Below are 128,494 nucleotides of genomic sequence, written 5' to 3' on the forward strand. Positions count from 1 at the left end.
CTCCTTCTTCTGTTTCCCCTTTTAGAAAGTTATATATATATATATATATATATATATATATATATATATATATATTTTTTTTTTTTTTTTTTTTATTTTGCTTTGTCGCTGTCTCCCGCGTTTGCGAGGTAGCGAAAGGAAACAGACGAAAGAAATGGCCCAACCCACCCCCATACACATGTATATACATACACGTCCACACACGCAAATATACATACCTATACATCTCAATGTACACACATATATACACACACAGACATATACATATATACACATGTATATAATTCATACTGTCTGCCTTTATTTATTCCCATATATATATATATATATATATATATATATATATATATATATATATATATATATATATATATATATATATTAACGAAATTGTATCATTCTGTGTATCTAATTTTATTCATTTACAGGTAGACTGAGAACTAGGAGGGTGTGCAGTCAGGCTCGATAGTTGGAAGGGGCCAATCACATCTCGACTGTGACTTCAGCATCTCATTTACATGTTTTTCCTCAGCCAATCAGAGGTGGACCCATACAGTTTCAAACCCTCTGAAAGGTGCTGTGAGAGTTGATTTCTTCAGATGGTGGCACCAAGATAGGTAGCGTAATTTTCTCTTGCCCATAATTTGTATATTTGCAGCCACTGTAATGCATTGTATTCATTTGTTACTATCATTATGTGTGTAAAGGAAGAGATTCTTGTTTTGAAAACCTTACCTGGATTGTAATACCGTAACTCTGTGCACTATAAAGCGATCAATTTCTTTTTGTATTTGTTTCTCTTAATGCAAAGTTTTCAATCTCTGTGCTTAGTTTCATCCTTTTAGCTTTAGAGTAGCATAATCCTTGAGGCAGGGGAGAGAGGATTCTATCTTCGTATTCATCTGCGTGTCAAAGAAGGCGACTAAACGGGGGGGAGGTAACAGGAGCCAAGGAGGAGTAGTGTGAGGATGCAACCAAGATGAGAAGAAGATACGTAGTATGTTTGAGGGGAAAAAAAAAATGGATGTTCTGGCTCTGAGTGAAACGAAGCTCAAGGGTAAAGGGCAAGAATGGTTTGAAAATGTGTTGGGACGGGTTGGTAAGAGGACACGAGCAAAGGAAGGAGTAGCACTAGGCCTGAAGCAGGAGTTGTGAGAGTTTGTGACAGACTGTAAGGAAGTAAATTCTAGATTGATGTAGGTAAAACTGAGAGTGGATAGCGAGAGAGGGGTTATTACTGGTGCTTGCAGTTTTAGTCACGCTACCAGGTATTAGTGACGGGTGATTTAAATGCAAAGGTAGGTAACATGGCAGTTGAGGGTATAATTGATGCGAATGGGGTATTCGATGTTATGAATGGAAATGGTGGGGAGCTTATGGCTAAAAAAAAAAAAAAAAAAAAAAAAAAGACTGGTGACTGGGAATACCAGGTTTAAAAAGGGCATTATTAAATTACATATTGATAGTCGTGTAAAATAGAGAATTTTGGATGTAAATATCCTGAAAGGATCAGCTGGTAATATGTCTAATCAAAGTCTTGAGGAAGCGAAGGTGAAGATCTCTTGGAAAGGAGACTTGTGTGAAGAAATACCAGGAGAGATTGAGTGTAGAATGGCAAAAGGTGAGAGCAAATGAAGTGATGGGAGTGGGTGAGGAATGGAAGGTATTTTGGGAAGCAGGATGGCATGTGCAAGAAACACATGTGGCATGTGAAAGGTGGGAGGAGGGTAGATTAAAAAAGGGTATAGTGGTGAGATGAAGTAAGGTTGCTAGTGAAACAGAAAAGAAAGGTGTTTGGGTGGTACTTACAAAGAAGGAGTGCAAATGATTGGGGTATGTATAAATCGGCAGGAGGTGAAGAGGAAAGGGCAGAGGTCAAAAAAAAAAAGTGGGCAAATGCGAGTTGGAGTAAGAATCATTAAACTTAAGGGAGAATAAAAATATTTTGGGAGGAGGTAAATAACGTGAAAGACAAGAGAACAAATGGGAACATCCTTGAAGGGGACAAAAGGGGAAGTAATAAACAAGTAGTGTAGAATGGGGAGGAGATGGAGTGAGCATTTTGAATGATTGTTCAATACGTTCGATGATAGAATGGCAGATGTCGAGTGTTTTGGTGGGGGTGGTATGCAAAAGATGAAATGCGCGGTAAGGCGGTGGGAGTGGATGGTATTGCGGTTGAACTTGAGAAAGGGGGTGACCATGTTGATTGGTTGGTAAGAATATTCATTGTGTATATGGATCATGGTGAAGAGCCTGAGGATAAGCAGAATGCCATTGTATAATGACAAAGGGGATAAAGGTGTGTTCAAACTAGAGGCATGTTTGTTGTGTATATCTGGTAAATTATACGAGGGTGGAGGCACATACAGAGCATCAGAGTGGGGAGGAGCAGTGTGTTTTCAGAAATAGTAAAGGAAGTGTGGATCAGGTGTTTGCTTTGAGGAATGAGAAATACTTAAAAAAAAAAAAAAAAAAAAAAAGGATTTCTATGTGGCACTTGAGAAGGAATATCTTCGGGTTGATAGAAATGCTTTTTGGAAGATCTCATAAAATACATGGTGTGGAATGTTTCCCTGTGAAGGTTAGTTTGCGGCAGGGGTGTGTGACGTCATCATGGCCGTTTAATTTGTTTACAGATGAGGTATCGTGGGACGTAAATGCAAGAGCCTTGGAGAGAAGGGTGAGTTTGCAGTATGTTGTGAATAAGAGGTCCTGAGATGGGAGTCGGTTGTTGTTTGCTCATGATATATCATTGGTGGTTGATTCAAATGAGAAACTGCAGAAGTTGGTGACTGAGTCTGGAAGAGTGTGGGAAAAGAAAAAGTTGAGAATGTGAATAAAAACAAGGTTATTAGGTTCAGTAGGGTTGAGGGTCAAGTTGGGAGGCAAGTTTGAAGAAAAATCAGAATTGAAACGTTTTAGAAATCTGGGAGTGGACTTTGCGGCAACTGGAACCATGGAAGCAGAAATTAGTCATAGGGTGGGGAAGGAGGTGAAGGTTTTGAGAGCAATGAAGAATGTGTAGAAAGAGAGAACTTTATCTCCGAGAATAAAAATGGGTATGTTTGAAGTAGTAGTAGTTCCAACAATATACAGTTGCAAAGTATAGATTGGGTTGTGCAGAGAATGGTGGATGTGTTGGAAATCGAATGTTAGAGGACAATATGTGTTATGAGGTGGTTCGATCCACTAATGAAAGAATAAGAGATGTGTGGTAATAAAAAAGTGCAGTTGAAAGAGTAGGATACGGTGTGTTGAAATAGTTTGGACATAGAAGAGAATGCGTGAGGAAATGTTGACGAAGGGGATATATGTGTCAGTAGTGGAGGGAAAAAGGAGAACCGGGAGACCAAATTGGAGAAGGAAGGATGGAGTGAAAAAGATTTTGAGTAATCGAGGCCTGACCATATTGGAGGGTGAAAGGTGTTCATGAAAGACAGTGAATTGGAACGATATGACCTTTCTTTGTGTTCCCTGGTGCTAACTCGCTGACGGGGAATGGCGATGCTGTATCCCGTGAGGTGGGGTGGTGCCAGAAATCGATGAAAGTGAGCAAGTATGAACATGTACATCAATATATATATATATATATATATATATATATATATATATATATATATATATATATATATATATAGGGGATAGGGGATTAAGAATGCTTCCCACGTATTCCCTGCGTGTCGTAGAAGGCGACTAAAAGGGGAGGGAGCGGGGGGCTGGAAATCCTCCCCTCTCGTTTTTTTTTTTAATTTTCCAAAAGGAGGAACAGAAGGGGGCCAGGTGAGGATAGCCCACAAAGGCCCAGTCCTCTGTTCTTAACGCTACCTCGCTAACGCGGGAAATGGCGAATAGTTTAAAAGAAAAAGAAATACATATATATATATATATATATATATATATATATATATATATATATATATATATATATATATATATATATATTATCTATTTTTTCTATTTTGCTTTGTCGCTGTCTCCCGCGTTTCCGAGGTAGCGCAAGGAAACAGACGAAAGAAATGGCCCAACACACCCCCACACACATACACGTCCCCACACGCAAACATACACACCCATACATCCCAACGTACACATACATGTACACACACAGACACACACACATATATACACATGCACACAATTCACACTGTCTGCCCCTACTCACCCCCATCGCCACCCCGCCACACACGGAATAACATCCCCTTCCCCCCTCATGTGTGCGAGGTAGCGTTAGGAAAAGACAACAAAGGCCACATTCGTTCACACTCAGTCTCCAGCCGTCATGCAATAATGCACCGAAAACACAGCCCCCCCTCCATATCCAGGCACCACACAACTTTCCATGGCCCACCCAGACGCTTCACATGCCCTGATTCAATCCACTGACAGCACGTCGACCCCGGTATACCACATCGATCCAATTCACTCTATTCCTTGCCCGCCTTTCACCCTCCTGCATGTTCAGGCCCCGAGCACTCAAAATCTTTTTCACTCCATCTTTCCACCTCCAATTTGGTCTCCCACTTCTCCTCGTTCCCTCCACCTCCGACACATATATCCTCTTGGTCAATCTTTCCTCACTCATTCTCTCCATGTGGCCAAACTATTTCAAAACACCCTCTTCTGCTCTCTCAACCACGCTCTTCTTATTTCCACACATCTCTCTTACCCTTACATTACTTACTCGATCAAACCACCTCACACCACATATTGTCCTCAAACATCTCCTTTCCAGCACATCCACCCTCCTCCGCACAACTCTATCCACAGCCCACCCCTCGCAACCATACAACATTGTTGGAACCACTATTCCTTCAAACATACTCATTTTTGCTTTCCGAGATAATGTTCTCGACTTCCACACATTCTTCAACGCTCCCAGGATTTTCGCCCCCTCCCCCAACCTATGATTCACGTCCGCTTCCATGGTTCCATCCGCTGCCAAATCCACTCCCAGACATCTAAAACACTTTACTTCCTCCAGTTTTTCTCCATTCAAACTTACCTCCCAATTGACTTGACCCTCAACCCTACTGTACCTAATAACCTTGCTCTTATTCACATTTACTCTTAACTTTCTTCTTTCACACACTTTACCAAACTCAGTCACCAGCATCTGCAGTTTCTCACATAAATCAGCCATCAGCGATGTATCATCAGTGAATAACAACTGACTCACTTCCCAAGCTCTCTCATCCCCAACAGACTTCATACTTGACCCTCTTTGCAAAACTCTTGCATTCACCTCCCTAACAACCCCATCCATAAACAAATTAAACAACCATGGAGGTATCACACATCCCTGCCGCAAACCTACATTCACTGAGAACCAATCACTTTCCTCTCTTCCTACACGTACACATGCCTTACATCCTCGATAAAAACTTTTCACTGCTTCTAACAACTTGCCTCCCACACCATATATTCTTAGTACCTTCCACAGAGCATCTCTATCAACTCTATCATATGCCTTCTCCAGATCCATAAATGCTACATACAAATCCATTTGCTTTTCTAAGTATTTCTCACATACATTCTTCAAAGCAAACACCTGATCCACACATCCTCTACCACTTCTGAAACCACACTGCTCTTCCCCAATCTGATGCTCTGTACATGCCTTCACCCTCTCAATCAATACCTACCCAGGAATACTCAACAAACTTATACCTCTGTAATTTGAGCACTCACTCTTATCCCCTTTGCCTTTATACAATGGCACTATGCACGCATTCCGCCAATCCTCAGGCACCTCACCATGAGTCATACATACATTAAATAACCTTACCAACCAGTCAACAATACAGTCACCCCCTTTTTTAAGAAATTTCACTGCAATACCATCCAAACCCGCTGCCTTGCCGGTTTTCATCTTCCACAAAGCTTTTACTACCTCTTCTCTGTTTACCAAATCATTTTCCCTAACCCTTTCACTTTGCACACCACCTCGACCAAAACACCCTATATCTGCCACTCTATCATCAAACACATTCAACAAACCTTCAAAATACTCACTCCATCTCCTCCTCACATCACCACTACTTGTTATCACCTCCCTAATAGCCCCCTTCACTGAAGTTTCCATTTGCTCCCTTGTCTTACGCACTTTATTTACTTCCTTCCAAAACATCTTTTTATTCTTCCTAAAATTTAATGATACTCTCTCACCCCAACTCTCATTTGCCCTCCTTTTCACCTCTTGTACCTTTCTCTTGACCTCCTGTCTCTTTCTTTTATACATCTCCCACTCATTTGCATTATTTCCCTGCAAAAATCGTCCAAATGCCACTCTCTTCTCTTTCACTAATAATCCTCCTTCTTCATCCCACCACTCTACCCTTTCTAATCAACCCACCTCCCACTCTTCTCATGCCACAAGCATCTTTTGCGCAAGCCATCACTGCTTCCCTAAATACATCCCATTCCTACCCCACTCCCCGTACCTCCTTTGTTCTCACCTTTTTCCATTCTGTATTCAGTCTCTCCTGGTACTTCCTCACACAAGTCTCCTTCCCAAGCTCACTTACTCTCACCACTCTCTTCACCCCAACATTCTCTCTTCTTTTCTGAAAACCCATACAAATCTTCACCCTCGCCTCCACAAGATAATGATCAGACATCCCTCCAGTTGCACCTCTCAGCACATCAACATTCAAAAGTCTCTCTTTCGCTCGCCTGTCAATTAACACATAATCCAATAACGCTCTCTGGCCATCTCTCCTACTTACATACGTATACTTATGAATATATCTCGCTTTTTAAACCAGGTATTCCCAATCACCAGTCCTTTTTCAGCACATAAATCTACAAGCTCTTCACCATTTCCATTTACAACACTGAGCACCCCATGTATACACCCCATGTATACCAATTATTCCCTCAACTGCCACATTACTCACCTTTGCATTTGAATCACCCATCACTATAACCTGGTCTTGTGCATCAAAACCACTAACACACTCATTCACCTGCTCCCAAAACACTTGCCCTCATGATCTTTCTTCTCATGCCCAGGTGCATATGCACCAATAATCACCTATCTCTCTCCATCAACTTTCAGTTTTACTCATATTAATCGAGAATTTACTTTCTTACATTCTATCGCATACTCCCACAGCTCCTGTTTAAGTAGTGCTACTCCTTCCCTTGCTCTTGTCCTCTCACTAACCCCTGAATTTACTCCAAGACATTCCCAAACCACTATTCCCCTTTACCCTTGAGCTTCGTTTCACTCAGAGCCAAAACATCCAGGTTCCTTTCCTCAAACATACTACCTATCTTTCCTTTTTTCTCATCTTGGTTACATCCACACACATTTAGACACCCCAGTCTGAGCCTACGAGGAGGATGAGAACTCCCCGCGTGACTCCTTCTTCTGTTTCCCATTTTAGAAAGTTAAAATACAAGGAGGGGAGGATTTCTGGCCCCCCGCTCCCGTCCCCTCTTGTCACCTTCTACGACGCGAGAAATGCGTGGGAAGTATTCTTTCTCCCCAGGGACAGGAAGAGAGGAAAGTGATTGGTTCTCAGTGAATGTAGGTTTGCGGCAGGGATGTGTGATGTCTCCATGGTTGTTTAATTTGTTTATGGATGGGGTTGTTAGGGAGGTGAATGCAAGAGTTTTGGAAAGAGGGGCAAGTATGAAGTCTGTTGTGAATGAGAGAGCTTGGGAAGTGAGTCAGTTGTTGTTCGCTGATGATACAGCGCTGGTGGCTGATTCATGTGAGAAACTGCAGAAGCTGGTGACTGAGTTTGGTAAAGTGTGTGAAAGAACAAAGTTAAAAGTAAATGTGAATAAAAGCAAGGTTATTAGGTACAGTAGGGTTGAAGGTCAAGCCAATTGTGAGGTAAGTTTGAATGGAGAAAAACTGGAGGAATTAAAGTGTTTTAGATATCTGGGAGTGGATCTGGCAGCGGATGGAACCATGGAAGCGGAAGTGAATCATAGGGTGGGGGAGGGGGCGAAAATTCTGGGAGCCTTGAAGAATGTGTGGAAGTCGACAACATTATCTTGGAAAGCAAAAATGAGTATGTTTGAAGGAATAGTGGTTCCAACAATGTTGTATGGTTGCGAGGCGTGGGCTATGGATAGAGTTGTGCGCAGGAGGGTGGATGTGCTGGAAATGAGATGTTTGAAGACAATGTGTGGTGTGAGGTGGTTTGATCGAGTAAGTAACGTAAGGGTAAGAGAGATGTGTGGAAATAAAAAGAGCTTGGTTGAGAGAGCAGAAGAGGGTGTTTTGAAATGGTTTGGGCACATGGAGAGAATGAGTGAGGAAAGATTGACCAAGAGGATATATGTGTCGGAGGTGGAGGGAACGAGGAGAAGTGGGAGACCAAATTGGAGGTGGAAAGATGGAGTGAAAAAGATTTTGAGTGATCGGGGCCTGAACATGCAGGAGGGTGAAAGGCAGGCAAGGAATAGAGTGAATTGGATCGATGTGGTATATCGAGGTTGACGTGCTGTCAGTGGATTGAATCAGGGCATGTGAAGCGTCTGGGGTAAACCATGGAAAGTTGTGTGGGGCCTGGATGTGGAAAGGGACCTGTGGTTTCGGGCATTATTGTATGACAGCTAGAGACTGAGTGTGAACGAATGGGGCCTTTGTTGTCTTTTCCTAGCGCTACCTCGCACCCATGAGGGGGGAGGGGGATGGTATTCCATGTGTGGCGAGGTGGCGATGGGAATGAATAAAGGCAGACAGTGTGAATTGTGTGCATGGGTATATATGTATGTGTCTGTGTGTGTATATATGTGTACATTGAGATGTATAGGTATGTATATTTGCGTGTGTGGACGTGTATGTATATACATGTGTATGGGGGTGGGGTGGGCCATTTCTTCAGTCTGTTTCCTTGCGCTACCTCGCAAACGCGGGAGACAGCGACAAAGCAAAATAAATAAAATAAATAAATATATATGAAAAATGTAAGAAATAATTTAGAAAACTGAAACTCCTAGCTGGAAAATGAAATGAAAAATGAATGTCACATAATGGTTCAACCTCTGGCTATGGATAAGGGAAATGTATTATTTATTTACACAAACGTCAATAGCAGTTTTCATCAATTTAACCACTGTATCATACTGCCTGGTCCACTTCTCTTGTCATGAGACTGGAATATTGGCTTATGATGTTTCTCAACTGTCTTCACTACACAAAGTACAACCATATCTTGGATACATGAGGGTAGGTAGTTGGTCATCCGCCATAATAAAGTCTTGACAGGCCAAAAGTTTATCTGGACCTCAAGTTTTCCAGTACATTCATGAAAAACACCTTTTTGCTTTCCACCTCTATCACTTTGAAAAAATGCTCCATTTGTTCACATTTCAATGAAAGAATAAGATTCAATGTCTAAGCTACATTCTTTTCCAATTTCACTATTTTCTCGTCAGAGAACCATGTATGAAAACTATCACTCCAGTAACACAACTATAAACATTTACTTCCCCTTTAAAAGTTCTGGGGAAGTCTACCACCTGGCGAGGTTTGTGCTGCAATGGTTCTTAATCATCGGCGTCGTCCTCTGGTCGGCCCTGGTCGTCTTCCAGGCTGCCATGCGAAATTGGAAACTACAAAAAGATGAAGACCCGAGTAGACAGTCTTGGTACTAATTTCCTCGAAGCCTGACACACACAAAGGACTCACACAACGTCCGCTGCTGTACCTCTCTGCTACTAATGCAGCATCATCCATGAAGGAGGAAGGTCGAGACGAAGGGCTTCTCCACTTCAACGAAGAAGAGCATGGTGTCGTTGTTGAGGCTGTCCATGATGGGCTGGATGGTCTCCAAGGTGAGGGTTTCCACCACGTTGGCGCGGATGTCCAGGTTGTGGATGCTGGGGGCCGACATGAACACCTCGGGACCCATATATATATATATATATATATATATATATATATATATATATATATATATATATATATATATATATTTCTTTTTTTTTTTTTTTGCTTTGTCGCTGTCTCCCGCGTTTGCGAGGTAGCGCAAGGAAACAGACGAAAGAAATGGCCCAACCCACCCCCATACACATGTATATACATACGTCCACACACGCAAATATACATACCTACACAGCTTTCCATGGTTTACCCCAGACGCATATAATTTGCCAGGAATACTCAACAAACTTATACCTCTGTAATTTGAGCACTCACTCTTATCCCCTTTGCCTTTGTACAATGGCACTATGCACGCATTCCGCCAATCCCCAGGCACCTCACCATGAGTCATACATACATTAAATAACCTTACCAACCAGTCAACAATACAGTCGCCCCCATTTTTAATAAATTCCACTGCAATACCATCCAAATATATAAATAAATATATATATTTATTTATATTTATTTTGCTTTGTCGCTGTCTCCCGCGTTTGCGAGGTAGCGCAAGGAAACAGACGAAAGAAATGGCCCAACCCACCCCATACACAATGTATATACATACACGTCCACACACGCAAATATACATACCTATACATCTCAATGTACACATATATATACACACACAGACACACATATATACACATGCACACAATTCACATGTAATGTCTGCCTTTATTCATTCCCATCGCCACCTCGCCACACATGGAATAACATCCCCCTCCCCCCTCATGTGTGTGAGGTAGCACTAGGAAAAGACAACAAAGGCCCCATTTGTTCACACTCAGTCTCTAGCTGTCATGCAATAATGCCCAAAACCACAGGTCCCTTTCCACATACAGGTCCCACACAACTTTCCATGGTTTACCCCAGACGCTTCACATGCCCTGATTCAATCCACTGACAGCACGTCAACCCCGGTATACCACATCGATCCAATTCACTCTATTCCTTGCCCGCCTTTCACCCTCCTGCACGTTCAGGCCCCAATCACACAAAATCTTTTTCACTCCATCTTTCCACCTCCAATTTGGTCTCCCACTTCTCCTCGTTCCCTCCACCTCCGACACATATATCCTCTTGGTCAATCTTTCCTCACTCATTCTCTCCATGTGCCCAAACCATTTCAAAACACCCTCTTCTGCTCTCTCAACCACGCTCTTTTTATTTCCACACATCTCTCTTACCCTTACGTTACTTACTCGATCAAACCACTTCACACCACACATTGTCCTCAAACATCTCATTTCCAGCACATCCACCCTCCTGCGTAGAACTCTATCCATAGCCCACACCTCGCAAACATACAACATTGTTGGAACCACTATTCCTTCAAACATACCCATTTTTGCTTTCCCAGATAATGTTCTCGACTTCCACAAATTCTTCAACGCTCCCAAGATTTTCGCCCCCTCCCCCACCCTATGATCCACTTCCGCTTCCATGGTTCCATCCGCTGCCAGATCCACTCCCAGATATCTAAAACACTTTACTTCCTCCAGTTTTTCTCCATTCAAACTTACCTCCCAATTGACTTGGCCCTCAACCCTACTGTACCTAATAACCTTGCTCTTATTCACATTTACTCTCAACTTTCTTCTTTCACACACTTTACCAAACTCAGTCACCAGCTTCTGCAGTTTCTCACATGAATCAGCCACCAGCGCTGTATCATCAGCGAACAACAACTGACTCACTTCCCAAGCTCTCTCATCCACAACAGACTTCATACTTGCCCCTCTTTCCAAAACTCTTGCACTCACCTCCCTAACAACCCCATCCATAAACAAATTAAACAACCATGGAGATATCACACACCCCTGCCGCAAACCTACATTCACTGAGAACCAATCACTTTCCTTTCTTCCTACACGTACACATGCCTTTCATCCTCGATAAAAGCTTTTCACTGCTTCTAACAACTTGCCTCCCACACCATATATTCTTAATACCTTCCACAGAGCATCTCTATCAACTCTATCATATGCCTTCTCCAAATCCATAAATGCTACATACAAATCCATTTGCTTTTCTAAGTATTTCTCACATACATTCTTCAAAGCAAACACCTGCTCCACACATCCTCTACCACATCTGAAACCACACTGCTCTTCCCCAATCTGATGCTCTGTACATGCCTTCATCCTCTCAAGCAATACCCTCCCACATAATTTACCAGGAATACTCAACAAACTTATACCTCTGTAATTTGAGCACTCACTCTTATATATATATATATATATATATATATATATTTTTCTTTCTTTTAAACTATTCGCCATTTCCTGCATTATATATATATATATATATATATATATATATATATATATATATATATATATATATATATATATATATATATATTGTTTATGGATGGGGTTGTTAGGGAGGTGAATGCAAGAGTTTTGGAAAGTGGGGCAAGTATGAAGTCTGTTGGGGATGAGAGAGCTTGGGAAGTGAGTTAGTTGTTGTTCGCTGATGATACAGCGCTGGTGGCTGATTCATGTGAGAAACTGCAGAAGCTGGTGACTGAGTTTGGTAAAGTGTGTGAAAGAAAAAAGTTGAGAGTAAATGTGAATAAGAGCAAGGTTATTAGGTACAGTAGGGTTGAAGGTCAAGTCAATTGGGAGGTAAGTTTGAATGGAGAAAAACTGGAGGAAGTAAAGTGTTTTAGATATCTGGGAGTGGATCTGGCAGTGGATGGAACCATGGAAGCGGAAGTGGATCATAGGGTGGGGGAGGGGGCGATAATTCTGGGAGGCTTGAAGAATGTGTGGAAGTTGAGAACATTATTTCGGAAAGCAAAAATGGGTATGTTTGAAGGAATAGTGGTTCCAACAATGTTGTATGGTTGACAGGCGTGGGCTATGGATAGAGTTGTGTGCAGGAGGATGGATGTGCTGGAAATGAGATGTCTGAGGACAATGTGTGGTGAGAGGTGGTTTGATCGAGTAAGTAACGTAAGGGTAAGAGAGATGTGTGGAAATAAAAAGAGCGTGGTTGAGAGAGCAGAAGAGGGTTTTTGAAATGGTTTGGGCACATGGAGAGAATGAGTGAGGAAAGATTGACCAAGAGGATATATGTGTCGGATGTGGAGGGAACGAGGAGAAGTGGGAGACCAAATTGGAGGTGGAAAGATGGAGTGAAAAAGATTTTGTGTGATCGGGGCCTGGACATGCAGGAGGGTGAAAGGAGGGCAAGGAATAGAGTGAATTGGATCGATGTGGTATACCAGGGTTGACGTGCTGTCAGTGGATTGAATCAGGGCATGTGAAGCGTCTGGGGTAAACCACGGAAAGCTGTGTAGGTATGTATATCTGCGTGTGTGGACGTATGTATATACATGTGTATGGGGGTGGGTTGGGCCATTTCTTTCGTCTGTTTCCTTGCGCTACCTTGCAAACGCGGGAGACAGCGAGAAAAAAAAAAATATACATATATCGCTGGGGATAGGGGAGAAAGAATACGTCCCACGTATTCCCTGCGTGTCGTAGAAGGCGACTAAAAGGGGAGGGAGCGGGTGGCTGGAAATCCTCCCCTCTCGTTTTTTTTTTTTTTTTTTTTTAATTTTCCAAAAGAAGGAACAGAGAAGAGGGCCAGGTGAGGATTTTCCCTCTAAGGCCCAGTCCTCTGTTCTTAACGCTACCTCGAAAACGCGGGAAATGGCGAATAGTATAAAAATATATATATTTTTTTTTTTTTTTTTTTTATACTTTGTCGCTGTCTCCCGCGTTTGCGAGGTAGCGCAAGGAAACAGACGAAAGAAATGGCCCAACCCCCCCCCCATACACATGTACATACACACGTCCACACACGCAAATATACATACCTACACAGCTTTCCATGGTTTACCCCAGATGCTTCACATGCCTTGATTCAATCCACTGACAGCACGTCAACCCCTGTATACCACATCGCTCCAATTCACTCTATTCCTTGCCCTCCTTTCACCCTCCTGCATGTTCAGGCCCCGATCACACAAAATCTTTTTCACTCCATCTTTCCACCTCCAACTTGGTCTCCCTCTTCTCCTCGTTCCCTCCACCTCCGACACATATATCCTCTTGGTCAATCTTTCCTCACTCATTCTCTCCATGTGCCCAAACCATTTCAAAACACCCTCTTCTGCTCTCTCAACCACGCTCTTTTTATTTCCACACATCTCTCTTACCCTTACGTTACTTACTCAATCAAACCACCTCACACCACACATTTTCCTCACACATCTCATTTCCAGCACATCCATCCTCCTGCGCACATCTCTATCCATAGCCCACGCCTCGCAACCATACAACGTTGTTGGAACCACTATTCCTTCAAACATACCCATTTTTGCTTTCCGAGATAATGTTCTCGACTTCCACACATTTTTCAAGGCTCCCAAAATTTTCGCCCCCTCCCCCACCCTATGATCCACTTCCGCTTCCATGGTTCCATCCGCTGACAGATCCACTCCCAGATATCTAAGACACTTCACTTCCTCCAGTTTTTCTCCATTCAAACTCACCTCCCAATTGACTTGACCCTCACCCCTACTGTACCTAATAACCTTGCTCTTATTCACATTTACTCTTAACTTTCTTCTTCCACACACTTTACCAAACTCAGTCACCAGCTTCTGCAGTTTCTCACATGAATCAGCCACCAGCGCTGTATCATCAGCGAACAACAACTGACTCACTTCCCAAGCTCTCTCATCCCCAACAGACTTCATACTTGCCCCTCTTTCCAGGACTCTTGCATTTACCTCCCTAACAACCCCATCCATAAACAAATTAAACAACCATGGAGACATCACACACCCCTGCCGCAAACCTACATTCACTGAGAACCAATCACTTTCCTCTCTTCCTACACGTACACATGCCTTACATCCTCGATAAAAACTTTTCACTGCTTCTAACAACTTGCCTCCCACACCATATATTCTTAATACCTTCCACAGAGCATCTCTATCAACTCTATCATATGCCTTCTCCAGATCCATAAATGCTACATACAAATCCATTTGCTTTTCTAAGTATTTCTCACATACATTCTTCAAAGCAAACACCTGATCCACACATATATATATATATATATATATATAAATATATATATATATATATATATATATATATATATATATAAATGGAGAAAAACTGGAGGAAGTGAAGTGTTTTAGATATCTGGGAGTGGATCTGGCAGCGGATGGAACCATGGAAGCGGAAGTGGATCATAGGGTGGGGGAGGGGGCGAAAATTCTGGGAGCCTTGAAGAATGTGTGGAAGTCCAGAACATTATCTCGGAAAGCAAAAATGGGTATGTTTGAAGGAATAGTGATTCCAACAATGTTGTATGGTTGCGAGGCGTGGGCTATGGATAGAGTTGTGCGCAGGAGGATGGATGTGCTGGAAATGAGATGTTTGAGGACAATGTGTGGTGTGAGGTGGTTTGATCGAGTAAGTAACGTAAGGGTAAGAGAGATGTGTGGAAATAAAAAGAGCGTGGTTGAGAGAGCAGAAGAGGGTGTTTTGAAATGGTTTGGGCACATGGAGAGAATGAGTGAGGAAAGATTGACCAAGAGGATATATGTGTCGGAGGTGGAGGGAACGAGGAGAAGAGGGAGACCAAATTGGAGGTGGAAAGATGGAGTGAAAAAGATTTTGTGTGATTGGGGCCTGAACATGCAGGAGGGTGAAAGGAGGGCAAGGAATAGAGTGAATTGGAGTGATGTGGTATACCGGGGTTGACGTGCTGTCAGTGGATTGAATCAAGACGTGTGAAGCGTCTGGGGTAAACCATGGAAAGCTGTGTAGGTATGTATATTTGCGTGTGTGGACGTATGTATATACATGTGTATGAGGGTGGGTTGGGCCATTTCCTTCTTCTGTTTCCTTGCGCTACCTCACAAACGCGGGAGACAGCGACAAAGCAAAAAAAAAAAAAAAAAAATATATATATACAAAAGGTGAGAACAAAGGGGGTAAGGGGAGTGGGGGAGGAATGGGATGTATTTAGGGAAGCACTACTGAAACAGGAGTTGTGGGAGTATGTGATAGAATGTAAGAAAGTAAATTCTAGATTAATATGGGTAAAACTGAAAGTTGATGCTTGTGGCATGAGAAGCGTGGGAGGTGGGTTGATTAGAAAGGGTAGTGAGTGGTGGGATGAAGAAGTAAGATTATTATTGAAAGAGAAGAGAGAGGTATTTGGACAATTTTCTGTAGGGAAATAATGCAAATGAGTGGGAGATGTATAAAAGAAAGAGGCAGGAGGTCAAGAGAAAGGTGCAAGAGGTGAAAAAGAGGGCAAATGAGAGTTTGGGTGAGAGAGTATCATTAAATTTTAGGGAGAATGAAAAGATATTTTGGAAGGAGGTAAATAAAGTGCGAAAGACAAGGGAAAAAATGGGAACATCAGTGAAGGGGGCTAAAGGGGAGGTGATAACAAGTAGTGGTGATGTCAGAAGGAGATGGAGTGAGTATTTTGAAGGTTTGTTGAATGTGTTTGATGATAGAGTTGCAGATATAGGGTGTTTTGGTCGAGGTGGTGTGTGAAGTGAGAGGGTTACAAAAAATTATTTGATAAACAGAGGTAGTAAAAGCTTTGCAGAAGATGAAAGCCGGCAAGGCAGCAGGTTTGGATGGTATTGCAGTGGAATTTCTTAAAAAAGGGGTGACTATTGTTGATTGGTTGGTAAGGTTATATAATGTATGTATGATTCATGGTGAGGTGCCTGAGGATTGGCAGAATGCTTGCATAGTGCCATTGTACAAAGGAAAAGGGGACAAAGGTGAGTGCTCAAATTACTGAGGTATAAGTTTGTTGAGTATTCTTGGGAAATTATATGGGAGGGTATTGACTGAGAGGGTGAAGGTATGTACAGAGCATCAGATTGGGGAAGAGCAGTGTGGTTTCAGAAGTGGTAGAGGATGTGTGGATCAGGTGTTTGCTTTGAAGAATGTATGTGAGAAATACTTAGAAAAGCAAATGGATTTGTATGTAGCATTTATGGATCCGGAGAAGGCATATGATAGAGTTAATAGAGATGCTCTGTGGAAGGTATTAACAATATATGGTGTGGGAGGCAAGTTGTCAGAAGCAGTGAAAAGTTTTTATCGAGGATGTAAGGCATGTGTATGTGTAGGAAGAGAGGAAAGTGATTGGTTCTCAGTGAATGTAGGTTTGCAGCAGGGGTGTGTGATGTCTCCATGGTTGTTTACTTTGTCTATGGATGGGGTTGTTAGGGAGGTGAATGCAAGAGTCCTGGAAAGAGGGGCAAGTATGCGGTCTGTTGTGGATGAGAGCTTGGGAAGTGAGTCAGTTGTTGTTCACTGATGATACAGCACTGGTGGCTGATTCATGTGAGAAACTGCAGAAGCTGGTGACTGAGTTTGGTAAAGTGTGTGAAAGAAGAAAGTTGAGAGTAAATGTGAATAAGAGCAAGGTTATTAGGTACAGTAGGGTTGAGGGTCAAGTCAATTGGAAGGTAAGTTTGAATGGAGAAAAACTGGAGGAAGTGAAGTGTTTTAGATATCTGGGAGTGGATTTGGTAGGGGATGGAACCATGGAAGTGGAAGTGAATCATAGGGTGGGGGAGGGGGCGAAAATTCTGGGAGCCTTGAAGAATGTGTGGAAGTCGAGAACATTATCTCGGAAAGCAAAAATGGGTATGTTTGAAGGAATAGTGGTTCCAACAATGTTGTATGGTTGCAAGGCGTGGGCTATGGATAGAGTTGTGCGGAGGAGGGTGGATGTGCTGGAAATGAGATGTTTGGGGACAATATGTGGTGTAAGGTGGTTTGATTGAGTAAGTAATAACAGGGTAAGAGAGATGTGTGGAAATAAAAAGAGTGTGGTTGAGAGAGCAGAAGAGGGTGTTTTGAAATGGTTTGGTCACATGGAGAGAATGAGTGAGGAAAGATTGACAAAGAGGATATATGTGTCGGAGGTGGAGGGAATGAGGAGAAGTGGGAGATCAAATTGGAGGTGGAACGAGTGAATAAGATTTTGAGTGATCGGGGCCTGAACATGCAGGAGGGTGAAAGGCGTGCAAGAAATAGAGTGAATTGGAACGATGTGGTATACCGGGGTCGACGTACTGTCAATGGATTGAACCAGGGCATGTGAAGCGTCTGGGGTAAACCATGGAAAGTTCTGTGGGGCCTGGATGTGGAAAGGGAGCTGTGGTTTTGGTGCATTATTACATGACACCTAGAGACTGAGTGTGAACAAATGGGGCTTTTGTTGTCTTTTCCTAGTGCTACCTCGCACACATGAGGAGGGAGGGGGTTGTTATTCCATGTGGCAAGGTGGTGATGGGAATGAATAAAGGCAGACAGTATGAATTATGTACATGTGTATATATGTATATGTCTGTTTGTGTATATATATGTATATAATGAGATGTATAGGTATGTATATTTGCGTGTGTGGACGTGTATGTATATACATGTGTATGTGGGTGGGTTGGGCCATTCTTTCGTCTGTTTCCTTGCACTACCTCACTAACGCAGGAGACAGCGACAAAGCAAAATAATATAAAAATAAAAAATAGTTCTCACCAATAAAAATATCACTAATTTCATATTTAGACATTTTTCACTATCTATCTACATCTCTGATGCATGTTGTCTTCAGGAATTCCCTCAAAGGGGTAACCACTGCAATAAAGTCTCCATAACTAGTGAACTCTAGTGCCACTTCTTAGCCTTTAATGCCTCACCATAAGAGGCCACTGACAGAAGGCCAGTTTTAGTGTTTGCAGAGGCTACTACCTAATGTTCCTACATACTACTACTACCAACTATTTCTACCCAATAGTCCTACCTAAAACTTCTATCTACTGCTCCCATCATTTTGCCAAAAGGCAGGGCTAGCACGTAGTACTCACTATAGGAAATCTAGTTACGAAGAATGAGTTGTGAGTTAAGTGTTAAGTGCTGCGTGTGACAGGGAGAGAGATTTCGTATGTATGTGGACAGAATGCCAGGAGTTCATGTGTAGGTGAGACAGAAAGAAATGACAGCTACCTGGGTCAGAGGAGTGCAACTTGACAACCAATGAAGTGCTGGCTGACTATGCAGCTATCACTAAGCCTCTTGTTACTCAGGATGGTAGTGCTGGTAATAAACCTCCCTGGTCATTCGCTGCCTACCATTTTTCACATTTACATAAAACTGGTTCAGTATCTAAAACCAAGACAGTTAAACTATGACTAGTAAGGTTACCAAATATTTTTTTTTTGAAAATAACTTCATTTCCAAACATACAAACAGTTTACTAAAAACTACATAAAATTTACTTAATTCTAAACTTTAAATTTCAGAAATTATAACCCAATACTGACATACAACAAGGGACCATAAAAGCTCTAAACCAATTTTAGAAAACTACCACATGACAACTGATCGTAATCACGTCAACAAATAAGTAACAACTAATGAATAAGCCATCATCTCCTGAATGTAAACCGTATATACTCATCTATAAGTCTACCTCATGTATAGGTCTGCCCTTGATTTTGGCAAAGAAATCAATTTATGATATGCCTTTTGTACAGGTTGACCCAAGTTTATGAGGGTAACAAAGCAACATTTTATGGCATACAAAACTCATTTCAGAAAATCTCTAAAAAACACACAACATCCTATAAACTGAGGGTCTCTGAGCCTGAAACACCGAGTGTCAAAGGCAAATTATTCAACATTCATTATTACAGCACTTTACATTGAAATGAGGGTATATTCACCAAAATATCTTGTTTCCATTCAAGTGAATAAGGAGAGGATATTATTGTAATACAACATTTCTAAAAGAAAATTATCTAAGAGATTACAGTAAATTTTTTGAACAATGAAAGTTCGAATGTCATTTTATCCCACTTTCCACTGTAATATATACATCATTTCTGTGAATGTATTATATCAAGTACTATATAAAAAGAGCATAACTAATATAACAGTATTTCACCTGAACTGTTATAAAAATGACATACATCTCTTGAATATTGTTTTCATGTATTTCATCCAATTTAACACTGAAATACATCATATTTCAGCAAAACTACTGTATTTCTGAGAATATATTCAATCAAACACACTTAAGGTAAAATAAACTTGTAACAATTTTTTAACTGAAAACGATTCTAAAAACACGTAACATCTATCTGATATGGCGGAGGCTTTGCCCTTGCATTGGCTCTTTCTAAACAGCCTTTATTACTACTATTCGTTAAAACTGTGTTTATACTCTCATTGTCTTGTTTCTCATTGTCCAGAAATATGACAAGTTTGTACATGCATTCATTTTCAAAAATACATAAGACACCAAACAAATACTAGTGTGGGTATTTGTGCAATTTTCCCGCCAAAAAAGACCAAACGTGCTTGACCCATATTCTATTCAGCATGGATTCAAGAAGAAACAAGTTCACAGAAAAGCTAAAACTCAGAGTGATTGAACATGCAGAACAGACTAACAACCGAGCAGCGGCAAGTGAATTTAAGGTATCAAAAAAAAAAAAAATCCTAGAGACTGCAGAAAGCTCTCTACACAACTTAAGCATGTGCCATAAAACAAATGTGCTAACAGAGAAAAGTGTAACAAGTAGTCACGGTTGGAAGTTGAAGTGGCAAACTATGTCAGTAAACGCCAAAAGAATGAAAATGGTGTTCCCAAAGGATCACTTTGAATCTTTGACTTGAAATTGGCATGGAAATATGGCATCACAGATTTTAAGACAAGCCATGATTGGTGCACAAGACTTATGAGAAGAAATGATTTTGTACCAAGACAGAGAACGAAAATATCACAGCGTCTTCCATGAGAACTTGATGACAAAGTTATTGAATTTCATAGGTTCATAATCAAACACCAGAAGAACATATATAGACTTTCGTATTGGAAACATGGATGAAGCACCCATGAATTTTGATACGCCCATCAGTCAAACAGTGAATGAACTTGGTGAAAAATCAGTTTAGTTAAAACTACTAGACATGAAAAACCAAGATTCACAGTTGTACTATCATGTATGGCTGACAACACAAAGCTGACACCTATGATATATAAAAAATAAAATTCCAAAGCAAAAGTTTCCAAAAGGAATAATTGTCCATGTGCACAAGAAAGGATGGATGGATGAAGGCGGCATACAAATATGGCAGAAAATAGTTCCAGACTTTTTTGACCTAGGGGTCTGTGCTAACTTTTTTCTTTGCACAGACCCCCTGGTCAAATGTTCCAGACTTTTTTTTGACCAGGGATCTGTGCAAAGAGAAAAGTCTGGATCTTTTGACCAGGGGGTCTGTGCAAAGAAAAAAGTCTTCTTGTGTGGGATATGTTTCAGTCACATCTTGTTGACAGTGCTACTGCAGGGATTAGGAGGGAAAACACTGCTATAGACGTGATTCATGGTGGATGAACAAGTCTTGTCCAAGCACTGGATGTTTCCATACACAAACTATTCTAAGATGTGATGAGAATGAAGTGGAACAACTTGATGATGGAAGGAGATAAGACATACAAAAAGGGAGGCAACATCCAAGCTCCATCACTAGCAACATTATGTGAATGGACTGTAAAGGCCTGGGATACAATCAGACCACAAATTGTGGTGAAATGTTTTAAGAATATGGGATTTCGAATGGTCTCGATGTTACAGAAGATGACTTGTTGTGGGATTATAAGGCTAATGACAGCATGATTGAGGATGAAGATATTGATGATCTCATGGCTGACGATGGTGTTGATCCATATGACAATGCTAGTCAAGAAGACTGAGAGGAGCTATTTAGTGCTGATGGCAAAGACAAGGAAATGATTTTGATGGATTTTAATGAAAATATTCAGAAATATGGTAATGTAGTTTTCTTTTGTTTCAAATTCAATTAACATAAATTGTTTCAAATTCATAGAAAAATTGGTGTATATATGAATAAACTATTAAATATAAATACTTCATGTTTTAAATCATCCTGTGCTACTGTCCTATAACTTACCATGCATTTGGCTACTTTGGGATTACTATGATGATGCAGGAGATCTGCCCAAGCAATTGTGCAAACACTCAACAGCTGGTGGTGTGTCATACATTGTTGTAAACAATATGAGATTGAGATGGATCATTATATTTTGTAAAGTACTGAAAAAGTTTTTATTACCAGTAATTTTTGTATATCTATGGGTACTATGATACCATATATTTATTTATTTATTTATATATTTATTTATTTATCACCTCCCCATTAGCCCCCTTCACTGAAGTTCCCATTGAGTCCCTTGTCTTACGCACTTTATTTACCTCCTTTCAAAACATCTTTTTATTCTCCCTAAAATTTAATGATCCTCTCTCACCCCAACTCTCATTTGCCCTCTTTTTCACCTCTTGCACCTTTCTCTTGACCTCCTGCCTCTTTCTTTTATACATCTCCCAGTCATTTGCATTATTTCCCTGCAAAAATCATCCAAATGCCTCCCTCTTCTCTTTCACTAACAATCTTACTTCTTCATCCCACCACTCACTACCCTTTCTAATCTGCCCACCTCCCATGCTTCTCATGCCACAAGCATCTCTTGCACAAGCCATCACTGCTTCTCTAAATACATCCCATTCCTCCCTAACAAAGCAAAATAAAATAAATAAAATAAATAAATATAATCTATTTATTTATCTTGCTTTGTCGCTGTCTCTTGTGTTAGCGAGGTAGTGCAAGGAAACAGATGAAAGAATGGCCCAACCCACCCACATACACATATATATACATACTCGTCCACACACGCAAATATACATACCTATACATCTCAACGTATACATATATATACACACAGACATATACATATATAAACATGTACATAATTCATACTGTCTGCCCTTATTCATCCTCATCACCACCCCACCACACATGAAATAACAACCCCCTCCCTCGCATGTGAGCGAGGTAGCGCTAGGAAAAGACAACAAAGGCCACATTCGTTCACACTATTCTCTAGCTGTCATGTATAATGCACTGAAACCACAGCTCCCTTTCCACATCCAGGCCCCACAGAACTTTCCATGGTTTACCCCAGACGCTTCACATGCCCTGGTTCAATCCACTGTCAGCACATTGATAGGGGGGATAGGGGAGAAATAATACTTCCCACGCATTCCTCACGTGTTGTAGAAGGCGACTAAAGGGGACAGGAGCGGGGGCTGGAAACCCTCCCCTCCTTGTATTTTAACTTTCTAAAGGGAGAAACAAATACCACATATATATATTATATTCATTATTTATTTATTCATTTATATATTTTGCTTTGTCGCTGTCTCCCGCATTTGCGAGGTAGCGCAAGGAAACAGACGAAAGAAATGGCCCAACCCACCCCCATACACGTGTACATACATACACGTCCACACACGCAAATATACATACCCATACATCTCAATGTACACATATATATACACACACAGACACATACATATATACACATGCACACAATTCACACTGTCTGCCTTTATTCATTCCCATCGTCACCTCGCCATACATGGAATACCATCCCTCTCTCCCCTCATGTGTGCGAGGTAGCGCTAGGAAAAGACAGCAAAGGCCCCATTCGTTCACACTCAGTCTCTAGCTGTCATGCAATAATGCACGAAACCACAGCTCCCTTTCCACATCCAGGCCCCACAGAACTTTCCATGGCTTACCCCAGACGCTTCACATGCCCTGATTCAATCCACTGACAGCATGTCAACCCCGGAATACCACATCGATCCAATTCACTCTATTCCTTGCCCGCCTTTCACCCTCCTGCATGTTCAGGCCCCGATCACTCACTTATATTTATCATTTTATTTTATTTTAATTTATTTATGGATAAACCAATACATCTCCCAGTCATTCACACGACTTCCCTGCAAAAATCGTTTAAACATCTCTCTCTTCTCTTTCACTAATAATCTTACTTCTTCACCCACCACTCAACCCTTTCTATCATTCCCACCTCTTACTTTTCTCATGCCACAAGCATCTTTTGCACAAGCCATCATTGCTTCCTTAAATACATCCCATTCATTCCCCACTCCCCTTACATCATTTGCTCTCACCTTTTTCCATTCTGCACTCAAACTATCCTGGTACTTCCTCACATGTCTCCTTTCCAAGCTCACTTACTCTTACCACTCTCTTTCATGCACCTATCCATTAACACATATTCCAATAATGCTCTCTGACCATCTCTCCTACTTACTTATGTATATCTCTCTTTTTAAACCAGGTATTCCCAATCACCAGTCCTTTTTCAGCACATAAATCTATAAGCTCTTTACTATTTACAACACTAAACACCCCATGTACACTAATTATACCCTCAATTGCCACATTACTCACCTTTGCATTTAAATCATCCATCACTATAACCTGGTCTTGTGCATCAAAGCTGCTAACACACTCACTCAGCTGCTCCCAAAACACTTGCCTCTGATCCTGCTTCTCATGACCAGGTGCATAGGCACCAATAATCACCAATCTCTCTCAATCCACTTTCAGTTTTACCCATATCCATTTAGGAGTTTAATTTTTTACAATCCATCACATACTTCTGCAGTTCCTGTTTCAGTAGTGCTACTCCTTCCTTTGCTCTTGTCCTCTCACCAACCCCTGACTTTCCTCCCGAGACATTCCCAAACCACTCTTCCCCTTTACCCTTGAGCTTCGTTTCATGCAGAGCCAAGACATCCAGGTTCCTTTTCTCAAATACACTACCTATCTCTCCTTTTTCTCATCTTCGTTACATCCACACACATTTAGATACCCCATCTGAGCCTTCAAGGAGGATGAGCACTCCCCGCATGACTCCTTCTTCTGTTTCCCCTTTTAGAAAGTTAAAAAATACAAGGAGGGGAGGGTTTCTAGCCCCCCGCTCCCATCCCCTTTAGTCACCTTCTACAACATGCGTATATATGATAAGATGGCCTGAGCTAAGAACTTCAACAGACTACTGAAAGCATGTTGTAAGGTAAGGTGGCAAGCTTCATCTTGTGAAGGCACTACACAGTTTTTCATAACTAATTGGTAAATATTCTAAATTTACATTGTGGTAAATATTTTTCATGTCTGAAACTAAGTTGCTCCTAGCCCTTTCCGTCAAGCATGTTATATTTTCATTTTTTTTTATTTTGCTTTGTTGCTGTCTCCCGCGTTACCCAGGTAGTGCAAGGAAACAGACGAAAGAATGGCCCAACCCACCAACATACACATGTATATACATGCACCTCCACACACGCAAGTATACATACCTATACATCTCAATGTATACATATATATACACACACAGACAAATACATATATACACATGTACATAATTCATACTGTCTGCCTTTATTCATTCCCATCGCCGCCACCTAGCCACACAAGAAATAACATCCCCCTCCCCCCCTCATGTGCGCGAGGTAGCGCTAAGAAAAGACAACAAAGGCCACACTTGTTCACACTCAGTCTCTAGCTGTCATGTAATAATGCACCGAAACTACAGCTCCCTTTCCACATCCAGGCCCCACAGAACTTTCCATGGTTTACCCCCGACACTTCACATGGCCTGGTTCAACCCACTGACAGCACATCGACCCCAGTATACCACATCGTTCCAATTCACTCTATTCCTTGCACGCCTTTCACCCTCCTGCATGTTCAGGCCCTGATCACTCAAAATCTTTTTTACTCCTTCTTTCCACCTCCAATTTGGTCTCCAACTTCTCCTCTTTCCCTCCACCTCTGACACATATATCCTCTTTGTCAATCTTTCCTTACTCATTCTCTCCGTGACCAAACCATTTCAAAACACCCTCCTCTGCCTTCTCAACCACACTCTTTTTTTTTACCACACATCTCTCTTGCCCTTACACTACTTACTCGATCAAACCACCTCACATCACATATTGTCCTCAAGCATCTCATTTCCAGCACATCCACCCTCCTCCGCACAACTCTATCCATAGCCCACACCTCACAACCATATAACATTGTTGGAACCACAATACCTTCAAACATACCCATTTTTGCTTTCCGAGATAATGTTCTAGACTTTCACACATTCTTCAATGCTCCTTGAACTTTCGCCCCTCCCCCACCCTATGATTCACTTCCACTTCCATGGTTCCATCCGCTGCCAAATCCACTCCCAGATATCTAAAACACTTCACTTCCTCCAGTTTTTCTCCATTCAAACTTACCTCCCAACTGACTTGACCCTCAACCCTACTGTACCTAATAACCTTGCTCTTATTCACATTTACTCTCAACTTTCTTCTTTCACACACTTTACCAAACTCAGTCACCAGTTTCTGCAGTTTCTCACATGAATCAGCCACCAGCGCTGTATCATCAGCGAACAACAACTGACTCACTTCCCAAGCTCTCTCATCCAAAACTCTTGCATTCACCTCCCTAACAACCCCATCCATAAACAAATCAAACAACCATGGAGACATCACACATCCCTGCCGCAAACCTACATTCACTGAGAACCAATCACTTTCCTCTCTTCCTACACATACACAAGCCTTACATCCTCGATAAAAACTTTTCACTGCTTCTAACAACTTGCCTCCCACACCATATATTCTTAATACCTTCCACAGAGCATCTCTATCAACTCTATCATATACCTTCTCCAGATCCATAAATGCTACATACAAATCCATTTGCTTTTCTAAGTATTTCTCACATACATTCTTCAAAGCAAACACCTGATCCACACATCCTCTACCACTTCTGAAACCACACTGTTCTTCCCCAATCTGATGCTTTGTACATGCCTTCACCCTCTCAATCAATACCCTCCCATATAATTTCCCAGGAATACTCAACAAACTTATACCTCTGTAATTTGAGCACTCACTTTTATCATGCATGTATTTCAACCTAAAGAAACTATTACCCATGTATTAGTCAACTCCCAATTTTTTGCCTTCAAATTTGGTCTTAAAAACTTACACTATATATGAGTATACACGGTACATACCATCATTTTAAACTAAGAGGTACAACCTATTTATGTAATCTTTTTTAAACCCAATACCACAACAATCCATAAATTTGGTTGCCTTATCTCTGCTTATTCAGACCAAGAGATGCTACAATTTCAGTGTTCTATTTCCTAATTATTCTCTGGGGATCTGTCGTCTGTTCTCGATGCTACCTCATAATACCAAATATTGTGAGCACATATCAAAAAAGGATTTATCATTCAATAACTAAAATGTCAAGATCTGAAGAGCCAAGATTTAATCAAGTGGTTTCTGAAGGCCTGTACATTCAAAAATTATATCTTAAAAATTTGTATCCAAAATTTTTGGGCATTTCCCATACTCAGTAATACATCTTACTGAATGATTAAAAACTAACTGTTCTCACGTGATAATATTTTCAAATTCAATCACCATCACTATCACCATAATCATCCACAATTAGGTCGCTTTCCTCTTCACTTCCATTGACCAATACTTCTTCCTCCTCTTCAAGTTTTCTTTTAACTGATGCAATATGTTTATCCACTTCCATATCTGAATCTTCATCTGTATGCCCATTAACCTCCCCAATGTCAGACAGTTCTTCCCAATTGTCCTCAGATTCTGAGACACCCATGGTACCTTCCAGCAAGTCATCTTCATCAGATGATTCTGAAATTAAAGATCAAACTATATAAACCATCTGTAAAGCTAATATTATCCAGGTTCTTTGCCAAACAAAAATCATTGTTGGTATCACAAGCAGACGAAGTTGAAAAGGAGGCACATGCACTGGCTAATGTCCTGCTATGAGTAAAAAAAATCTCAAATTTGCAAAAATTTGGAGGTTATGATAGATAAGTTAGGGTTTCCCATCACTGAGCACTCAAAAGTTATAGCACTGCAAAAAAGATTAGTTTTCGTTATCAACATGCAAATCCATACAATGTGTCCCCAACCTAATCAGTCTGTCACCTCCACAGACGGCATCTATGGAGGGTAGTACCTATAATGTAATTTTCTTCAATTACTGTAACAACAAGGACAGAAATAGTAAGAGAAAGACTTGTAGGGGTGATGATATATCCTGCAATACTCTGTGAGTAGTGACAAGGCATAAGAAAAATGTGATCAGAACTGAATATGAAGCTGGAGATGATACAGACAAAAACAGGCAGCAGAAGTAACAACTTAAAAGTGGATAAGTAAGGTTTCAATCTGAAACTTCTAAACTTTGACATGGTAGCTATGGATTAAATATTCTAACACAGTACAGGTTTTATTTTGGGCAAAAGATTATGTACAAGTCCACATTACTGCAAGCAAATGAATATTGGTATTTATTTATCTATCTATTTATTTATCTTATTTATTTATTTTGCTTTGTCGCTGTCTCCCACATTAGCGAGGTAGCACAAGTAAACAGACGAAAGAATGGCCCAACCCACCCACTTATTTTTCAGTTTCAAAGAGTTTCCTTGGAGGAACTGATAATGGTGGCTTGGGTTAGAGGCACTTTACGTATAGAGGATGGAGGAGTGTAATATGTGTGGATTTTCTTTACTGTTTACCCAAGCTGGTGGTTGTTGGTTTTGTAGTTCATAGTGTAATGGAAGGAGTCCCAGTTTGCTATTTGCTTTCAAGTGACTAGGTTAGTGATGATATTTAAGTTTAACTACTGACAGTGAGCGGTTATGCCTGATTATGTCTCTCTGCTTTATGAAGGAGGGAGAAGTGCCTGCTGGCTTGGATGTTGGTGTTGGAGTGTGAGATGGCATGACCTGGGGACGAGAAATTACCTATAATGAAATTCTGGAGCTTAGATTTTATGTGATGTATGACTGTAAGACATTCTTCTTTTCTGTATTTTGGGTAAATTTTTTGGTGGCTCTGAGTGCAATGCCTATGTACAAAGGTTGGCAGTAGGAGGTGAGGGGAAGGGAATCTGGTTGGCTGTTGTGTAGGTTAAGGAAGTTGAAAGAATGGAGTTGGTATATGAATAGTTCACTTCTGGGATCTTGGGAGTGACTGTGCTGAGAAATGATGGATGGTGAGTGCTGAAATCTCCATACATGACATCCGGGGTGGGAGGTGATACTGAGAAATAATTTTCATTTATTTATTTCATCATACTTATTTGCTGTCTTCTGTGTTTGCGAGGTAGTGCAAGGAAACAGTCGAAAGAATGACCCAACCCACCCACACACACATGAATATACAGAGATGCCTACACACACACATATACATACCTATACATTTCAACGTATACATACAAATACATACACAGACATGTACATATATACACATGTACACACCCAAACTTGCTGGTCCCATTCCCGTCACCACCTTACCACCCCCTCTCTCCATGCGTGCGCAAGGTAGCATCAGAAAAAGACAACAAAGGCTACAGTCTCCAGCTGTCATGTGTAATGTACTGAAACCTTAGCTCCCCAAACATTCCATGGTTTACCCCAGATGCTTCACATGTCCTGGTTCAATCCATTGATTACACGCCGACCCAAGTATACCACATCGTTCCAATTCACTCTATTCCTTGCACGAATTTCACCCTCCTGCATGTTCAGGCCCCGACTGCTAAAAATCTTTTTCACTCCATCCTTCCACCTCTAATCTGGTCTCCCACTTCTCCTCGTTCCCTCCAACTCTGACACATACAACCTCTTTGTCAATCTTTCCTCACTCATTCTCTCCATGTGGCCAAACCATTTCAATACACCCTCTTCTGCTCTCTCAACCACACTCTTTTTATTACTACACACATCTCTTACCTTTTCATTACTTACTCGATCAAACCACCTCAAACCACATATTGTCCTCAAACATTTCATTTCCAACACATCACCCTCCTCCACACAACCCTATCTATAGCCCATACCTTGCACCCATATAACATTGATGGATCCATTATTCCTTCAAACATATCCATTTTTGCTCACCAAGATAACGTTCTCAACTCCCACACATTCTTCAGCACTCCCAGTACCTTCGCCCCCTCCCCCAATTGTGACTCACTTTCGCTTCCATGGTTCCATCCACTGCTAAATCCACTCCCAGATATCTAAAACACTTCACTTCCTCCAGTTTTTCTCCATTCACTTCCTCCAGTTTTTCTCCATTTAAACTTACCTCCCAATTAACTTGTTCCTCAACCCTACTGAACCTATTAACCTTGCTCTTATTCAAATTTACTCTCAGCTTTCTTCTTTACACACTTTACCAAATAAGTCACCAGCTTCTGCAGTTTCTCACCTGAATCAGCCACCAGCATTGTATCAAACAAACACCTGATCCACACATCCTCTACCACTTCTGAAACCCCACTACTCTTCCCCAATCTGATGCTCTGTACATGCCTTTACTCTCTCAATCAATAACCTCTCATATAATTTCCCAGGAATACTCAACAAACTTATAACTCTGGAATTTGAACACTGATCTTTATCCCATTTGCCTTTGTACAATGGCACTATGCATGCATTCCGCCAATCCTCAGGCACTTCACCATGAGCCATACATACAATGAACATCCTTACCAACCAGTCAACAACACAGTCAACCCCATTTTTCAACAAATTCCACTGCAATACCATCCAAACCCACCGCCTTGCTGGCTTTCATTTTCAGCAAAGCTTTCACTACCTCTTCTCTGTTTACCAAACCATTCTCCCTTACCCTCTCACTTTCCACACCACCTCGACCAAAACACCCTATATCTGCCACTCTATCATCAAACACATTCAACAAACCTTCAAAATACTCAATCCATCTCCTTCTCACTTCACCACTAGTTGTCATTACCTCCCCATTAGTCCCCCTCCACTGATGTTCCCATTTATTCTCATGTCTTACGCACTTTATTTACCTTCTTCCAAAACATCCTTCTATTTTCCCTAAAATTTAATGATACTCTCTCTCATCCAAACTCTCATTTGCCCTCTTTTTCACCTTTGGAACTTTCTCTTGACCTCCTGCCTCTTTCTTTTATACATCTTCCAATCATTCGCACTATTTCTTTGCAAAAATCGTCCAAACGCCTCTTGTCTTTCACTAACAATCTCACTTCTTCATCCCACCACTCATTACCCTTTCTAATCTGCCCACCTCCCACCTTTCTCATGCAAAAGCCATCAATGCTTCCCTAAATACCTCCCATTCCTCCCCCACTCCTTTTACATCATTTGCTCTCACCTTTTTCCATTCTGCACTCACATTCTGCACTCAATCTCTCCAGTTACTTCCTCAAACAAGTCTCCTTTCCAAGCTCACTTCCTCTCACCACTCTCTTCACCCCAACATTCTCTCTTCTTTTCTGAAAACCTCTACAAATCTTCACCTTCGCCTCCACAAAATAATGATCAGACACCCCTCCAGTTGCCCCTCTCAGCACATTAGCATCCAAAAGTCTCTCTTTCACGCGCCTATCAATTTACACATAATCCAATAACGCTCTCTGGTTATTTCTCCTACTTACATAATTATGTGTTGGAATTATCTTTTAGCTATGAAGGAAGTGGTCATAAGAAATGAAGTTGCAATCTGATGACAACGGACACTTACCTTCTCTATAAACAAGAAGAGCTTCTGGCTCTACAGCATCCTGTTTGGCTTCTTCATGTCTGGTGGCGACATGCGTTAGCATGAGATCAAGTCGAGCATGCAACTGAGTCACCTGATACAGTGAAGACATTCTAGCAGCACTGGCAGAATAGAATGGTTGCATCAGCTCCTCTCGATCAGGATGTGATGACAGATGGCTCATGTGGTAGTATAAAACTGACCGGACCCACTTCACATACGCAATGTTTCTGAAACACAGCTGGTGAAAACTTTCAACAATCTCAATCATCAAGGGATGATTGCCTTGACAAACCAATGCTGATTCTATAAATGGTTCACTGATAAGAGAAAACTTCATGTGTGACATGGAAACATAGGCTGAAGACTGATTACCCCAATGAAATATACAAAAAAATAATGTCATCCATTTAAAACTATCCAAAAGGATGTTTATGTCAAATAAGTAGAGCCAGTAACCAATCATCCAAGCAAGATATCTATAACTCATGTGGGATCAAGCCACATACTCAAAGAATTTGATGTTCAGAGATCAACATAATTAAGAGTTATGTGGGGGCAAGCAGAACATCATCTGTCAGTATACATCCTGCCATATGGCACAAAAAGACTTCTCTTTCAGTTGCATTTCCTCAGCTTTGAATCCCAAGAGCTAACACAATACTTGCCTCCTGAGTGTGAGAGTCTCAAACTAAAAAGGTGATGGAAAGTCTACTCACATCTGAAAGTACTGGGAAAAATGTTCTCAGCAAAGGTTAATTTTTGTATTATCTTTAGCTTACTTAATGAATCATATTACTATTACCATTATCATCATTATTCACGCCAAATTGTACCCTTTACAGCATAATCAATTTTCATGGAGTGACCTAAAAAGTTTCAAGAAGTCAACATAAAATAAAATTAACAATTTGAAATTTTCTATTTCTTTACCAATGTCAAAATTTTTTCCAGATAAGGCACCAAAATTCCTTGAAATTCATTATTCTTAGAGAAAAATTACTCAAACATAAAAATTGCAAAATTTTGCAAAAAATAGTTCTCACATAACTGGTTCATAAATTCACTCAAGTAAGCCAGTTAACAGCTAAAATAATCATTATCAAGAAATAAATTGAATACCACTGAGTATATATTTTTTTTTTTTTTTTTTGCTTTGTCGCTGTCTCCCGCGTTTGCGAGGTAGCGCAAGGAAACAGACAAAAGAAATGGCCCAACCCACCCCCATCCACATGTATATACATACGTCCACACACGCAAATATACATACCTACACAGCTTTCCATGGTTTACCCCAGACGCTTCACATGCCCTGATTCAATCCACTGACAGCACGTCAACCCCGGTATACCACATCGCTCCAACTCACTCTATTCCTTGCCCTCCTTTCACCCTCCTGCATGTTCAGGCCCCGATCACACAAAATCTTTTTCACTCCCTCTTTCCACCTCCAATTTGGTCTCCCTCTTCTCCTCGTTCCCTCCACCTCCGACACATATATCCTCTTGGTCAATCTTTCCTCACTCATTCTCTCCATGTGACCAAACCATTTCAAAACACCCTCCTCTGCTCTCTCAACCACGCTCTTTTTATTTCCACACATCTCTCTTACCCTTACGTTACTTACTCGATCAAACCACCTCACACCACACATTGTCCTCAAACATCTCATTTCCAGCACATCCATCCTCCTGCGCACAACTCTATCCATAGTCCACGCCTCGCAACCATACAACATTGTTGGAACCACAATTCCTTCAAACATACCCATTTTTGCTCTCCGAGATAATGTTCTCGACTTCCACACATTCTTCAAGGCTCCCAGAATTTTCGCCCCCTCCCCCACCCTATGATCCACTTCCGCTTCCATGATACCATCCGCTGCCAGATCCACTCCCAGATATCTAAAACACTTCACTTCCTCCAGTTTTTCTCCATTCAAACTCACCTCCCAGTTGACTTGACCCTCAACCCTACTGTACCTAATAACCTTGCTCTTATTCACATTTACTCTTAACTTGCTTCTTTCACACACTTTACCAAACTCAGTCACCAGCTTCTGTAGTTTCTCACATGAATCAGCCACCAGCGCTGTATCATCAGCGAACAACAACTCACTCACTTCCCAAGCTCTCTCATCCCCAACAGACTTCATACTTGCCCCTCTTTCCAAAACTCTTGCATTCACCTCCCTAACAACCCCATCCATAAACAATTTAAACAACCATGGAGACATCACGCACCCCTGCCGCAAACCTACATTCACTGAGAACCAATCACTTTCCTCTCTTCCTACACGTACACATGCCTTACATCCTCGATAAAAGCTTTTCACTGCTTCTAACAACTTGCCTCCCACACCATATATTCTTAATACCTTCCACAGAGCATCTCTATCAACTCTATCATATGCCTTCTCCAGATCCATAAATGCTACATACAAATCCATTTGCTTTTCTAAGTATTTCTCACATACATTCTTCAAAGCAAACACCTGATCCACACATCCTCTACCACTTCTGAAACCACACTGCTCTTCCCCAATCTGATGCTCTGTACATGCCTTCACCCTCTCAATCAATACCCTCCCATATAATTTGCCAGGAATACTCAACAAACTTATACCTCTGTAATTTGAGCACTCACTCTTATCCCCTTTGCCTTTGTACAATGGCACTATGCACGCATTCCGCCAATCCTCAGGCACCTCACCATGAGTCATACATACATTAAATAACCTTACCAACCAGTCAACAATACAGTCACCCCCTTTTTTAATAAATTCCACTGCAATACCATCCAAACCTGCTGCCTTGCCGGCTTTCATCTTCCGCAAAGCTTTTACTACCTCTTCTCTGTTTACCAAATCATTTTCCCTAACCCTCGCACTTTGCACACCACCTCGACCAAAACACCCTATATCTGCCACTCTATCATCAAACACATTCAACAAACCTTCAAAATACTCACTCCATCTTCTCACATCACCACTACTTGTTATCACCTCCCCATTTGCGCCCATTTGAGTATATATTTATCTAATCATTATACTTTGTCGCTGTCTCCCGCATTAGCGAGGTAGCGCAAGGAAACAAACGAAAGAATGGCCCAACCCACCCACATACACATGTATATACATACATGTCCACACACACACCTAAACATACCTATACATCTCAACATATACATATATATACACACACACAGAAATATACATACATACACATGTACATAATTCATACTGTTTGCATTTTATTCATTCCCGTAGCCACCCTGCCACACATATAATGAAAACCCCACCCCCGCACGTATGCGAGGTAGCGCTAGGAAAAGACAACAAAGGCCACATTCGTTCACACTCAGTCTCTAGCTGTCATGTATAAAGCACCGAAACTACAGCTCCTTTCCACATCCAGGCACCACAAAATTTTCCATGGTTTACCCAAAACGCTTCACATACCCTGGTTCAATCCAATGATAGCATGTCTTCCCTGGTATACCGCATCATTCCAATTCACTCTATTCCTTGCCCGCCTTTCACCCTCCTGCATGTTCAGGCCCTGATCACTCAAAAGCTTTTTCACTCCATCTTTCCACCTCCAATTTGGTCTCCCACTTCTCCTCGTTCCCTCCATCTCTGACACATATATCCTCTTGGTCAATCTTTCCACACTCATTCTCTCCATGTGACCAAGCCATTTCAAAACACCCTCTTCTGCTCTCTCAACCACACTCTTTCTACTACCACACATCTCTCTTACCCTTTCATTTCTTACTCGATCAAACCACCTCACACCACATATTGTCCTCAAACATCTCATTTCCAGCACATCCACCCTCTTCCGCACAACTCCATCCATAGCCCACGCCTAGCAACCATATAACATTGTTGGAACCACTATTCCTTCAAACATACCCATTTTGCTTTCCAAGATAATGCTCTCAACTTCCACACATTTTTCAACGCTCCCAGAACTTTCGCCCCCTTCCCCCAACCCTATGATTCACTTCTGCTTCCATGGTTCCATCTGCTGCCAAATCCACTCCCAGATATCTAAAACACTTTACTTCCTCCAGTTTTTCTCCATTCAAACTTACCTCCCAATTGACTTGTCCCTCAACCCTACTGTACCTAATATCCTTGCTCTTATTCACATTTACTCTCAGCATTCTTCTTTCACACATTCTACCAAACTCATTCACCAGCTTCTGCAGTTTCTCACATGAATCAGCCACCAGCACTGTATCATCAGCGAACAACAACTGACTCACTTCCCAAGCTCTCTCATCCACAACAGACTGCATACTTGTCCCTCTTTCCAAAACTCTTGCATTCACCTCCCTAACAACCACATCCATAAACAAATTAAACAACCATGGAGACATCACGCACCCCTGCCGCAAACCAACATTCACTGAGAACCAATCGCTTTCCTCTCTTCCTACTCATAAACATGCCTTATATCCTCAATAAAAACTTTTCACTGCTTCTAACAACTTGCTTCCCACACCATATATTCTTAATACCTTCCACAGAACATCTCTATCAACTCTATTATATGCCTTCTCCAGATCCATAAATGCTACATACAAATCCATTTGCTTTTCTATGTATTTCTCACATACATTCTTCAAAGCAAACACCTGATCCACACATCCTCTACCACTTCTGAAACCACACTGCTCTTCCCCAATCTGATAGTCTGTACATGCCTTCACCCTTTCAATCAATAACTTCCCATATAATTTCCCAGGAACACTCAACAAACTTATACCTCTGTAATTTGAGCACTCACTTTTATCCCCTTTGCCTTTGTACAATGGCACTATGCAAGCATTCCTGCCAATCCTCAGGCACCTCACCATGAGTCATACATACATTAAATAACCTTACCAACCAGTCAACAATACAGTCATCCCCTTTTCTAATAAATTCCACTGCAATACCATCCAAACCCACTGCCTTGCCGGCTTTCATCTTAAGCAAAGCTTTTACTAATTCTTCCCTGTTTACCAAATTATTCTCCATAACCCTCTCACTTTGCACACCACCTTGACCTAAACACCATATATCTGCCACTCTATCATCAAACATTCAACAAACCTTCAAAATGCTCACTCCATCTCCTTCTCACATCACCACTACTTGTTATCACCTCCCCATTAGCCCCCTTCACTAATGTTCCCATTTGTCCACTTGTCTTACGCACTTTATTTACCTCCTTCCAAAACATCTTTTTATTCTCCCTAGAATTTAATGATACTCTCTCATCCCAACTCTCATTTGCCCTCTTTTTCACCTCTTGCACCTTTCTCTTGACCTTATGCCTCTTTCTTTTATACATCTCTCAGTCATTTGCATGATTTCCCTGCAAAAATCGTCCAAATGCCTCTCTCTTCTCTTTCACTAATAATCTTACTTCTTCATCCCACCACTCTACCCTTTCTAACCTGCCCACAAGCATCTTTTGCACAAGCCATCACTGCTTCCCTAAATACATCCCATTCCTCCCCCACTCCCCTTATGCCCTTTGTTCTCACCTTTTTCCATTCTGTACTCAGGCTCTCACTCCCCTTACATCCTTTGTTCTCACCTTTTTCCATTCTGTACTCAGTCTGTCCTGGTACTTCCTCACACAAGTCTCCTTCCCAAGCTCACTTACTCTCACGACTCTCTTCACCCTAAAATTCTCTCTTCTTTTCTGAAAACCTCTACATATCTTCACCTTCACCTCCACAAGATAATAATCAGACATCCCTCCAGTTGCACCTCTCAGTACATTAACATCCAAAGGTCTTTTTTGCATGCCTATCAATTAACACATAACTCAATAACGCTCTCTTATCCATATAAGTAATAAAGGATCTTGCAAACGTAACAAATATCTAGTGAAAAGGAATTCTCTTATTTTTGCCCTATATACAGTTATCTCCTATATCATCCTATCCATAAATAGATTAAATAGCTGAGGTGAAAACACACACCACTGACAGATCCACCTTCATCCAGAACCCCTTACCCTTCTCTTTTCTTACTTGACACTTGCCTTACTTTCTTGATATAAACTCCTCACTGCTTCTAATAACTTCCCTCATCCACCTTATATTTGTAATGCCTTTTAAAAAGCAACTTTATCAACCATTTCATAGAAATAAATGCTACTCACAAATTCTCCCTTCCTCTAAGTATTTTTCATGCAGAATTTTCAAAGCAACAACCTGATCCACAAATCTTCTACCAATCTTGAAGCCACACTGTTCCTCAAAATCTGATGCTCTGTGCATGCCAACATCCTCTCAATCACCACTCTACCCTATATAACTTACCAGAGATACTCAATAAACTAATACCTATGTAATCAAAAACACTCACTTTTACCCTACTTTCCTTTATGCAATGGCACTATACAGGCGTTCTGCCAACCCTCACATACCTTAAGCCATATGGACATTGATATGAACTACATAACCAACAATATCATCACCTTTCTTAAGAAATTCAACTGCAGCCCCATATACTCCAGCCACTTTGCCATGATTCATCTTATGCAAGACTTTATTCACCTCTCTCTTCCCACCAAATCATTTTCCATGACTTTTGATTCCCATACCTCTGCTTCCCAAACACCCCACATCTGCCACTTTACCATTGAATACATGTAACAACACTTCTAAACACTCAGTTTCCTCTTCATCTCTTCTTTCAATGTTACCACTTCCCAATGTGATGTCATTTGTTCTCTTCACACTCTTACCCTCCTTCCAAAATACTTTCCTATTCTTCTTGAACATTGCTGATATTCTCTCACTTTCAACCAAACTTTCATTCGCCCTCAGTTGCAGCCCCTGCATCATTACTTCCTCTTGTACATCTAGCAATCACTCACTCCTCTGCAGGTAATGCCTAAACATCTCTCTTTTCTGTTTTGTTAAAAACTTAACTCCACTGCTCAACCACTCCCCTAGCTAAATGTACCAACTTTTTGCCATTCTTCATACAATATCTCTTAGTATCTCCTCACACAGGCCTCTTTTATAAGCTCACCAACTTTAACCATCCCTTGCATCAAAATTTCTGACACACTCACTAAGCTCCTCCCAAAAGACTTTACTCTCTTCCTCACTCCTCTTGCTACCAGTGTATAAGCACAAATAATCACCCATCTCTTGTAACTCTCTTTTATTTTCACCTACATCAATCTGAAGCTCACTTCCTTACACTGCTTCACACATTCCCAAAACTTCTCCAGATGGAGTGCGACCCTTTCCTTTGCTCTTTCCCTAACACCAACATCAGAGGAATACATGCAGCAAAAAACAACGGTAATGTAAACATGAAATATTAAGTGCACATGAAGAGGCAAATCAGGGTGAACTCAAAATGTTTACTATCTACTGAAAACAAAAGTTTCCTTGAATTATCCTGTAAATGGTAGTAGCCACCACAAAAATATTGAAGACAAAAAAAAAGGCTCAGATACTGACTTGTATCCCCTACCCATAATGACTGTCTGCAAATGCTTTAAAAGTGGTAAAACAGCAGACACAGGCAGTCTCCGAACTGTATTGTTTATGGTCACCTCATCTCCACGATCAATGACATTCTGAAGGATGCGCAGGTCTTTGCTGTGCAAACCCTGGAATTGAAAGATTTAGAGTCATATCAACAAGTAATATCCAAAATAATAAAAAACCTAGGGAGAACAAATATCCATGTCTATCACAATCATATAACTAGGGGACCACTCTATAAGGACTCATGTAGCTTGAAGCCTATGCTACTAAGAGTAGCAGGGAGGTTACTGTCATTGTTTACGATCTTCTATTTTCTGTTTTATCTAAACTAGATATTTTTTCTTTTGCACTAGTGTAAAATCACATGAATACATACCTTCTAGAATTGTACATTGTTGTCTGATGAATACACAGTACTTTAAGAATGAAAAGCTGGTACTGTCAAAACAGTCTGGATATATGGATACGATGACAGAGGAGAGGATGACTAAGAGTGTAAACATGTTGGACATGGGGGGATCAGTGAAATGGAAGAAACCATGGAGGATGGTTAGAGATAAAAAGGCTTCGAGTATTTTGGGCTGAACATGCAGTAAGGTGGGAGAAGTGCAATGGACAGAGCGAACTGGAGTGACATCAATGGGATGAACCAAGGGATATAAAGCAGTAAGGGAAAACAATGAAGAGATTTGTAGGGCTTAGTTGTGAATATGGGACTCCGTTTTTTGTTGCATTATACAAGACATGTAGAGAATGGATGTGAGTGAATGAGGCCATTCCTATGTCTATTCCTAGAGCCACCTCATTACGTGGGAAATGGTGAACAAGTATAAAAGAAAGGAAGAACATGTGCTATATCCTAAATTAGGTAGAAGTAGTAGGAAGGAACATTAGGTAGGAGCCTCTGCAAACACTGTGCTAGAGTTGCCCTCTGCCAGTGGCCGGTTAAAGGTGAGGAACTGAAGGCGAAGAAGAGGCACTGGAGTTCACTGGTTATGGAGACTACTGCCATGGCCAACCCCTTGAGGGCGTTCCAGCAGGTAACAAGCATCAGAGGTATAGACTGAGATGAATATGTATGTATAGACATAATCAAGTTGGTAACCACAAGGATATGGAGGGATGAAATGAAAAAGATTTGGAGTGATTGGGGCTTGAACACACAGAAGAGTGAGAGGCTAGCATAAGACAGTGATGTGGTATACAGGGGGTAACATGTGGATGGACTGAAAGAGGGTATGTGAAGCAGCTGGGGTAAACCATGGAAAGGTCTGCGGAATGTGGTTGTGGAATTGGGGCTCTGATTTTGGTGCACTGCACGTGACAGCTAGAGAATGGCTATGAGTGAATGTGACCTTTCTTTGTTCCTAGCATTACTTTGCTAGTGAGGGAAACGGTGTACAAGTATGAAAAAAAAATTATGTACACATTTCCATAACTTTTAACTCCTATCTATATCTCTGACACCCATTCCCTCCGGGAACTCCCACTAAGGGGTGGCTGAAGCAAAAGTCCCCACTTATCCCAGTCCTTACATGCCTCCTTCGCATACACCATTCCATGCATTCTTCCTGCATTTCTCCCTCCAAAATTCCTCCACTCTCTTTGCACATGTTACAGGTGGTCTTCCACTCACACCAACAACCTTTAATTGTACTATCACATACACATCCTGTAAACTCCTAGTGTTGCATTCTTTCCACATGCCCAAAACAAATCAAACTATTATGTTTCACATTCTACCACTCCACAATTCATTCCCTTTGCATTTCTTGCTGTACTACATCTCTCATACACCCTTTCATTTCTTTCTTCATTCCATCTAGTCATACTACATGCTTTTATCAAATAGCTCATTTCCACAGCCTGGGTTCTTGACCTCAGTGCCATATTCCATGTCCATGTTTCAGCTGCATATACAAGGGTTGGGAGGAGTATGCTGTCCCGTTAATCCTCTCTTCACTTCTATAATGACACCTCTATTCTATTAAGGGATCCAGTGACTCTTATACCCTGTACTGCTCTCTTCCTTATCTCTCCTTCCATATCACCAAGCTTACCCAAGACAGCTCCCAGATACTTAAATTCCCTCACTTCTTTCAATCTTTCACCCCCCCATATCCAGAGCACAATTTAGTACACTTTCTTCTTTCATTCTATATGGTTTTACAAAATCTATACTTTCACTCTATATGATTTTACAAAATCTATACTTTCACTCTAAATTCCCTCACTTCTTTCAATCTTTCACCCCTCCATATCCAGAGCACAATTTAGTACACTTTCTTCTTTCACTCTATATGGTTTTACAAAATCTATACTTTCACTCAATATGGTTTTACAAAATCTACACTTTCACTCTATTTCCTTTTAAACACCATCAATTTACTTTTACTTACATTTACCTTCAAATTCCTTGGTCTACACACATCATAAAACGAACACTTTTAAAGGTAAAATCAAATATGCACATACAAAAACCTCTTGTGGGAATTAATTATGCATAGCTGTGGTCCCTAATCATGTAGGCTGGCAAAATGAAGATATGCCTGATTCCCTTGGAGTACATTGGTTACCTTTTTATGCTAAATGGTTTGTAATATACACAAAATGCATACATATTACCTGAAGCAGCAGATGTACAAGATTATTAGCCATGGGAGGATGTGTACCAGATTGAACTGTGGTTTTATCTAATGCTAATGCATTGAGTCTTTCCTCCATTGGCAACAATGCTACTCCATCTTCGTCACCTCGTTTTCTTTTGGTTTCACTTCCCTGAAAGAAGATGTACATCATCAAAATATGGGAATACTATATATACATACTATGATTCATTACGATGCAAAATTCATGTAACATTTGATACAAAATTCTTGGCTGACAAAAACTAAGAATATGGTGTGAAACATGAAATTAGTAAAGATTATGAGTCAAAAGTAATATAATTCCAGTTCATATGTTTTTGAAGAACTTCAAGGAGGTGTGTATAAAATGTTAATAAATTAATTGAGTGCAGTCAACTCAATAATATTGCCCCATTTTAAGTAAACCTGGCCTCCACTTAGCAACAGGTTTATTTTCATGGAAAACCATAACTTCTAATGGTCCATACAACACCCCTGGGACTAGCATATTACCAAACATCTTTGCCCACACTGACAGTGACCTCTCTTTTCATACATTCCTCAGTGCACCCTGGATGCCTGCCCCTTAGCCACCCTATGGCTCATTTCTACTCCCATGGCTCCATTTACTGTCATTTTCTCTCAAAGGTATCTAAAACACTGCACTTCTTCCAAGTTCTCTCTGCTTAAACTCACAATCCAAATAACTTGTCTCTACTGCTTGCTTTAATTCACATTTACACTCACCTTTCTCCTTTCATACACACTCCTAAGCTCAGAAACCAGCTTCTGCAGCTTCTCACCCAAATCTGTCACCAGCACTGGTCATACTCAAAAAGCACCTAATTTACCTTCCACCCTCAGCACTGAAAACCTGCCTCTCTCCCTAAAACCCGTGCACTCACCTCCCTCTTCACAAACTGATTAATAACACACAATATACCATGTATATATAAATTTTCATACAGTATTCATGAGTACATTCCTGTGCTTCCTTCGCAGCAGAAAAATAATGTACTATCCTCCTTGGTATTTTGATAGTCACGGGCCAGTTATGTTGAAAAAATATAGGTGAAAGGATGTGAAACAATATCTGGGTTGCCACTAACTACTTCCTAACACCCCTACTTTTAAAAGCACTAGACTGCATACAGTACAAACACAGACAGTCAACTACCGGAGGAGTACAGTACTGTATACAACAAATTAACAGTCTTTGGGTTACATATCATGTAAATCAACTAAATAAAGTGCATGGTAAGTTGTTCTTACACTAAGTCGTTGCATGTTTACCCTACATTAGGATCTAGGCATGAAAAATTTTGCCCAGAAATGTTACCTTCTGGTAAAGTTGACTTCAGTTTCTTTTTTAACATTTTGGAGAGCAAGGGTCCACAATATGAAGCTTTTTGAATATATACTATTTGTGAAAAAATTAATTAAATAATGAATATCTGAAAAAAATTAATTCAACTTTCAAAAAGCACATGAGGTTAGTGTTCCTGACATTCATGCACCGCCCAGGATTGAGTGCATAGGTTCAAACCCTGGTTGCAGCAGTAGGTCCACAGTCAACCCAGCTGCACAGCCACCCCTAGGGGTTGTTCGATAAGATAAGTACCTGGCTCAGGCTAGGATATATACATATATATATATATATATCCCTGGGGATAGGGGAGAAAGAATACTTCCCACGTATTCCCTGCGTGTCGTAGAAGGCGACTAAAAGGGAAGGGAGCGGGGGGCTGGAAATCCTCCCCTCTCGTTTTTTTTTTTTTTTTTCAAAAAAGAAGGAACAGAGAAGAGGGCCAGGTGAGGATATTCCCTCAGAGGCCCAGTCCTCTGTTCTTGATGCTACCTCGCTATCGCAGGAAATGGCGAATAGTATAAAAAAAAAAAAAAAAAAAAAAAAAATATATATATATATAGCATTAATGGGACGGCCTTGGTTAGGGCCTCAGCTGCCTGTGGTGACTCAGCTATAAACAAGAAAAAACAACCTCAATGATCATTAAGAAAAGCTATAACAGACGAAAGCAATGCTATCTCCCTTACTGTTTACTAAATAGACATACAAGAACAGTCCTGGATGTTCTGGTAAGAATTCATAATACAGCACTGGTGGCTGATTCGGGTGAGAAACTGCAGAAGCTGGTGACTGAATTTGGTAAAGTGTGTGAAAGAAGAATGCTGAGAGTAAATGTGAATAAGAGCAAGGTTATTAAGTACAGTAGGGTTGAGGGACAAGTCAATTGGGAGGTAAGTTTGAATGGAGAAAAACTGGAGGAAGTGAAGTGTTTTGGCAGCGTATGGAACCATGGAAGCGGAAGTGAATCATAGGGTGGGGGAGGGGACAAAAGTTCTGGGAGCATTGAAGAATGTGTGGAAGTCGAAGATGTTATCTCGGAAAGCAAAAATGGGTATGTTTGAAGGAATAGTGGTTCCAACAATATTATATGGTTGCGAGGCGTGGGCAATAGATACTGTTGTGCGTAGAAGGGTGGATGTGCTGGAAATGAGATGTTTGAGGACAATATGTGGTGTGAGGTGGTTTGATCAAGTAAGTAATGAAAGGGTAAGAGAGATGTGCGGTAATAATAAGTGTTGTGAAGAGAGCAGAAGAGGGTGTTTGGAAATGGTTTGGTCACATAGAGAGAATGAGTGAGGAGAGATTGACAAAGAGGGTATATGCGTCAGAGGTCGAGGGAACAAGGAGAAGTGGGAGACCAAATTGGAGGTAGAAAGATGGAGTGAAAAAGATTTTGAGTGATCGGGGCCTGAACATACAGGAGGGTGAAAGGCGTGCAAGAAGTAGAGTGAATTGGAATGATGTGGTATCCTGGGGTCAACATGCTGTCAATGGATTGAACCATGGCGTGTGAAGCGTCTGGGGTAAACCATGGAAGGCTTTGTGGGGCCTGGATGTGGAAAGGGAGCTGTGGTTTCAGTGCATTATACATGACAGCTAGAGACTGAGTGTGAACGAATGTGGCCTTTGTTGTCTTTTCCTAACGCTACCTCGCACACATGAGGGGGAGGGGGTTTTCATTTCATGTGTGGTGGGGTGGCGACGGGAATGAATAAGGGCAGACAGTATGAATTATGTACATGTGTATATATGTATATGCCTGTGTGTGTATATATATGTATACATTGAGATGTATAGGTATGTATATGTGCTATGTGTGGATGTGTATGTACATACATGTGTATGTGGGTGGGTTGGGCCATTCTTTCGTTTGTTTCCTTGTGCTACCTCGCTAAATGCGGGAGACAGCAACAAAGTATAATAAATAAATAAATAACCATAATACAATGTAATATTGAAAAAGAATTTCTGTAATATTCATTTATGGAAAATTAATCTAGTATATATATAGGAGTCAGCCCTGGGCCATGCGTGACAGCATACCAGACTCGCAAAATTACACTTGGACAATGTGTGGTGGCATTCTAAGCTTGCAAGTTAACCTTGATTACATGTATGTACATATCAGAATGCATGTCTATTAATGATACCTGAATATAAAATCAATATTTTCTCCTAAACAAATTTACACAAACTAAGGTCTCATATTTCTATATTAGAGTCGAGACAAACATCCCAAAATGCAAGCATCATTTAGAGTTTACACCTAAGTTCTTCCCATTCACCACAGCTCTCACTTCACCTACAGTTTTCCTCCACAACTCCAATTCTTTTCTGCTTCATGACTCCATGTCACCAATTCTTCTTTTCTCTACTTCATGAACCCACATCCCCAATTCTTTTTCAATGGATGAGTACAATATACACTACCCTTCCCTTGCTCATTATCACTTCCAAATATCTAAACTCATCAACTAATGTACGCTTCTCCATTCAGATTGATATTACACTGTGACTGACCATCTCATGTTCTTTGATAAGACTATACTCCCAATGATACAGCCTTGCCAAGGGTAAATTTTCATTCACAGTGTAATCTCATGCAGGTGAAGTCTGGTAATACCAATGAGGAATCATCCCACCTAACTAATAACTAATCTCAATCCATAAACTTAAACTTATGGTAACATTATAATGCCTTAGTTAAGTTCACCACTATTTTCTTTCAAAACATTATCATTACATCTTAAAAAGCAACTGATTAAAAAGTGATGAAAATCAGATATTCAAAAACAGTACAGTATATACCAGGAACCTGGATTGATGGATCCAAAATACCTCGAAAGAAAAGCATCCGGTCCATCAGTATTTCCTAACTAGAAAGCTATTACTGTACTACCAGCATTTACAGGACAGAAAAGAAATAAATGAACTATGGACGTCAAATTATACATAAAGTAATCAAAATTGGCAACTCACGGAAGCAATAACAAGATGGTTAGACTCTACCATAGTTACATCCTTCGTTAGTTTAGGTGTAACTGTCTTAAGCAGAGCGGTTTCCTTCCTTGTAACTTCATTAGATGGGCCTGTCCGGATTATTTCTGTGTCTCCTGATATTTCACTAATGCACTGTATAAAGATAAAGGAAATTAAATTATCACACTAAAACAGGTAATATGGATATATATTCATTTATATCATACTATTCTCCCTAACCCTCTCACTTTGCACACCACCTCGACCAAAACACCCTATATCTGCCACTCTATCATCAAACACATTCAACAAACCTTCAAAATACTCACTCCATCTCCTTCTCACATCACCACTACTTGTTATCACCTCCCCATTAGCCCCTTCACTGAAGTTCCCATTTGTTCCCTTATGTTATGCACTTTATTTACCTCCTTCCAAAACATCTTTTTATTCTCCCTAAAATCTAATGATACTCTCTCACCCAAACTCTCATTTGCCCTCTTTTTCACCTCTTGCACCTTTCTCTTGATCTCCTGCCTCTTTCTTTTATACATCTCCCACTCATGTGCATTATTTCCCTGCAAAAATCGTCCAAATGCCTCTCTCTTCTCTTTCACTGATAATCTTACTTCTTCATCCCACCACTCACTACCCTTTCTAATCAACCCACCTCCCACGCTTCTCATGCCACAAGAATCTTTTGCGCAAGCCATCACTGCTTCCCTAAATACATCCCATTCCTCCCCCACAACCCTTACCTTCTTTGTTCTCACCTTTTTCCATTCTGTACTCAGTCTCTCCTGGTACTTCCTCACACATGTCTCCTTCCCAAGCTCACTTACTCTCACTACTCTCTTCACCCCAACATTCTCTATTCTTTTCTGAAAACCCCTACAAATCTTCACCTTTGCCTCCACAAGATAATAATCAGACATCCCCCCAGTTGCACCTCTCAGCACATTAACGCGCCTATCAATTAACACCTAATCCAATAACACTCTCTGGCCATCTCTCCTACTTACATATGTAAACTTATGTATATCTCTCTTTTTAAACCATGTATTCCTAATCACCAGCACTTTTTCAGCACATAAATCTACAAGCTCTTCACCATTTCCATTTACAACACTGAACACCCCATGTACACCAATTATTCCCTCAACTGCCATATTACTCACCTTTATATTCAAATCACCCATCAATATAACCCGGTCTCGTGCATCAAAACTACTAACACACTCACTCAGCTGCTCCCAAAACACTTGTCTCTCATGATCTTTCTTCTCATGCCCATGTGCATATGCACCAATAATCACCCATCTCTCTCCATCCACTTTCAGTTTTACCCATATCAATCTAGAGTTTACTTTCTTACACTCTATCACATACTCCCACCACTCCTGTTTCAGGAGTAGTGCTACTCCTTCCCTTGCTCTTGTCCTCTCACTAACCCCTGACTTTACTCCCCAGACATTCCCAAACCATTCTTCCCCTTTACCCTTGAGCTTCGTTTCACTCGGAGCCAAAACATCCAGGTTCCTTTCCTCAAACATACTACCTATCTCTCCTTTTTTCTCATCTTGGTTAAATCCACACACATTTAGACACCCCATCCCAATCTGAGCCTTCGAGGAGGATGAGCACTCTCCGCGTGACTTCTTCTTCTGTTTCCCCTTTTAGAAAGTTAAAATACGAGGGGAGGGTTTCCAGCCCCCCACTCCCGTCCCCTTTAGTCGCCTTCTACGACACGTGTGTATATATGTATGTGTCTGTGTGTGTATATATATGTATACGTTGAGATGTATAGGTATGTATATGCGCGTGTGTGGATGTGTATGTATATACATGTGTATGTGGGAGGGTTGAGCCATTCTTTCGTCTGTTTCCTTGCGCTACCTCGCTAATGCGGGAGACAGCGACAAAGCAAAATAAATAAATATATAAAATATGTTTAATTATACTTTGTCGCTGTCTCCTGCGTTAGTGAGGTAGCGCAAGGAAACAGACGAAAGAATGGCACAACCCACCCACATACACGTCCACACATGCACATATACATATATACACATGGACATAATTCATACTGTCTGCCCTTATTCATTCCCGTCCCCACCCTGCCACACATGAAATGCCAGCCCCCCCCCCGTGCGTGAGGTAGTGCTAGCTGTCATGTATAATGCACTGAAAACACAGCTCCCTTTCCACATCCAGGCAGCACAAAACTTTCCATGGTTTACCCCAGACGCTTCACATACCCTGGTTCAATCCATTGACAGCACGTCGACCCCGGTATACCACATTGTTCCAATTCACTCTATTCCTTGCAAACCTTTCACCCTCCTGCATGTTCAGGTCCCAATTACTCAAAATATTTTTCACTCTTATCTTTCCACCTCCAATTTGGTCTTCCACTTCTCTTCATTCCCTCCACCTCTGACACACATATCCTCTTGGTCAATCTTTCCTCACTCATTCTCTCCATGTGACCAAACCATTTCAAAACACCCTCTTCTGCTCTCTCCACAACACTCTTTTTATTACCACACACCTCTCTTACCCTTTCATTACTTACTCAATCCAACCACCTCACACCACATATTGTCGTCAAAAGTCTCATTTCTAGCACATCCACCCTCCTCCGCACAACTCTATCCATAGCCCATACCTCGCAACCATATAACATTGTTTGAACCACTATTCCTTCAAATACACCCATTTTTGCTTTCCAAGATAACATTCTCACCTTCCACACATTTTTCAAAGCTCCCAGAACTTTTGCCCCCTCCCCCACCCTATGAATCACTTCTGCTTCCATGGTTCCACCCGCCGCCAAATCCACTCCCAGATATGTAAAACACTTCACTTACTCCAGTCTTTCTCCATTCAAACTTACCTCCCATTTGACTTGGCCCTCAACCCTACTGTACCTAATAACCTTGTTCTTATTCACATTTACTCTCAGTTTTCTTCTTTACACATTTTACCAAACTCAGTCACCAGCTTCTGCAGTTTCTCACATGAATGAGCCACCAGTGCTGTATCATCAGTGAACAACAACTGACTTGCCTCCCAAGCTCTCTCATCCACAACAGACTGCATACTTGCCTCTTTCCAAAACTCTTGCATTCATCTCCCTAACAACCCAATCCATACACAAATTAAACAACCATGGAGACATCATGCACCCCTGCACAAACCAACATTCACTGAGAACCAATGAATTTCCTCTCTTCCTACAAGTACACATGCCTTACATCCTCGATAAAAACTTTTCACTGCTTCTAACAACTTACCTCCCACATCATATATTCTTAATACCTTCCACAGAGCATCTCTATTAACTCTATCATTTGCCTTCTCCAGATCCATGAATGCTACAAACAAATCCATTTGTTTTTCTAAGTATTTTTCACGTATATTCTTCAAAGCAAACACCTGTTCAACACATCCTCTACCACTTCTGAAACCACACTGCTCTTCACCAATCTGATGCTCTGTACATACCTTCACCCTCTCGATCAATACCCTCCCATATAATTTCCCAGGAATACCCTACAAAGTTATACCTCTATAATTTGAGCACTCACTTTTATCCCCTTTGCCTTTGTAAACTGGCACTATGGAAGCATTCCACTAATCCTCAGGCACCTCACCATGAGTCATACATACATTAAATAACCTTACCAACCAGTCAACAACATAGTCACCCCCATTTTTAATAAATTCCACTGCAATACAATCCAAACCCGCTGCCTTGACGGCTTTCATCTTCCGCAAAGCTTTTACTATCTCTTCTCTGTTTACCAAATCATTCTCCCTAACCCTCTCACTTTGCACACCATCTCAATCAAATCACCCTATATCTGCCACACTATCATCAAACACTTTCAAGAAACCTTCAAAATACTCACTCCATCTCCTTCTCACATCACCACTACTTGTTATCACCTCCCCATTAGCCCCCTTCACTGATGTTCCCATTTGTTCCCTTGTGCTATGCACTTTATTTACCTCCTTCCAAAAATATATTTTTATTCTTCCTAAAATTTAATGATACTCTCTCACCCCAACTCTCATTTGCCCTCTTTTTTACCTCTTGCACCTTTCTCTTGACCTCCTGCCTCATCTTTTATACATCACTCTGTCATCTGCATTATTTCCCTGCAAAAATCGTCCAAATGCCTCTCTCTTCTCTTTGACTAATAATCTTACCTCTCCATCCCACCACTCACTACCCTTTCTAATACGCCCACCTCCCACGCTTCTCATGCCACAAGCATCTTTTGCGCAAGCCATCACTGCTTCCCTAAATACATCCCATTCCTCCCCCACTCCCCTTATGTCCTTTGTTCTCACCTTTTTCCATTCTGTACTCAGTCTCACCTGGTACTTTCTCATACAAGTCTCCTTCCCAAGCTCACTTGCTCTCACCACTCTCGTCAACCCAACATTCTCTCTTCTTTTCTGAAAACCTTTACAAATCTTCACCTTTGCCTCCACAAGATAATGATCAGACATCCCTCCAGTTGCACCTCTCAGCACATTAACATCCAAAAGTCTCTCTTTCACGTGCCTATCAATTAACACGTAATCCAATAACACTCTCTGGCCATCTCTCCTACTTACATACGTATACTTATGTATATCTCTTTTTAAACCAGGTACTCCCAATCACCAGTCCTTTTTCAGCACATAAATCTACAAGCTCTTCACCATTTCCATTTACAACACTGAACACCCCATGTACACCAATTATTCCCTCAACTGCCACATTACTCACCTTTACATTCAAATCACCCATCAATATAACCCGGTCTCAAGCATCAAAACAACTAACACACTCACTCAGCTGCTCCCAAAACACTTCCCACTCATGATCTTTCTTCTCAAGCCCATGTGCATATGCACCAATAATCACCCATCTCTCTCCATCCACTTTCAGTTTTACCCATATCAATCTAGAGTTTACTTTTTTACACTCTATCACATACTCCCGCCACTCCTGTTTCAGTAGTAGTGCTACTCCTTCCCTTGCTCTTGTCCTCTCACTAACCCCTGACTTTCCTCCCCAGACATTCCCAAACCACTCTTCCCCTTTACCCTTGAGCTTCGTTTCACTCAGAGCCAAAACATCCAGGTTCCTTTCCTCAAACATACAACCTATCTTTCCTCTTTTCTCATCTTGGTTACATCCACACACATTTAGACACCCCATCCCAATCTGAGCCTTCGAAGAGAATGAGCACTCCCCAAGTGACCCCTTCTGTTTCCCCTTTTAGAAAGTTAAAATACAAGGAAGGGAGGGTTTCTAGCCCCCTGCTCCCTTCCCCTTTAGTCGCCTTCTACGACACGTGAGGAATGCGTGGGAAGTATTCTTTCTCCCCTATCCCCAGGCATTAAATCCCCTATCCCCAGGGATTATATTCACATCTTATTATGCTGTCTCCCACATTAGGGAGGTAGTACAAGGAAACAGACGAAAGAATGGTATTGCGGTGGAATTCATTAAAAAAGAGGGTGACTGTCTTGTTGACTGGTTGGTGAGGATATTCAATGTATGTATGGTTCATAAGTGCCTGAGGACTGGCGAAATGCATGCATAGTGCCATTGTACAAAGGATATGGGGATAAAGGTGAATGTACAAATTACAGGGGTATAAGTTTGTTGAGCAGTGCTGGGAAATTATATGGTAGGGTATTGATTGAGAGGGTGAAGGCATGTACTGAGCATCAGATTGGAGAAGAGCAGTGTGGTTTCGGAAGTGGTAGAGGATGTGTGGATCAGGTGTTCGCTTTGAAGAACGTGTGTGACAAATACTTAGAAAAACAAATGGATTTGTATGTAGCATTTATGGATCTGGAGATGCTCTGTGGAAGGTATCAAGAGTGAATGGTGTGGCAGGTAAGTTGCAAGAAGCAATGAAAAGTTTTTATCGAGGCTGTAAGACATGTGTATGAATAGGAAGAGAGGAAAGTGATTGGTTCCCAGTGAGTGTTGGTTTGTGGGAAGGGTGTGTGATGTCTCCATAGTTGTTGAATTTGTTTATGGATGGGGTTGTTAGGGAGATGAATGCAAGAGTTTTGGAAAGCAGGGCAAGTATGCAGTTTGTCATGGATGAGAGGGCTTGGGAAGTGAGTCAGATGTTTTTTGCTGATGATACAGCACTGATGGTTGATTTGGGCCAGAAACTGCAGAAGTTGGTGACTGAGTTTGGTAATGTGTGTGAAGGAAGAAAGCTGAGAGCAAATGTGAATAAGAGCAAGGTAATTAGGTTCAGTAGGGTTAAGGGACAAGGTAATTAGGAGGTAAGTTTGAATGGAGAAAAACTGGAGGAAGTGAAGTGTTTTAGATATCTGGGAGTGGATTTAGCAGCAGATGGAACCATGGAAGTGGAAGTGAGTCACACAGTGGGGGGAGGGGCTAAGGCTCTGGGAGCAATGAAGAATGTGTGGAAGGCGAGAACGTTATCTCAGAGAGCAAAAATGGGTATGCTTGAAGGAATAGTGGTTCCAACAATGTTATATGGTTGTGAGGCATGGGCTCTAGATAGGGTTGTGTGGAGGAGGGTGGGTGTGTTGGAAATGAAATGCTTGAGGACAATATGTAGTTTGAGGTGGATTGATCGAGTAAGTAATGAAAGGGTTAAGAGAGATAAGATGTGTGGTAATAAAAAAAGAGTGTTTTGAGAGAGCAGAAGAGGGTGGGTTGAAATGGTTTGGTTACGTGGAGAGAATGAGTGAGGAAAGATTGACAAAAAGGATATATGTGTCAGAAGTAGAGGAAACGAAAAGTGGGAGACCAAATTGGAGTTGGAAGGATGGAGTGGAAAAGATTTTGAGCGACTTGGGCCTGAACATACAGGAGGGTGAGAGCCGTACAAGGAATAGAGTCAACTGGAAGGATGTGGTATACTGGGGTCGTCGTGCTGTCAATGGATTAAACCAGTACACGTGAAGAGTCTGGGGTAAAGAATGGAAAGTTTTCTGGAGCCTGGATGTGGAAAGAGAGCTGTGGTTTCGGTACATTACACATGACAGCTAGAGACTGATTGTGAACAAATGTGGCCTTGTTTGCCGTTTCCTAGAGCTATTTCATGTGTGGCAGGGTGGCAACATGAATGGACGAAGGCAGCAAGTATGAAAATGCACACGTCTATGTATGTATATGTCTGTATGTATAGGTACGTACACATTGAAATGTATATGTATGTATATGTGTATGTGGGTGGGTTGGGCCATTCTTTCATCAGTTTCCTTGCACTACCTCGTGAATGCAGGAGATGGTGATTAAGTATAATAAATAAATATTCTATTTGCTTTGTTGCTGTCTCCTGCATTAACGAGGTAGCGCAAGGAAACAGACGAAAGATTGGCCCAACCTACCCAAATACACAAGCATATACATACATGTCCACACACACAAATATACATACCTATACATCTCAACGTATACATATATATACAAACAGACATATACATATATACACATGTACATAATTCATACTGTCTGCCTTTATTCATTCCCATCGCCACCCCGCCACACATGAAATAACAACTCCCTCCCCCACATGTGCATGAGGTAGCGCTAGGAAAAGACAACAAAGGCCACATTTGTTCACACTCACTTTCTAGCTGTCATGTAACAATGCACCGAAACCACAGCTCCCTTTCCACATCCAGGCCCCACAAAACTTTCCATGGTTTACCCCAGATGCTTCACATGCCCTGGTTCAATCCAATGACAGCACGTCAACCCCGCTATACAACATCGTTCCAATTCACTCTGTTCCTTGCATGCTTTTCACCCTCCTGCATGTTCAGGCCCCAATCACTCAAAATATTTTTCACTATCTTTCCACCTCCAATTTGGTCTCCCACTTCTCCTCGTTCCCTCCACCTCTTGACACATATATCCTGTTGGTCAATCTTTCCTCACTCATTCTCTCCATGTGTCCAAACCATTTCAAAACACCCTCTTCTGCTCTCTCAACCACTCTTTATATTACCACACATCTCTCTTACCCTATTACCATTTACTCTATCAAACCACCTTACACCATATTTTGTCCTCAAACATCTCATTTCCAACACATCCACCCTCCTCCACACAACTCTATCTATAGCCGATGCCTCGCAACCACATAACATTGTTGGAACCACTATTCCTTCAAACATACCGATTTTTGCTTTCCAAGATAACGTTCTCGACTTCAACACATTCTTCAACACTCCCAGAACCTTTGCCCCATCCCCCACCCTATGATTCACTTCCACTTCCATGGTTCCATCTGCTGCCAAATCCACTCCCATATAACTAAAACAACTCACTTCCTCCAGTTTTTCTCCATTCAAACTTACCTCCCAGTTGACTTGACCCTCAAACCTACTGTACCTAATAACCTTGCTCTTATTCACATTTACTCTCAGCTTTCTTCTTTCACACACTTTACCAAACTCAGTCATCAGCTTCTGCAGTTTCTCACACGAATCAGAAACCAGCACTGTATCATCAGCGAACAACAACTGACTCACTTCCCAAGCTCTCTCATCCACAACAGACTGCATACTTGCCCCTCTTTCCAAAACTCTTGCATTCACCTCCCTAACAACCCCATCCAGAAACAAATTAAACAACCATGGAGACATCACACACCCCTGCCGCAAACCAACATTTACTGAGAACCAATCACTTCCCTCTCTTCCTACACATAGACATGCCTTACATCATAAATAAAAACTTTTCACTGCTTCTAACAACTTGCCTCCCACATCATACATTCTTAATACCTTCCAAAGAGCATCTCTATCAACTCTTATCATATGCCTTTACCAGATCCATATATTTATTGATTTCTTATTTTGCTTTGTCGCTGTCTCCCGCGTTAGCGAGGTAGCGCAAGGAAACAGACGAAAGAATGGCCCAACCCACCCACATACACATGTATATACATACATGTCCACAAGCGCAAATATACATACCTATACATCTCAATGTACGCATATATATATACACACACAGACATATACATATATACACATGTACATAATTCATACTGTCTGCCTTTATTTATTCCCATCGCCACCTCGCCACACATGGAATAACAACCCCCTCCCCCCTTATGAGTGCGAGGTAGCGCTAGGAAAGGACAACAAAGGCCACATTCGTTCATACTCAGTCTCTAGCTGTCATGTAATAATGCACCGAAACCACAGCTCCCTTTCCACATCCAGGCACCACACAACTTTCCATGGTTTACCCCAGACACTTCACATGCCCTGGTTCAATCCATTGACTGCACGTCGACCCCGGTATACCATATCGTTCCAATTCATTCTATTCCTTGCACGCCTTTCACCCTCCTGCATGTTCAGGCCCCGATCACTCAAAATATTTTTCACTCCATCTTTCCACCTCCAATTTGGTCTCCCACTTCTCCTCGTTCCCTCCACCTCTGACACATATATCCTCTTGGTCAATCTTTCCTCACTCATCATCTCCATGTGACCAAACCATTTCAAAACACCCTCTTCTGCTCTCTCAACCACACTCTTTTTATTTCCACACGTCTCTCATACCCATACATTACTTACTCGATCAAACCACCTCACTCCAAATATTGTCCTCAAACATCTCATTTTCAGCATATCCACCCTCCTGTGCACAACTCTATCCATAGCCACACAGCCATACAACATTGTTGGAACCACAATTCCTTCAAACATACCCATTTTTGCTTTCGGAGATAATGTTCTCGACTTCCACACATTCTTCAACGCTCCCAGAATTTTCACCCCCTCCCCCACCCTATGATTCACTTCCGCTTCCATGGTTCCATCCACAGCCAGATCTACTCCCAGATATCTAAAACACTTTACTTCCTCCAGTTTTTCTCCATTCAAACTTACCTCCCAATTGACTAGACCCTCAACCCTACTGTACATAAAAACCTTGCTCTTATTCATATTTACTCTTAACTTTCTTCTTTCACACACATTACCAAACTCAGTCACCAGCTTCTGCAGTTTCTCACATGAATCAGCCACCAGTGCTGTATCATCAGCGAACAACAACTGACTCACTTCCCAAGCTCTCTCATCCACAACAGACTGCATATTTGCCCCTCTTTCCAAAACTCTAGCATTCACCTCCCTAACAACCCCATCCATAAACAAATTAAACAACCATGGAGACATCACACACCCCTGCCGCAAACCTACATTCACTGAGAACCAATCACTTTCCTCTCTTCCAACATGTACACATGCCTTACATCCTTGATAAAAACTTTTCACTGCTTCTAACAACTTGCCTCCCACACCATATATTCGTAATACCTTCCACAGAGCATCTCTATCAACCCTATCATATGCCTTATCCAGATCCATAAATGCTACAAACAAATCCATTTGCTTTTCTAAGTATTTCTCACATACATTCTTCAAAGCAAACACCTGATCCACACATCCTCTACCACTTCTGAAACCATACTGCTCTTCCCCAATCTGATGCTCTGTACATGCGCCCTCTCAATCAATACCCTCCAATATAGTTTACCAGGAATACTCTACAAACTTATACCTCTGTAATTTGAGCACTCACTCTTATCCCCTTTGCCTTTGTACAATGGCACTATGCAAGCATTCCAGCAATCCTCAGACACCTCACCATGAGTCATACATACATTAAATAACCTTACCAACCAGTCAACAATACAGTCACCCCCTTTTTTGATAAATTCCACTGCAATACCATCCGAACCTGCTGTCTTGCTGGCTTTCATCTTCCGCAAAGCTTTTACTACCTCTTCTCTGTTTACCAAATCATTTTCCCTAACCCTCTCACTTTGCACACCACCTCGACCAAAACACCCTATATCTGCCACTCTATCATCAAACACATTCAACAAACCTTCAAAATACTGACTCCATCTCCTTCTCACATCACCACTACTTGTTATCACCTCCTCATTAGCCCCCTTCACTGAAGTTCCCATTTGCTCTCTTGTCTTATGCACTTTATTTACCTCCTTCCAAAACATCTTTTTATTCTCCCTAAAATTTAATGATACTCTCTCACCCCATCTCTCATTTGCCCTCTTCTTTACCTCTTGCACCTTTCTCTTGACCTCCTGCCTCTTTCTTTTATACCTCTCCCACTCATTTGCATTGTTTCCCTGCAAAAATCATCCAAATGCCTCTCTCTTCTCTTTCACTAATAATCTTACTTCTTCATCCCACCACTCATTACCCTTTCTAATCAACCCACCTCCCACGCTTCTCATTCCACAAGAATCTTTTGCGCAAGCCATCACTGCTTCCCTAAATACATCCCATTCCTCCCCCACTCCCCTTACCTCCTTTGTTCTCACCTTTTTCCATTCTGTACTCAGTCTCTCCTGGTACTTCCTCACACATGTCTCCTTCCCAAGCTCACTTACTCTCACTACTCTCTTCACCCCAACATTCTCTATTCTTTTCTGAAGACCACTACAAATCTTCACCTTCGCCTCCACAAGATAATGATCACACATCCTTCCACTTGCACCTCTCAGCACATTAACATCCAAAAGTCTCTCTTTCGCAAACCTATCAATTAACACCTAATCCAATAATGCTCTCTGGCCATCTCTCCTACTTACTTACATATATATACTTATGTATATCTTGATTTTTAAACCAGGTATTCCCAATCACCAATCCTTTTTCAGCACATAAATCTACAAGCTCTTCACCATTTCCATTTACAACACCGAACACCCAATGTATACCAATTATTCTCTCAACTGCCACATTACTCACCTTTGCATTCAAATCACCCATCACTATAACCCGGTCTCAAGCATCAAAACCACTAACACACTCATTCAGCTGCTTCCAAAACACTTGCCTCTCATGATCTTTCTTCTCATGCCCAGGTGCATATGCACCAATAATCACCCATCTCTCTCCATCAACTTTCAGTTTTACCCATATCAATCTAAAATTTACTTTCTTACACTCTGTCACATACTCCCACAACTCCTGTTTCAGGAGTAGTGCTACTCCTTCCCTTGCTCTTGTCCTCTCACTAACCCCTGACTTTACTCCCAAGACATTCCCAAACCACTCTTCCCCTTTACTCTTGAGCTTCGTTTAACTCAGAGCCAAAATATCCAGCTTCCTTTCCTGAAACATACTACCTATCTCTCCTTTTTTCTCATCTTGGTTACATCCACACACATTTAGACACCCCAATCTGAGCATTCGAGGAGGATGAGCACTCCCCGCGTGACTCCTTCTTCTGTTTCCCCTTTTAGAAAGTTAAAATACAAGGAGGGGAGGGTTTCTGGTCCCCCGCTCCCGTCCACTTTAGTCGCCTTCTACGACACGTGAGGAATGCGTGGGAAGTATTCTTTCTCCCCTATCCCCAGGGATACTAACTCTTCTCTGTTTACCAAATCATTCTCCCAGATCCATAAATGCTACATATAAATCTATTTGCTTTTCAAAGTATTTCTCACATACATTCTTTAAAGTTTTTTTTTTTTTTTTTTTTTTTTTTTTGTCGCTGTCTCCCGCGTTTGCGAGGTAGCGCAAGGAAACAGGCCATTTCTTTCGTCTGTTTCCTTGCGCTACCTCGCAAACGCGGGAGACAGCGACAAAGTATAAAAAAAAAAAAAAAAAAAAAAAAAAAAAAACCATTCTTGAAAGCAAACACCTGATCCACACATCCTCTACCACTTCTGAAACCACACTGCTCTTCCCCAATCCGATGCTCTGTACATGCCCTCACCCTCTCAATCAATACCCTCCCATATAATTTCCCAGGAATAATCTAGAAACTCATACCTCTGTAATTTGAGCACTCACTTTTATTCCCTTTGCTTTAGTAAAATGGCAATATGCAAGCATTCCGCCAATCCTCAGACACCTCACCATGAGTCATACATACATTAAATACCCTTACCAACCAGTCAACAATAGTCACTCCTTTTTTTAATAAATTCCACTGCAATACCATCCAAACCCGCTGCCTTGCTGGCTTTCATCTTCTGCAAAGCTTTTACTACCTCTTCTCTGTTTACCAAATCATTCTCCTTAACCCTCTCACTTTGCACACCACCTCGAGCAAAACACTCTATATCTGCCACTCTATCATCAAACACATTCAACAAACCTTCAAAATACTCACACCATCTTCTTCTCACATCACCACATCACCACTACTTGTTATCACCTCCCCATTAGCCCCCTTCACTGAAGTTCCCATTTGTTCCCTTGTCTTATGCACTTTATTTACTTCCTTCCAAAACATCTTTTCATTCTCCCTAAAATTTAATGATACTCTCTCACCCCAACTCTCATTTGCCTCTTTTTCACCTCTAGCACTTTTCTCTTGACCTCTTGCCTCTTTCTTTTATACATCTCTCAGTCATTTGCATTATTTCCCTGCAAAAGTCGTCCAAATGCCTCTCTCTTCACTTTCACTAACAATGTTACTTCATCCCACCACTCACTACCATTTCTAATCTGCCCACCTCTCACGCTTCTCATGCCACAAGCATCTTTTGCGCAAGCCATCACTGCTTCCCTAAATGCATCCCATTCCTCCCCCACCCCCCTTAAGTCCTTTGTTCTCACCTTTTTCCATTCTGTACTCTGTCTCTCCTGGTACTTCCTCACACAAGTCTCCTTCCCAAGCTCACTTACTCTCACCACTCTCTTCACCCCAACATTCTCTATTCTTTTCTGAAAACCTATACAAATCTTCACCTTTGCCTCCACAAGATAATGATCACACATCCCTCCACTTGCACCTATCAGTACATTAACATCGAAAAGTCTCTCTCTTGCACGCCTATCAATTAACACATAATCCAATAACATTCTCTGGCCATCTCTCCTACTTACATATTATATTTATGTATATCTCTCTTTTTAAACCAGATATTCCCAATCACCAGTCCTTTTTCAGCACATAAATCTACAAGCTCTTCACCATTTCCATTTCCAACACTGAACACCCCATGTACACCAATTATTCCCTCAACTGCCACATTACTCACCTTTGCATTCAAATCACCCATCACTATAACCCGGTCTCGTGCATCAAAACTACTAACACACTCACTCAGCTGCTCCCAAAACACTTGCCTTTCATGATCTTTCTTCTCATGCCCAGGTGCATATGCACCAATAATCACCCATTTCTCTCCATCCACTTTCATTTTTACCCATATCAATCTAGAGTTTACTTTCTTACACTCTATCACATACTCTCACCACTCCAGGGGATAGGGGAGAAAGAATACTTCCCACGCATTCCTTACGTGTTGTAGAAGGCGACTAAAAGGGACAGGAGTGGGGATCTGGAAACCCTCCCTTCTTTGTATTTTAACTTTCTAAAAGGGGAGACAGAAGGGGTCACGTGGGGAGTGCTCATCCTCCTTGAAGGCTCAGATTGGGGTGTGTAAATGTGTGTGGACGTAACCAAGATCAGAAAAAAAGGAGAGATAGGTAGTATGTTTGACGAAAGGAACCTGGATGTTTTGGCTCTTGAGTGAAATGAAGCTCAAGGGTAAAGGGGAAGAGTGGTTTGGGAATGTCTTGGGAGTAAAGTCAGGGGTTAGTGAGATGATAGGAGCAAGGGAAGGAGTAGCGCTACTCCTGAATAAATAAATACAAATACATATTTTTTCGAGTGATCGGGGCCTGAACATGCAGGAGGGTGAAAGGCGTGCAAGGAATAGAGTGAACTGGAACGATGTGGTATACCGGGGTCGACGTGCTGTCAATGGATTGAACCAGGGCATGTGAAGTGTCTGGTGTAAACCATGGAAAGTTCTGTAGGGCCTGGATGTGGAAAGGGAGCTGTGGTTTCAGTGCATTATTACATGACAGCTAGAGACTGAGTGTGAACGAATGGGGCCTTTGTTATGTTTTCCTAGCGCTACCTCGCACACATGAGGGGGGAGGAGGTTGTTATTTCATGTGTAGTGAGGTGGCGATTGGAATGAATAAAGGCAGACAATGAATTATGTACATGTGTATATATGTATATGTCTGTGTGTGTATATATATGTATACGTTGAGACATAAAGGTATGTATATTTGCGTGAGTGGACATGTATGTATATGCATGTGTATGTGGGTGGGTTGGGCCATTCTGTCGTCCGTTTCCTTGTGCTACCTCGCTAACGTGGGAGACAGCAACAAAGCAAAATAATAATAATGATATTTTTTTCCATACATATTCATCATCTCCTGCATTGCAGAGAAAAGAGGACTGAGCCTTATAGGGAAAACTGATTATATAACCCCAGGATACCTTTTGCACTCTCAGGTACTAATGGTTCAAATGTCATTTTGGGCATGTTTAATGCTGTTTGAGCATCAAGCTTAATGACCCTAAAGTGGCATCTAATCATAAAAAAATCAGCACTTAAGTTATTGAAGCAATTTTTACTTAATAGAGATGAAGGCTAACTATATCATTAAAACTGTCTTTCTAAACTCATCAACTAACAATGTCGGAAATAATGAAAAATCAAATGAATAATATGACTGCTAGAAAACTTTTTTTTTTCTGTCGCTGTCTCCCACGTTTGCGAGGTAGCGCAAGGAAACAGACGAAAGGAATGGCCCAACCCACCCACATACACATGTATATACATACATGTCCACGCACGCAAATATACATACCTATACATCTCAATGTACACATATATATACACACACAGACATAAACATATATACACATGCACACAATTCACTCTGTCTGCCTTTACTCATTCCCATCGCCACCTCGCCACACATGGAATAACAACCCCCTCCCCCCTCATGTGTGCGAGGTAGCGCTAGGAAAAGACAACAAAGGCCCCATTCGTTCACACTCAGTCTCTAGCTGTCATGCAATAATGCCTGAAACCACAGCTCCCTTTCCACATCCAGGCACCACACAACTTTCCATGGTTTACCCCAGACGCTTCACATGCCCTGATTCAATTCATTGACAGCACGTCGACCCCGGTATATCACATCGATCAAATTCACTCTATTCCTTGCCCGCCTTTCACCCTCCTGCATGTTCAGGTCCCGATCACTCAAAATATTTTTCACTCCATCTTTCCACCTCCAATTTGGTCTCCCACTTCTCCTCGTTCCCTCCACCTCCGACACATATATCCTCTTGGTCAATCTTTCCTCACTCATTCTCTCCATGTGCCCAAACCATTTCAAAACACCCTCTTCTGCTCTCTCAACCAAGCTCTTTTTATTTCCACATATCTCTCTTACCCTCACATTACTTACTCGATCAAACCACCTCACACCACACATTTTCCTCAAACATCTCATTTCCAGCACATCCACCCTCCTCCGCAAAACTCTATCCATAGCTCACGCCTCGCAACCATACAACATTGCTGGCACCACTATTCCTTCAAACATACCCATTTTTGCTTTCCGAGATAATGTTCTCGACTTCCACACATTCTTCAAGGCTCCCAGGATTTTCGCCCCCTCCCCCACCCTATGATTCACTTCCGCTTCCATGGTTCCATCCGCTGCCAAATCCACTCCCAGATATCTAAAACACTTTACTTCCTTCAGTTTTTCTCCATTCAAACTTACCTCCCAATTGACTTGACCCTCAACCCTACTGTACCTAATAACCTTGCTCTTATTCACATTTACTCTTAACTTTCTTCTTTCACACACATTACCAAACTCAGTCACTAGCTTCTGCAGTTTCTCACATGGATCAGCCACCAGTGCTGTATCATCAGCGAACAACAACTGACTCACTTCCCAAGCTCTCTCATCCCCAACAGACTTCATACTTGCCCCTCTTTCTAAAACTCTTGCATTCACCTCCCTAACAACCCCATCCATAAACAAATTAAACAACCACAGAGACATCACACACTCCTGTCACAAACCTACATTCACTAAGAACCAATCACTTTCCTCTCTTCCTACACGTACACATGCCTTACATCCTCGATAAAAACTTTTCACTGCTTCTAACAACTTGCCTCCCACACCATATATTCTTAGTACCTTCCACAGAGCATCTCCATCAACTGTCATATGCCTTCTCCAGATCCATAAATGCTACATACAAATCCATTTGCTTTTCTAAGTATTTCTCACATACATTCTTCAAAGCAAACACCTGATCCACACATCCTCTACCACTTCTGAAACCACACTGCTCTTCCCCAATCTGATGCTCTGTACATGCCTTCACCCTCTCAATCAATACCCTCCCATATAATTTACCAGGAATACTCAACAAACTTATACCTCTGTAATTTGAGCACTCACTCTTATCCCCTTTGCCTTTGTAAAATGGCACTATGCATGCATTCCGCCAATCCTCAGGCACCTCACCATGAGTCATACATACATTAAATAACCTTACCAACCAGTCAACAATACAGTCACTCCCTTTTTTAATAAATTCCACTGCAATACCATCCAAACCTGCTGCCCTGCCAGCTTTCATCTTCTGCAAAGCTTTTACTGCCTCTTCTCTGTTTACCAAATCATTTTCCCTAACCCTCTCACTTTGCACACCACTTCGACCAAAACACCCTATATCTGCCACTCTGTCATCAAACACATTCAACAAACCTTCAAAATACTGACTCTCCTTCTCACATCACCACTGCTTGTTATCACCTCCCCATTTGCCCCTTCACTGAAGTTCCCATTTGCTCCCTTGTCTTACGCACTTTATTTACCTCCTTCCAAAACATCTTTTTATTCTCCCTAAAATTTAATGATACTCTCTCACCCCAACTCTCATTTGCCCTCTTTTTCACCTCTTGCACCTTTCTCTTGACCTCCTGTCTCTTTCTTTTATACATATCCCAATCATTTGCATTTTTTCCCTGCAAAAATCATCCAAATGCCTCTCTCTTCTCTTTCACTAATAATCTTACTTCTTCATCCCACCACTCACTACCCTTTCTAATCAACCCACCTCCCACGCTTCTCATGCCACAAACATCTTTTGCGCAAGCCATCACTGCTTCCCTAAATACATCCCATTCCTCCCCCACTCCCTTTACCTCCTTTGTTCTCACCTTTTTCCACTCTGTACTCAGTCTCTCCTGGTACTTCCTCACACAAGTCTCCTTCCCAAGCTCACTTACTCTCACCACCCTCTTCACCCCAACATTCTCTCTTCTTTTCTGAAACCATACGTTACCAAATTAGGCCTTTCATCTGTTCCTGGCATTACCTTGTTAACATGGGAAAAGGTGAACAAGTATGAAAGAACAATGCATTATCATTGGCAATATGTGGTGTCCAAGGTAATCTATGGAAAGGTCAGTTGGGCCTGGTTGTGGATAGTGATCTGTGGTTTCGGTACACTGCACATGACAGGTAGAGAACAGATGTGATGAGATGTGGCCTTTGTTTGTTCCTGGCTCTACCTTGCTGACATGGCAAACTGTTATCAAGTATGAAAAAAAAAATAAGGTATACTACTTACACACATAGTCTGACCCTTGTGCTTAACATTCAATATGTTTTACTCACCAATACATACATATCTCATTTTCTATGATCTTACCCTAATTCATTAACTATACTACTTATATGCATTGCTTGGTCTGAGGACTTATCATCTTATCAACTCACATTCATCACTTTATCTCTCTTTATATCAACTTAAATTCATCACAGAATCTATCTACATCTCTGAAACCTGTTCGCATTTTCTGACAGCACTCTTTAAAAACAACTTACCTAATTCATGAACCCAAGAGTACTGTACCACTAGCAAAATCAGAAGAAATATCAGGGAAAGTTAAGTTTAACATCTCATCTTTTTTTACTTTAAACATTTCTAATGCACTGAACAGAGAAAATACAACAAAGCCAATAACATCTTAAAATGAACATGAAAACAATTTATTCTTTACCTACCATTTTTTCAAATTTGAAGACAGATGAATCGCCATATACAATGATGATACTTGAAGCTATATCATTACAGAAGAAAGATGTGATGATTGGAATACCTGACTTGTCACTATTAATGATTTGCAGCTTTCCTGTCTGTTTGATTGGCTTTTTGTTTGAATTCCTGAAAGAAAATTTTGAAAAAAATAAAAAATATTTATATACTTTTTTTTCAAAAACTGAATATAAATCATTCACACTGAACATTACTTGGTGGTGTCCATGTTCTATGTGAATTCCTGAAAGATTATTTCCATCAAGAAAATCAACATTGTTTAAATATTCTCTGTTGAAAAAAAAGATACAGATAGCTTTTTTTTCATTCACACTCATGTTACTTGTAGGTGGTTTACAAATTAACAAATTTCAAGTCACCTTTCCAGAATTATCATTTGCCCTTTCTAGTTTTCATACTTCGTCAAACATATGCACCACTGCCTTTAATGATGCCAACCTTTCCTTCCATACTTAATGCATGCAGTACCTTAATCCCCTCATGCACCCTGTGACTTACTTCAGCCCCTGTGGTTCCATCTCTTGCCATATCCAATCCCAGATACCTAAAGCATTCTACTTCTGCCAAGTCATCCCCACTTAAACACAAAGCATCCTCTCTCACCATACAACTTCACTTCATTACCTTATCTTTTTTCTAAATGAACTAGTTTTAACTTTCTTCTCTGACACTCTCCCTAACTTTTTTAACTTTCTCTGACACTCTCCCAAACTATCTCAAAATACATATATAGGTCACTCCATTATGTACAAGGGATGCATTCTAGAACTAAAAATGTGTACAGCAAAGACACAGAGAGAGAGAACCTATGAATTTTTAAAGTTCCTCATTTTCACTCCTGCCATACAAAAAATGTATGTAAGCATACATGCCTTCACCCTCTCAATCAATACCCTCCCATATAATTTACCAGGACTACTCAACAAACTTGTACCCCGGTAATTTCAGCACTCACTTTTATTCCCTTTGCCTTTGTACAATGGCATTATGCAAGCATTCCTCCAATCCTCAGGCACCTTACCATGAGTCATACATACATTCAATAACCAACAATACAGTCACCCCCTTTTTTAATAAATTCCATTGCAATACCATCCAAACCTGCTGCCTTGCCGGCTTTCATCTTCTGCAAAGCTTTTACTACCTCTTCTCTGTTTACCAAATCATTCTCCCTAACCCTCTCAATTTGCACATCACCTCGGCCAAAACACCCTATATCTGCCACTCTATCATCAAACACATTCAACAAACCTTCAAAATACTCACTCCATCTCCTTCTCCCATCACCACTACTTGTTATAACCTCCCCTTTAGCCCCCTTCACTGATGTTCCCATTTGTTCCCTTGTCTTAAACACTTTATTAACCTCCTTCCAAAACATCTTTTTTTATTTATTTTTTTTCTTACTATTCGCCATTTCCCGTGTTAGCGAGGTAGCGTTAAGAACAGAGGACTGGGCCTTAGAAGGAATATCCTCACCTGACCCCCTTCTCTGTTCCTTCTTTTGGAAAATTAAAAAAAAAAATGAGAGGGGAGGATTTCCAGCCCACTGCTCCCTCCCCTATTAGTAGCCTTCTACAACACGCAGGGAATACGTGGGAAGTATTCTATCTCCCCTATCCCCAGGGATAATATTTATTTATACAATCATTTTTATTTATTTATTTAGCTTTGTCGCTGTCTCTTTTATCCCTGGGGATAGGGGAGAAAGAATACTTCCCACGCATTCCTCACATATTGTAGAAGGCGACTAAAGGGGATGGGAGCGGGGGGCTAGAAACCCTCCCCTTCTTGTATTTTAACTTTCTAAAAAGGGGGAAGAAACATCTTTTTATTCTCCTTAAAATCTAACGATACTCTCTCATCCCAACTCTCGTTTGCCCTATTTTTCACCTCTTGCACCTTTCTCTTGACCTCCTGCCTCTTTCTTTTATACATCTCTCAGTCATTTGCATTATTTCCCTGCAAACATCGTCCAAATGTCTCTCTCTTCTCTTTCACTAATAATCTTACTTCTTCATCCCACCACTCACTACCCTTTCTAATCTGCCTACCTCCCACACTTCTCATGCCACAAGCATCTTATGCGCAAGCCATCACTGCTTCCCTAAAAACATCCCATTCCTCCCCCACTCCCCTTCTGTCCTCTGTTCTCACCTTTTTCCATTCTCTACTCAGTCTCTCCTGGTACTTCCTCAAACAAGTCTCCTTCCCAAGCTCACTTACTCTTACCACTCTCTTCACCCAAACTTTCTCTCTTCTTCTCTGAAAACCTCTACAAATCTTCACCTTTGCCTCCACAAGATAATGATCAGACATCCCTCCAGTTGCACCTCTCAGCACATTAACATCCAAAAGTCTCTCTTTTGCACGCCTATCAATTAACACGTAATCCAATAACACTCTTTGGCCATCTCTCCTATTTACATACCTAAACTTATGTATATCTCTCTTTTTAAACCATGTATTCCCAATCACCAGTCCTTTTTCAGCACATAAATCTACAAGCTCTTCACCATTTCCATTTACAACACTGAACACCCCATGTACACCAATTATTCCCTCAATTACCACATTCAAATCACCCATCACTATAACCCAGTCTTGTGCATCAAAACTACTAACACACTCACTTAGCTGCTCCCAAAAACCTTGCCTCTCATGATCTTTCTTCTAATGCCCAGGTGTATATGTACCAATAATCACCCATCTCTCTCCATCAACTTTCAGTTTTACCCATATCAATCTAGTTAACTTTCTTACACTCTTTCACGTACCCCCACCAGTCCTGTTTCAGAAGTAGTGCTACTCCTTCCCTTGCTCTTGTCCTCTCACTAACCCCTGACTTTACTCCCAAGACATTCATAAACCACTCTTCCCCTTTACCCTTGAGCTTCATTTCACTCAGAGCCAAAACATCCAGCTTCCTTTCCTCAAACATACTACCTATCTCTCCTTTTTTCTCATTTTGGTTAAATCCACACACATTTAGACATTCCAATCTGAGCTTTCGAGGAGGATGAGCACTCCCCGCGTGACTCCATCTTCTGTTTCCCCTTTTAGAAAGTTAAAATACAAGGAGGGGAGGGTTTCCAGCCCCCCGCTCCCGTCCCCTTGTAAACACTAATAAAACTTTACACATATATGCAAAATTGAAAAATTTCATTTCCTAAAAACATACCCATTGAGGTGTTGCTTAAAGAGTACTAGGGCACCTTTACGAGTTGTAACAGCAAGTACTACAGTGTCGTCTTTCGAATCTGCTACCGCCAGTGTGTTGATGATACCTTTCACCATAAAACTGCTTGCTGGTTCCTCATCCTCATTCATTAAGTCCCTAGGAGGATATAAAATAAATACCATAAGATTTAATAACAAGCAAAGAAAAAACAACAATCAAATCAATGGGAAACCTATGATAACCATACTACTTAATAAGGGTCATAGTGAACAGTTATTTAAGCAATGCAGCACCAAAGTAACCACAGGACACAACAAAAAGCTGGGCAAAAAGCTTGTTGGAAAGGACGTTAAGCAATACTGGTTTAGTGTTAGGGCAGAGAAAGATTGAAATAAACTAATCAATGAGACTGTCAATGCTAGCAACTTTACAAAGGTTTAAATGGCTACTACATGGCTCAGAAAGTTTGGAGGACAGGGCATCATGGATGCAGAACTCTCTCCTTATACCGTACAAACAGATTTTGTAAAAGGTCATTACCTAAAAACTGATTTGGTCTGACTTAACATTATGCATCCAAGATGAAAGAATGTTAAATATTATCAGAGTAAAGTAAAAAAGGGATGTACTTTATTGTTCTTGAGCTAAAATGTTTTATGGGTATTTCATACTTTTGACATACATAAGGAAAATTTTTGCTCATTAATATAATGTATACAGTATTTGTGTCTTCATTTCCTAACCCTGTAAGGCTTGACATCTATTTGTAGAATTTCTAAGGCTTGATGTCTATTTGTAGAATTTCTAGGCTTATCAGGTCTCAAACCCCTTAAAATTCCTGACCATGAAAATTAGGATTTGCTTGGCAAAGCTTTATTTAACAAAAGCAATTTCATGGAACATGGAACATAACCTTTTCATAAACTGAGGACCTGGGTTAATGCTCCATAAGAACTTACCAGGCATGTATAAAACGGTCATCTTCTGATACTGAAATGATATATTTTGTATGTTCAGCATCTGAAACAAGGGGAAGAAGTTGAGTAACAAATGAAGTGTGGCCTGTGAGCCCTTTCTTTATCTTTACTTCACTTTTCTTCCTTTGCAAGGTTGCAACCTCAATTCTACGACTGCCAAAACATATCATGTTATCCACTGAACAAAGGGTATTGCCACCAGTTACATCCACACACCTGAAGAAATAGGAGGTCCACATATTAATTACATAAATATAAGAATTAAATACTAACTGCATAAAGGTCAAAAGTAAGAAATCTAATTTAATAAGTAATTTTCTTTCATTAATCTAATCATCCATCACGCTAAAATCAAATATTGGGCATACTAATATTAGATTAGAAAGGGTAGTGAGAGGTGGGATGAAGAAGTAAGATTGTCAGTGAAAGAGAGGAGAGAGGCATTTGGATGATTTTTGCAGGGAAATAGTGCAGATGACCGGTAGATGTATAAAAGAAAGAGGCTGGAGGTCAAAAGAAAGGTGCAGGAGGTGGAAAAAGAGGGCAAATGAGAGTTGGGGTCAGAAAGTATCATTAAATTTTAGGGAGAATAAGATGTTTTGGAAGGAGGTAAACAAAGTGTGAAAGACAAGAGAACAAATGGGAACATCAGAGAAGGGGGCTATTGGGGAGGTAATAACAAGTAGTGGTGAAGTGAGGAGATAGAGTGAGTATTTTGAAGGTTTGTTGAATGTGTTTGATGATAGAGTGGCAGATATAGGGTGTTTTGGTTGAGGTGGTGTGTGAAGTGAGAGGGTCAGGGAGAATGGGTTGGTAAACAGTGAAGAAGCACTGAAAGCTTTGCGGAAGATGAAAACCAGCAAGACAGCGGGTTTGGATGGTACTGCAGTAGAATCTATTAAAACAGAGTGTGATTGTCTTGTTGATTGGTTAGTAAGGATATTCAATGTATGTATGGTTCATGGTGAAGTGCCTGAGGATTGGCAGAATGCATGCATAGTGCCACTGTACAAAGGCAAAGGGGATAAAGGTGAGTGTTCAAATTACAGGTATAAATTTATTGAGTATTCCTGGGAAATGATATGGGAGGGTACTGATTGAGAGGGTCAAGGAATGTACAGAGAATCAGATTGGGGAAGAGCAGTGTGGTTTCAGAAGTGGTAGAGGATGAGTGGATCAGGTGTTGCTTTGAAGAAAGTATGTGAGAAATACTTAGAAAAGCAAATGGATTTGTATGTGGCATTTATGGATCTGGAGAAGGTATGTGATAGAGCTGATAGAGATGCTTTGTGAAGGGATTAAAATTATATGGTGTGGGAGGTAAGTTGCTAGAAGTAGTGAAAAGTTTTTATAGAGGGTGTAAGGCATGTGTACGAGTAGGAAGAGAAGAAAGTGATTGGTTCCCAGTAAATGTTGGTTTGCGGCAGGGGTGCGTGATGTCCCCATGGTTGTTTAATTCATTTATGGATGGGGTTGTTAGGGAGGTGAATGCAAGAGTTTTGGAGAGAGGGGCAAGTATGCAGTCTGCTATCGATGAGAGGGCTTGGGAAGTGAGTCAGTTGTTTGCTGATGATTCAGTGCTGGTGGCTGATTTGGGTGAGAAACTGCAGAGGCTGGTGACTAATTCTGGTAAAAAGTGACAAAGAAGAAAGCTGAGAGTAAATGTGAATAAGAGCAAGGTTATTAGGTTCAGTGGGGTTGAGGGACAAGTTAATTGGGAGGTAAGTCTGAATGGAGAAAAACAGGAGGATGTGAAGTGTTTTAGATATATGGGAGTGGATTTGGCAGCGGATGGAAACATGAAAGTGGAAGTGAGTCACAGGGTGCTGTCATTGGATTGAACCAGGGCATGTGAAGCATCTTGGGTAAACCATGGAAAGTTTAGTGAGACCTGGATGTGGAAAGGGAGCAGTGGTTTCGATGCATTACACATGACAGCTAGAAAATGACTGTGAACGAATATGGCCTTTGTTGTCTTTTCCTAGTGCTACCTCATGGGGGGGACGGGGGATGCTATTTCATGTGTGGTGGGGTGGTGACGGGAATGAATAAAGGCAGCAAGTATGAATATGTACATGCATATGTCTGTGTATGTATATGTATGTATACGTTGAAATGTATAGGTATGTATATATGTGTGTATGTGTGCGTGTGTGTGTGTGGGCATGTAAATACATGTGTATGTGGGTGGGTTGGGCCATTCTTTCCTCCGTTTCCTTGCCCTACCTTGCTAACGCGGGAGACAGTGACAAAGTATAATAAAATAAATAAAACTAACATTTATTTTATTTATTTATTTTGCTTTGTTGTTGTCTCCCGCGTTAGCAAGGTAGCGCAAGGAAACAGACAAAAGAATGGCCCAACCCACCCACACATATACATGTCCACACACGTACATATACATACCTATACATCTCAATGTATACATATATATACACACACAGACATATACATATATACACATGTACATAATTCATCTTTTCTTCTTTTCTTTCAAACTATTCGCCATTTCCCGCATTAGCGAGGTAGCGTTAAGAACAGAGGACTGGGCCTTGAGGGAATACCCTCACCTGGCCCAATTCTCTGTTCCTTCTTTTGGAAAAAAAAAAAAAAAAAAATTCATAGTCTGCCTTTATTCATTCCCATCGTCACCCCGCCACACATGAAATAACAACCCCCTTCCCCCCGCATGTGCATGAGGTAGCGCTAGGAAAGGACAACAAAGGCCACATTCGTTCACACTCAGTCTCTAGCTGTCATGTAATAATGCACCGAAACTACAGCTCCCTCTCCACATCCAGGCAACACAGAACTTTCCATGGTTTACCCCAGACGCTTCACATGCCCTGGTTCAATCCATTGACAGCACGTCGACCCCAGTATACCACATCATTCCAATTCACTCTATTCCTTGCACACCTTTCACCCTCCTCCATGTTCAGGCCCCAATCACTCAAAATTTTTTTCACTCAATCTTTCCACCTCAAAATTGGTCTCCCACTTCTCGTTCCCTCCACCTCTGAAACATATATCCTCTTAGTCAATCGTTCCTCACTCATTCTCTCCATGTGCCCAAACCATTTCAAAACACCCTCTTCTGCTCTCTCAACCACACTCTTTTTATTACCACACATCTCTCTTACCCTATTATCACTTACTCCGTCAAACCACCTCACACCACACATTGTCCTCAAACATCTCATTTCCAGCACATCCACCCTCCTGCACACAACTCTATCTATAGCCAGCGCCTCGCAACCATATAACATTGTTGGAACCACTGTTCCTTCAAACATACCCATTTTTGCTTTCCGAGATAATGTTCTTGACTTCCACACATTCTTCAATGCTCCCAAAACTTTCGCCCCCTCCCCCACCCTATGATTCACTTCCGCTTCCATGGTTCCATCCACTGCCAAATCCACTCCCAGATATCTAAAACACTTCACTTCCTCCAGTTTTTCTCCATTCAAACTTACCTCCCAGTTGACTTGACCCTCAACCCTACTGTACCTAATAACCCGGCTCTTATTCACATTTACTCTCAACTTTCTTCTTTCACACACTTTACCAAACTCAGTCACCAGCTTCTGCAGTTTCTCACATGAATCAGCCACCAGCGCTGTATCATCAGTGAACAACAACTGACTCACTTCCCAAGCCCTCTCATCCACAACAGACTGCATACTTGCCCCTCTTTCCAAAACTCTTGCATTCACCTCCCTAACAACCCCATCCATAAACAAATCAAACAACCATGGAGACATCACACACCCCTGCCGCAAACCAACATTCACTGAGAACCAATCACTTTCCTCTCTTCCTACACGTACACATGCCTTACATCCTCGATAAAAGCTTTTCACTGCTTCTAACAACTTGCCTCCCACACCATATATTCTTAATATCTTCTACAGAGCATCTCTATCAACTCTATCATATGCCTTCTCCAGATCCATAAATGCTACATACAAATCCATTTGCTTTTCTAAGTATTTCTCACATACATTCTTCAAAGCAAACACCTGATCCACACATCCTCTACCACTTCTGAAACCACACTGCTCTTCCCCAATCTGATGCTCTGTACATGCCTTCACCCTCTCAATCAATACCCTCCCATATAATTTACCAGGAATACTCAACAAACTTATACCTCTGTAATTTGAATACTCACTCTTATCCCCTTTGCCTTTGTGAAGTGGCACTATGCAAGCATTCCGCCAATCCTCAGGCACCTCAACATGAGTCATGCATACATTAAATAACCTTACCAACCAGTCAACAATACAGTCACTCCCTTTTTTAATAAATTCTACGGCAATACCATCCAAACCCACAGCCTTGCCGCCTTTCATTTTCCGCAAAGCTTTTACTACCTCTTCTCTGTTTACCAAATCATTTTCCCTAACCCTCTCACTTTGCACACCACCTCGACCAAAACACCCTATATCTGCCACTCTATCATCAAACACATTCAACAAACCTTCAAAATACTCACTCCATCTCCTTCTCACATCACCACTACTTGTTATCACCTCCCTATTAGCCCCCTTCCTTGAAGTTCCCATTTGTTCCCTTGTCTTATGCACTTTATTTACCTCCTTCCAAAACATCTTTTTATTCTCCCTAAAATTTAATGATACTCTGTCACCCCAACTCTCATTTGCCCTCTTTTTCACCTCTTGCACCTTTCTCTTGACCTCCTGCCTCTTTCTTTTATACATCTCCCACTCATTTGCATGATTTCCCTGCAAAAATCGTCCAAATGCCTCTCTCTTCTCTTTCACTAATAATCTTACTTCTTTATCCCACCACTCACTACCCTTTCTAATCTGCCCACCCCCAATGCTTCTATTGCCACAAGCATCTTTTGCGCAAGCCATCACTGCTTCCCTAAATACATCCCATTCCTCCCCCACTCCCCTTACGTCCTTTGTTCTCACCTTTCTCCATTCTGTACTCAGTCTCTCCTGATACTTCCTTATATACACAAGTACATATACATATACATGCACACAAATATATATATATACACATGTACATATTCATACTTGTTTGCATTCCTCCATTCCTGGCACCACCCTGCCCAACAGAAAACAGCACTGTCATCCCCTTTGTCTGTGAGGCAGCACCAAGAAAACAGACAAAAAAGGCCACATCTTTTCACACTCAGTCTCTAGCTGTCATGAGTAATGCACTGAAACTACAGCTCCCTATCCATATCTACGCCCCACAGACCTTTCCATGGTTTACCATAGTTCCCTATCTACATCCAGGCCCCACAGACCTTTCCATGGTTTCCCAAAGACATTTCATAAGCCCTAGTTCAGTCTAATGACAGCACGTCAACCCTGGTAAACCAAATCGTTGCAGTTCACTCTATTCCTAGCACATCTCTCACTTTCCTGCATGTTCAGGTCCCAACTGCTCAAAATCTTTTCACTCCATCCTTCCACCCCCAATTTGGTCTCCAGCTTCTTCGTCCCTCCACCTCTGACACATAAATCCTCTTCTCCACCTTTCCTCACTAATTCTCTCCATATGTCCAAACCATTTCAACAACCCTCTTCTGCTCTCTCAACCACATTCTTTTTATTTCCACACATCTCTCTTACCCTTTCATTACTTGATCAAACCACCTCACAACACATATTGTCCTCAAACATTTCATTTACAACACATCCACCCTCCTATGTACAACTTTGTCTATATCCCATGCCTCGCAACCATATAATATTGTTGGAACTACTAATCCTTCAAATATACCCATTTTTGCTTTCCTAGATAACGTTATCTCTTTCCACACATTCTTCGTCGCTCAAAGAACCTTTGCCCCCTCCCCCAACCTATGACTGACTTCCACTTCCATGGTTCCATTTGCTGCTAAGTCCAATCCCAGATATCTAAAACACTTCATTTGCTCCAATTTTTCTTTATTAAAACTTTAGTCACAAGTAACTTGTCCCTCAACCCTGCGAAATCAAATGACCTAGCTCTTATTCACATTTACTCTCAAATTTCTTCTTTCACACAGTTTTCCAAGCTCACTCGCCAACTCCTTCAGTTTCTCACTTGAATCAGCCACCAGTGCTGCACCATTGACGAACAACAACTGACTCGCTTCCCAGGCCCTCTCATCCACAACAGACTGCATACTTGCCCTTCTCTTCAAAACTCTTGCATTTACCTCCCTAGCCATCCCATTCATAAACAAATAAAGCAACAATGGGGCATCAAACATCCCTGCTGCAGACCATCACTGGGAACCAATCATTCTCCTCTGTTTCTACTCATACATGTCTTACACTCTTGATAAAACCTTCTCACTGCTTCTATCAGCTTACCTACCACACCATATACTCTTAAGACCTTCCAAAAAGCATCTCTAACAAATCTATCATAAGCCTTCTCTACATCCACATATGATACATACATATTCATCTGTTTTTCTACGTATTTCTCACTTACATTCTTCAAAGCAAACACCTGATCCACAAATCCTCTACCACTTCTGAAACCACACTGCTCCTCCCCAATCTGATGCTCTGCACATGCCTTCATCTTCTCAATCAATACCCTTCCATACAATTTTCCACAAATACTCAATAAACTTATGCCTCTGTCATATGAACACACACCTTCATCCCCTTTGCCTTTGTACAATGGCACTATACAAGCATTCCACCAATCCTCAGGCACTTCGCCATGATCCATACATACAATGAACATCCTTATCAACAATTCAACAATACAGTCACCCCCTTTCTTTATAAATGCCACTACAATGCCATCCAAACCCGTTGCCTTGCTGGATTTCATCTTCCATAAAGCTTTCACCACCTCTTCTCTCTGAACCAAACCATTCTCCCTGACCCTCTCACTTCACACACCACCCCAACCAAGGAATCCTGCATCTGCCACTCTATCGTCAAACACATTCAACAAAAGCTCAAAATACTCACTCCGTCTCCTCACTTCATCACAACCTGCTGTCACTCCTCCCCTCCCCCTTTGCCCCCTTCACTGATGTTCCAATTTGTTCTCGCCTTATGCACATTATTTACCTCCTTCCAAAACATCTTCCTATTCTCCTTAAAGATTAAGGATACTCTCTCAACCCCCCTCTCATTTTGTCCTCTTTTTCAACCTTTGCACCTTCCTCTTGACCTCGTGCTGCTTTCTCTTATACATCTCCGTCCTTTGCATGCCTTCTTTGCAGGTATTTTCCAAGTGCCTCTCATTTCATTTTCACTAACAATTTTACTTCTTTATCCCGCCATTCACTACTGTTTCTAATCTGCCCACCTCCCATCTTTCTCATGCCACATGCATTTTTTATACATGCCATCACAGCTTCCCTAAATACATCCCATTCCTCACCCACTTCCCTAATATCATTTGCTTTCACCTTTTGCCATTCTACACTCAATCTCTCCTGGTACTTCCACACACAAGTCTTCTTTCCAAGCTCATTTACTCTCATCACTCCCTTCTCCTTGATATTCTCTCTTCTTTTTTGAAAATCTCTACAAATCTTCACCTTCGCCTCCACAAGATGGTGATCAGACATCCCACCAGCTGCCCCTCTCAGCACATTAGCACCCAAAAGTCTCTCCGTAATCTAAAAATGCCCTCTGACCATCTCTCCTACTCACATACGTATACTTATGGATATCTCTCATTTTAAACCAGGCATTCCCAATCACCAGTCTTTTTTCAGCACAAATCCACAAGCCCTTCACCATTTCCATTCACAGCACTGAATATCCCATGTACACTAAATATACCCTCAACTGCCATATTACTCACTTTCACATTTAAATCAACCATCACTAATACCCAGTCTCGTATACCAAAGCTGCAGACACACTCACTCAGCTGCTTCCACAACACTTGCCTTTTGTGATCTTTCTTCTTATAACCAGGTGCATTAGCACCAATAATCACCATCTCTCTACATTCATTTCAGTTTTACCCGAATCAATCTAGAATTTACTTCCTTAAACTCTATCACATACTCTCACAACTCCTGCTTCAGAAATGCTACTCCTTCCTTAGTTCTTGTCCTCTCACCAACCCCTGCCTTTACTCCTAAGACTTTTCCAAGCCATTCTTGCCCTTTACCCTTGAGCTTCCTTTTACTCAGAGCCAGAACATCCAGGATTCTTTCCTCAAATATACTACCTACCTCTCATTTCTTGACATATTGGTTACATCCACACACATTCAGACACCCCAATCTGAGCCTTCAAGAAGGATGAACACCCCCTGCTTGACTTTTGTTTCTACCCTATCCTCAGCCTATCCCTGAGGATAGGGAAGAAAGAATACTTCACACATATTCCCTGCATCATAAAAGGCGACTAAAGGGGGCGGGAGCAGGGGTTTGGAAACCCTCTGCTTTTTGTATTCCAATTTCAATTTCCTGTAGGGCAGGGTGGTGCTGGGAATGGATGAAGGCAAGCAAGTATGAATATGTACATGTGTATGTGTGTATATGTCTGTGTATGCATTTGTATGTATATGTGTATGTATATGCACTTGTATGGGCATTTATGTGTATACGAGTGGATGGGTCGTTCTTCGTCTGTTTCCTGGCACAACCTCAATGACACAAGAAACAGCTTTAAAGTATAATAAATAAATAATCTTATTTATTCATTAATTATACTTTGTCACTGTCTCCCTGGTTAGCGAGGTAGCCCAAGGAAAACAGATGAAAGAATGGCCTAACCCACCCACATACACATGTACATACGTGCCCACACATGCACATATACATACCTATACATACACAGACATATACATATATACACATGTTGGAAAGGATCACAATTTTGTGCGTGATCAAGATATTCCTATGAGTCTACGGGGAAAATGAACACAATAAGTTCCCAAGTGCACTTTTGCGTAATAATCACATCATCAGGGGAGACACAAGAGAGAAATATAAGTCAGTTGATATACATCGAAGAGACGAAGCTAGGACGCCCCGCGCACATGCGAGGTAGTGCCAGGAAAGACAACAAAGGCCACATTCGTTCACACTCAGACTAGCTGTCATGTGTAATGCACCGAAACCACAGCTCCCTTTCCACACCTAGGCCTCACAAAACTTTCCATGGTTTACCCAAGACGCTTCACATGCCCTGGTTCAATCTACTGACAGCAAGTCGACCCCAGTATACCACATTGTTCCAATTCACTCTATTCCTTGCATGCCTTTCAACCTCCTGTATGTTCAGGCCCTGATCACTAAAAATCTTTTTTACTCCATTCTTCCACCTCCAATTTGGTCTCCCACTTATCCTCATTCCCTCCAACTCTGACACATATATCCTCTTTGTCAATCTTTCCTCACTCATTCTCTCCATGTGGCCAAACCATTTCAATACATCCCCTTCTGCTCTCTCAACCACACTCTTTTTATTACCACACATCTCTCTTAGCCTTACTTACTCGATCAAACCACCTCACACCACATATTATCCTCAAACATCTCATTTCCAACACATCCACACTCCTCTGCACAACCCTATCTACAGCCCATGCCTCGCAACCATATAACATTGTTGGAACCACTATTCCTTCAAACATACCCATTTTTGCTCTCCAAGATAATGTTCTTGCCTTCCACACATTCTTCAACGCTCCCAGAACTTTTGCCCCCTCCCCCACCCTGAGACTCACTTCCACTTCCATGGTTCCATCGACAGCCAAATCCACTCCCAGATATCTAAAACACTTCACTTCCTCCAGTTTTTCTCCAATCAAACTTACCTCCCAAATGACTTGTCCCTCAACCCTACTGAATGTCATACCCTTGCTTTTATTCACATTTACTTTCAGCTTTCTTCTTTCACACACTTTCCCAAACTCAGTCACCAGCTTATGCAGTTTCTCACCCAAATCAGCCACCAGCACTGAATCATCAGCAAACAATTGACTCACTTCCCAAGCCCTCTCATCGACAACAGACTGCATACTTGCCCCTCTCCAAAATTCTTGCATTCATATCTATACCAACTTATCAACCATAACATCCAAAGCAGGTATTCTACTGACACACAGTAGTTCTCTGACTATTTCCAAAGTCTAAAATTTTTATGTGCAATACCATTGATAAATTGTTCTTACAAAAATGACATACTTATCCATGATTGGAGTTTAAAATGGAAAATAAAAAATACATCTATGAATATGAAAACAATTACCTACTGCACAGTAATTACATAAGGGAAGAAATAAGGGTCATGATAACATATAAAGATAAAAACTCACACAATCTTCTTTCCTGAAGCAATATCCCATTCGATCAAACTGTTATTTGCTGATAAAGAAAAGAGTCTGTGAGGACTACGCCATGCTACATCAACTATTGCATGAGGGGGAGAATGCTTGAACGTGGCAATAATATCTGACTTCTCAGGACAGTAGAGGATGATGTTGCCAGCTAAAGTTCCCATTGCTAAAAGACTACCTTTATCATCTGCTAGTGAATTCTTTGCCTTTGCTGCTTTTTTCGGTGTTTCTGTGCTCCTCTGTAAAAATGAAACATAAATTGGTTAAACAATGTTCTTTATTCAAGTAATGCATTTGCATCTGCACAATATCAAGTCTTATATATTTCTAAATCAAACTTAATAATATTCAATGACAGAGTAAACATGCTAACATCTAATGAGAGCTCCCAATTAAAGGGTGGGGAAGAAAGAATTCTACCTCCATATTACTGTGTGTCACAGATGACAATTAAGAGAGGCAGGAGTACAGGCTACAATCCCCCCTTCTTGAGTATCAATTTCCAAAAAATGGAACAACAGAGGGCACCAAGCAAGGAGTGTTTGAATGTGTGTTGATGTTACCAAGATGGAGAGAGGAACCTGGACGTTGTTTATGGATGGGGTGGTGAGGGAGGTAAATGCAAGGGTTTTGAAAAGTAGTGAGTATATAGTCTGTAGAGAGTGAAGGGGGCTTGGGAAGTAAACCAATTGTCATCTGTTGATGACACAGCACTGGAGGCAGCTTCAAGTGAGAAACTCCAGAAGTTAGTAAATGAGTTTGGGAGAGTGTGGAAAAGGAGGAAATTGACGTAAATGTGAATAAAAGCAAGGTAATGAGGTTCAATAGGGAGGAAGGACAGGATGGTTGGGATGAGTTAATTCAAACTCTGGAAGAAGTGAAGTGTTTCAGATACCTGGGAGTGGATATAGCAGTAAACAGAACTATGGAAGCAGAAGTGAGTTACATCACTGGTGAGAAGGTTTTGGGAGCACTGAAGAAAGTGTGGTAAGAGAGATCATTATCTAGGGGGTTAAAATAGGTATGCTTGAAGGTATAGTAGTCACAGTTATATTGTATGGATGCAAGACATGGGCTACAGATGAAGATGTGTAGAAGAGGGGAAAAGTGTTGGAAATGAAATGTTTGGGGACAATATGTGGTGTGAAAGTCTGATCAAGTAAGTAATAAAAGGATTAGAGAAGTGTGGTAATAAGTAAAGCATGGATGAGAGAGCTGAAAAGGTGCCAAAATGGTGTGCACATTTGGATAGAATGAGTGAGGAGAGGTAGGCAAAGAGGATATATTTGTTATGCATGAAGAGAAAAAGGAAAAGGGAGTGAAAAAAAAATTTTGAGTGGTTAGGACCTCAACAAATAGGAGGGTGAAAGGCATGCACGATAGAGTGAAATGGAATGATGTGGTATACACAGGTTGACATGCTATTAATCATTGGAAACAGGCCATATGAAGTGGCTGGGGAAACAATGGAAAAGCCTATGGGGCTTAATGGTGGATAGGGGCTGTGATTTCAGAGCACTGCACAACAGCAAGAAAATGGACATGAGTGAACGCATCCATTCTTCGTCTGTTCCTGGTGCTACCTAGTATGGAAAAAAAAGCTGAAAATGTTTGTCTCTGAAGGTAAAGACAAATATTCAAACATTATTGGTCAAGGGATTTAAATCAAACTGCTGTAGATTCCACCTCATATAGGCCTCTGAGAGCCTGATACAGCTGATGCTTTAGCCAAACTTGCACTTGATAATTATGCTGTTGAAAAATACATTAAGATGTCAATCAAACATCTCAAAATGTTATTTAAGAAGAAAATAACAGACTTCTTTGAAGCAAATAAATGAGTACAAATAAGTGCAAGAAGAAACATTTTCCAACTGTGAAATGTATGGAATAAAACATGTATATGGAGAAAGAAGATCAGCAGATTGAAAGATGTTACAACCACTAAATTAAAGCTGACTATGTCCACCTTATGCAGGAAAATTAAGCTTTATCAAAATGGCATAGATTTTGCAGTAGTGTACATTCAGTGATACATTAATGAACATACTTGTGCTTGATAATGCTATCCTGCTCTCAATCATTAAAAGTTAACATTGTATTAGTAGCCACTGTCAAATAAAATTTTGCTTCTAATTACCAATCCTGTATGAATTCAATGTTTTTTATTGTAAAATACCATAAAGAATTCATATTCTTACCGTGGGAGAATATCTGATACAAGTTGCAGTAGCTGTGAGGTGTTCTGCTGGTTGATATTCATGTTCCAAGACTCCAGTGGCAGTATCCCAAATCCTCAAAATTCCACTTGGGCCACAGTGTGCTAGCTTCTCACCAGTTGGTGAGAAACTCAAGAGCTTTGCTTTTACCATTTCCTGTAAAACAGGTGTTTACCATGATCAAACAAAATCTAACAAAATTGTAAGAAGGTCATGCAAGATCAGCTTTGAGCTTTTGAAAAACACATTTTTCTGCATTTTCTCTAGCTAAACTTATGTCTAATTCAGTGAGGCAGATGAACCTAAGAAAAGGTGTCAGAGCATCTTGAAATACAAGCAAAAACAACTATACTGTACCCTGGAGCGATACATGAATAACTCCACTCATACACAACACTATGATCTTTTGCTATGCCATCACTTATACCTTCCGACCAATGACATCAAATAAACCTATCCTCCAATGAACGGTTACTTGCAAGGTCAATTTCGAATCTCCCAAGTCACTGGGAGGAAACCAACCTTACAGGGAAAGGTGGGTTGGGTAAAAGATGGCAGATAGTTATACAATGTAGGTGAATAATATGAATATACTGTATGTAGAGATATTACACCTTTCACACTACCTATAAGTGTGAGAAGATCAAGCGGCTAGCATAGATGGGGAGGATAAAGCACTGGTGTTGCTTCCTGGAAGTATTTTAGGTCTTTACCTATCATCTGCAAAGAAAATTCTCCATTACCTAAGAAATACAAAGAAAATTAAGGCAAATGATACATAATCATTTCCATAACCATGAGTTCAGTGAGGATGCCTCCCATTCTTCATTTGTAATAACACTAAAATCACCCTCTAAGTCACTTATTTCTTCACTTTTTATGTTAGTGAACAAAACAGCACAAATAAATAATAAGCACAAATCAATGCCATCTTAGGAGAAAGAAAAAATCAATGAGATAGAAATCAGAAATTAATCAGGGCTCCTCAAGTGTTTGTAGACCCGACTCTTTAAAAGAGAAAGGTTATACAAAAAGGGAAAAACAAAAGGAAGAGAATTTCAAAGTTTATTTTTTCAAAGGAAGGACGTTTCATAACAGCCAATCCTTGAGTAGCTCGTCTCCATGCAGTTGTGGAAGCAGCAGCCACATGCATGCCATGGGTCCAAACTTTTGGGGTGGGGACACATGCAGACAAAAGAGAGCAGCAACAGAAAGGGAAAGCTGAAGAGAGGTGATGCCAGGAGGATTAATAAGAGGAAAGGCTTTTCATTCCACTCTAGTTAATAGAGAGGTGGAGGGTGATCCCCTCCAGCTGTGTGGGCAGCATTCCAGATGGGTATGCCCAACATGTTTATATTATTAAAAGGATGAATTATGGTGCTTTGAAATTGAACAGAGGGAAACAGATGATTCTTAGAAAGATATGCAGGGAGAAATTATGCTTTAGCACTATTAAATTTCACAAGGTTTCTGCATCCCCATTCCAAAAAGATGCACAGATCAGAAGTGAGAGAGAAAACATGATCAATACGAGAAAAAGAATGAGCGTTAAAGTTAGATGGAGGTGAGGAAAAGTGACATGAGGCATGGAAAGTGGAATCATCAGCATAGGAGTGAACAAGGTTAGAAGTGGAAGAGAGAAGGGTCTTCTACTGAAAGGAGAAAGAGAGGGCAGAACTCTGAAGAAAACCACTGTTGAAAGGGTAGGAGGAAGATGCTCCATCAACGAATACTGTGATGGAACAGCCACTAAGGAAACTATGCACCAGAGAACAGAGACAAGCAGTGAAACAATGGGAGGGGAGTTTAGAAAGCAAAAACCTAGGTGAAACCCTGTCAAATGCTTTAAAGATGTTGAGGAATATGATAAAAGGTTCACCAATATCTCTGAAAAAAGAGGACAAGAGGTGAATCACACAGGTGAGATCAGTAAAGGATCTAGAACTGTGATATCCATACTTGTTATCAGAGAGAGGAATTGGATTCTAAGTGTTTGAGAAAGTGAAAGTTTAGAGGGGTTTCAAAGACCAAGGAGATGACAGAAATGAGAGCAATTGAGCAATAGTTGTGAGTAATAGTTTGAGGCGTTAAAGTGGATGGGCTCCACCAAGAAATGCTTCCTAGCAAACAAGGGAGCAAGGATTAGCGCTTGCTCTGAGACGCTCTCCCTTTGAGCACAAGGAGGTATGCCAACTGAGCCAGAAGCCTTGTCCACCTGGATCTGAAAGAGTATTGGGATGACCTAGCTTGAGGGGAATATAAGAGATGAAATAACTTCAGAGGGAGGACATAGGGTGGAGAAATAGAATCTGAATCATCCAAACTTGAGTTAGAGGTAAACAAGATGTCAAAAAGGGTGGCTTTATCAATTGGAGACTTAATAACATATTGATCTGGCCAGAAAAAAGTGTAAAGGTTGAATTAAAGTGGTAGTTAGAAATACTTTTGGTTAAGGGCCAAAAAGACTTGCCAGTAAAAGTCAAGTCAGCAAACTTTCTTTTCATTACAGTGCGCTTAGCTCTTCGAACAGCTGTGAAGTGATTCCAAGCAGAAATGAAAGAGCACAAGAGGTTTCTGGGAAGGAAAGAGTTTCATGGTTTGGTATGCACTGATCCTGATGCTAAAGGCATCAGAGCAGAAGCAATCACACCACAACTGATGACAAATAGATCAAGAAGAGGATGGGATGTAGGACTCCATCCCAGCCAAGAGATCTGCTATGCATTCAGCATAATATGAGACATCCCAACCAAGAGAAACAGTACCCAACCCAGAGAAGTTAAAAACAAAGCTGCATGGAATAACCGTTGAGCTCTCCGAAAGTGCCAAAGTTGGCATTTCGAGGGGTGATAAAGGATGGGTGTGCCCAATTAGAAATACCAAAATAAGACCGAGTTTAAAAGACCCTAAGGGGGCAAAAATTGGTGTAGGTATAGTAGAAGGGGATCAGAAGTAAAAAAAAAAAAAAAAAAAAAAGAAGTCGTGTATTACAAAAGTCATTGTGACAGTAGGGAACTTGGGTATGGTGCTAAATCAGTTGTTCCAGATCATTAAGGAAAGTAAAGGAGAAGGCCTTAGCTGCACCAGGATCATTCTGGATGGAGCCCACCCAATCCTTTGGTGTACACTGAAGTTTCCAGCACAGACTTCAGAGTGTGGATGAGAAGAAAGCAAAGCTTCGTGGCAAAATATCAAATAGCTGAAGAGTTGTAAATAGTTAGCCACAGTTCTCATGTTATTCTTTTTCACTTTCCTAACCAAGTGATACATATCATAAATGTTCCACCTAAACCCAAGTCATCCAACACACTATATATTTTCTGCAGGATCATAATGCATATATCATCTTTATGTAGGTGGCCAAGCACTCATAATGGTAGTTGTTTAGATAATGATAGTGGAATTTTTACCACATCTTCTTGGCAATGGAAGAGACCTCCAAAGGGTACTAATGATAACATAGAAATAAAAAAAAAAACTCGAAATGCTTCATTATGGTATTCACTTCCAAATTAACTGCCCCAAGAGTCAGTCCTTTTTATCTATTCTGTGTGAGACTGACATAACTGGTTGTACTGCTATCATACCAATGATTACTTTCATGGAAGCATTTGACTTTGTAGACCAAATATTGCTCATCATGAGGTGTATGTGTTGGGATATTAGCCACCACTTTTTTTTGCTTTCTTTAATACATAATCTTCTCACTCTGCTATCACAGAGTCAGTAAGAGAAAATATTATCACATTGGCATATCATTTGTGGAATGCCACAAGGCACTCAACGAATTCACCAATCTCTGCTAACTCTATCAAGATATTATTGCAGCAAGTGTCATCACAGAAGATCCAATTTCAACATAAATTTGCACCAGCTTCCCAATGAGGGTGGCAGTATGACATGTAAACATGATCCTAAACTTTTTCAAATCTGAAATTATGATTACATTCCCACTGAAAAGGCCATTTCATTTGCATACTATTCCCATATCTACTGTTGACACGTCAGGACATCCAAGGTTTCTATCAAATGATCACAGAACTGAACTCATCATTCTGACCAAGTATAAACAAAGCTATTCTACTTAAATTCATCTAGCGGTAACTTACAGTCACAACACACACTAGTTACAATGCATAAATGGGATACCAAAGCTTATACAAGATTACAAAGACTGAAAAAAAATCATATACACGCAGTTATTCTGAAATGTGAAAGTTCTTCTATCACAATCACAACCAGCAACATAAAGACCAGTTTAGATTAGGCTGTCTTTGTTAACACTGGCCACAAACAAATATTGCCCCTCCACCCAACATCCACTCAAGCCATAGCCACAGTACAGTGTATATTTATTTGTTACCTATGAAATTTTACCAGAAACAGAACCCACAAGACACAAGTAGCATTAAAATTGGTAGAATAGCTTTAGGTATCAATCTTTATGGATATTTTACATTACTAAATCATAATCTAACCCCACATTTTTCCCTTCCCTCATAACCTTACCACTAATGAGTTCCTATATATTAAGTTTTAAGGGTAACAAAGGAAAATGCCACACTCATAGCATACTCTACAGTAAAAATAATGAATCCGTGAGTGTAGAACACACATAACAAAGATAGAAAATCCGTGTCCCCCTTCTAACATTTCACTCAAAATCACTCTATGTCAAAAGCTGATGGTGATGCAAAACAAAAGTGGACTTTGGCTTTCATCAACAAAAAACATCACCAAACACCAAAAACTATACACTAAATGTCATACTGAAACCATATACACATCTTCATTAAGAGTGATGACATGTAGAACAAAAGTATCCAGACATGTAAACAAACCTGGCAAGACAAGTCAAACAGACAAAGCAGCACTTACTGCAATCTTGGTAATACACTCCTACTAGATGTTTCATTATTTCTCCATCGTAAGTTAAGGTCCATATTACTTGTTCCTTGGTTATTTCATTTCTGTCATGTTTCACTTCTTAAGACATATTACTTGTTCCTTGGTTATTTCACTTTTATCATGTTTCACTTCTTAAAGAGAAATTGTTTTACACATTCCTTAAGAAAATGGAAAATGGAAAAAAAGGATACGAGGGGGTGAAATAAACTCATGATATACTTATCGCGAGTGATACAAAAGTCAATATAAACATACATTTCATTAATCATCTTGATTTTCTGTAACATGACGGATGAATTCCATCAACTCTGCTGCAATCCTCTAAAATCTTGGTGGTATGTGGTAGTGCTCATTAGAATTTGGTGGCATTTAGGTATTGGGAAAAATGCTGGACTTTCATTGCATTATCATCTCAAGCTGTTCCATTCGTTCTGTTGTATAAACATTAAACTGTTGTTACAAACAGTAATACCCATATTCCAAAGGTAATAATGTGACGTACTTTCTCACATGTGTCAACTTAGGTGTACAAATGGTTACTGTAATATGAAAAACACTATAACTTTACCTAATGAGTCAAATCCATATCACACATCAATAGATAACTTATTTTGACTGTCAAGGAAAACAACATTCGCAACCTGTCAGGTAATGAGAATCTAATATCAGCTGAATTCTGGGTCAACAGAAGTGACACCTCTGGCTTCCTCATTTTTTGTTTATTGAGGTTCAACATCAACAACGACTGGCTGCACTGGGGATCACTTCTGCGTAATGTGACGAGCTGTCATAAGGTATCACCTAGAGATTTGCCATGCATTGATATTAACGGTAATCAATGAGAATTCATCTCAAAACATTTGTTTACATTACTTCAAAGCATCCTAGCCACTTCGAGTCCAAGTCCATGGATCTACAACAGCACACACTGTTCCAGCATAATACACATACCACTAACAAAATTCAAATAACAGGACTTAAACATACTTAAAAATTTTGACAAATTTGTTATCTTAAAACGTGTTTGTAGCTTATCCACACGTGTTTGTGTTCACTTCCCAAGCCAGTGAGGGCTGAGAGGGGCCTCGCCGCTTATATCCAACAGAAGACGATCGTCCAGCCACCGTAACTTGGTGCTGGAAACGACATTAAACCCATCAACCAATTCTCTCACTAATACTCTAACATGAAGTTAATCTTGATACACAGCACCAATTTACGAAACTACCTCAGCAACACCCGCTCATCGTAGTTTCTTTTCACAGGGAAGTAGTCAGGAAAGATGAGCAATACTCAGATGATTATTTTGTTGGCAGATCTCAGGTTATTGTATGGGTGACATACATTCAGTGAGGAAGGTCCATCATGTGCAAGGCTCTGATCATGTGAAGAGTGAAAGCCATTATATATATATATATATATATATATATATATATATATATATATATATATATATATATATATATATATATATATATATATATATATATATGAGATGTGAATGATACTATGATGAAGTATTGAACAGAATCTGAAGGGCTTGGTAGTCAATCCTTTTAATGCCTTCCTGTGATCTATGATTTTAACTGCGAAGTACTTATATCTGGTGAAAACGTTGCGTTTACATGTTATTTCTGTCTGACAAATGATGAATGCTTCACCTTCGAGGTCCTGAATCTGAACTTTGAAGTTTGATGCCATCTGGCTCGAAAATGTTCAACCGTTTATGACTCTACGTCTATTTAGAGGAGGAAGTCTACTGCACCAGGATAGGATGGAGTAACATATGACATTATTCATTGTATAGCTAGTATTAGGAAGAAGCCCCTTTTAGACTTATTCAATATGTCATGTAATGAAGGTTGTATTCCATTCAAGTGGAAAAAAGCAGTGATTGTTCCAAAACCTAAATGTAGTGGAAATTTTCGACCAATATCCCTAACCTGTTTTAGCAAAGGAGAAAATAATATTGAACACATTGTTGTATAAAGTTGAATATCTTTTATCATCCAGTTTACATGGGTCTATGAGAGGGGAAAAGCACCGTTGATTGTGTCATGAAGAGTTTGAGTAATTGTGAGGCTACATGTAGACCAATTGTCGATTTACAAGGGGCATTTGATTGAGCAAATAAAGAAGTTTTACATGAAGAACACGTTGACTTGGGTGTTTCCGGAAAGTTGCTGAAATGGAGTCACGATTATTTAAGTAACAAAAAGGCTAGAGTTGGTTTCAAGATTGGTATTCAGAAGAGACACATGGAGTTGCTTAAACTCAACCCGAGCAAATGGAAAGTAATGAGGATGGGGAAAAACGATAAACGGCATCAACATGATTGATTGTTAGTAGAATATAAGCTTCAGGGTTATGTGTGTGATAAGGACTTGGGAATCATTGTCGTCCTTAACCTGTCGCCAGAGTCCCATATTAGGAGAACAGTTAGGGAGGCATACATCAGGAGAGCTTTCAGGTATATGGATAAGGAACTATTCAGTAAGCTATTCATATTCAACATAAGGTCATCGCACCTAATGAAGCACAAAGAGCTAATAGGAAAGGGTAACAAAGATGGTACCAGCATTAAGAAAGCAAAGCTACAGGGAAAGGTTAGAGGCTTGAAAATTACGCGTCTTGGAAAATGAGAAGAGGCAGGGATGACCTGCTCACAACATTTAAGTTTTTTTTTAAAGAGGTCGACGATTTGGACAGTAAAGAGTTCGAGAGAGTGTAGGAAATGAACAACCTGAGGACACAGCATGAAATTAAGCAAGACGTTGAAAAAGGACATAAAGAAGTAGTATTGATGGTATTAAAGTCCTGGACGAATGGAAAGGATGACTCAGGACATGGTTAATGCAGGCAACTTACATAACTCTAGGAAGTTGTGTGATAATAGAAAATGTTAGAGAGATGGGGCCCCACGAGTTTAAAACTACCCCTCCGCCGTCTCCTCCGTAAGGTACAAATATAATTACAAAATAAATAATAGGTGATTATTGAGAAAGCTCATCGGTCATTCCTGAGTGACTTAACTGACTCTTCTTGCAACGGGTACTGTTTAGTTGCCCGGTATCAAGCGAAATGAATAACCAGTAAAATGACTGATCATAAGGTCATCACACATCTGAGGTGGTTCTTCCTCCACCTCTCAATTAACCATAGTGGAGTCAAAAGACCTCCCGTCTCGTCACTCCTGGCGTCAGCTCTCTTGTTAGCCAGCCGTTCCTGTACGTCGTGGTGCTGTTGCTCTACTTTCAAGAGGCATGATTTTGATGGCTATTTTCTTGAGCTGTCTGTAGGTGTTCCTTTCCTAAGGCACACTTTCGGCTGCTGCTTCCTACAGTTTCTGTGAGGAGACCGGCTTCGTGAGGATTGATATTATGATACTTCATGATTCCTTGGATCGGGATATGTTTTGCTTGTGCTATGTCAGTGACTATGAGAATAATAAAAATAAAATTGTCAAAGCAGCGTTGCTAGGCACAAGCGCATATCTCGTATGCATTCAATATTTTGTTTCTAAAATCTTATGAAAATCGTGATAACTCACGCGGTAAGTATGCTCTCATTTATTCACCTGCCTCCACACCATTAACAGTTAACAAGCATCGTGTCTCCTTAGTTTCCTTCAAGAGAAACGAGGGAGTGACACCTTGACATATATGTGGGGACCACGGAGGGCGATTTCGTTAGCTATGTGGGTGTGTCAGAGCTCCCAGTACTGCGCGATGACCGATCCAGCGCTCGAACATGTCAGCGTCCAACTCAAGGGTTAACTGCGACAAATGTATTCTCGCCTCTAATCAACTATTCTCAACCCTTGTTTTCTGTTGAAAGAAGTAAAAATGACGCCACACGAGTTTGGAACTCCCTCTCAATATCTACGAAAAGATGACCACACAAATATGCACAGACAAACATAGGGGCAAATATACATATGCCTACACACACACACACACACACACACACACACAGCTGGTGGCTGATTCGGTTGAGAAACTGCAGAAGCTGGTCAATGAATTTGGTAAAGTGTGTGAAAGAAGAAAGCTGAGAGTAAATGTAAATAAGAGCAAGGTTATTAAAATCATTAGGGTAAAGGGACAAGTCAATGTGGGAGGTAAGTTTGAATGTAGAAAAACTGGAGGAAGTGAAGTGTTTTAGATATTTGGGAGTGGATTTAGCAGCGGATGGGACCATGGAAGCGGAAGTGAGTCACAGGGTGGGGGAGGGGGCGAAGGTTCTGGGAGCGTTGAAGAATGTGTGGAAGGAGAGAACGTTATCTTAGAGAGCAAAAATGTATATGTTTGAAGGAATAGTGGCTCCAACAATGTTATATGGTTGCGAGGCGTGGGCTATAGATAAGGTTGTGCGGAGGAGGGTGAATGTGTTGGAAATGAGATGTTTGAGGTAAATATGTCGAGTGAGGTAAGTAATGAAAGGGTGAGAGAGTCGCGTGGTAATAAAAAGAGCGTGGTTGAGAGAGCAGAAGATGGTGTATTGAAATGGTTGGGTCACATGGAGAGAATGAGTGAGGAAAAATTGACAGAGGATATATGTGTCAGAGGTGGAGGGAACGAGAGGTGGCAGACCTAATTGGAGGTGGAAGGATGGAGTGAAAAAGATTTTGAGCGATCGGGGCCTGAACATTCAGGAGGGTGAAAGGCATGCAAGGAATAGAGTGAATTGGAACGATGTGGTATACCGGGGTCGACGTGCTGTCATTGGATTGAACCGGGGCATGTGAAGCGTCTGCGGTAAACCATGGAAAGTTTTGTGGGGCCTGGATGTGGAAAGGGAGCTGTGGTTTCGGTGCATCATGCATGACAGCTAGAGACTGAGTGTGAAAGAATGTGGCCTTTGTTGTCTTTTCCTAGCGCTACTTCGCGCGCGGGCCGGGGAGTGGGGGGGGGGGGGGGGGTGCCATTTAATGTGTGGCGGGGTGGCGACGGAAATGGATAAAAGCAGCAAGTATGAATATGTGCATGTGTATATAGGTATATGTCTGTGCATGTATATTTATGTATATGTTGAAATGTATAGGTATGTGCATATACATGTGTACGAGGGTGGGTTGAGCCATTCTTTCGTTTGTTTCCTTGCGCTACCTCGCTAACGCGGGAAACAGCGACGAAGTATGATAAATAAATGAATGATATATATATATATATATATATATATATATATATATATATATATATATATATATATATATATATATGATACACAGATGTACGTGCGTCCACATGCACCCATAAGAACACAGATCTTACGCTTACATATAAAGGTATCGAAGGTGGAGAATAGATAATCATGTTCTTGGTATTTCATTCCGGAAATGACGGCTTTCCCAACACACACACACACACACACACACACGCACGCACACACACACACACACACACACACACACACACACACACACACACACACACACACACGCATACTCTGTCTCACCTGTGCGCAGTAGTTAGCCAGTAGCGCTGCAGTTGTGGCTGTGTGTGTGTGTGTGTGTGTGTGTGTGTGTGTGTGTGTGCGTGTGTGTGGTGCCTAGAGCCAGTTCTGATCCACAGGTGGCCCCGGCCACACACCAGCCTTAGCCCACACCTGCTCGGGAGCATAACCCATGTCCTAGACCCAGCCTGCCCTAACGCATACCTGCCCCGCCCCACCCCTGCTTCCGCCCCACCCCTGCCCCGAAGTTACCCCCAGCAAAGATCTCTTCCTAAGAATGACAAAAAGATTCTTGGCCTTGACATACCCTCCTGTGCCCTCAGGTGAACCACACACACCACGTATGTAGGCGTCTGTCCCCACTTCTCCGCCCGGGAGATCAACATGGCAGTGTCATATTACGAAAGCGGCCCCTCGTCCAACACGGAGCGGAGGATAGACGTCTACTTACATATTAGGAAGCTACGCAAGCTGATCTGGTTCGTCGTCTATACTGGAGGATGCTTGTAAGTAGCACTGAACACTTTATTGAGGGAATGAAGTGAGTGCTGGAGTGCATTTTACACTGTAAATCATTTTCATTGGTTATGGCTCTATCGCTTTTCTAGGGGGAGTTGTACGTAGTATGTATACGTAGATCTATCTTTTTTAGGGGGGGAATTGTACGTAGTTATCTTTTGTATGTATATGTAGAACTGCATGAATTAACATTTCGTTACTGTTATGGAACTGAATACTGTCCCCCACTGGCGATGGCCTTGGTACAAGTAACTTCTCGTTACTATTAGGTAACTGTATACTGCCCGCACTCACTAGTGATGGCTGTGGTACGCAGCACATCTCGAGTTTGTCCCTAGGGAATCGATACTAAGGATCAGACCCTCTTGCTAAGCAAGGTTTGATACCATCATTTACCTCACGGAGTCGAAAGGCATTCTACTCCTTTAAGAATCCTAACTCGTATATGCACTTGTCCACTGCCTATAGTCATGTCATTTAGTGTATCTCTCTGCTGAATTCTCTGTATGTATTAGTGGGAAAGGAAATTCGTCATGTATGAAGCGAAAGGGGGAAAAAAGACTGTCTAATCTAGATGTTAAAGAATAGGATCCACTGCGCCACCCTTTTTATGTTACTACTTCGGAAACTGCATCGATTTCAGTAGTTTTAAGGTCACACTAGCTCGCTCGGATCATGACTGTGTGTGTGTGTGTGTGTGTGTGTGTGTGTGTGTGTGTGTGTGTGTGTGTGTGTGTGTGTTACTCAAAATTTTAAGTGCTTTTGTTGTTGTTATTGTTGTGTCCATGGGCGCAGTTAGATAGAAAGAAGGTAGATAAGTATAACACCTATACAAAGACCCGTTCAGATTTAGGAAGCATTCTTCCTTGCAGTGTTCAGTATGTAAGTTTTCTAAAACAGAAACTGGGAGATATGGTTGAGCTATTAGTGAGTTTATGCGATTACAGGGTTGAAAATGTGATTTCTTTTTTTCCTCGGGCGATGTTTCTGTCTCTATCGAAGTTATGACAGAGGCTGCTGCCGAGGGGAATGCGATGGCATATCTCCCTTCCCTTCTTCAGTTTCAGGACCTCAGTACCACCTCCTTCCTCCCTAAGCAAGACCATGGGATCTCGGCAATGCATCTTTTCTCTTACAGCAATACAGCACCACGACACCAGGCAACGATTTGTCTCTCCTACAGAAGCACCTTGGGACCCTTCTCACCACTCCCCGTACTTTTGCACCAGCACCATTAGACTCCCTCATCTATTTTCCTCTCCGTGCACTAACAGAAGCAGCTGGCCTATATGTTGTACTTCCCTGAAAATAGTAATATGACATCGTTATGCGATCCGCTTTCCCGTATGCCTCTCGTAGTCCCTACATTACAAAAGAGAATAGACAAAAATCTTTCTACGGCTTGCCCTTTTCTTCCCCTTATCTACCGCTCTTTCCGATCGCTTCTTTCATGCAGGTGTGTTCGCTGACACGATCGTTCGCTACACCCAGCGCAGTGTGATAATTCTCCATCTTACTCCTTCCTTGGCTATCGGACAACATTAGTAGCTTCTGAAGTCATGATAGTGTTATTTCCTTATCAAATCAGACTCCCAGATGGTCTGAACCAAAAATATTTAAGTATCGAGAGCGGCTATGGTGTTACCGGGAAATTGTATGCGAAACGAGGCGGTCTGAGAGTCAAGAATATGGCTCAATAATATAGCTGTGGAATGCGTTGTAAAGTAGGCCTGTGAATTAGGATACCTGGAGGTACGATAATGTACGGTGAAGATGGCCTTCTTTGGTTACCAAGCCGCTCTGGTGCTTCTGCTTCGAACGAATACCACACCACACAAACACCTTGTAAGACACTGAACCTGATCTACGTTTGTGGCTCTTATGTATCCATTTGTGTTTTTGTTAACTTGCGTGATGAAATGGGTCATTTCTGTCTAGACCTCTTCCTTATTCAGTCAGTGAATAATATGGTATTGCCAGAAGATGTGAATAATAAAGTTTTGCCAGTTCTCCTGATGATACATCTCCACTGTATAAACAATGATACATCACAGAAAATGGTCTCAATACCATTTATAATATGTCATATTTACGTAGTGACATCCACTGATACAAAGTCAAATAAGGACACCACTATGCAATCAGGCATTGACGAGTTGAGACAACACAAATTTCAGTTATTAAAGGAGAGACAAATTAGTTTTCGCGGAAATAAAAAGAAAAAAGTTTGTTATTTCCAACCTAGTTTCGTCATACTTGCCATAAGCCACTAACAACAGACTGCTAGACAAATGGATGTGTATACCCTCTAAGGCTCCCCTTCCCACACTCTCATACCAGACATACCATCTCACTCACTGTCTTACTGTTATTATGCCAAACAATGTTTCGTGGAAGTGTTAGCTAACAAGTCGAAAACTATTGGCTTTCTCCGTGTTCATTGCAAAAATACTTCTCGAATACACTGTATACGAGTTTTATGGCCGTGAGGAATACTCTTTGTGTATTTCTTTTGCATGTTAGTTGCGAGGGCACTGCAACTGAAGCTATCTCGCTGACGCGGGAAACCGATTAAGTATGATAATGTAATATATGATAATGATAGTAATGATATATATATATATATATATATATATATATATATATATATATATATATATATATATATATATATATATATATATCCTAGTGTGAGCTAGTTTCCCATTCTATCGACCAACTCTAAGGATGGATGAACAGCTGGGTTTGCTCCGAACCAACTGCCGTAACCAGGTTGCGAACCTGGCCGTGAATACACCACGGCCGTTTCTACTTTCACGTTGAAGGCCCCAGTCACGGACATACGTCCACATCAAGGCCGGGCCTCTCTTGAAATATGGTGAGAATGATTAAAGGGACAAAAAGAAGAGACAAGGAAAGTATTCACGAATTTTGGAGGAAGTGGAAAACTTGTCTTTTGAAATGTGCCAGGTCTACAATGATTGGGAAAGACATGAGAAAGTAGAGCTCCAAAGCTTCGACGTTTAGGAAAAGAAGCAGGTATCAAAACGGCCCACCCTTGATTTTGCCGATGGCCACACAGTACTCATGTGGCGTGAGCACACAAGCAACCAGCTCTCGGGGGCAAAAACCAGAGTAGTACCTGTAGAAGAGGAAATAGCGTACCAACATTGCGGTGGAGGGCAAGAGCGTCAAGTTTGGAAGTTAGCCTGGGACCGCTTATGTGTCGGACAGCTTTCGACTCGATCAATGAGGATACAGAGCTAGAACCATCTCAGAGCAGTACTCCGAACAAGGACGAATCAATCCTTTGTATAAACCGAGCAACTATTCAGAAAAAAGAAAGGTTTCGACATCTAAACAGGACACTCAGTATTTAGAGGCAGACTTGGCTATTCCTGTAATGTGGGGTTTCGACATCTAAACAGGACACCCAGTATTTAGAGGCAGACTTGTCTATTCCTTTAATGTGGGGTTTCCAAGAAAGACTGGATGTTACGGTAATACCAGGTACCTTCATTGAGTCAAGAGGTGGAATTACAGAACTGTCAAAGGAGAGACGAGAATTGCAAGGAGCCTTCGCTAGAGAGATGGGTAGAAACAGGGTCTTGAAGGCATTAAGCTTGACTAGATTTGGGTCTACCTCACTGAGATATCCTGTATATGTCTGAGTTTATTGAAGAATTTGTGTCAAGACGAGATGCAGATCGAGTGACGGAAGAGCGAGCAGAATTGAAGGGTGTAGATGAACGCAGTGTTGAGTCGTCAGCGTAGGAGTGCATTTGATTATTTGTGGAAGAGAGGAAATCGTTGGAAAGTAAAGGAGAAAAAGTGTAGGGAACAGGACAGAACCTTGAGGGAGATCGCTGTTCATGGAGAATAGGCGGGAGGCCGATCCAGTAACAACCAGAGAGATAGATCGGCCGGAAAGGAAGCTAGATATGAAGGAGCAAAGTGAGGGAAGGAAGCCAAAAGAGGGAAGCTTGGAGATGAGACCCCGTTGCCACACCTTATCAAAAGCTTTGGATGTCAAGAACAATTACATATGACTACCCAGAATCTTTCAGAGATGATAACCAGATAATAATGAGACAGGAGAGAATATCACAAGTGGATCTCGCCTTACGGAGGCCAAACTGGTGATCAGAGAGAAGACTGTGATTTTTGAGGTGTCTAAAGATATGGGAGTTGAAGAGGGATTCAAAGACTTTGGGCATTGTAGATGTCAAAGCAACAGGACGATAGTTAGAGGGGTCAGAATGGTCACCCTTCTTAAGGATGGGATGTATCAGGGCATGTTTCCACGGGAAAGGAAAAGATTTGGTTTTTAGATAGAGACGGAACAGACGAGCAAGCACAGGTGCAAGTTCATAGGCACACACTTTCAGTACACGGAGACGGATGCCATCAGGTCCATGAGCCTTGCTTGTGTCTAATGAGAGAAGCACTTTTCCGACAGTCCGATAAGAGATTACGGGAAGAAACACAGGTTTAGTAAGAGGGGCATCAGGGGGTAAAGGAATATTAGAGTCATCTAAGGTGGAGTTAGAGGAGAAACGGAAACCAAAGAGAGATGCTTTGTCAACGGGAGAGACTACAGTACCGTCACAACGGGAAAAGTGAAGGAAAGGTAGAGCGACGGAAGTTGTTAGAGATGCCCTTTGCTAAAGGCCAGAGAGACCTATCAGTGGATGATGAGGAGAGGTTATCGCACTTCCTTTGAGTAAAGGAAAGCTTCACCTCACGGATAACGTGCTGGCAGCGATTACAGACAGTGAAAAAAGCTGAAAGGGAGCCAGAGAAAGGAGAGTTTTTTTTTTCCAAGCCCGATATACCTGATCCCTTGCCTGAATGGCCACAGAACAGGAACGGTTGAATCATAGATTGGAGGAAGAGGTCGTCCTCGAGGAAGAGGTCGTCTTCGAGGAAGAGATTTTCTTTCATAAACATGTAAGGTTCGTTTGGTTCGATAGCGAAAGAATGACCCGATGGCACTATTCGTACTCGTGTAAAACACAAGGAAATACATGGTATCAAATCTATTTCTCAACGTTGTACGCAAACGCAATGTCCAGATCATAACATAGGCAATGGGCAAGTGGCTGGTCACCCCCAACCTCTCCCCTCTAACGTTAATTCTAAAGAGAGAGAGAAAAAAATTATGACATGATTTGTCATTGTTACTTTTGTTTATTTTCATTAGAAAAGCATATATACATTATTGAGAATAGTTTGAAAGAAGGAAAGATATATATATATTATCCCTGGGGATAGGGGAGAAAGAATACTTCCCACGTATTCCCTGCGTGTCGTAGAAGGCGACTAAATGGGAAGGGAGCGGGGGGCTGGAAATCCTCCCCTCTCGTTTTTTTCAATTTTCCAAAAGAAGGAACAGAGAAGGGGGCCAGGTGAGGATATTCCCTCAAAGGCCCAGTCCTCTGTTCTTAACGCTACCTCGCTAATGCGGGAAATGGCGAATAGTACGAAAGAAGACAAGAAAAGAGAAGTCGCGTAGATTTCATGAACTGAAGCCAATCTGATCTACTGTCCTTGTTGAAGGTCTGACACTTCAGCTTCTCCCCTCCTCAGGTATATTCCAAACAGTCTGGCTAAAGAGGTAGTTTGCCACGTTTCCAGACGACGCCAAGATCCCTTATAACCCGTCTAAATAATAACAGGAAATTACAGAAGATAAGAAAAGAGACGGGACTAAAATGCAATACTGACGAAACGTCTTTAACGTACGAGATATTGAGGAGCGTAATTTTGCAGGTGTTTTCGGACTCCGCCCGCAGGAGTTAACACCGCGGGTGTCATCGTCAGCAGACGGAAGGGGGACACAGCGTCGTCGAGGGGCCTCACTACCCACAAAGGAGCCACCTTACTCTGCTCCCACGTTTAGTGTCGTGTCGAAGCGACAGGAGCCCCGTAACATGGATCCTGGTGTTACATAATCAACACATACACACATACACACACACACACACACACACACACACACACACACACACACACACACACACACACACACACAAAGCTATAATTCACACATAAAACAAAGTTAAAAAACAAAAACATTATGTATTGACATGGTCACACGTAAAGGGTCTTGGAAACAAAAGTTTATCAATAACGAACTGCGACACATGGATATCCTTATATGTCAATGTTGTGCAAAATACATCTTGCATTACATCAATACGTCAAGTGTGACTATGGGTCCCGGAAACAACTGTGTGGCAAACAGTATAATTCAGCGATCATAAAGAACAAATTGCATGGTGAGGATTGTGCATATAACGAACGGGTTCTTCCTTGACGTAAGGAGGGGGCACGGAATGAAGGATGGGTTCTTCCTACAGACGTAAAGTGAGGTCGCGGAATAGATAACGTATAGGTTTCGTCCTACTGACGTAAGTTCAGGATGCGGGACAGATAATGGACGAGAGATCTTGCACTACACGTAAGGTGAAGAAAAGGAACAGACAATGGTTTTAGTTTCTTGCTACAGATGCAAGGTGAGGATATGGAGCAGATAAACGGATAAGTTCTTAACACAAACTTAAGGTGAGGACACGACACAGAATGGGGAGGTTCTTGCTACGGACGTAAAGCGAGGAGAAATATCAGTCACTGTCGCCCTCAGCTTTCTCAAACCTTTTGAGCTTGAGGTTACGACCCTCGGGATTAAGATACAGTGACAGCACGTACGATCATAAGAGCCAGCCTTACACGAGAGCAAGGATAGAGCAACATACACACAGTAGGGACCAGTGTACACGCCAAATGACACAGCTGCCTATGTGGTCATTGTCAGTCACACACACACACACACACCCGACAACCGTCGACAGGAACATTGTCAACAAGTGCTGTCAGACGGGGAAACACCAGCTCACGCCTGATCTGCTCACCCTAACGGGATGGGCGAGGGTGAGATGTCCACCAAATAATATCCATTGAGGAGGAATTAAGCATCCAGACGGACCCAGCGAATCACCTCCTCCTGTAGAAGCGGCGTAGGTCAACGAGTGTTAAGACACTCCTAAAACATAAGCTGCAGAAGAGAATGATTGATACGAGCAAATGTTTGCATGAGAGCGACAGCACGTTGAAGAATGCTCTCGCCTGGCACGCGCGCATGCAATTTTTATACCGTGTCATGGATTTGCGCCCGGTGTGTGATCCAAGGACGTGTGTATGTTCGTCACTGTACCTGAGTCCAGACAGTTTAAGGTTTCGTCAGCAAGATAAGATAAGACATATCTTTCTTGTCCAATTGCATACATGGTTCCAAATGATATTCCTTATGGTTACAATACAAAATACAGTACATAATACAATACAAAATGATAGAATATTACATAAAAGTACGTCTTGTGTTTGCCTTTTATTTCTAGATACCCGAAATATATTTTTTTTGAGTCTCCTTATGTGACTATAGGGGCGGCGTGACTGTACCTTGGGCAGGGCACATCTGTTGCAGGATTGACCTGCTGGGGGTCAGGAAGTCAATCGAAAGTCCCTTGCATAATGCAACAGCAGCAGCAGCAGCAGCATTCTCAGGGGGGAAACTGCTGTTGGGTTCTGAAGGGAAATGCCTCTCTCCTAATGGGACAAATAACACCTGAAGGATCGTATAGATGTCCTGAAGGTGAGTACTCCTTCGTCAGGTTGTCCACAGATATCGGCCTTTCCTTGAGTGTCCACACACACACACACTCACACACACACACACGAGGAGGGGATGTGAGCGATCACCAATATCGTCAAGAAGGACGATATTTTTTCGTAGCAGTTTCGTATTTGTTGTATGTTTGGACGCTACACTATCATGAATATTTCCCACTTATCCTTGACGCTGTGTGTGTGTTGGAATGGGGTCACTGGCGTAATTGTCCTTTTTAAAGTTTTACGCAATAATCGACGTAAGAATCAACTATAAAGGCTTCTTCTAAGATATTTTGGCTCTGCCTCTTTGTTCGAATTCAAACTAAAAAGGTTTGGAACCAATTTTGGGCGGGTAGCACATTTTTCCACAAGTCTTTTATTAATTCTGAAATGGATTGAATTCTATATGAAATTGTCATAAATTTCATGTTCATAGAAGAACATTTCAAAAGTTCGCGCACGTGCAAACACACACACACACACACACACACACACACACATATATATATATATATATATATATATATATATATATATATATATATATATATATATATATATATATATTTACTTTCCTAAAAATTCGTTTAACATTTCTGTCTATCTTCTATCCGTTTCCTGTCTATTTTCTTTCTTGTGTCTGTCTGTCTGTCTTGCCTCTGTGGCTTTCAGTACGTCTGTGTGCTCTCTCCTCCTTCCTTCTGTCCTCTGTGACGCTGTCTGTCTGTTTGGCTCTAGAGTTCACTGTCACCTCTGGCAGGCGGAGCACACCAGGTTGTGTGACAGGCCGGCTCTCCAATGAACTCATGATCCCCAACAGCCCAAATTGCTCGTCTATATTATTCCGGAGCACGCATGAATCGTGAGGCGACACCACCACCTCCCTTGTAATCATAAGAAGACGCACTTTTTTTTTTCGAGTGTAAATGACGAATTAGCAGCCTTGGAAGCCTGTAAATACTCGTTGCTTCGTTGGCATAGCGTCGCTATCCTCTTCCCCTTCATCCCCCAGGGCTCGATTTTGAAAAAGAAAAAGCCTATTGTTTTACTGTTTTCTGTTAGTGATGGTCAACATATTTATTCGCTCCGCTTAAACACAAGACTGTTTCAAGGGGCTGGTGATGGGTTCCTAGTCCACATTATCGCACGGTCTCTACCACTTACTTATACCCTGTAACACAGGTGTGAGGGGTGTGGAACACACAGGTGCTACGGTCTGCACCACAGAGGTGGTGAGGCGTTCCAGCACACAGGTACTCTCTTTTCAAATCCCCATTTCGTGCGTCACCTGTTGTCCGTGACTGGCGCCCCTTCCGCAGGAGCAAGATACATCAAAAATTCACCGACATCATTAAGATACAACGGACATTGTACGTATGTCCACATTAGCGAGGTGAGTAAGACAAATTAGTTGGACTGGGCTCCGGGGCGGCGAATGAGTTATGATCTGTACGTCTCACACTTACACACACACACACACACACACACACACACACACACACACACACACACACAGTAGAATGTTGGAACAAAATGATCTTTAATGACGGGTTATTTGATAAGGGCTGAGTTCTTGTGAGAACTCGGCTGATTAAAGTCTAAATATCATTACTTCTGTGTAATTTTCTCTCTGTAATTACCTATATCAACTGTGCTGGGAGAAGGTTTTACACTCTTGGGGACCTATCTCTCGTACATTTTCTTCTATCATACAGTTTCTTAAACGTCTCTGTGCTGTCTGTCTCCATTTACCATGTCTTTATTCGCTGTATTCCATTCATGTCTCACTCCTATTGAATGGTATTCTTGTGCTGTGACCCATCATCAACAACATGACATCTACTCGGGGTTAAACTCCCTCAACTAACTTTGGAATCTGTCAAAGGTCTCCATGTAAGCCTATGCCAACCTCAAACTTTTTAACTTCCTTCATGACCTCTGGATCATCTGCAAACATATTCAGGAAGGGTTCCATACCATTACACAAGTCATTCGCATAGATTAAGAAGAGGAACAGTCCAAGAAGAGAACCTTGCGGCATTCTGCTGGTGACCCCAAACCCATTTCGAGAAGGCGCCTCACACATGCATCCTTTGTTCCCTTCCACTGAGATAATCTTCAGTTTATCGAGGGAGTCTCCTCCTTATTCACGCCTGGTGTCTTTACCCTCGCCAGTGGGGCCTTCTGCCACTTGCTGAATTCATCCCTCTGTTCTTATTCCAAAGGAAGGAAAAACTTCTCAGTCATTGAAAAGGCTTTCTATAAACTCAGCTTGAATGTCTCCCATACTCGTTCGAACCTCTTGTGACGCCTTCACTTCACCTCGAATTCGTGACTCAGTCGTCTGTATGGGTAACCCAATGATACTTGATCGCTCATAACCAGGTGAACTTTTTCTTGCCATTGATCGTGCTCAAGTGTGTGGGTTTACGTGCGGCTCTGTCGCTATGGTTATGCATCAACTCTGTTGACCCGAATGTTGAGAAAAAGTACCTCGACCGTGTGTGTGTGTGTGTGTGTGTTGCTGACTACCTTGTGTTTACAATTTGCTCCATCGTGTGTGTGTACTTTGCTCTAATGAACTACCTTAGTTACATATGATGACAGGTTAGGGGTAAAAGTAACACCGGTTGTTATTATGAAGCCGCCACGTATAATGTGATTATGATAAGTTACAGTTTTTGTTTTCTTTTTTCCTCGTCTCGTGCTTGCCAGGATGGGAGGAGCGTGGGGTCAGCCGACGGACACTGTAATCCCTGGCGACTACCTGAAGCATATTCGTCCCAGCCCTCCAGGTGAGACCGGAGGAGGAGGAGGAGGAGAAGGAGGAGAAGAAGGAGGAGGAGGAGTTGGAGAAGGAGGAGGAGAGGGAGGAGGAGGAGAGAGAGACAGGAGGAGGAGGAGGCAGAGATGTGTTTGGAGGGATGAAGGGGAACAAAGAGGTTGAATGTGTGGATGGATGTTGGGGGGTCAGGAATAATGTGGAGTTTGTAGGGTTGTTGGTTTTACGTAACTGTGAAGGGTTGAGGGTGAGGTGTGTGAGTGTGTGTGTGTGTGTGTGTGTGTGTGTGTGTGTGGAAAGGTGTATACACACACACACACACACACACACACACACACACACACACTGAGGCTTGAGTTAGTTATGATAATGATAAAGAAGCGGAAAATAGAACAATCTTGTATTCTAAGATGATTGAGTCTATGGCTGTGCCAGTCGCCAAGACTTGAAGCAGAGGGACAAAGGTATGGTTGAGGAGCGGGTACCTGGGGGCACATTAAGCAGCTCATAAACATTGTCGGCGCTAATTGGTACTTGGTGCAAAGAAGAGGAAGAAGAAGATAAGAACACGAAGAAGAAGAAGAAGAAGAAGAAGAAGAAGAAGAAGAAGAAGAAGAAGAAGAAGAAGAAGAAGAAGAAGAAGATAAGAACACAAAGAAGAAGAAGAAGAAGATAAGAACACAAAGAAGAAGAAGAAGAAGATAAGAACACAAAGAAGAAGAAGAAGAAGAAGAAGAAGAAGAAGAAGAAGAAGAAGAAGAAGAAGAAGAAGATAAGAACACAAAGAAGAAGAAGAAGAAGATAAGAACACAAAGAAGAAGAAGAAGAAGAAGAAGAAGAAGAAGAAGAAGAAGAAGAAGATAAGAACACAAAGAAGAAGAGGAAGAAGAAGAAGAAGAAGAAGAAGAAGAAGAAGAAGAAGAAGAAGAAGAAGAAGAAGAAGATAAGAACACAAAGAAGAAGAGGAAGAAGAAGAAGAAGAAGAAGAAGAAGAAGAAGAAGAAGATAAGAACACAAAGAAGAAGAAGAAGAAGAAGAAGAAGAAGAAGAAGATAAGAACACAAAGAAGAAGAAGAAGAAGAAGAAGAAGAAGAAGAAGAAGAAGAAGAAGAAGAAGAAGATAAGAACACAAAGAAGAAGAAGAAGAAGATAAGAACACAAAGAAGAAGAGGAAGAAGAAGAAGAAGAAGAAGAAGAAGAAGAAGAAGAAGAAGAAGAAGAAGACGAGAACACAAAGAAGAAGAAGAAGAAGAAGAAGAAGAAGAAGAAGAAGAAGAAGAAGAAGAAAAGAAAAATGCAAAAAGAAGATAGGAGGAAGAAGAAGAAGAAGAAGAAGAAGAAGAAGAAGAAGAAGACCCTAAGACTTCTCCTTTGAGGAGGTGGTAAACCTGTGTGTCAGAAAGGGACAGATCATGACCATCATCAGCGACATCAGACGGTGTGTGTGTGTGTGTGTGTGTGTGTGTGTGTGTGTGTGCCGTAGTCACCGACTATACATCAGTTAACGATGGGCTTGAGGCACGACATCGTACCCTACGCAGTGAGTGGCAGGCGGTCATCAGCCTCCTGTGTAGCGAAGGAGTCCATCAGCCTCTCTGGGTCGGTAGGTACATGGCTTAAGATCCTGTATCCCTTGAGATCGACGGTACGATACGTAAGCACGACGGTACGATACTCGTGTACGACGGTACGATACTCATGTACGACGGTACGATACTCATGTACGACGGTACGGTCCTCATGTACGACGATACGGTCCTCATGTGCGACGGTACGATCCTCATATACGACGGTACGATCCTCATATACGACGGTACGATCCTCATGTACGACGGTACGGTCTTCATGTACGACGGTACGATACTCATGTATGATGGTACGATCCTCGTGTACGACGGTACGATACTCAATCACGACTGTACGATACTCATGTACGACGGTACGGTCTTCATGTACAACGGTACGATACTCATGTGCGACGGTACGGTCTTCATGTACGACGGTACGATACTCAAGCACGACGGTACGATACTCATGTACGACGGTACGGTCTTCATGTACAACGGTACGATACTCATGTGCGACGATACGGTCCTCATGTGCGGCGGTACGATACTCATGTACGACGGTACGATCCTCATGTACGACGGTACGGTCTTCATGTACGACGGTACGATACTTGTGTATGACGGTACGATCCTCATGTACGACGGTACGATACTCAAGCACGACGGTACGATACTCATGTACGACGGTACGGTCTTCATGTACAACGGTACGATACTCATGTGCGACGGTACGGTCTTCATGTACGACGGTACGATACTCAAGCACGACGGTACGATACTCATGTACGACGGTACGGTCTTCATGTACAACGGTACGATACTCATGTGCGGCAGTACGGTCCTCAAGTACTACGGTGCGATTTTCAAGCGCAACGGTACGATCCTTGAGCGCGAAGGTACAAAGAACCTTATCCACGACGGTACGACTGCTGGTTATCAATTCATTTTATGTTAGCTGAGACGACGCGGACAGCTGAGGCCCTAATCAAGGCCAGATACCCATTCTATCGACCATTGGGGCGGATGAACAGCTGGGTTGACTGTGGACCACCTGCCGCAAGCAGGATTCGAACCCATCCGCTCGACTAGGGTCAGCCCATGAATACTTCACGATCAGGATCGCAAACCGCTACTCCACGGGAGTCCATAATCATCATGACCTATAGATGGTGTTCTCTGTCCCTTCTTTGTTCCCGTTCCATATATACAAAAGACCCAGGCCTCGTTCTTAAGAGTCGTCTTCAAATATTCAAGTGCCGTTCGAAAGCTTCCTCACAAATACCTACGAATTCCACGACCAAATTTGTCACTATAGCCTATCGTAAACTTCGAATATGTGTGGTTCGCGTGACGAGACTAAACAGTCTCTCGCCAGACCTTTCAACCTTGTAGATTCACTCTACATGTGAGGCACAAGCGAGGGGCTCTGCGGGCCGTTCTCTTGTAGATGCACTCTACATGTGAGGCACAAGCTAGGGGCTCTGCGGGCCGTTCCCTTGTAGATGCACTCTACATGTGAGGTACAAGCGAGGGGCTCTGCGGGCCGTTCCCTTGTAGATGCACTCTACATGTGAGGCACAAGCTAGGGGCTCTGCGGGCCGTTCCCTTGTAGATGCACTCTACATGTGAGGTACAAGGTAGGGGCTCTGCGGGCCGTTCCCTTGTAGATGCACTCTACATGTGAGGTACAAGATAGGGGCTCTGCGGGCCGTTCCCTTGTAGATGCACTCTACATGTGAGGTACAAGGTAGGGGCTCTGCGGGCCGTTCCCTTGTAGATGCACTCTACATGTGAGGCACAAGCGAGGGGCTCTGCGGGCCGTTCCCTTGTAGATTCACTCTACATGTGAGGCACAAGCGAGGGGCTCTGCGGGCCGTTCCCTTGTAGATGCACTCTACATGTGAGGCACAAGCTAGGGGCTCTGCGGGCCGTTCCCTTGTAGATTCACTCTACATGTGAGGCACAAGCTAGGGGCTCTGCGGGCCGTTCCCTTGTCGATGCACTCTACATGTGAGGCACAAGCTAGGGGCTCTGCGGGCCGTTCCCTTGTAGATGCACTCTACATGTGAGGCGCAAGCGAGGGGCTCTGGGTAAGGAATACCGTCTAGCAATATCAGATCGTCGCACGTAATTGTCAATGTACGAACTTCGCCCTCGGCAGTAGGAGTCGGGTATTTTACGACGTCGCAACCATGTTGATTATATCATAGAGAAGCGCCCAAGGGAAACGTTATCAACTGTTGGGCTGGGTGACGTAACTTACGTTATCTTATGATAGTTGAGAATTAGGGCAAGTGAATGCCCTAATCAACGTCATATCACCTGACGATATAATCATCTATCTATCTATCTATCTATTTTATCATTTATATTTTATTTTGCTTTGTCGCTGTCTCCTGCGTTAGCGAGGTAGCGCAAGGAAACAGACGAAAGAATGGCCCAACCCTCCCACATCCACATGTATATACATACACATCCACACACGCAGTTATACATACCTATGCATCTCAACGTATACATATATATACACACACAGACGTATACATACATACACATGCACATAATTCATTCATAATTCATAATTCATATATGGAGAGGATCACAATTTTGTGCGTGATCAAGTATATTCCTATGAGTCCACGGGGAAAATGAAACACGATAAGTTCCCAGGTGCACTTTCGTGTAATAATCACATCATCAGGGGAGATACAAGAAAGAAATATAAGTCAGCTGATATACAACGAAGAGACGTAGCTAGGACACCATTTGGTAAATAAGTCACTTGTTTAACAAATGGCGTCCTAGCTACGTCTCTTCATTGTATATCAACTGACTCATATTTCTTTCTTGTGTCTTCCTTGATGTGAGTATTGCACGAAAGTGCCCTTGGGAACTTGTGTTTCATTCCGAGTGGACTCAGGTATATATATATATATATATATATATATATATATATATATATATATATATATATATATATATATATATATATGCCAGGTAGCAAGTTAGTCGACAAACCCTAAAAGGAGGATGAATAGCTTGGTTAAACTGCGGACCGGCTACCGCTTCCACGATTCGACCCCATGCGGATCCTACCCCACTGGGCGGTTCCTAAAGGCGTGTCATAGTCAGGAAAGCTAACCACTACACCACGGAGGGCTGTAGCATTTATTCTAATGATTGACTTCGAAGCATATCAGAGATTCCTCTCTTATCATACCTCTTATGATTACTGGGCCTTTGAAGTCTATTGTTCGGGATTAGATTCTCCAAGCCGATCCTTTTGTGTTTATTTTGTTGTCTTCCGTAAAACGAGAGTAAAATGATCTCTTTTTTTCTCTCCAGACGGAGGACCAGTGATGGTCGGGGTCGGATGGCATCTTAGTCGAGTTCATGGGGTCAACGTGAACGACATGGTGAGTAATGAGGGGATGAGGGCCATTTTGTGAGGGCTGGCGAGTGGGTTGTGATGAGTCAGGAGCGAGAGAGGAGCATGTCATGGATGTTGTTTCAATGAAGGTCAAGAGATGAGTGGAGTCTTGTGAGATGTACTATAGAGAGGGTGAGGCGAGAGGGTTGAGTGACGACTGGCGAGAGGGGGGGAGTTATGAGTGGTGAAGGGTGAGGAGGAGAGAGGGGATGGAAGTGGTGATTGGTGAGGGATGACTGATGAGTGACTGGTGACTGGTGAGGTGCTAAGGGATAAGTGGTGAAGGATGAGAAGGAGAGAGGGGGATGAGGGTAGTGATTGGTGAGTGATGAGTGATTGGTGAGGTGCTAAGTGATAAGTAGTGAAGGGTGAGAAGGAGAGAGGGGGATAAGAGTAGTGATTGGTGAGTGATGAGTGATTGGTGAGGTGCTAAGTGATATGTAGTGAAGGGTGAGAAGGAGAGAGGGGGATGAGAGTAGTGATTGGTGAGGGATAAGTGACTGGTGAGGTGCTAAGTGATGTGTGAAGATGAGAGAGTGGGAAACTATAGATTGGTCAGGGAGCTAGTGATAGATGACGAGGGGACAGAGGAGCATTGGCGAGGAGGCAACAGCCTCTGCTTGAAGGCATCGTCGTGAGGACAGTGGATGCGTGGAGACTGCATGCACCTCACTGTTGGTATGCTTGACACAGACGTGGATATTGGCCCAAAGGGCGACCGTGTCCCTCTTGCATGTGTTCATCCCCCACCAACCTCGACACTTCCACGACATTTCCTCTTGCGCTTCAGACGATCGTGATGACGGTGCGGGTGAGCATGGCGTGGCGGGAGCCCAGATTCAACTATGGTGAGAGCCAAGCGGACGACCACCAGCACCTGCTGCCCCTCGACCTTGCCTTCTTGCAACGCATCTGGAAGCCCGACCTCTTCTTCCTTGACATCCAGGACCTGAAGAGGTTTTCCATGGTGAAGGAAGTGGCTGGCCTTTGGATCATGGAGAACAGAACCCTCTACTTTTCCTTCCTGTAATGACCTGTTTGTACCATATGGGAAAAGAGGGGGGGCGGGGGGTTGTTTCTCACCCGCGTGGAGACCCATCGCTTGAGTGGTTTCCCCAAACGAAGTGTCTCAGTATAGCCTCCCGTGCATAAGCCTTCCTACATCTCTTCCTTATTTTCCTTAAATGTACTCGTCTCCCGCCTTTCCCATCTGTCTCCCTTCTTCCCAGTCTCCCTGTGTTATCTGAAGGCAGCTACGCATCTCACGTCAGCGTAAGAGTGTCGAACCATCGATTTACGCAGTGCTATGCGACGTCAACATGAAATTTTTTGTACTTTAATCTCAAGCTTCTCTCTGTACTTACCTCAGTACTAACTCCCCTGCTCCGTCCCTTCTGGACGGCTGCCTACCACCACCTCAATCGTTACGCCCCATAGATCTTGAAAATCCATTTATTCTACACTCTGCTGATTATGCCACAAGCAACGCCTTTAATCACTCTCCCTTACAACGGTTTTATTGCCAGACAAAGCAGACACAGTGCTTGGTCTATAAAGATTGGTGTTGGACGGCGGGAATCAAGTGTGAGGTTGAGATTCAAATAACTTTGTTAAGTACTGGCGCCTGATGAGGTGGATTGTCTCCACGAAACATGTCGTGCCACATGTATAGAAAAATTACATTTTAGATAAGATTGCATGAACTCTTACTGAAGTGCGATTTCACCTTACACATGACAACTAGAGACTGAGTGTGAACAGATATGGCCTTTTTGTCTGTTTTCCTGACGCTACCTTGCTGAAGCGGGGGATGGGGATGCTGTTTCCTGTGGGGCAAGGTAGCGCCAGAAATGGATGAAGGCAAGCAAGTATAAATATACACTTGTGTATATATGTATATACCTGTGTATGTGTATGCATATGCATATATATATGTATATGTTGGTATGTATATGTATTTATAAGTGCGCGTACGGGCGTTTATGTATATCTATGTGAGTGGTTGGGCCAATTTTCGTCTGTATCCTGTCGCTACCTCGCTGGCGCGGGAAACGGCGATCAAGTATGATATATATATATATATATATATATATATATATATATATATATATATATATATATATATATATATATATATATATATATATGTTGGAAAGGATCACAATTTTGCGCGGGATCAAGTATATTCCTGCGAGTCCACGGGGAAAATGAAACACGACAAGTTCCCAAGTGCACTTTCGTGTAACAATCACATCATCAGGGAAGACATAAGAGAAATATAACAGTCAGTTGATATACAACGAAGAGACGAACTAGGACGCCATTTGGTAAACTTGCACTTGGGAACTTATCGTGTTTCATTTTCCCCGTGGATTCATAGGAATATATATATATATATATATATATATATATATATATATATATATATATATATATGTGTACGTGTAGGAAGAGAGGAAAGTGATTGGTTCTCAGTGAACGTAGGTTTGCGGCAGGGGTGTGTGATGTCTCCATGGTTGTTTAATTTGTTTATGGATGGGGTTGTTAGGGAGGTAAATGCAAGAGTTTTGGAAAGAGGGGCAAGTATGAAGTCTGTTGGGGATGAGAGAGCTTGGGAAGTGAGTCAGTTGTTGTTCGCTGATGATACAGCGCTGGTGGCTGATTCATGTGAGAAACTGCAGAAGCTGGTGACTGAGTTTGGTAAAGTGTGTGGAAGAAGAAAGTTAAGAGTAAATGTGAATAAGAGCAAGGTTATTAGGTACAGTAGGGTTGAGGGTCAAGTCAATTGGGAGGTGAGTTTGAATGGAGAAAAACTGGAGGAAGTGAAGTGTTTTAGATATCTGGGAGTGGATCTGGCAGCGGATGGAACCATGGAAGCGGAAGTGGATCATAGGGTGGGGGAGGGGGCGAAAATTCTGGGGGCCTTGAAGAATGTGTGGAAGTCGAGAACATTATCTCGGAAAGCAAAAATGGGTATGTTTGAAGGAATAGTGGTTCCAACAATGTTGTATGGTTGCGAGGCGTGGGCTATGGATAGAGTTGTGCGCAGGAGGATGGATGTGCTGGAAATGAGATGTTTGAGGACAATGTGTGGTGTGAGGTGGTTTGATCGAGTGAGTAACGTAAGGGTAAGAGAGATGTGTGGAAATAAAAAGAGCGTGGTTGAGAGAGCAGAAGAGGGTGTTTTGAAGTGGTTTGGGCACATGGAGAGAATGAGTGAGGAAAGATTGACCAAGAGGATATATGTGTCGGAGGTGGAGGGAACGAGGAGAAGAGGGAGACCAAATTGGAGGTGGAAAGATGGAGTGAAAAAGATTTTGTGTGATCGGGGCCTGAACATGCAGGAGGGTGAAAGGAGGGCAAGGAATAGAGTGAATTGGAGCGATGTGGTATACCGGGGTTGACGTGCTGTCAGTGGATTGAATCAAGGCATGTGAAGCGTCTGGGGTAAACCATGGAAAGCTGTGTAGGTATGTATATTTGCGTGTGTGGACGTATGTATATACATGTGTATGGGGGTGGGTTGGGCCATTTCTTTCGTCTGTTTCCTTGCGCTACCTCGCAAACGCGGGAGACAGCGACAAAGTATAAAAAAAAAAAAAAAAAAAAATATATATATATATATATATATATATATATATATATATATATATATATATATATATATATATATATACACACACGTAAAGACACGCGTACGAAAGTTGTTCGAAGCCATGTGAACATGACCGTCTTTCTTCGCAGGGCGAAAGTTACCCTTGACTGCCCGATGAACTTCAATGCCTACCCCTTCGACGTGCAGACCTGCAGGATGATCATGACCTCCTGTAAGTCCTAACGGCGTGAGGCAGGAAGGCGGGAGGGACGGTACAGATAAATACGGAACAGCTAGAAAGATAGATACCTTAATAGATAGGTAGATAGAGAGAGAGAGAGAGAGAGAGAGAGAGAGAGAGAGAGAGAGAGAGAGAGAGAGAGAGAGAGAGAGAGCTGGAATTAGTTCTGTCGCTCATCTTTGTACAGAATAAAGAGAGGCTCATTGAACATAAGGCAACCATTCAGCTGGAAACACACAGCTGAGATAGTACACAGATCCTGCAGCACTGGGAGGTCATAGCAGTAACTTAAGATCAAGGTAGGGCTGGGTATTCCCACGCTTTGGGCAAGCACACAAATGAGGCGTGTGTGTGTGTGTGTGTGTGTGGCAGGGCTGAAGGAGAGTGAGGGACGGTGGATAAAGACCCGGTACCCGCAGACGAGTACCACACTGAGGAAATGGTGCTCTACTGGCTGGGTCAGGGCGTCACTTACTCCCATCGGATAAACGCGCTGCTTCCTGGGTATGAGCTGGAGGTCCTGTCCGACAACCTCACCGTACACCACTGGTGCAGCAATTGCCTGCTCGGTAAGTCCTCTAGAGACGCTGTTTGTGAATTTGCATATATGTATATATATACAGTCATGGCGATACACGATGTTCATAGCACGCGATAAGTTACACCAAAGGTGACTGAGACGAGAGAACACGGTCCACGGATCTAAAACTCCTTGCACACTGTGACACATTGTAGTATTTTAGTGAGACGGATGAGAGACGTGTTTCTGTTCTACTGTAGACCAGCTGCTGCTGCAGGCTGTAGGTGGTAAGGGGTATATGAAGGTGTATGTGAGAGAGAATGAGAGAGAGAGAAAAAAAAAGATAGATGGGTCAACATGTCATCTTTAGTGTGTTCTGTAGAACCCACTTCGGCCGCTTCGACGAGGTTCCTTCTGGAGCGGAAGTATGGCGCCCACATACTGACGGTGTACCTGCCCTCGGCGTTCTTCGTGGCCGTGGCGTGGCTCTCCTTCTTCTGGCCACCTGAGCCCATGCCTGCCCGCACCGTCCTGGTGATAACGTCGCTCCTCACTCTGGTCTCTGCTTACTCCGTCGACAGGTGAGGAGGACGGACGAACGCCACACTTCATGTTTCTAACCTTCTCCCTGTAGTCGTCATCTCTTCACACATCTAACTGAACCGTTGATACAAGACGTTGCTATATTATTTTGACTACAATTCCTTAATTTCCTCTTGTGACCTTATCTTTCTCCAGTGGCCTTATCTTCCTACTGGGGCCTTATCTTCCTACTGGCCTTTGTTGGCTACGAAATGGCCTTCAAGGCCGACTCGAACAAAACTCAAATAGTCTGATCACTTGATCGAGCACCGTGAAGCTGTGTGGTAATATATGAGCCTTAAAAGGTGGCCTTTGCTGGCCTTGAAGACCAGGCTCTGGAGCCTTTAAGATCTAGCCTTTTATTCTGAGGTATGCACCTGGGGTGGGGGTGGATCTGGCATATATTGCTTCATATATTGAGCTATGTAAACCCTGGTTATCCACTCTCATAAGTGTGTGATACACATTTAAAACATAATTTTCTATATTTGTTGGTAATGAAGAGTTCACTCAGAGCTCTTCGTCAGTGCTTGAAGAATGTGCTTCTTGGTAATCCTAAAGCGTCTTTATATCCTAAGACAACTACGCGTTAAGATTGACACAAACTTTTATCGACTGTTTGTTTTGCAAGTTGCCGCTGGTCTTCGAGTACCTGGTGGGCTTTCTTCAGGCCGGAGTACATTATGGAGAGAGTCTAAACACATTCCATATACTGCAGAAGAGTAACGGTGGTGTGGGTGTGCGAAGTACGAGGGCTGCCCCCCTGTGAGCCACAGGAATCTCCTTGTTATCATACATTGACGTACTATTATCTCGTTTTCTTTTTCCAGACAGTCCAGCCCGAAGACGGACTACGTGAAGGCCATCGATGTCTGGTTCTTCTTCTGCATCTGCCTCAACGTTCTCGTCCTGTTTGAATTGGCGGTGGTCGTGACGTGAGTTATCCATAACACGGTATATTCCCCTCTGAGATCAGATCTCTTCTGAGGTGACTCAAAAGATCAGATCTCTTCTAAGGTGACCTGAAGGAAATCTTAAAGAGTTTTGAGCAGACATCATACGCTTAGAATCTCTTGATCAACCGAGCTTTTCACTGATCCCTTTGAGAATTTCTGTAAACCTTTATACTGAATCATGACTCCAGTGGCAACTGTAAGCTAAGTGGTTAAATGATATCTAACAGTCACTTGTAGTGGTGACAGAAATGTAATGTACTGAAGTGGAAGTGTGAATGCACTACGCTGAAGTGGATATGAGAATGCAACTTCTTTTCGTGCTTGTGTGAATGCGTCACTGCAGTGATTGCTATGTGAGTGCAACTTCTTGCAGTGAATGCAACACGGTGCAGGGGCTACACTGGCTATGAACAGATCATTGTCATCAGCAACGAAAGAGCGCATCAACGCTGCACGACACACAGAAACATCCACCAAATTCTTTCCTGCAATTTCCATAGTTTTTAAATAATGTGTCAAAACACTCCACATGATCGCAAAACACATAGTTTTGCTGCTATATTCTCATCATCTAACTGTCCGAGCATCATTGCATCAGTTCTACGATTTAAATCACATTAAGCAAAACGAGGAAACAACCTCTTCCTTGATTTGGATTAGAGAGGAAGGAGGAGGATCCAGCCAATGCCATCTTGGGCTTGGATCATTCATCCACCGACGTCTGTGAGCTCAAGTGCGTTACATTTGTGTACTACTGTATGGCGTATCTTCGTGTGTGTGTGTGTGTGTGTGTGTGTGTGTGTGTGTGTGTGTTGCGGGGAGAGAGTTTTACACTCGGGTTGCCTCTGTTTTTAATCCACAACTACCTATTTGTTCAGTGCGAGGTGGGAGTTTTACACTCGTGTAGGGCCCCCATCTCTTGTACATTATCTACTTATCAAACAAGAAACTTATCAAAAGAGATGTAAAGAAGTACTCTATAGTGTATATTGGTGGACGAATGTATAAACTGGACGAGGATGTGGTAGATGTAGACAGTAGACAGACGTTTGAAAGGTCAGGAGACAGTAGACAATGTTCAAGAGATGGGACCTTGGGGAATGTACGTCTATCTTACAGCACAGTACCAATGGGTGATCATAAATAGTTAATTACAGGTCGTTGTATGATCAGAGTACAATCTCGTCGAAATATCTTGTCACTCTAGATGAGCCCATCCTTTCCCTGCTACTGATTGCAACGCAGCCTTAATGCTTGGAAAACGGGCCCTGGGGTAATATGATGATACTAATGATATGATAATGATTATCAAAATGATGATGATGGTAATGATAAAGAAGACGATATTGATAATAATGATAATGATAATGATGATAATGATAATGATACGGGATGCTTCAACATGGAATCATGAACCATACAGAAAGTAGAACGTGATATGACAGTGACATGATTGCGTTGGTTCTCAAATTTCATAAAATGAGACTCTAGTGGTTGATTGCTGGTCCTGGCGAGAGAGAGAGAGAGAGAGAGAGAGAGAGAGAGAGAGAGAGAGAGAGAGAGAGAGAGAGAGAGAGAGAGAGAGAGAGAGAGACTGACTAACCCACGCCCATCTTCCACAGGCTCAGGCGACAGCAGCACAGCCTTCAGCTTACTCAGGTGAGACCCACGGTGAGTCCTGCCGCTGCATGTACCTCAGCCACAGCTCATGCCTTGTTACTCACACACACACACACACACACACACACACACACACACACACACACACACACACACACACACACACACACACACACTATATTGCAAGGGGTCACAGTACGAGCGTGGTCCAGTATATGCATAAAACCACGAGGAAAATGAAATGCGATAAGTTCACAAGTGCACTTTCGTGTATTAATCACATCGTCAGGGGAGAAACAAGAATGAGACAGAAGACGTAGAACAGTCAGTTGGTACACAAGGAAAAGACGTAGCTAAGACGCCATGGGTAAACAACTGACTGACTGTTCTACGTCTTCTATCTCATTCTTGTATCTCCAATGCATATTGATATTCGTATATATGTTCCCTAACGAATGTCAACAGCTATATTCTCTAACCAGACAATCAAGGGCACGACGACAGTGATCTCTGGTGCAGCCACTGAGAGAATCCAGGACATGACCCGCCTGTCGCAGCTGCAGCGTAGGGAAGCTGTCATCGAACTGACTTCGAAGGTGGTGCTACCATCTCTCTTCCTACTGTTCAACCTCCTCTACTGGCCTATATACCTCTCCTTCCACGAACTCCACGGCCTAGACCCAGAGGAGTGACTTCGTGTTGAGGAGAGTCAGTAGAATTTGTTTTTCTTTTGTTACCATGTGCAGTGAGGGACCAAAGTCACTTTAGCGTACGATTAAAGTTACTTTTCTTAAGTGTAACGTGGAGGACGAGGATTACTTTTGTGTAGTGTATCGCAAGGGACCAAAGACATTTCGTGTGATGTATTGCCAAGAACCATTGATACTTCTCTACTGTCGTACATAGGAGTAAGGTCACTTTCGTGTATAAAAGCAGAGAACCAAGGTCACCTTTTCTACTAGACTGTGTACGAATCAATTTACTTTTATGCACTGCAGTGGGTAGAACTAAAGTCACTTCTAAGTTCAAGTGTTGAAGGTTAAGTTGGATATCTTTACATGTACTGCCCTGTATAGAATCAAGGTCTCCTTTTTGTGTTAGTGTAAGGCAGAGAACCAAGGGAAACTTCATGGTCAAGATTGAGGGAGTTGTTTAACATCTGTGAATTGTTAAGGTCAATCTCGTTTATTGTAGTGTGGATGATGAAGGTCATTCTTGTATTGTAATTTATCAAAGTATCAAGGTCATGTTCGTGTACTGTTATGTAGAGTATTAAGGTCACTTCTTTGTTCAAGGATTTAAGGTCACCCCTGTGGTCTGCTATGTGGAGGATTAAGTCACCTCTGGGGTCTGTTATGTGGATGATTTAGGTCACCTCTGTGGTCTGCTATGTGGAGGATTAAGTCACCTCTGGGGTCTGATATGTGGAGGATTAAGTCACCTCTGGGGTCTGATATGTGGAGGATTAAGGTCACCTATATTCTTCTATGTGGAAGATTAAGGTCACTACTTCTTTCACCTTTGAAATACTTGTTATGTCCCTCTACTCTTATTATTCTAACAGCCTCGTTAGGTCTCTTGCTGTTTGAGTTCCACTGTATTCTTCAATATATCAAAAAAACTTTTTCAAACTATCTACCTTCTATTTCCATCCAAGTGTACTGAAACTGCCCCCGTAAATGTATATATCCAACACCAAGAATACTCAATATGGCCCATTTTCTTTTACATTTTTCACAGGGACACAATTACTCTTCAGAAGTTCATGAAGGGATGGACTAACCTACATAATATAGTCAAACCGCACCATATTCACACTTGCTACATGGTACGGGAATCAGAAACTATTACGTGTTATGACAAGCGGTTGCTCCCAGTGATGCGCATTTATTTAGTCTGAAGAAATATGAAAAAAAAAAGAACAGGATTTCGCTATCTTTAACGTTCATCGTGAAGGTATCTTACTAAGGAAGCGGCCGTGTGTAGCGCTCATCAAAGAACGAGACTTAGGATTACGTTCTGGCGATACATCGTGGTGGAAACCTTTCACAGTACTGCATTTCACCTACCACACAAGGAACGTTTGACGAGAGTATCAACAGGATATAGACGACAGAAGGAGTTCAATAGTACTCTGAAGTATATGAGTTACTCAGTCTATCGACAAGAGGTCTAAACACTTATAGTGCCCCCGGGAGAGGCATTGGCTTCAGTGATGAAAAAACAGATGACTGATGTGAGAGATTAGCTTCACAACCGAGGTGTGTGTGTGTGTGTGTGTGTGTGAGAGAGAGAGAGAGAGAGAGAGAGAGAGAGAGAGAGAGAGAGAGAGAGAGAGAGAGAGAGTGTGTGTGTGTGTGTGTGTGTGTGTGTGTGACCAGGAAGTGATAACGCAGCTACCAGCTGGCAAGGGAGGGGAGGAAGGCTCTTGAGGGTGATGTGTCATCTACCTGGTATCTTGACGTCGATACTGGAAGGTGTACTTTTCGCCCCCAGGAGGAGGAGGAGGAGGAGGAGGTGGTGGTGACGCGTTGCTACAGTGCGCGCGTGTGTGTGTGTGTGCGTGTCATGAGGTCACAGGCGGTCGTAAGACACATGGAACTAATGTGAGGGACACGAAGAGGTGTGGGGTTAGATCTGAGAGGTTTATGTGTCTCGTAAAGAATAATGGTGTACCTTCTACTGTGAGAGATTCATAGGATCGTGAAGAATAATGTTTGAGAATATATGTGAACCTGGCTTGACCTTTGACTTTTATACTCATAAGGGTCAGATCAATGGATAGTCTATGGTACCCTTAGGTCTTACAGTAAGGGTCGAGAAAAGTCCTTTTTGGGGTCGAACACTAAATGAGCAACGAGAAGCGCATACATAATGTGAGAAAAAGAGGATAGATAAGAAATAAAGAATAGATAATCTAAGAATTTTGACATGAGTGGGAAAGCTTCCTTTTGAATTGTATAAGTGGCAATTCAGAGCTGTTGTTAGGCAACACATGAGAGGGCGAGTGTTCCAGACGTCTCCCTTCTGCCATGCAAACAGTCGAAGAGGCATTTAAATCTATAATGTACTCGATCACCACTCCGCTGTTTTCCCCGAGATCAAAACTTCTCTGTGTCACTAGTGTTATATGCACACCGAGAGTTAATCAAATGCTTTTCCTTTATCCTTTAAAACTATCAAGATAATTTTGCTGGTTTCAAAAATGATGCCTTTAAATGAATAATGATCTTTGTCATATATATATATATATATATATATATATATATATATATATATATATATATATATATATATATATCCATTTTCAGATCAACAAAATCATAGCCAATAGTCAACATCAAACTTGCACCAACCACTTCTCAGAAAACGCTATTACTACTTGTTTATGTATCCGAGCTGGTAGGGGACCGGGGTGTGGTGTGGCATGCAGTCTAATACACCCTCCTACCACAGCGCATCCACACGGTCGGTTAGTTGGTCGGTTGTTCATATGGGCTTTAAGCCTAACAACTGCTAGGGTCATTAAGGCCGTCAACGTAAGGTAAATCCAACAACCGAATAGTCTTTAAACACCTTCTTCAGGTGGTAAAGATAATTCTAAGACTCACTATGCACGCAGCCCCATGACACACACACTGCAGGCTGCTGCTGTCGACCCTACACTAACTAGGATTTCTTTTTTTCTAGATAACATCAAATTAAACACAAAATTACCACAACAAACACAAGACGGGCATACTAGGATAGCATGACAACGCGTATCTTGTCATGCGAACTTAAACTTCCTTGAACATGATTATAGGAGTGTGGACACGACTAACTCAAACTAGGTGATATGAGTGATGAAATATTCTCTAAGTACAGACCTCCTCTTGCTCACTTGGCGCGATGAAATACCAGAGATATACGTACACACGATTTTAGACCAATATCTATAAATTTCCGAGTCACACAGAAGTAAGTCACTTCTCCATAAAAACGATTATGCTAATGCAATATCAAAATGACCACGGGGGGTAGTGCATATCAAACATATAAATTGGGGAAGAGTTTATCATACGTACGTATATTACTGACACGAGTTAAGATGGTACTCGAAGAATTTAGAAACAGTAAAAGTTAGAACAATAGATGGATAATTGTGAGTTAGAAGAATTGTGGTTCCCTGGGCGGCTGCTGTCTGTCTACAATCCTACTGACACGGAGGATGTACGATGGCTCTGGGCCATCACTCCAACACTTCTAGCAAGGAAGGCAGTACTTCCCCGGGTGGGTGGTGGTATGAATAAGGAGCCACATATACGTCATTCAACAAACCACTCACACACTTCAGCAAACCTGCACCGTATATCTAAAAACTTATAGTATTACGAGAGAGAGAGAGAGAGAGAGAGAGAGAGAGAGAGAGAGAGAGAGAGAGAGAGAGAGAGAGAGAGAGAGAGAGAGAGAGAGAGAGAGAGAGAGAGAGAGAGAGAGAGAGGTCGACATCGCCTGCCCTGCGCGGTAGTATTCTCTGCACTAGCTGTTGACATGAAAGATCATGTCAACCTGGTCCACTCTCTATGGGTGACGCTTGACGAGGGCCACTTATAGTGACTTCTGGGAGATGGAGCACAAGTGATACTGTGATCATGGAAGGATATATGCGATCTGTTCCTCCTCTGATATATTCATGTTCTCATAGGATTCCCTGAAGTACTATGTATACATTGGTATCTTTTGCTTTTAGAAAATTTCAGATTTAATATAATTCACTAATCAGTAGTCTAGATTGTATATCAAGAAGTCTCATAAGAGGTTAGAATTTTATACGATGCACTAACTAGATCCCTTCAACTGATCACACCTAATCTAACTGTCATCGAATCCTACCTTGCCATCTAATATAATCACCTGATCTTACTAAACTTTATGATTGATTACAGGGCCTCCGTAGTCATTATTCTCTTCCTTTGGATTCTTGTCTTACATCAGAACAATGCCTTGTGTTAGCTTTGCAAATATTGCAAGCTACCGATGTATTGTTCTTTAATAAGGTATTCAGTTAGATTTACTTTAGGTACCCTTTAAAAACGATTCAATAACATTATCAAAGAAAACGTAATTTTTTTCAGGGCCCTCTCTCTTATACATCTGTCCCTTGCTTTTCTTTCCGCCCTGTTATCATGTGGCACTTCACCTCCTGAAAGAATGTTTAATGTGTCTGGATATGCATAATCTGTCTAGAAGATCCAGCAGAATGCCAAGAACACCATTAAGTAGAAAACATACAACTAAACCAAGACATTTTATAATAGAAAAAGAAGTTGTGGTAAGGAGTTGGTTATGTTATTATTTCCTGCCCTAGGAGTTCACTCTATCCTTATAAGGCCCTGGCAGCACCCAGAAAGTTGGCCACGTCCAAGGGTCGGGACCACAGGTCATAAAGTGTTATGATGTCGTGTGTGTGCAGGGCAATTGAGTAGTAAGTACTCGGTGTCCTCTTTATGATAGTTGCATAGTGGGTACGAAGGGTCTTGGGATGTATTGAAAACATCGTTTAAAGTGTTGTATTGACTGGTGATGTCCAGAGCATAGACGGGAGAGTGTGACTCGTGTTTATCGAGGGAGTGTGGTTTCTGATGAGGGTACGTCTAGCGAGGTGGAGTTTAAGACTGCGCTGTGAGTTCGGTTGATTCGTGCTCGTCGGGTTAGTTCGGCGTGCATGTGTTTCGTGTATTCTAGATTTGTTGGGGATGGGAGGGATCTCTGACTAAAGGTTACTGAAGAACTAGGCAGGGGGAAGGTTATCATTTCTACGTGGGGGTTTGTGGATATATATATATATATATATATATATATATATATATATATATATATATATATATATATATATATATATATATATATATATATATATTTACATTATCTGGAATCAGTTGGGAGAAAAATTCTCAAAGGTCCAGAGCTGCATATTACATATAGTTTCCTAATGTTTATCCATTTGTTGACACTTTACAATACATTTGATTATAAGAATGTGTGGAGGCATGTAAGGACAGGCTAAGTGGACACTTTTGTTATTGCACCCCATTGTTAGGAGTTCCTGAAGGGAACAGGCATCAGAGATATGGATAGATAGATAAATTTTCCTCACTGTCGTAATTTTTCTTCATGCTGTTTTTCTACTACTGACATTCAAGTCAGTTCAAATTTGGTCCCAGCTGATACATCCTTTGATTCTCCTTCTATTTCCTCTCAATTAATTGTAAGACCCTGAAAATTCCCTTCATCCAGCTGTATTCCAGTTTATTTACTGGTAGCTCTTTGGTCAAGGTGATTTACATTGTTTGACTCCATCTTTGATTCCAGATAATGTAAATATATGAGTGTGGATGAAGATCCAAACACAAGGAAAACATGAAAAATTCTAAGCTTGGCTTTGACAGTGAAGTTGCTGATAACCAGAGGTTTCAGTTATGTAACCCCAAAAAAGACAATCATATATTGTCATGATAGAGTTGATAGAGATGCTCTGTGGAAGGTATTAAGAATATATGGTGTGGGAGGCAAGTTGTTAGAAGCAGTGAAAAGTTTTTATCGAGGATGTTAGGCATGTGTACGTGTAGGAAGAGAGGAAAGTGATTGGTTCTCAGTGAATGTAGGTCTGCGGCAGGGGTGTGTGATGTCTCCATGGTTGTTTAATTTGTTTATGGATGGGGTTGTTAGGGAGGTGAATGCAAGAGTTTTGGAAAGAGGGGCAAGTATGAAGTCTGTTGGGGATGAGAGAGCTTGGGAAGTGAGTCAGTTGCTGTTCGCTGATGATACAGCGCTGGTGGCTGATTCATGTGAGAAACTGCAGAAGCTGGTGACTGAGTTTGGTAAAGTGTGTGAAAGAAGAAAGTTAAGAGTAAATGTGAATAAGAGCAAGGTTATTAGGTACAGTAGGGTTGAGGGTCAAGTCAATTGGGAGGTGAGTTTGAATGGAGAAAAACTGGAGGAAGTGAAGTGTTTTAGATATCTGGGAGTGGATCTGGCAGCGGATGGAACCATGGAAGCGGAAGTGGATCATAGGGTGGGGGAGGGGGCAAAAATTCTGGGAGCCTTGAAGAATGTGTGGAAGTCGAGAACATTATCTCGGAAAGCAAAAATGGGTATGTTTGAAGGAATAGTGGTTCCAACAATGTTGTATGGTTGCGAGGCGTGGGCTATGGATAGAGTTGTGCGCAGGAGGATGGATGTGCTGGAAATGAGATGTTTGAGGACAATGTGTGGTGTGAGGTGGTTTGATCGAGTAAGTAACGTAAGGGTAAGAGAGATGTGTGGAAATAAAAAGAGCGTGGTTGAGAGAGCAGAAGAGGGTGTTTTCAAATGGTTTGGGCACATGGAGAGAATGAGTGAGGAAAGATTGACCAAGAGGATATATGTGTCGGAGGTGGAGGGAACAAGGAGAAGAGGGAGACCAAATTGGAGGTGGAAAGATGGAGTGAAAAAGATTTTGTGTGATCGGGGCCTGAACATGCAGGAGGGTGAAAGGAGGGCAAGGAATAGAGTGAATTGGAGCGATGTGGTATACCGGGGTTGATGTGCTGTCAGTGGATTGAATCAAGGCATGTGAAGCGTCTAAGGTAAACCATGGAAAGCTGTGTAGGTATGTATATTTGCGTGTGTGGACGTATGTATATACATGTGTATGGGGGTGGGTTGGGCCATTTCTTTCGTCTGTTTCCTTGCGCTACCTCGCAAACGCGGGAGACAGCGACAAAGCAAAAAAAAAAAAAAAAAAAATTTTCTTTCATACTATTCGCCATTTCCCGCCTCAGCGAGGTAGCGTTAAGAACAGAGGACTGGGCCTCTGAGGAAACATCCTCACCCGGCCCCCTTCTCTGTTCCTTCCTTTGGAAAATTAAAAAAAAAATGAGAGGGGAAGATTTACAGCCCCCCGCTGCCTTCCCTTTTAGTCGCCTTCTACGACACGCAGGGAATACGTGGGAAGTATTCTTTCTCCCCTATCCCCAGGGATAATATATATATATATATATATATATATATATATATATATATATATATATATATATATATATATATATATATATATATATATGGTTGGTAAGGTTATTTAATGTATGTATGACTCATGGTGAGGTGCCTGAAGATTGGCGGAATGCGTGCATAGTGCCATTGTACAAAGGCAAAGGGGATAAGAGTGAGAGCTCAAATTACAGAGGTATAAGTTTGTTGAGTATTCCTGGGAAATTATATGGGAGGGTATTGATTGAGAGGGTGAAGGCATGTACAAAGCATCAGATTGGGGAAGAGCAGTGTGGTTTCAGAAGTGGTAGAGGATGTGTGGATCAGGTGTTTGCTTTGAAGAATGTATGTGAGAAATACTTAGAAAAGCAAATGGATTTGTATGTAGCATTTATGGATCTGGAGAAGGCATATGATAGAGTTGATAGAGATGCTCTGTGGAAGGTATTAAGAATATATGGTGTGGGAGGCAAGTTGTTAGAAGCAGTGAAAAGTTTTTATCGAGGATGTAAGGCATGTGTAAGTGTAGGAAGAGAGGAAAGTGATTGGTTCTCAGTGAATGTAGGTTTGCGGCAGGGGTGTGTGATGTCGCCATGGTTGTTTAATTTGTTTATAGATGGGGTTGTTAGGGAGGTGAATGCAAGAGTTTTGGAAAGAGGGGCAAGTATGAAGTCTGTTGGGGATAAGAGAGCTTGGGAAGTGAGTCAGTTGTTGTTCGCTGATGATACAGCGCTGGTGGCTGATTCATGTGAGAAACTACAGAAGCTGGTGACTGAGTTTGGTAAAGTGTGTGAAAGAAGAGAGTTAAGAGTATATGTGAATAAGAGCAAGGTAATTAGGTACAGTAGGGTTGAGGGTCAAGTCAATTGGGAGGTAAGTTTGAATGGAGAAAAACTGGAGGAAGTAAAGTGTTTTAGATATCTGGGAGTGGATCTGGCAGCTGATGGAACCATGGAAGCGGAAATGGATCATAGGGTGGGGGAGAGGGCGAAAATCCTAGGAGCCTTGAAGAATGTGTGGAAGTCGAGAACATTATCTCGGAAAGCAAAAATGGGTATGTTTGAAGGAATAGTGCTTCCAACAATGTTGTATGGTTGCGAGGCGTGGGCTATGGATAGCGTTGTGCGCAGGAGGATGGATGTGCTGGAAATGAGATGTTTGAGGTCAATATGTGGTATGAGGTGGTTTGATCGAGTAAGTAACGTAAGGGTAAGAGAGATGTGTGGAAATAAAAAGAGCGTGGTTGAGAGAGCAGAAGAGGGTGTTTTGAAATGGTTTGGGCACATAGAGAGAATGAGTGAGGAAAGATTGACCAAGAGGATATATGTGTCCGAGGTGGAGGGAACGAGGAGAAGTGGGAGACCAAATTGGAGGTGGAAAGATGGAGTGAAAAAGATTTTGTGTGATCGGGGCCTGAACATGCAGGAGGGTGAAAGGAGGGCAAGGAATAGAGTGAATTGGATCGATGTGGTATACCGGGGTTGACGTGCTGTCAGTGGATTGAATCAGGGCATGTGAAGCGTCTGGGGTAAACCATGGAAAGCTGTGTAGGTATGTATATTTGCGTGTGTGGACGTATGTATATACATGTGTATGGGGGTGGGTTGGGCCATTTCTTTCGTCTGTTTCCTTGCGCTACCTCGCAAACGCGGGAGACAGCGGCAAAAAGCTAAAAGTTTGTTTTCTAAATTGTTTTTTACATTTTTCATATGTATATATATGTGTGTGTGTGTGTGTGTGTGTGTGTGTGCGTGTGTGTGTGTGTGTGTGTGTGTGTGTATATGTATATATGTATGTATATTATCCCTGGGGATAGGGGTGAAAGAATACTTCCCACGTATTCCTCGCGTGTCGTAGAAAGCGACTAGAGGGGACGGGAGCGGGGGGCCGGAAATCCTCCCCTCCTTGTATTAACTTTCTAAAATGGGAAACAGAAGAAGGAGTCACGCGGGGAGTGATCATCCTCCTCGAAGGCTCAGAGTGGGGTGCCTAAATGTGTGTGGATGTAACCAAGATGTGAAAAAAGGAGAGATAGGTAGTATGTTTGAGGAAAGGGACCTGGATGTTTTGGCTCTGAGTGAAACGAAGCTCAAGGGTAAAGGGGAAGAGTGGTTTGGAAATGTCTGGGGAGTGAAGTCAGGGGTTAGTGAGAGGACAAGAGCAAGGGAAGGAGTAGCAATACTCCTGAAACAGGAGTTGTGGGAGTATGTGATAGAATGTAAGAAAGTAAATTCTCGATTAATATGGGTAAAATTGAAAGTTGATGGAGAGAGGTGGGTGATTATTGGTGCATATGCACCTGGGCATGAGAAGAAAGATCATGAGAGGCAAGTGTTTTGGGAGCAGCTAAATGAGTGTGTTAGCGGTTTTGATGCACGAGACCGGGTTATAGTGATGGGTGATTTGAATGCAAAGGTGAGTAATGTGGCAGTTGAGGGAATAATTGGTATGCATGGGGTGTTCAGTGTTGTAAATGGAAATGGTGAAGAGCTTGTAGATTTATGTGCTGAAAAAGGACTGATGATTGGGAATACCTGGTTTAAAAAGCGAGATATACATAAGTATACTTATGTAAGTAGGAGAGATGGCCAGAGAGCGTTATTGGATTACGTGTTAATTGACAGGCGTGCGAAAGAGAGACTTTTGGATGTTAATGTGCTGAGAGGTGCAACTGGAGGGATGTCTGATCATTATCTTGTGGAGGCTAAGGTGAAGATTAGTATGAGTTTTCAGAAAAGAGGAGAGAATGTTGGGGTGAAGAAGGTGGTGAGAGTAAGTGAGCTTGGGAAGGAGACCTGTGTGGGGAAGTACCAGGAGAGACTGTGTACAGAATGGAAAAAGGTGAGAACAATGGAAGTAAGGGGAGTGGGGGAGGAATGGGATGTATTTAGGGAATCAGTGATGGATTGCGCAAAAGATGCTTGTGGCATGAGAAGAGTGGGAGGTGGGCTGTTTAGAAAGGGTAGTGAGTGGTGGGATGAAGAAGGAAGAGTATTAGTGAAAGAGAAGAGAGAGGCATTTGGACGATTTTTGCAGGGAAAAAATGCAATTGAGTGGGAGAAGTATAAAAGAAAGAGACAGGAGGTCAAGAGAAAGGTGCAAGAGGTGAAAAAGAGGGCAAATGAGAGTTGGGGTGAGAGACTATCAGTAAATTTTAGGGAGAATAAAAAGATGTTCTGGAAGGAGGTAAATAGGGTGCGTAAGACAAGGGAGCAAATGGGAACTTCAGTGAAGGGCGTAAATGGGGAGGTGATAACAAGTAGCGGTGATGTGAGAAGGAGGTGGAATGAGTATTTTGAAGGTTTGTTGAATGTGTCTGATGACAGAGTGGCAGATATAGGGTGTTTTGGTCGAGGTGGTGTGCAAAGTGAGAGGGTTAGGGAAAATGATTTGGTAAACAGAGAAGAGGTAGTAAAAGCTTTGCGGAAGATGAAAGCCGGCAAGGCAGCAGGTTTGGATGGTATTGCAGTGGAATTTATTAAAAAAGGGGGTGACTGTATTGTTGACTGGTTGGTAAGGTTATTTAATGTATGTATGACTCATGGTGAGGTGCCTGAGGATTGGCGGAATGCGTGCATAGTGCCATTGTACAAAGGCAAAGGGGATAAGAGTGAGTGCTCAAATTACAGAGGTATAAGTTTGTTGAGTATTCCTGGTAAATTATATGGGAGGGTATTGATTGAGAGGGTGAAGGCATGTACAGAGCATCAGATTGGGGAAGAGCAGTGCGGTTTCAGAAGTGGTAGAGGATGTGTGGATCAGGTGTTTGCTTTGAAGAATGTATGTGAGAAATACTTAGAAAAGCAAATGGATTTGTATGTAGCATTTATGGATCTGGAGAAGGCATATGATAGAGTTGATAGGGATGCTCTGTGGAAGGTATTAAGAATATATGGTGTGGGAGGCAAGTTGTTAGAAGCAGTGAAAAGTTTTTATCGAGGATGTAAGGCATGTGTACGTGTAGGAAGAGAGGAAAGTGATTGGTTCTCAGTGAATGTAGGTTTGCGGCAGGGGTGTGTGATGTCTCCATGGTTGTTTAATTTGTTTATGGATGGGGTTGTAAGGGAGGTAAATGCAAGAGTCCTGGAAAGAGGGGCAAGTATGAAGTCTGTTGGGGATGAGAGAGCTTGGGAAGTGAGTCAGTTGTTGTTCGCTGATGATACAGCGCTGGTGGCTGATTCATGTGAGAAACTGCAGAAGCTGGTGACTGAGTTTGGTAAAGTGTGTGGAAGAAGAAAGTTGAGAGTAAATGTGAATAAGAGCAAGGTTATTAGGTACAGTAGGGGTGAGGGTCAAGTCAATTGGGAGGTGAGTTTGAATGGAGAAAAACTGGAGGAAGTGAAGTGTTTTAGATATCTGGGAGTGGATCTGTCAGCGGATGGAACCATGGAAGCGGAAGTGGATCATAGGGTGGGGGAGGGGGCGAAAATTTTGGGAGCCTTGAAAAATGTGTGGAAGTCGAGAACATTATCTCGGAAAGCAAAAATGGGTATGTTTGAGGGAATAGTGGTTCCAACAATGTTGTATGGTTGCGAGGCGTGGGCTATGGATAGAGATGTGCGCAGGAGGATGGATGTGCTGGAAATGAGATGTTTGAGGACAATGTGTGGTGTGAGGTGGTTTGATCGAGTAAGTAACGTAAGGGTAAGAGAGATGTGTGGAAATAAAAAGAGCGTGGTTGAGAGAGCAGAAGAGGGTGTTTTGAAATGGTTTGGGCACATGGAGAGAATGAGTGAGGAGAGATTAACCAAGAGGATATATGTGTCGGAGGTGGAGGGAACGAGGAGAAGAGGGAGACCAAATTGGAGGTGGAAAGATGGAGTGAAAAAGATTTTGTGTGATCGGGGCCTGAACATGCAGGAGGGTGAAAGGAGGGCAAGAAATAGAGTGAATTGGAGTCATGTGGTATACAGGGGTTGACGTGCTGTCAGTGGATTGAAGCAAGGCGTGTGAAGCGTCTGGGGTAAACCATGGAAAGCTGTGTAGGTATGTATATTTGCGTGTGTGGACGTGTGTATGTACATGTGTATGGGGGGGGG

The 128,494-nt window shown here is 41.8% G+C and overlaps 2 protein-coding genes and 1 long non-coding RNA gene across 11 annotated transcripts in view; 2 read left to right on the top strand and 1 right to left on the bottom strand.

Annotated features, from left to right (window-relative positions):
* The window catches only part of LOC139746693 (uncharacterized), an 8,617-nt gene extending 7,831 nt beyond the window's left edge, over window positions 1-786 (top strand). The window contains exon 2 of the long non-coding RNA XR_011712196.1: window positions 429-786. This is a non-coding gene — a long non-coding RNA (uncharacterized lncRNA). The remainder of the gene's footprint in view (window positions 1-428) is intronic.
* A 26,334-nt stretch (window positions 787-27,120) lies between these two features.
* On the bottom strand, window positions 27,121-87,629 carry LOC139746799 (WD repeat-containing protein 43). 6 transcript variants are annotated; one of them, XM_071658356.1, is made up of 12 exons: window positions 87,495-87,607; window positions 86,478-86,638; window positions 81,582-81,755; window positions 79,360-79,619; window positions 69,058-69,291; window positions 68,099-68,254; window positions 64,866-65,025; window positions 45,945-46,097; window positions 41,595-41,747; window positions 38,940-39,091; window positions 31,437-31,684; window positions 27,121-27,530 (listed from the first exon to the last, which is right to left on the bottom strand). In XM_071658356.1, exons 3-12 carry the CDS (start codon window positions 81,750-81,752, stop codon window positions 27,283-27,285), a joined length of 1,935 nt encoding a protein of 644 aa, XP_071514457.1. In that variant the 5' UTR covers window positions 81,753-81,755; window positions 86,478-86,638; window positions 87,495-87,607; the 3' UTR covers window positions 27,121-27,282. The 6 variants fall into 6 exon arrangements, with proteins under 6 accessions (XP_071514457.1, XP_071514458.1, XP_071514459.1 ...); XM_071658357.1 differs by having other exon boundaries at window positions 86,478-86,665; window positions 87,495-87,597; XM_071658358.1 differs by having other exon boundaries at window positions 86,478-86,635; window positions 87,495-87,562.
* Window positions 87,630-92,011: 4,382 nt separating this feature from the next.
* On the top strand, window positions 92,012-116,885 carry LOC139746940 (glycine receptor subunit alpha-2-like). 4 transcript variants are annotated; one of them, XM_071658628.1, is made up of 10 exons: window positions 92,012-92,464; window positions 102,864-102,943; window positions 107,844-107,914; window positions 108,719-108,954; window positions 111,673-111,755; window positions 112,184-112,333; window positions 112,667-112,865; window positions 113,697-113,801; window positions 115,445-115,493; window positions 115,925-116,885. In XM_071658628.1, the coding sequence occupies exons 1-10, from the start codon at window positions 92,343-92,345 to the stop codon at window positions 116,132-116,134; spliced, it is 1,305 nt and encodes a 434-aa protein (XP_071514729.1). In that variant the 5' UTR covers window positions 92,012-92,342; the 3' UTR covers window positions 116,135-116,885. The 4 variants fall into 4 exon arrangements, with proteins under 4 accessions (XP_071514729.1, XP_071514730.1, XP_071514732.1 ...); XM_071658629.1 differs by having other exon boundaries at window positions 115,445-115,481; XM_071658631.1 differs by lacking the exon at window positions 102,864-102,943 and having other exon boundaries at window positions 92,327-92,464.
* Window positions 116,886-128,494: the final 11,609 nt, after the last annotated feature.

This window comes from Panulirus ornatus, chromosome 66 (assembly GCF_036320965.1).
Source record: "Panulirus ornatus isolate Po-2019 chromosome 66, ASM3632096v1, whole genome shotgun sequence".
Classification (NCBI taxonomy): Eukaryota; Metazoa; Arthropoda; class Malacostraca; order Decapoda; family Palinuridae; genus Panulirus; species Panulirus ornatus.

Coding starts and splice junctions, on each gene's coding strand:
- LOC139746799 (XM_071658359.1), bottom strand. CDS start 81,752: ATGGTAAAAGCAAAGCTCTTGAGTTTCTCACCAACTGGTGAGAAGCTA. Junction 46,098..64,865: donor TCTTCAAATTTGAAAAAATG/GTAGGTAAAGAA, acceptor ATCTTTATACAG/TGCATTAGTGAAATATCAGG. Junction 39,092..41,594: donor TTGTACATCTGCTGCTTCAG/GTAATATGTATG, acceptor TTTCAATTCCAG/GGTTTGCACAGCAAAGACCT.
- LOC139746940 (XM_071658628.1), top strand. CDS start 92,343: ATGGCAGTGTCATATTACGAAAGCGGCCCCTCGTCCAACACGGAGCGG. Junction 111,756..112,183: donor CAGGATGATCATGACCTCCT/GTAAGTCCTAAC, acceptor CGGTACCCGCAG/ACGAGTACCACACTGAGGAA. Junction 113,802..115,444: donor GAATTGGCGGTGGTCGTGAC/GTGAGTTATCCA, acceptor CATCTTCCACAG/GCTCAGGCGACAGCAGCACA.